The sequence below is a fragment of the Eucalyptus grandis genome, chromosome 1 (genome assembly GCF_016545825.1).
Source record: "Eucalyptus grandis isolate ANBG69807.140 chromosome 1, ASM1654582v1, whole genome shotgun sequence".
Lineage (NCBI taxonomy): Eukaryota > Viridiplantae > Streptophyta > Magnoliopsida > Myrtales > Myrtaceae > Eucalyptus > Eucalyptus grandis.
Window position 1 is genome coordinate 6,651,811 of NC_052612.1, and position 123,632 is coordinate 6,775,442.

The 123,632-nt window shown below is 40.7% G+C and overlaps 8 protein-coding genes, 1 long non-coding RNA gene and 1 pseudogene across 11 annotated transcripts; 2 read left to right on the top strand and 8 right to left on the bottom strand.

Moving 5' to 3' along the window:
* Positions 1-9,667: 9,667 nt before the first annotated feature.
* Positions 9,668-10,452, bottom strand: LOC120294985 (major allergen Pru av 1-like). Its single transcript, XM_039316194.1, has 2 exons — positions 10,271-10,452; positions 9,668-9,944 (listed from the first exon to the last, which is right to left on the bottom strand). The coding sequence occupies exons 1-2, from the start codon at positions 10,450-10,452 to the stop codon at positions 9,668-9,670; spliced, it is 459 nt and encodes a 152-aa protein (XP_039172128.1).
* Positions 10,453-13,017: 2,565 nt separating this feature from the next.
* LOC108958000 lies at positions 13,018-13,873 on the bottom strand. The gene is made up of 2 exons (XR_001985238.2): positions 13,643-13,873; positions 13,018-13,473 (listed from the first exon to the last, which is right to left on the bottom strand). It is a non-coding gene; the product is annotated as an uncharacterized LOC108958000 (long non-coding RNA).
* Positions 13,874-20,602: 6,729 nt separating this feature from the next.
* LOC104439622 (protein ACCELERATED CELL DEATH 6) lies at positions 20,603-30,987 on the top strand. Its single transcript, XM_039307031.1, has 4 exons — positions 20,603-21,302; positions 23,337-24,105; positions 28,768-29,309; positions 29,946-30,987. The coding sequence occupies exons 2-4, from the start codon at positions 23,364-23,366 to the stop codon at positions 30,753-30,755; spliced, it is 2,094 nt and encodes a 697-aa protein (XP_039162965.1). The 5' UTR covers positions 20,603-21,302; positions 23,337-23,363; the 3' UTR covers positions 30,756-30,987.
* A 3,478-nt stretch (positions 30,988-34,465) lies between these two features.
* LOC108954072 (major allergen Pru av 1-like) lies at positions 34,466-34,963 on the bottom strand. The gene has a single exon (XM_039301306.1). The coding sequence runs from the start codon at positions 34,814-34,816 to the stop codon at positions 34,538-34,540; it is 279 nt and encodes a 92-aa protein (XP_039157240.1). The 5' UTR covers positions 34,817-34,963; the 3' UTR covers positions 34,466-34,537.
* Positions 34,964-37,768: 2,805 nt separating this feature from the next.
* Positions 37,769-89,449, bottom strand: LOC120286197 (major strawberry allergen Fra a 1.07-like). Its single transcript, XM_039316197.1, has 5 exons — positions 89,180-89,449; positions 87,812-87,883; positions 86,849-87,036; positions 86,717-86,776; positions 37,769-38,251 (listed from the first exon to the last, which is right to left on the bottom strand). The coding sequence occupies exons 1-5, from the start codon at positions 89,447-89,449 to the stop codon at positions 38,038-38,040; spliced, it is 804 nt and encodes a 267-aa protein (XP_039172131.1). The 3' UTR covers positions 37,769-38,037.
* LOC120285953 (probable E3 ubiquitin-protein ligase ARI8) lies at positions 43,484-44,034 on the bottom strand. The gene is made up of 3 exons (XM_039311853.1): positions 43,901-44,034; positions 43,669-43,767; positions 43,484-43,588 (listed from the first exon to the last, which is right to left on the bottom strand). Exons 1-3 carry the CDS (start codon positions 43,982-43,984, stop codon positions 43,490-43,492), a joined length of 282 nt encoding a protein of 93 aa, XP_039167787.1. The 5' UTR covers positions 43,985-44,034; the 3' UTR covers positions 43,484-43,489.
* LOC120293091 (two-component response regulator ARR2-like) lies at positions 46,442-50,026 on the top strand. 3 transcript variants are annotated; one of them, XM_039311841.1, is made up of 6 exons: positions 46,442-47,632; positions 48,044-48,196; positions 48,305-48,457; positions 48,500-48,685; positions 49,479-49,555; positions 49,655-50,026. In XM_039311841.1, exons 1-6 carry the CDS (start codon positions 47,485-47,487, stop codon positions 49,721-49,723), a joined length of 786 nt encoding a protein of 261 aa, XP_039167775.1. In that variant the 5' UTR covers positions 46,442-47,484; the 3' UTR covers positions 49,724-50,026. The 3 variants fall into 3 exon arrangements, with proteins under 3 accessions (XP_039167775.1, XP_039167771.1, XP_039167783.1); XM_039311837.1 differs by having other exon boundaries at positions 46,442-46,759; positions 47,348-47,632; positions 48,305-48,685; XM_039311849.1 differs by lacking the exon at positions 48,044-48,196 and having other exon boundaries at positions 48,305-48,685.
* Positions 87,890-91,764, bottom strand: LOC104438747 (annotated as a pseudogene).
* A 1,511-nt stretch (positions 91,765-93,275) lies between these two features.
* On the bottom strand, positions 93,276-93,865 carry LOC120294988 (major allergen Pru av 1-like). The gene is made up of 2 exons (XM_039316201.1): positions 93,718-93,865; positions 93,276-93,580 (listed from the first exon to the last, which is right to left on the bottom strand). The coding sequence occupies exons 1-2, from the start codon at positions 93,863-93,865 to the stop codon at positions 93,276-93,278; spliced, it is 453 nt and encodes a 150-aa protein (XP_039172135.1).
* An 18,450-nt stretch (positions 93,866-112,315) lies between these two features.
* On the bottom strand, positions 112,316-115,464 carry LOC120294995 (major allergen Pru av 1-like). Its single transcript, XM_039316204.1, has 3 exons — positions 115,426-115,464; positions 112,976-113,111; positions 112,316-112,650 (listed from the first exon to the last, which is right to left on the bottom strand). The coding sequence occupies exons 1-3, from the start codon at positions 115,462-115,464 to the stop codon at positions 112,316-112,318; spliced, it is 510 nt and encodes a 169-aa protein (XP_039172138.1).
* Positions 115,465-123,632: the final 8,168 nt, after the last annotated feature.

Below are 123,632 nucleotides of genomic sequence, written 5' to 3' on the forward strand. Positions count from 1 at the left end.
TGAGTGTTAGGTCAACCCGTGCGATACCCCAGTGAGGAAGATTTTACAAGGAGCTAATTGGTTAGTGTTGAAAATTGAGATCCATTTTCTAAAACTAGCTAATTTCTTCTATTGTAATCTAGAAGCTCCTAAGTAAAGGTTTTGGTAGTGGAAGTTGTGGTCTAACAATGTCCAAGTTAAGAGATGTTTGGATGAATGGCCGTGGACAGTTGTAAAGCAAAAATATGTCTGACAAAAGCAGGAATCTTTCCTTGAAGAATACGGTGGGTGGCTTTATGAGTAAAGCAAGAACTAGTTTGTGTAAGGTGGTGGAAGCATCAGATAAACTCCAGCCACGTGAACATCCCGTCCTACAATTATGTAACGCCACATTTCTATCAAATAAATAAACGATATTCTTGTCTCATAAATCTTTTTCTATATTCCTCAAAGTATTCATCCTTGTCCATTCCCCTACATCAACTATACCATAAACATATACATTTACACATACAAACAAAAAATATCATTGATATCAAAGTCATTCTTCGGCACAATCTCACAATTTCCAACAGTTAGAGAAGGCGATAATTAATATCCCGACCTAGTGGGACGGTCCTGAGAAGTAGAGGCGCAGGGAGAGAATATAGACAAGATTTGTCTTCCAGCTATGATAATGACCTCTGAACAATTCATCTTCCTTTTCCCCAGTCATTTTAGATGGAACAGCGATATCATTCCACGGTTCTAGTTTTGCAGTGATCCGAAGCTTGATCTTGGTAGACGATGAGAAAGCTGTCTTGTGTAGTTGTTACACCATCTGTCATGGAATTTTCGTGCAAAATTTCACAAGAACAAGGTCAGATGAATGAAGGATTGAAGTCTATGTCATTCTGTTTTGTTGCAGTATGAATGACTGAGTTCAAGTTGATTCAAAGCGTTAGAGCAATTGGGACTTGACAGGCTGCTTCATCGGGTGAGGACTTCTTCGTTCCAACTTTTTCTCTCCCTTTTGATTCGTTTTCATTTCTGCTATTGATTTCGTCATTTTTGCTTAGGTTGCTACCTAATAGGCAGAATTTTTGTAACATTTGATATGATATGCAAATACACATTACTTGTGTATATCTCGAAAATTCCCACATTTAGACACTGCTTTAGGCTGGCTTCCAAAAAAATGCCCTTCTATTAATCTTCCGAGCGTTAAAAACTACAAATACAAACTAAAAAAGTCAGATTGTGAGAGCAACTTCTGTTTGCTCTTTCTTTTGTTTTGCATTGCATATTGGTCCTTCCCCTATTTTTGCATGCTGACAGCTAATCATAAACACCAAGTTGCTTCAAAGGTCGTGGTTGAAACAAGCATATACTGAAATGTAGAGGCAAAAGAAATTATGTAGGTTCTCGAAACTCTGGTGGTTGACCGCAGGGACATCACCCGATCCCAGTATGTTGAGCTTTTTGATGGCAATGATTTGGCCGCTGGCCACTTCGGCCCTGTAAACGCTCCCGAACTAGCCCTTCCGATGCAGTACTTTTCACTTTGCAGTCATTGGTAGCCTTGGCGATGTCATTGAATGTGAACTTCCCTTCCCTTCCCCATATGATCGACTTGGATTGCTCTTGCTTCACAAGACTCTTGATCTCTTCATCGAATTCCTTGTTTCGCCACCGAAGTGCCAGAATCACAGCAATTGAAATCACCAGAAATAGTAAGCAGCGTGACGCGGGGTCACACCAATAAAAACCTTTTCCCTATGGTCGGTCGATTTACCGCTCATCCCACAAGGAGATAATACGGTCGTGTTTCCACACAAACCCGGATTCGCGATTAAAGCACTTCCCCGTGCTTGTTGGGAGAGGCGACCACTACGAACCACACTAATTGGCTTGTTGCACGATAAGTCTATTGAGCTTCAACTCCTCATGCTGGTGAGAGGAGCTGGGATCGTACCCGACAATTTGTTATGCAAAAGATTGAGATTTTCCAATTCGGTGAACTTTGCTAAATTGGAAGGAATTGATCCTGCTAGAGAATCGTGGCTCAGGTCCGGGAGATTCTGTAGCGTGAACAAGTTCCCCAGCTCTGGCGATATGACATCCAACATATTGTTGTTGCTCAAGTTCAAGCTTAGTAAATTCTTGCAATTCGCTAGCTCTTCCGCTATGCTACCGCTCAATGCCTTCTCCCCGACAAATCAATATATTCTAGCTTCGATAAGTTTCCTAACTAGGTGGGAATATCTCCAGCCAAATGGTTGTAGCTCAAGTTCAGCCTAATCAACGCCCCCAGACTTACCAAATCATCGGGAATTTTCCTGGTCCATTCATTGCCATATGGAGTCGATCGTGCAATTGAGACAATTTCTTAAGCTCCGGCGAGATGCGGCTGGGGATTTTGTTACCATCTATCTGCAAATTCGTGACATTCGTGCACTCTCCCATTCTGCGAGAGATTCCCGACAAATCGGTTGTTGCCGAGGACCGAGGCTTATAAAGTCCGGATTGAGATAAACTCCAAACGCACTCATGACATCTGCGGTGAACCGATTGCTGTCCAGACGGACTCTCGTTAGCCAGGACAATTCCTAAGCAGTTGGGCAGCGGATAGGTGAAGTTATTCCCATCGACCACGAGATATCAAAGAGCAAAGCCGCTGCATATATCTGGCGGCAGCTCTCTGGTGAAGCTGTTGTTCGAAAAGTTAACATTGCCCAGAGAATGGCTGTACTTGCCAAAATCACGGGGTATGCCTCCCGAGAAATTGTTCATGAACAAAGAGATGGACTGTAAGTGATGCTACGTCATGGCTTTTTCCTTCCCAGCCCTGATCTCTGTTAAGGACATATATCACCAGAGAGCAGATGGTGCTGGTACAGCAGATGGTGCTGCTGAAACTGTTGCTGATATTAGAACAGAGGATGCTGTGAAGGCTGATAAAGCAAGAAGAAAATCAGTAGAAATGAATGGCTAAGATAAAGAGTAATGAAGTTGATGATCAACGATGGAAAAGCAGTCAAAGAGGATAAACAAGGATTGCGGATTCGGATTCAGATTACCTCTATGAAGATACATAAAGTCGTTGGTTAGTTATAAAGTGAAAACAGAAGTTAGTTGTTCTGTTAAGTCTTCACCTTCCCTATATAGCTTCGTAATGAGAAAGAGAGAGGTAAGGAAAAATAGTAATCATTCTTGAGATATTCATTCTTCTGGTTACTGCAGAAAGCTAGAGAGAGAAAGAGTGATGAGAGTATAGAGAGCTTTTCTTTCAATTGATGTAAAGATCTTGAAGTACATTGAGATCAAATACTGAAGAGTATATACAGAGTTTCATTGATCAATCTCGATTCATACATCTATACTTTCCTATTTCTGTGTTCTTCAATTCTTCTGTAACAGAAGCTTCGGCATTGTTGAATCTTCTGTATGAATGCATCATCTTCAACAATCTCCTCTTCTTCAACTTGAAGTGCCTCCTTGGTGGTATACTTGCTGGTCATCTTGCAAACCGACCTTCATCACTGACAGCCTCTCAAACTTGACCTCGTAATCAATCGACTCGAGTTTGTCGTCTAATGTGTCACCTTCGATTATCGTCTACCTACACACGAAGTTCTCCTTGTCGAGCTCATTGATCCGGTGCTTCACATTCTTGAAATGACTAGCTGCATTTGTGACCAAACAAGACTTACATTTGGAAACTCCCGGCTTGATGAGTGTCTGTTGAGTGTTCGTACCTTCGGCGATATTAACTTGCTCGATGCTCCCGGCTCCTCCGTTGCCTTGCACGAGCTCCACGCTCTTTATGAACTGAGGCAGGAGTTTTGGGATCAGGGAATTCAACCCGACGATTAAGGCCTTGAACATGTGAGCTGGAGCAATCGGGCACGTGAGCTCTTGTGTGATGCTGGTTGCACCCATGGCTATTGGCAATGAGAAAGAAATAACCCCAGAGAAGTTCGTGCTTCTGAGTCCTGTCAATGCCTCCTATTTATGGTTAGAATTATGCGAATAGGTAGGCTTGGTTTGGCAAGAGTCACGTTTGAGGAAAATAGAAGAGTCGAGGATTTGCGGCCTAAAGAAATATATAATAAGAATGTACTTTTCCTTAATGATTTTACTTATTGCGGTTCATGAAAAATTGTGCCACCTTGATATGTTTCGATGATCGAATCCGGATCGAGTGGGATTGATAGTCCATATTTGAAATATTAGGCCACAGTTTACCATGAATTCATTTCACTCATGTATCCTCTCCATGTAGCGCAGTTTACCAAATGCCATAAAAACCACTACACCAGATTCCTGTCACACCTTTCATTCTCTTATTCTCAGCAAAGACTGGAACAACAACAATCACCAGCCCAACATGCTTTAACTTCGAACACCAAGTGACTCAAACGCTTCTTGTCTTCTATTTAGTTTTGCCCAACCGGACAATAAAAGATAGCGACGAGATCGGCGCAACAGGCATCAGCGTTTGCCACGACAGAAGCCTCTACGGCCTTGACCATCGCGTCCACCTTCTCTTTCCCGGCCTTGATCTCCTCCTCGGTGATATTCACCTCGCCAATGGTGAAGTACTTGCTCATGCACTTCAACACCGAGCCTCCCTCGGGCGACGCGGTGATCTTCACCTCGTAGCTGATCTTCTCAAAGGCGGTGCCCAGCGCATCACCCTCGATGATTGAGTAACAGTAGGTGAAGTTCTCCTTGTTCAAGGCCTAGACCTTGTGCTTTGCCGTCTTGTACCGACTGCCGATCAGAGTAACAAAAAGTAACATTCACATTTAGAACTTGCCGGTTTCAACATTGTGAGCACCGATCTTGATGGTGTAGATCCGGCCATTCAGGAATTAGCCCCCAGCCACAATCCAATACTATTAACTTAGACATGGCCTGATTTTGCCTTATCGAAATCAGGTCACATGATCACATGTGTAAATTTAAACAGTTAGAAACGTCTTAATTAATCAAGTCATATATCTATCTTTTTCAATCAAGTCATATATCTATCATTCAGGAATTAGCCCCCAGCCACAATCCAATACTATTGACTTAGACATGGCCTGATTTTGCCCGATCGAAATTGGGTCACATGATCACTTGTGTAAATTTAAACAGTTAGAAACGTCTTAGTTACTCAAGTCATACATCTATCTTTTTTAATGTCCATTATAGTGTTCCATAAGGTTGAACCCGCCTTGATTTGGAGCAATCCTAAGTTCCTAATATGGATGGACTAACCTTCGCAGAAAGTCATCAACTTGATGGTCCCGGGACCTCCATCGCCCTCGAAGACTTCAATGCTCTTGATGTCTTGTGGGAGGACCTTGTTGATGAGGTTATCGGCGTCAAGGAGAGTGGCCTCAAACATCTCGGCCGGAGGGATTGGGGACGTAAGTGATGACACTCATGACTGGATCCGAACAAAGGTGCAGAAACTGAGAAGAGGGTGATGATTAGGAAAGACTTAGTAGTGATGAATTTGGTCTCTAGGACTTGGGAGTGAAGGAAGGAGGCCGAATTGAAGAAGACATATGTAGAGAGACTGAGTGTGAAGGGTTATGATTTCTGAATATTTTCTTCTTTCTTAGGTGGGTTTTGCAGAAAATAAATAATTTAAAAATATTTTCCTAAAATTAATCGTCAAATTTGGATAGTGTTTCCAAGCAAGAGTTATTTGGTGAGTGTGCTGCATATTGTAAATTGATCTAAATCCATATGGAACTCACAAGAATTACAAGCCTATATCTCCTTAATATAAATACGATGAAAAAATGCTACCTCATTTCCGAATTTTCGTCAAAATTGTGCTGTATATACTATGTTAATCTAAATTACTAAATTCAATGGGCTCACGTGGGATCCATACAAAACTCACCAGAGTTAAAAGTTTTGATTCCGCTTAATATGAATACAGTGCACTTTCGTCAAAATTGTGTTGTCTGTACTAAATTGATTTAAATCACTAAATCTGATGGGTTCATGTGAGACCCATATGGAACTTACTAGAATTAAAAATCCAAATTCAGCTTAATATAAATACAACCTAGCTCATTTATGAGTCTTCATTAAAAGTGTGTTGTATGTCCTACATTGATCTAAATCGCTAAATATGATGGGTTTGCGTGGGATCCATATAGAACTTACTAGAATTAAAAGTCCAAATTCCCCTTGATATAAATACGACACTACCTCATCTCCAAGTCTTCATCAAAATTCTGCTATATGTACTAAGTCAATCTAAATCGCTAAATTTGATGGGTTCACATGGGATCCATACGAAACTCACTGACATTGATTCCACTTAATATAAATATGATGCTCTTTCATTGAAATTGCGTTGTATGTACTAAATTGATTTAAATCACTAAATAAGATGGGTTAATGTGGGACTTATATGGAACTCACTGGAATTAAAAGTCCAAATTCCGCTTAATATAAATTTGACCCTAGCTTATTTTCGAGTCTTCGTCAAAAGTGTATTGTGGGTTCAAGTGAGATCTATATGAAACTCATTGGAATTAAAACTCCAAATTTCTCTTACTATAAATATGATGCTATCTCATTTCCGAGTTTTCATCAAAATAATGTTGTATAAGTTAATATACGGGTTTGTTTTATTATTATGACTTTTGAGATTCCCTTTCATGTATCAGTTTGATAAAGAATCGAAATTTCCTTTTGACCCAAAAAAAAATTAATCTAAATCACTAAATTTTATGAGTTTACATGAGACCCATATAAAACTCACTAAAATTAAAAGTCTAGAATCCACTAGATATAAATACGATGCTAGCTCATTTCCAAATCTCCATCAAATGCCTTTTTCTCATCACTTTGAAGCTTCTGATCGCACCCCACTCTGTCACACGTGAATCGGGAATGATTTTCGACGCCAAAGTCTTCGTTAAATCTCAAAAAGATTGAGCCAACGTGGAACAACAACTCAATTGTAAGCATCGGGGTTTTGCAAGAGATGGGCTCCAATGGCTTTCAACATTCCCATGGCCTTCTATTTGCTAGCCTTGTTCTCGACCCTGTCCTTGGCGAAGTACTTGCTCGTGCTCTTGCACGTGCACCCTCTCTGTCTGGACTTGATCTCGTTCGAGATCTTCTCTAGCACGTCGCCCTCCACAATGATGTAAGCGTGCGCGAGCTTTCCTTGTCCAGCTTGTCGACTGGTGCTTCACCGAGTTGAACCGTGTAGCCGCGACACACAGAAAACTGCAGTCAGCTCCCACGTTAGTCTTATCTAAGAATGTCAGGCAAATATGTTGACATCACATGTTGATGTGTGATCAAAATGAGTGAAATTAGAAGACGCGCAGGTACTCGCCTTCGCCGAAAACGATGCGATGGTGACGGGACCGCCGTCACCTTCAAGGGTGACAAAATCTAGATTGGCTTGTAGGAGGAGCTTGGGGATGAGATTTTTATCAAGATCAAAGGCCTTGAACATTCGTGCAGGTGGGATGGAATGCGTCTTAGCCTAAGATTTCCAAGTCCCAGGGCAAGAGATGTGGATTATGTTGAAATGCCCTTTAAATGATTCTCAATCTCCTCGTTTAGTTTCGATAAAAAAAGAGGACAAAAGGCATGGATCTCAAGCCCAAATTATACTTATTAGCATGCGAGAGACCTTTGAATGCTGACACCCTTGAGGGTGGGAATTCACTAAATTATAATTTAAATATTCTAACGGCGCCAACGGCTTGGACAGGAAAGCTTGAGTACATGCGGATAATTCTTGCGCAACGAAATGCATGGTAAGTCACGAATCGAGACTCATCCGCATACACGCTATTGCGACCAAGACCATGAATACCACTTCCTTGACCAGTTGGCCAGTCGGAGGAGGAAGACGTGGGTTGAGCATATCCTATAGTGGCACATTTGAGTCTTTGAATAATGTCGACATTTGTGTCATTTGTAGGGAAGAGAAGATTCCTGGATGCTTCCTCATCATTCTTTAGCATCGGTACTTTTACTGTTGACTCTGTTTCATGAAAGAAGAATGAATCAATGTTTTGATCACAACCTCAAGTTGCCTACAAATTCCAAATTTTTGAGATTCTGTTAATACAGACCACTTTTCAAAATCTGTACTTGCTCCTCCTAAAAGTCTTGTTAGAAGTATTGGATGAATCCAAATTCAATATGTCAATTGAAGGTATTTGATCAACCCGAGACCATAGGTACAGGGGGAATGTACTGATTAGATTTGATCATGTAGCTTACCAGGAACCATGTAGCCATAAGATCCAGCCACTGGGACCCAATTCGACGAATCCGAAGTCAAGAGCCTCACCGTCCCAAAAACCAAAAGCCAAGGCTCGAAGTCCGACTCGAGCAAGATGTTGTTCAACATCATGTTCCGATGGACAATAGGCAGTGAGCAATTGTGATGCAAGTAGGCGATCACGGGAGCCACGCATTGAAAAATCTTCACTCTCTTAACACAAGTCCAATTCAACTGCTCCGCTTCCTCCATGCAAGACCTTTGCCAAAGTTCACAAAAGATTGGATGATGTCCCTGCGGTTAACCACCACTTTTTTTACCGTGACAATGTGGCCGCCGGCCTATTCGGCCTTGTAAACGCTTTTGAATCCGCGTTTTCCGATGTAGTACTCTTCACCGAAGCAGTCGGTGGCCTTGGCAATATCGTTGAATGCAAACTTCATTCCCCTTTCCCATATGATTTCACGTACTTCATAAGATTTCTTATCTCTTCATCGAGATGCTTGTTTCACCGCCAAAGCACCAAAATCAGAGCAATAAGAGTCACAAGAAGTAGTAAGCAGCAAACGCAACAATCACATTAATCAGAACCTTTCTCCATGGTGGAGTCGATTTACTGCTCGACCCACATGGAGACATTCCGTCGCGTTTCCTCACAAGCCCGGATTTGCAATAAAAGCACTTCCTAGTTATTGTTGGAAAAGGCGACCACCAAGAACTACGCCTGTTAGCTTGTTGTACAAGAAGCCCATGAAGCTTAAACTGCTCATGCTGGTGAGAGCAGCTGGGATCGTACTCGACAAATCGTTATGCAAAACATTGAGATTTTCCAATTTAGTGAGCTTTGCTAAATTGGAAGGAATTGATCCTACTAGTGAATTGTGGCTCAAGTCTAGTGGTTATGTAGCGTGAACAAGTTCCCCAGCTCTGGCGACATGACACCCAACAGATTGTTGTTGCTCAAGTTCAGGCTCAGTAAATTCTCGCAATTTGCTAACTCTTTGGGTACGATCCATAGAGAAGGGATGTACTTGCCATATTGTGGTTTATGAAAGATTGTGCCACATTGATAACTTTAGATGTTAATCCAAATTCGAAAATATTGGGCCAAAGTTTGGTATTTTATTGGCCATTTGGCATTTCATTTGTAACTCATGAATTCTTTCCTCGTAAAAAAATTAATAAATTAGAGAATTTCATTCTACAAGCCTTGTATAAACATGTAGCATAGTTTATCAAATTCCACAAAACCACTGCACCAGATTCCTATCACACCTTTTATTCTCTTATTCTCAGCAAAGACAAGAACAACAACACTCACCAGCCCAACATGCTTAGCTCCAAACAGAGTGACTCAAACTCTTCTTGTCTCCTTTTCAGTATAGCACAACCACACATATTTAACGCATTGCGTAAACATTACAAGATAGCGAAAATATAGGCTCAGTAGGCATCAGGGTTTGCCAAGAGATAAGCCTCGATGGCCTCGTACATCGCGGACACCTTCTCTTTCCAGGTGTTGATCTCCTCCGCGGTGAAGTAACTGTCCGTGCACTTCAACATCGAGCCTCCCAAAGGCAACGCGTTGATCTTCACCTCATGGGTGATCTTCTCGAAGGTGGTGCCCAGCATTTCGCCCTCGATGATTGAGTAGCAGTAGATGAAGTTCTCCTTGTCCAGGACCTCGACCTTGTGCTTCGCTGTCTTGTACGGATTGCCTATCAATGTAACAAAAAGTCACACTCACATTTAGAACTCGCAGGTTTCAATATCACGAGCACCAATCTTCATGGTGTCCATCAGTCCATTTAGGAATTAACCCAATTGTTCCGACCGCAATCCAATACAATTGACTTAGACATAGCCTGACTTTGCCTGATCAAAATTGAGTCACATAATCACTTGTGTAAAGTTAAACGGTTAGAAACATCTTAAGTAATCGAGTCATATTTCTATCTTTTTCCATATTCATTATAGTGTTCCATAAGGTTGAACCTACCTTGATTCAGAGCAATCCTAAGTTCCTAATACGGATGGACTAACCTTCGGCAAAAAGTCATCAACTTGATGGTCCCGGGACCTCCATCGCCCTCGAGGACTTCAACGCTCTTGATGGCTTGTGGGAGGACCTTGGGGAGGAGGTTATCGGCATCGAGGATAGCGGCCTTGAACATCCTGGCCTGGGGAATGGGGGATGGGATATCGAAGTGAAAAGTGATGACACCCATGACCGGATCTTAATAGAATTGCTGAAACTGAGAAGGGGATGATGATCTGGAAAGACTTGAGTAGTAGTGACGAAGTTGGTCTCTGGGACTTGGGAGTGAAGAGAAGAGGCTGAATTGAAGTTGACATATATAGAGAGAGGGAGACTGAGTGTGAAGGGTTCTGTCACTGCATATTTTTTTCTTACTAAGATGCATTATATTTTGCAGAAAATAAATAATTTAGAAAATATTTTCCTAAAAATAATCACTAAATTTAGATAGTGTTCTGAGCATAAGTTATTTGGTGAGTGTGCTGCATGTTCTAAAATGATCTAAATTGCTAAATTTAATGGGCTCACTAGAATTAAAAGTCTAGATTCCCTTGATATAAATACGACACTACCTCATTTCAAGTCTTCATCAAAATTGTGTTGTATATAAATATGACCTAGCTCATCTCCGAGTCTTTATCAAATGTGTGTTGTATGTCCTAAATTGATCTAAATCGCTAAATCTAACAGGTTCACGTGGGATCCATGTGGAACTCACTCGAATTAAAAGTCTAGATTCTCCTTGATATAAATACGATGCTATGTCATTTCTAAGTTTTCATCAAAATTGTGTTTTATATAAATATGACCCTAGCTCATTTCCGAGTCTTTATCAAATGTGTGTTGTATGTCCTGAATTGATCTAAATCTCTAAATCTAACAGGTTCACGTGGGATAAATGTGGAACTCACTCGAATTAAAAGTCTAGATTCTCCTTGATCTAAATACGATGCTATGTCATTTGAAGTTTTCGTCAAAATTGTATTTGTATATACTAAGTTAATCTAAATCGCTAAATTTGATGGGTTCATGTGGGATCCATAGGAAACTCACTTAATTAAAAGTTCGGGTCAACTTAATACAAATATAGTTTTCTTTCATCAAAGTTATGCCGTATGTACTAAATTAACCCAACTTGCTAAATCTGATGGGTTCATGTGGGACCTATATAAAACTCACTCGAATTAAAAGTCAAGATTCTCCTTGATATAAATACAATGCTATGTCATTTCAAAGTTTTCGTCAAAATTGTGTTGTATATACTAAGTTAATCTAAATCGCTAAATTTGATGGGTTCATGTGGGATCCATAGGAAACTCACTAAATTAAAAGTTCAGGTCAACTTAATATAAATACAGTTTTCTATCATCAAAATTATGCCGTATGTACTAAATTAACCCAAATTGCTAAATCTGATGGGTTCATGTGGGACCTATATGAAACTCACTCGAATTAAAAGTCAAGATTCTCCTTGATATAAATACGATACTATGTCATTTCTAAGTTTTCGTCAAAATTGTATTTGTATATAAATATGACCCAAGCTCATTTCCGAGTCTTTATCAAACGTGTGTTGTATGTCCTAAATTGGTCTAAATCACTAAATCTAATAGGTTCACGTGGGATCCATGTGGAACTCACTCAAATTAAAAGTCTAGATTCTCCTTGATATAAATACGATGCTATGTCATTTCTATGTCATTTCTAAGTTTTCGTCAAAATTGTTTTGTATATAAATATGACCCTAGCTCATCTCCTAGTCTTCATCGAACGTGCGTTGTATGTCCTAAATTGATCTAAATCGCTAAATCTAACAGGTTCACGTGGGATCCATGTGGAACTCACTTGAATTAAAAGTCTAGATTCTCCTTGATATAAATACAATGCTATGTCATTTCTAAGTTTTCGTCAAAATTGTATTTTGTATATAATAAGTTAATCTAAATCACTAAATTTGATGGGTTCATGTGGGATCCATAGGAAACTTACTAAAGTTAAAAGTTCAAATTAGCTTAATATAAATATAGTGCTCTTTCATCAAATTACGCCGTATGTACTAAATAACCCAAATCGCTAAATCCGATGGGTTCATGTGGGACCTATATAAAACTCGCCGGAATTAAAAGTCTAGATTCTACTAAATAAAAATGAGGCCCTAACTCAATTCCTAGTCTTTGTCAAAAGTGTGTTGTATGTCCTAAATTGATCTAAATTGCCAAATCTGATGAGTTCACATAGGATCCATATTGAATTCACTAGAATTAAAAGTCCAAATTCCACTTAATATAAATATGACGATAGCTCATTTCTGTTTCTTCATCAAAATTGTGGTATATGTACTAAGTTAATCTAAATCGCTATATTTGATAGGTTCATGTGGAACCCATATGAACCTCACTAAAATAAAACGTCCAAAATCGATTAAATATATACACTACTTTAACTCATTTCTAAGTCTCCATCAAGCGCCTTTTTCTCATCTCTTTGAAGCTTCCGATCGCGTGCCATTCCATCACATGTGAATCGCGAATGATTTTCCACGCCAAAGTCTTTGTTAAATCTCAAGACTTAAAAATACGAATGTGAAGTAACAACTGCGTGTCAAATGCAGAAAATTCATATGTGAAAAAGTTGACCGTCCCTTCTTGAGTCAACTGTTCTCTTCCTCGATATGCTTTTCTGATCTGGCCTCAAAGACAGATGGTCAAAGCGGCGCATTCATATCTATAATCTCGCGGCAGTTTCAACTCTGTTAAAAAGAATGCCGAGATCTTTACAAGATGTTTGACAAGCGTCTTTGATGACAGCATGCAGCATATCTACCGCTTCAAAACATAGTTACGGTTCAGTCTCGATTGTTATTTTTCTTGAAAGAGACACGAATGAAGACATAAATTATGGTGGGAGATGGAAAGATCCAGCCAACATGTAACAACAACTCAATCGTAAGCATCAGCGTTTTGCAAGAGATGGGCTTCTATGGCTTTCAACATTCCCATGGCCTTCTCTTTGCTGGCCTTGTTCTCGACCCGGTCCATGGCGAAGTACTTGCTCATGCTCTTGGCCATACACCCTCTCTGTCTGGACCCGCCTCAAACTTGATCTCGTTCGGGATCTTCTCTAGCGCGTTGCCCTGGACGATGGCGTACGCATGCGCGAGCTTTCCTTGTCCAGCTTCTCGACTGGTGCTCCACCGAGTTGAACTGTCTAGCTGCGAGACACAGACAACTGCAGTCAGCTCCCACGTCAGCCTCAACAAAGAATGTCGGCAAATGTCCTCTTTGACATCACATGTTAATGCGACGCAATCAAAATAAATTAAAATAGAAGACAGCGCAAGCACTGGCCTTCGCCAAGGATGGCGCCGGGACCCCCATCACCTTCAGGGATGACAAAATCCTTAAAGGCTTGTGGGAGGAGCTTGGGGATGAGATCATCGTCAGGAAGAACGGCCTTCTTGCAGGTGGGATGGAATCGTCTTCACCTAAGAGTTCCAAGTCCCACGGCAAGAGATCTGTGAGATTATGTTGAAAATGCCCTCTAAATGATTCTCAATCGCCTCGTTTAGTAATCTAACTCAACATCACATTGGTCTAAATCATATAATAAAGAAAGAGGACAAACGGCATGGATCTCAAGCCCAAATGATACTTGTTAGCATGCGAGAGATCTTTGAATGCTGACAACCTTGAGGGAGTCACTAAATTATTATTAAAATATTATAATAGAACCCAATGGCTTAGACAAGCAAGCTTGAGTGCATGTGGATAATTCTTGCTTGATGAAATGCATGGTAGGTCGCGAATCGAGACTCGTCCCCATGGACATCCACTCCCTCGGCTAGTTGGCCGGTCGGAGGAGGAAGCCGTGGGTCGAGCACATCCTTCAATAGCACATTTTAGTCTTTCAATAATGTCGACGTTTGTGTCATTTGTAGGGAAGAAAGAACATTCAATGGATGCTTCCCATCATTCTCTAGTGTCACTACTTTTACTGCTGACTGTGTTTCTTGAAAGAAGAACTAGCCAGGGTTTTGCTCACAACGTCAAGTTGTCCACAAATTCCAAATTTCTGTGATACTTTAAAACAAACCACTTTTCATAATCTATACTTACTCTTCCTAAAAGTATTGTTAGATTTATTGAATGAATCCAAATTCGATTTGTCCATTAACCGCGGAGTTACTACTAATTTTATTTTTCAAGAAGAAGAATGAATCAAAGTCATGATCATAATGTCAAGTTGTACCCAAATTCCAAATTTGAACGACACTCTTAACACAAACTACTTTTCAAAACCGGTACTTGCAAGAATCCTAAAAGTCCCGTTAGAATTATTTAAATGCAAATTATCGATCTGAGACCATTTGTACCTGCGAAATGTTCGATTAGATTCCATCATCTAACTTACCAGCAACCATGTAGCCATAAGATCCAGCCTCAAATAAGGCCGGAAACTCGCATGAACCGGAAAGCAGCAGCCCAGTCCGGCGAGCCCGAAACAGGGCATGGGCAAAAAAAAGCGCGGTCGGCCGAGAGTCCCTACCCAGCTCGCGGCGTCGGACGGCGGACGAGCTCGATAGATCGGGCTACGCCCGTCCGCCTCGCTCGTCTCCTAGCCGGGATCCTCGGGAAGCCGACCCCGAATCGGGAAAAACCAAGACCGCCCGAAGGGGTACCTACCATGGCCTCGAAGTGGACAAGGAGCGGCGGCGGATCATCAGTTTTGGTTCGGAAGTGGAGCCCAACAGCAGCTCTCTCAGTCGCGTCCTCGGATCCGAATCCCTCTCGCCTCGTACTTGACCCCCTCCGATTTCTCCCTCCTCCCCCCGACCTCTGGCCTTCGATTTATAGGCTGAGAAGGCCGGTCGGCGGAGGCGCTTCGGCCGCCGGTCCTTCGCGCGCCGACCGGTCCCCTTGGCTGAACCAGCATCACATCACCCGTCGCCTCCAGCGCCGCCTGCTCTGCTTTGCGCCTGCTCTGCTCTGCTCTGCTTCTACTGCTGATTCCGTCCTCGCTGGCGTGAGGAAGAAGCGGGAAAGGAGGAAGGAGGAAGGAGGGGCCGGGCCGGGGTGAGAAGCACAAGCAGAGTGGGCCCTGGGCCCCTCGGGGAACAAAGGAGAAAAGAGGGGGCTAAGGCGAAGGCCCAGCCATAAATGGGCCCTTTTTTATAAATAATATTAAATAGGGCTAAATAAGAGAAAATAAAATGCAAATGATATTTATGCTTATATAATGTGAAAATCGTTTTTATTAGTGTCAAATTGATTCCAATTTTTTTTATATAATTTTAATTATAGATATTTAGTCAAAATTTAAGTATCAATAAATATAAATCTCAAACTGCAAGAGTAAAAATAAAAAAGAAAAGAATTAAAGAAGAGACAAGTGCGGTTGCACCTCCTATCATGTGACTGAAATTGTTTAAGAAAGTAAAAAAATTGGGATAAGTGCATTAGAAATCTTAAAATTTATCATGAAAATGCAATTGAGTTATAAAACTCAAAAAGTGCAATTAAGTCCTAAAAATTGGTACAAAAGTTCAATCAAGTCCTCAAACTTTCAAAAGATTCAATAAAGTCTTAAAACTTGTTTCGAAAGTACAACCGAATCCTAAAACTTTCAAAAATGTAATCAATTGAAGGACTTAGATTGAACCACTTTAATAAGTTTTAGGACCTGATTGTATTTTTTGAAATTTTTAGGACTTAATTGCATTTTATAACAAGTTTTATGACTTAATTACCTTTTTAAAAAGTTTTAGAACTTAATTACATTTTCATGACAAATTTTAGGACTTCCAATGTACTTATCCCTAAAAAATTCAACGAACATCACATGCTCTAGCTTTAATTGAATTATTGTTGGGAGGGGGTTATTTTTGCCCTACAAAAAGAACTCACCACACGACGATAATTGGGGGTTTTAATTTTTTTTGGAGGACCTCGAAGGGGTTTTCTTTTCTCTCTCGGTTTCTAGGTGAAGAAATTCAAGAAAAAGAGGGAAAAATTCCCCTTCGTTGAAGGGAAAGTCAACCAAAGGGTTTTTCCCTTGTGGTTTTTTCCTTTTGCTGAAAGTACAACAGAGGGCAGTAGAATTGAGAAAATATTGGGTACCTTAAAAATGCCATGTAATTTGTGCTCTGAACCATTTAAAGTGTGACATATGTTTGTGTGTCAATCTATGTCGTCCCACTTCTCGATTTCAAACCAACGCACGGGAGGTTCTCTCTCTGCTCTCTCAAGCATAAGCCTGGCCCACCTCTTTGCATGCTCTAACGCTCTCTTTCCTTTGCTCTCCTTTGCAGATCATCTCTCTCCTCTTTCTCCTCTCTGTCTCTCTCCTCATTCTCTGTTCCGTTGCGGGAAGAACAAAATTGTGGAGGGTTAAAGGAAAACATAAAAGTTGAGCCCCTCCGCCTCCACTAGTAGCTTCCGTCGCCTCCCTCTCACGACATCTGCTCTGCTCTCTCTCTCTCCCCTCCATGAAGTCGTGCCTCTCTTCCAGCGAAATGTGACGCCGATGGTCCTCCACCTCCACCTCCACCGGTTGCCTCCATCGCCCTCGACTCCGACGCCAATGCCCCTCCGCCTCCCTCTCACAACCTCTACTCCACTCTCTCCCTCTTTCCTCTACGGAGCGCCCTTATTGGCCAACCCTGATGCCGACGAACCCCTGCTCACGTTTTGGCCTCCCTCTCAGCGAGTGAAGGTCGCTCGCTCTTTTTGTCTTTCCTCTGCGAAGCACCCCCCATTCCTGAACATGGACGCCGCTGACACCGATGCCGTCGCCTCCCGCCGTCGCCTTCCTAAGCCCCACCGATAGCCACCCCACTGGCGATTCCCGTACATCCAAAGGTTCTTTTTTCTTTTCTTTTCTTTTTGGATTCTACTTGGTAGAATTCGGTAACATGTTTAAGTTTATAGATACATCTGCATTAGGTACTGCTTTATCTTACTTGTTGCTGACTTGCTGTGTTATTCAGATAGTGAAGATTGGAAGAAAGTGAAACGGTGGTATCTTTTGAGATTGTTTGCATATAGTCCTCCTAAGGGATTAGAGGCTTCTGAGCCTAAATTGGTCACTCCATGCTTTTTATTTTCTCCCAAAATCACATGTCTGTTGGAGAAGTTGATCCTTGCGTGCTTCTGAATAGTCATTTGCGTTGCAATTCCAAAGGTGTAACTCAGTTGTGAAGGATAAGATCAAAATATCTCTCTAAGATCTACCTTCTTGGTCCACTGATCTATTAGAAATAGGTAGTTTACTTAGGCAAATTCATTGCAGCTTGGGCTGTTTAAACCAACAAGTACCTCTTATTTTGTTCATGCCAACGAGAGATATGGTGGGACATCCTCACAAGCATGGAGCCGAAGCTTATCTCTGTTTGCTTTGCGAGAGAGCCACTGAAAATTGCAGGTTTCTTGTGTTTAGCTGAATTTGACATACAGAGACTAACCAAATTTGTGAAGATGACTAATTTCACGTTGTTGTTTTTTTAAGCATAAACAAAGGTTTGATTTGATGTTTATGGTTTTATCCTAATTCCACTTATTTAGAATCTCTTGGATATTGGACAGGGTTAGACTTTCTTGCTTTATCTCGTCATAGTAGATGCCATGCACTGGATTATATTATTTAGCATGCGCCGTTTCTCTGTAATTAGAGCTGCCTTTTGTTCATGCTAAACTTTTGAACAACTGCTTTGCCTTACCTATATGAACTACAGATCCTGATAGACCTAAGAATGACAAGGGAACCATTCTTACGGACACAATCCAGGTGCTGAAGGATTTAAACACGGAAGTTAACAAATTGAAAGCTGAATGTGCAGCTCTTACTGAAGAATCTCGTGAGGTGATCACTTAGTTGGCATTTGCTTAGCTCTTCTCACCGCATCGGCTTGCTCGCGAAGGAAAATGTTATGAAAGGAAAATGCAAATCATGCTCTTGGGCTGTCTCTATTCTTTTAAGCTTTTAAAGCATTTGTCTTCGTAGTTTGTCCTCTTCAAACAAGTTCTTAACATCTACATCTACATAAACAGAGTATCCTAGAAGCATCCATTTCACGATCAGCATTCCATGCTAAATGCAAATCAAGTGGTGCAATTCTCAGCAACCCAACATCAGGGGAACCAACTATAACAAGTAAATTCTCTAGGCTATGCCACAAATGAGCACGCGACTTCACCTGTGTCCACAATTATTGGTATCAACGGAGCCGCCGCGCAGACCGACCTCGCAGTCACTGCCATTTCCGGCGGCCTGAAGACATTCAGAAGAAACGGCTCAAAGATTCGAACTTTAGCATTCGAAACTCACATACCCACTTCACATGCAAAAGCGGGGAATCGCAACCGGGCATCAGGACGACGCCCTGATCCTCTATCAGCCGGTGCACGCGCGTCTGCCGCGTCGTCATCCTGACCGTCGGGGAAGAATGAGAAGTGAGATGGGGCATGTTTGTTGCCGAGCGCAGCTTGAGGACAAATCAGTGAGAAAAGTGTCGGAAGAACATTGAAGTTGTTGACAAAGGTGGAGTGTGAAGAGTTGTTGTCTCGTGGGACAGAATACCCATGAGAGAGAGAGAGAGAGAGAGAGAAGAGAATCAAGACCCGTGAAGCACAGACAAAAAGTAATAGAGCTTGTACACAAATCAATAATGTAAATGAAAATCATGAGGGATGGATGATAGCAAGGGGAAAAAGCCTATGATGTAATGCTTAATGCTTGATCATATAGCACATGGTGATGCTAACACGTTGTCAATTTGTTTTTTGGATTGCATATATGGCATTCGGAACGCTCAAAGGCAAAGAATGCAAAATCATTTAATTCAAGTGCATCAGGTTCCGTATAAAAAGGCACCTGACGTTGTATCTAAAGTTTTTTTAGGAGGAAGACATAATTCCAACAAGAAAATAATTATCGCATTTGCATGAAGCGTGTCTAATCATTCAGCCAATTATCATACCATCATGATTGAGGATTCACAAGATTCTTTGCTGTATTTAGAACTTCGCCGCATTTGTAATCTCGTGCAATTAATAAAGGAGAGCATTCTTCTTCCAACAACCATGACATAATTGATTGGAACATATGCCTGAAACTTGAACAATGAGGGCACATTCATTACTTTTTTAAGGGTTTAGCTCCAGCAGCCATGACATAATTGATTGGAGCTCAGATTTTGCATCCAAACTATCTTGCGACTTTTGACCTGCCATGAGGCATAAGCCAGGTTGTACTCCTGCATGAGTCACTCGCATCGTGTAGTAGTGATGCCCTGGTGGTTATTAGATAAAAAGAGTCTCCAGAGATGCTGTCGTCAAGAGGTAACGAATCAGTGTACCGATGGAGATGCGAGCTAGCATACGCTTTTGGGTGTTCCCATCATCATTGACCGGAGCAGAAAAAGGCGAATTCCTACATTCGCTATTCTATTGGCCATGATTCAACGCGATGATGAATGGCTCTTTAAACCAAGAAGCGTCACCCTAAATAATATGATCAATTTATCTTCGTTAATGGCTGCTCAGCATACATCTCTAAATCCTTCACAGAAAAAGCAGGTGCATTGCTCATCTCTGAGAGAGACTGAAAAATGTTTACACTTAATTCATTTGCGATGCCAAAAAAATTGGGAAAAGAGAAGGCCTTACAAGTAAAAAAGCATTGCCCATTCTGTAATAGAACAAACCCTTCATGAATGCTGTCACCAGCGACCTCCTCGATCAGCACGGCATCCGATATCTCTCTCACATCATCCTCCGCAAGATGGGGTTCACTTCACGTGAGACGACAGGAGTGCGCAGGAAAGGGGGAGGAAGTTATGAAGGTATGGAGGAAGGCAGGAGGGGAGGGGAGATGTGCAAAGATGGTGGAGAGTTTTACTGTTCTGTCTTTTCTCCGTGCGTTCCCCAGAGGAGAGAGAGGGGAAGAAGGCTATGGGTCCCATGTGAACACGTGTTGCGCTCCCACCATCTTCTTGTTTGCCTAGAGCGTAAGACGAACGCAATATTTTCTCTCACCTCTCACGTCTCCAAAAAGGAGAGGAAGAAGAGGGAGCCAGCCCCGAGCGTCGACGCCGTTGTTTCTGCTCCGCCCCCCAGCCGCGACACTTCCGCCTGCCGGCCTCCGCTGCACCGGTTGCCACAGTCGCTCCTCCAGCAACCCGCAGGCCACCCTCACGCCGGTCACCGCGCCGGCTACGACCGCTCGTCTCCCCGCGAAGCCACCGTTCCCTTGCCGATCGCTGTTGTTGACCCGCGATACCCCTGCTCGACTCCATACGTCGCTCTGCCGGCCACCGCTGCTCCGCGCCTCCGAAGTCGCGACGCCGCCTCTATCCAGATCTGCCGTGCCGGAACGCGACCCCGAGTCATCGCGCGTCCGCGCGTCGCCACTGCTGCAATCCGACACCAGAAGCCGCCTCTCCCGCGCCTGAGCGACCTGCAGCACCCAACGTCCCCCTCTCCTCTGCTGCTCGTGCCGCGTAACCAACAGGGTTACCCCTCGCCCGCGAGCTCGCACCGCCGCCCGGCCGTGCCGATCCGCGACGATCTGACGCCTCCGCGTTGCTGCTTCTGGCCACGTCTCCGCCAGCCACTGCCGTGCACCATCGCCGACCTGCAGCTTCTACCCGAGCCCTCTGCCGCCAGCCTCCGCCTTCGATCGACGCAGTTGCAGCCCAACGCCAGAAGCAGCAGCTCCCTGCTCCGTCGTACCTCAGTCCCTGTTCTGCCTCGCCGTTCCCGTTCCACCCCAGCCGCGACGCAGCCTCTGCCGGACCGACGCCTGCTGCCCTGCCTCCTGCACCAGCGCCGACGCCCGAGCTCTATCGCCGGGACTGCCGTCGCACCTCCCCGCCGCCGGTCTCCTCGCACACCGTGCCAGCGCTAGCCCGCCGAGCCGGTCCGCCTGCACGCCGGCTGCCGCCCTTCGCCGGAGCTCCGAACGCCGGCAGCTCCACCGCCCTTGGCCGCGCACCACCACAGCTGCCGAGCCTTGTTTGGAAAAAAAAAGAAAAAATCAAATTAGGTAGGTTTATTTTATTTTATTAGGTTGATTTATTTTATCTTATTTTATTTTTTGAAATATTTCTCCATGCATAATTAAAATTCCCGGCATACCACCTAATTCGTATAAAGTTTTAGATGGGATAATTGATTGATATCTTGATGTTTAAGGTTTAAGATCAATTTATTAATTTTATTAGCAAAATAATCAGGTTTAATTAGATATCGTTTTTAAATTCGAATGATGGATAATATCTTTGATGGCCATGGATGATTCGTTGTTTTTTTTTTTTAATTGCTTTGTTTATTGCAAAAAAATACAAAAAAAAAATTGTATTTTGCATATCATGTGGATTAGAATTGTTTTCTTAGATAGAATTGCATGGTAGAATAGTTAGATTCTTTTCTAGTTATATTAAAATGCTTGTAGTATCTAGGTTAGATAATATTTTTTGGATTAAATTACATGACGAGATAATTTTCTAAGTTAAGATAGGATTCAAATTGGTCTATTCTTAACTTAAAATAGATAATATCTCACTTTAGTTAGATTTTATATTTTAGTACTTTTAATTACGAATTTTTATTAAAAAAAATGCCAAAAAAAAATCATACGCATATCATATAGAATTAGGTTCATGAAATGCACATCATTTAGTGTTTGTTGCTAGGTTCATTTAATTAGAAATTAACCATCATTAGAATTAAATCATTGCACATTTAATTATTGCATTTTTTTAATTTCGAATTCATGAGAAAAATCCAAAAAAATTGTCTTTGAATAAATTAATTTCATTTTCTAGGATAGATTGCATGCTCATTAAGCAAACACAAAATATTTCACGTCATATAGTTTAGGTCATGTTTCCATGTTATATCATTTAATGTTAGATTAGTGGCATGTATTGCATAAATAATTCTCATTAAATAAGTAAGAACAAAAAAAAATTAATTGCGTGTTAATTAGAAATCATATGTAGAACTGTCGATGTGAATTCTAATCTAACCTTGCAAATGCTTTTGATGCCATGAGATAAGTCCTGAAATTTATTCATTGCTTTATCTGGGTATTAAATTAATGGTTTGCACACTCGCATGATCATGGAGATAAATTAAAATCAATTCAAGCTACTTGCCAAATATTTTTTCAAAATAAAAGAAAAATGTACCGAAATTGCATTAAAGAAATCTAAAGTAATCAAGTCTCCGAACTCATAATCTCTAGTTTACAGAAGTAAAGTAAATCTCCCATTACTTTACTTGGAATTCTAATTGACTCATCGAAAATAGATTAGTGACAACTCCTAATTAAAATTTGCATATTAAGAACTTGAACTTAAGTAGCGAATTAGTATGGGCTAGGGAGAGCCCGAGCTATGTTTAGGCTTAGTAATCTATTAGCCAAATCCTAGGTAGTGCATCTGAAATTTTGGTCGCGACAAATGTCGTCAATCAACTATGAGATGCCGATGTCAATGGAGAAGTTACTGATATTAATGGTTGTCAATGCCGATATTCCAGAATTGATACCGATGATTTTGTTTGGTGAATTGATACCGTTGACTGTTCGATGCTCAAGTTAATTAGATTCTTTATTGTAGCATTGTTTTTGAGAAGTCTGTTCGTATTTTTATTTCATGACTGTTCATGTTTCTAAGTGTAATCAATGTTTTGTAAGTTCTTAGGATTTTATCACCTCAGAACATTAGCTATATTTATTAGTCATTAGTTTAAGAGTTATGTGTGAAGCATATAAAAGTGGAGGCCTGTAATTGTTTTCAATAAGGTGAAGAAAAGGTGAAATAAACAAGAAGGATATATGTCTCCTTCTCTTCTCTGTGTTGTGTTAGTGGGTGTTTCAGCTTTAAATTATCCCATCAAGATGTAGTCTGTATTTGTCTTTTACAAAAACTCGAAATTTTCTAGTTTTGATGCCATATGAAATTATGAAGGAGCACTATTAGCTATTATAGAAGTTTAGATAATTAGATGGATGCATTATTCAAGACTTAATTGATATAACGTCTCTTTCACGACCTATGTTCCTTTTCAACAGCTAGATTACTTGCACAGCTTGGGATCAATGGAAGGAGAGCTATCTATAGAAGTGGAGGATGGTGGAATGAACAACTTGATCGAAAACTGGAGAGGTCGACGGGAGATAATGAATAATGCATTGGCGGCTTCCGCGGGGGGACAAGATCCGGCAAAAGCTTACGAATATGCTCGAAAACTGGCACGTGTCATCGAAGGCGGCAAGGTTGACGAGTTCCTTTCCATGATCAATGTAAATGATCCATTGTTGCGGGACATCGATTGGTCTGCCGTTTTAAATTCCCGATTGGAATGGAAAGGATCACTGCTCCACAGGGCAGCAGCAACCGAGAACGACGACATCCTAAGGCTTCTGGTTGATTATGTTGGTGACCACCTCATAACCGCCCAAGATGATCGGGGAAATACCCCACTCCACTGGGTCGCTTGGTTGCCGGGATCTACTGGAGCTGCAGAGATGTTGATTCACCGGGCAAGAGGCCTCCCCAACGTCGAGGACAAGAACCTCCTATTGAGGATGAAGAACAAATGGGGAAACACCGCTTTGCACATAGCCGTGCACGAAGGTCACGCCAACTTGGTGCGCTATTTGTTGAGCGAAGATTTGGAGCCCGTGTACTGGAAGAACGCGAGTGAGAAATCTCCCCTGTACCTAGCCCTCGAGACTTACGACTCCGCTGTACATGAGGCTTTATTTTCACACTCGTTGGAACCATCAAGGATAGAAGGCTTGCCGTCCATTCATGGTGCCATTATACGTTCACGACACGGTACGTACCTAAATCTATTTACGTGGAAATATATTTATCTATTTCTGGACTGACTCATCCCAAATCTGTGCAATAACTTTTTGCTCTTACAAAAACCCCTTACCGGTTTTTACTTAAAATTCCCTACCCTGCTTGTTAAAGTAGTTGGATACCCATCGGTTTAGCCGCATTATAAACGAATTATTCACATTAGAGCATAATAGATCGGCTTAAATATTACAAATACAACCATTTCACTAGAAACTCATGTGTTGTCGATCTTTGATTAGAAAAGCTATAAAGTGCAAATATTTAAGATTGATGACCATGAAAATCTGGAATCTAACAATGACGCTGTGTGCCATGAACCAAAATGAACAAATGAAAGTTTAGGGCATGAATTATAAACTGGTAGCAAACCTGTAGGCTGCGCAGGCGTGATTTTTTCATTGGAAAAAAAGGAGGTGAAGATTCCATCACTCTCAGCAAATTGATGGAACATCGTAAACCATTAATTTGTTTGTGACAAACAATCAATAGGTTTTTAAGAAATTAAGAAAAGTGGATCTAAATAAAGAAATATATTTTTTATTTTTTATTTTTAAATTAATACAGTTATCATAATCTTTGCAGAAAAAGCTGATACGGTAGTGTAGCCTATATTACCTTGACCATTAAAAATATTGAGATAAAATTCATCAGACACACGATAATCAATTATGTGAAATTTTTTGGCTGCTAATGCCATGTATCCCAAGTTTACTACTTGAAGTGCAGCTAACGTTCATTGATCATCAGATTGGTAGATGGCATTTAGGTGTTACAGTCATATCGAATAGAGAGAATTGTCCAAAAAGTTATAAATGTGTCAATTGTGTCAATTTAACCTCTATTTTAGTCCTAAACTTTTTAAGGATTTACCAACTTAGTCCCTTCTAAACAATTTCTATTGGAAATCGCTAACATGGCGGTCTAGTCAAAGCTAGCTATCCTACGTGATGTTGATCGCTTATGTGGCTTTTTTACAAAATATTTTTAATTTTTGCATTTTTTCCTTTTCTTTTTTTTTAATCCTTTTTTCCCTCTACCAGCCTCAGGCGAGGGCTACCCTCTAACCCTTGCATAGAGCAACCCTTGCCCTTGCTCGACCTCCATTAGGTGTCAACTATGGATGGTTAGAGAAGAGAAAAAGGAAAAAAAAAAATTAGAAAAAGAAAAGGATAAAGGTGGGCCCGGCGGATCCTAGGTCACCAAAAAAATAAAAGATAAAGGAAATGAAAGGAAAAAGGAAAAAAATTGCAAAAATTATCCGCATTAGCATTGGCTATGCCATGTAGGATATTCAGTACTACTAGACCACTATGCCTATGATTTTCAACAAAATTGGCTAGAATGACTAAAATGACATATCGTTAAAATGTTTATGATTGAATTGGCAAGTTATTAAAATTGTTATGACTAAATTGACACAACTGAAAGATTTAAGACTAAATTAATCATTATACAATATATTCAAAACTTTTTGGACAATTTTCCCTATCAAGTATAATTACAACCCTAGATGCAGTAACTTTATTTTTATCCTGTCCCAATTTATTAATCTGAGCACATGTTATTATTTACATTGCACGACGTAACATGTTTGAGGCTCTCTTTTTGAACTGAACATGCAAAACAATTTCAAATAGACATAAAGTGAAAATGCGTAACAATGTATTGTGTGATGCAAATATTAAATTAGCATACCCAATAAACGTATGTGTCTAAACTTACGTTGCACTCATTGAATAGATTATAGAAGTCGACCTGCACACATAACGTTCATAATCCATTTATAAATGGCTTAACTTATTTGTGATAACACAATTAAACCTAATGCTACCATATTTAACCACGTTCCATGTAGTGAACATGCATGTAGAAGGGCTGTTTCATAGTTTGTCAGCTCATAATTCTAATAAGCACTTTAGAAACTTTACAAAAGATCCCATTGAAATTGGATTTACTATATATTTCTTATTCTTACTGTCCAATATATAAAAATCCTTTTATGAAGTACTACTGATTGAAATCTCGTAATAATAGTTCAGTTTGTTCTTCATTGAATGTAAAAGTAGATGACATTGTGGAATGAATCGAGCGTTGACATGGGCTTTTGTAGATAGGTACTTTAATTAGGTTATCATGATAGGCACTTTTTTTAAGGTTCATATCAATTAAATAAGGTAAGGTTATTTCTTTAAATCTAGTAATATTCTTTCACTTGGGAAAATTATCCAAAAAGTCCTAAGTCTATTGCACTTTTGCCAATTCAATCACAAATCATTCAATTTTGTCAATTCAATACTAAACATTTTCACTTTTTGCCGATTGAGTGTATCCGGCTAATTTTGACTAGAATTTATTGACAGGGATAATTTTTAATAATAATTTAATTCCTTTTGAAATTTTTTGTACTTTTTTTTTCTTTTATCTTTCTTTCTTCCCCCCTTTCTTCTTCCTTTCATCGGTGGCTAGCTACCAACCACCGGTGATGGCTAGCTACCAGCCATGGCTGGGTGAGTTGACCTTGCCCGCCGTAAGTGATGCCTAGCCAGGCAAGGCCAGGCCCTAGCAAGGGTTGGCCTCACCTAGGTTAGGCAAGACAGCCTCACCTAGGTTAGGCAAGACCAACCCTTGCCCAAACTAGGCGAGATCGCCTAGGCGAGGGTGAGCCCCCTTGTTCGGCCACATCTTACCCGAGGCATGTGAGGCTAGCTGGCTCGGCCATAGTCGGTGGCTGGCACAAAAGGAAGAAGAAAGGAAAAAAGAAAATCAAAAAATATTTTTAAAAATTGTTTACATTAGTGCCGACCATCTTACAAGAAACCGCTAGTGTCCACGTCAGCGAATTCCTATCAAAATTGGTTGGATTGACTCAATTAATAAGAAGTAAAAATATTTACGACTGAATTGGCATAAGTGCAATAGATTTAGAATTTTTTGGACAATTTTCACTCTTTCACTAATGTATCTAGAATGTAACCGGTTACCCATATTGAAATTTGTGGCCTGAATTGCTTCGTCAATTTCAAGAATGACGGCATCTGTCATGCGAACACCTTTTTTTATATTTGTGTAAAATTGAAATATGTTTTTTATTATAAATAATTGGTGAAATATTTTTCTATTTCATAAAAAAATTTCTTCTTTTGAATAGAATAAAGGTGAAATTCTTAATTCATGTTATATATTAATGTAAAATATAGGGGGCTCGACGACAATTAGAAAATTCCTAATTATCGTTGTTAGATGACTCATGAAATTTGTATATGTACTTAACAATATTATTAGAGTATATTTTATAGGAAGTATTATAGAAATGTAAGAATTTTCAATAATTGCTCATTTGCAGTTTTTGAAACTCATTAGAACTAACTTCAATAAAACTAATGCCTCTTTTGTTGAACAAAAGTCATGGTATAAGAGGCAAACATAAATCCTAATTTGAAGCAAAATAAAAGGAAAGTGGAAGAAAAACACTCTTTGTGAGGAAAATAATCAATCCCTTACAAATTAGAGCCCTATAAATCACTTTTAGAGACAATTCTTAAAGAAAAAATCATTATTTATTTATGTAGATGTTACAACGGTCTAGATTAATTTGCAAAGTTCACTGAACTTTTATTAGTATTATGGATGTAATTTTTCTGGTGGTAAAATGAGACTCCTTTTGTTTTGTGTTGTGTCATCACAGCTTAAATATGTGGTCGTTATAGCTAGGATATATATGACTCCATGCAATGCACATATAAGATAGAACATATAATGTGATTTTTTGAGTAAAAATATCTTTCCCAGAATCACTAAAATTTCACAAAATATATTTGGTCCATTCACAAGATATAATGGGATTGAGTAGCACAATCCCCAAGGATGAGGTTATCTCTAAAGCACTCTCGCCTGTCTTTGAAGTCCAATGGCCACCCACAATCCTCAAACACCGTTGGAATATTCTCAAACAATTGAAACACCTCTCTCGCATTATTGAACCTCTTTACTAGCACCTCTGAATTTTCATAGTTGGGGCCAAAAAAATTTTCTTTTGGTGGAGCCTTTCCTTTCTGTAATTTGTGATTTATAAGCTCTACTATCTTAGAAATAGATTCTGGTCACAAATTTTACTTAGATTTTACTCACAAGTTTTGGTAAATACATAATCTCTTAATTGAGCTGAATAAATGCCATATACCTTTACGAAGAAGATGACGTTCAATCTAGAGAGGGTGGAACAATTTTAAGGGGGATTTCGATACGGTGCTGTGGAGGCTATTGCAATGTTCTCGACAATTAAATAAGTCTGCTTGATACTTGCTAGAATTCGACGGACATAATATGAAAAGATCATTTTCCTTTTCTTGATCTTGCCTTAGCCTGCATTACGCCTGCCGACTGTATAAATAATTCATGGCGTGGAAATGCCATATAAATGGCTATGTCATTTAGTAAGATTTTTACAGTGAAATCTTAAGCACCTGTCGATGTCATTAACTAGTTTTGGTATTGCAATCTAATCTGTTATTGTCGACTATCAATACTAGTAGTGATTAAGGCACGTCAAAGATGTCCTTACTCCAAAATGGTTTTAAATATATTGAGACCAACCAAGCTCCAACCATCCTAATTTGGAGCTCCTGATCCCAGATTTATTCGACCTGATGCTCAAGAAAAACATGGAGCTATTTGCAATGACCGACTCCAACGGGGGCAATGTATTCCACTTAGCAGCTCACCTGAATCACGCCTGGGTATTCGAATTCTTACGACCAGAAACTGAATATTTGACCCGAGAACCGGACATGAATGGAGATCTCCCCATTCATATTGCAAGCAAGATGGGTTATGTTGAACATATTGAGAAGCTAAGGGAAGTATCACTTTTGCCAAATGGGCAAGGGAAAAACATTCTTCATATTGCCGCAAAATATGGTAGAGTCTCCGTAGTGAGATATATACTCAGCCATCCAATTCTAGGGAAGAATCCAATTCTAGGGAAGATGTTAAATGCAACAGATGATGATGGAAATACAGCTTTGCACTTGGCTGCGATGCATTCACAGCCCGCTGCTTTGATTGATCTTTTGCGGACTGACGGAATTCTACCAAGCATTTTCAACAATGAATGCTTGCTTGCTGTTGACATTGCTCGACGACGACACCAGGCAGAGGGGTATAACATTCGGCATGTAGGTAACATGAACAGTCACTATTTTATTTATTAACTTACTGGAGATTACGTAGACTAATGCATTAGTTAAGGCTGATCTTGTATTCAAATCATTATGTCTCCTAGCCAACTAGATAGTAGAAGTATTGATCAAATTTCTAGAATAGCCGAGACTCCTCTCGGATAAATGTTCTGCAAGTCCCTAATTTAGTCTTGATAGGAGGTAATTAAAATTTGTGATCATGAATTTCTCTGCAGTTAGAAACAAGTAACGTGTCTTTCATAACACGGAGATAACAATTTATATATATCGTTTAATTGAGCCTCTGAATACAGTCATGAATAAAAAGGCAGGGTTTGCCAAGGTTGCATTCTGTTTTTCATAAAAGGCCAGGGGTCAATGTGACAAATTTGACCGCTCCATATGTAGCACAATCTCATAACATTTTCATTTTGTCGACCTATGAAATGATTGCCCACATAAATTCCATTCATGCCTCTTTTTTCATCTAAAATGAACTTGGTAGTTTTGTGCTAATTCTTCAAAAAGAGCAGAAACTGCATCTTTAGAAGCAAACGTTTCCAGAGTTCATTCCCGTTATCAATATGGAATAATTTTGTTCTTATTTTCCTTTTTACATGCTTCCGATCTCAGCAATTGGCATACCTGGCGTTGGCTTGCTCGCTCGCGGGAAAAGGTCCACTTGGAAACCAAGAGTTACTCCTACTTAGAGCGAAAGCTCGAGATGAAGAGTTATCAGTAGTCCGCTCGCGCAAAAGCATGCCGAGCAGGGACATCGTCAAGGATTACATCAATTCCCGCATGGTGGTGGCAACGCTTGTGGCCACAGTGAGTTTTGCAGCTGGTTTTGCAGTTCCTGGAGGATTTAACGGCTCGGACACAGCCTCCAAAGATGAGCGGGGCATGGCTACGATGCTGGACAATCGAATGTTCCAGGCTTTCGCGATTTGCAACACCATCGCGATGTTCTGCTCAATGACTGTGGTCGTCAACCTCATCTGGGCGCAGACAGTTGATGTCGACGTTTTAGTCGCTGCATTCGAGCGCACAACGCTACCACTACAAATTGCACTCCCGGCGATGTCCACCGCTTTCTTAACTGGTGTCACCTTGACCGCTGGCAAACTCCCATGGCTTGCTAACACCATATTTTATTTGGGACTCGTTTTCCTCCTCATTATCTCATTTGCTAAATTGTTAGGGGGGCCTATCTTCTTTGAAATCTTCGGTCATCCTCTCCGTCGACTAACATTCTGGCTTATTCTCGCTTACATTTATTTGGGGAGAGTTGAGACGTACATTTATGACGACGATGACGCGAAAGATAACAGAAGGGAGAAGAAGACCTTCGCTAGTCCGCCTGTGGATGTTGCCGGTGAATCGAGGACCGATGACTGGGCGAAAGCAAAATGTGAGGATGCGTTACATCCTCCAAGTCGCTGATTTGAATTGATCATTCCATATTATCTGTAATATGTATGTAGTAATAATATATGTTTTCCTTGGTGAGTGGGACTCACTATACGGTTGCTTTCCTTTATGTCAGATCAAACGTGATTGTTAATGAATGTAAGCTAAACCATGTGTTTCTCTCATAACTTAACTTATTAGAATTGTTGGATATAATTCCATCAAATTTCATATGTTATTAAAGCAGAGGTTCTAAGTTCAAACATTTTCAGGTCCTATTTGCTTCATCTATTATATGTTTTCATGTTTCATTCTTAGATCAAGTCAAGCTTACGAGTGAAGATGAGTAAAAAAGTATTTGTATTAAAGTATTTGAATTAAACATCCCATTTGTCTAATAATTTAAATTTTTAGAACGAGTAATTGTAGTTCCCCGAAATTTCAAACCGATACACACTTCATGTAAATTAAATGGATGAATGGCTCATTTCATCCGTTTCATCGCCCTGGAATCAAATTGTTAACTTTGAACATGTGGAAGCTCGTGGGTTTATGAAATCACTCGTCTAGAGTAGCCATGTCCGATTTACTTTGAACCAGTCCAATTTGCGGCAATCTCGAGTCACGAAATCCTAAGCACTCACTTACCTGTCTAGTAAGGGTGTGCAAAATATCCGAAAACCGCTCGGACTGCTCGGAACCAAACTGAAATCGCCCAGTACCGGTGGTTCTTGAGGGAACCGGTCTAGTTCCTGTTTTCCAATTTATAGGAACCGGTGGGTACCAGTCCAGTTCTTGGTTCCATTGGCGGATCCGCCCACCCACCCGGACCAGATCGGAACCTTTTTAATATTAAAAAAAAAATTACTAAAAGAAACCCTAGATCTCATCTCACTCCCTTCATCTTCGGCTCCTAATCCTATTGTCATTTCGCTGCGTTTACTTCTCTCGCTGTTCGCATCTCCACGTACTTAAATTTGATTTTTCTTTCTTTGGCTTGCTTTGATGTCACGTAGTCATTCTATGTTGAAAATCAAAATTGTTTCGCGTCAAGATCAGTTCCATGGATCCACTCGGGAATCGGACCGCTCCGGTCAGGTTCCTGGATGGATCCATGCAACAAACGAGTGGATTCTGGTATCAATTTTTGGGAACCGGTTCTTAGCGAGTGGTTCCCAGTTCTAGATCAGGAACCGCCCACCGAACCATGCACACCCCTATCCGGTGTGCAAAGAAAATAATTCTCAAATTCTCATCGCCTACTCTCTGAGTCGAGAGTTGGGTGAAGAAAACCGGAACAAAATAATTCTCTTCACTACTCACAAAAAAATAGAATCAAACACCGAACTCATTTCCAATGACACCCCTTTCATTTCCCCACTTCTCCCTCCTAGGCGCCCAATTTCTGTGCATGCAAATGAGTTTTGGTGTTTGATTCGTGGCGGGGTATAATCTAGTGAGCAGCGGGCAGAAGTCAAGTCAAGGGACGAGATAAAAGGAGTTGCAATACGCAACCCAAGGAGAATTGTGGAAAAGCCTGGATATGTGATTTTCCTCCTCCGATCTCTGATTTTTATTTCAAAGCTAGTTGGTATTGACACGTAGAATATAACTCTAAAGTGATTCTGGACCTATCTATTCAACAGTGAATGTAGATAATTACAAAAAATAAAAAGGATCCCCTTGTACGAATGTCTATTGAGTTATAAACTATTAAAATTAGCCGATTTAATTTTAAACATCTTGACGATTTGTCAATATAGTCATTTCAATCAACTTTGACCGAAAATCGTTGACGTAGACGCTAGCCATCCTATGGCACATGACTAGTATTGAGGTGGACAATTTTTGTAATTTAAAAAAAAAAAATTCTCAATTTTTTTTCTTTTTTTCATGTTTTCATTTTCTTCATTTTCTTTTCTTAGATTTTCCTTTTTTCTTTTTCTTATTCCCCTATGCAGCCATTGGCCGGTCCATGGCTTCAATGATTGATAGTAAGGGCCCAGATGCCCTCGCCAACTGGCAAGGGCTGATGGATTTGCTAGGGCCACGTACTAATGGAGGGATAAAGGAAGGAAAAAAAAAGTTTTGAAAAAATTGTAAAAATTATTCACATTAACATCGGCACCTAGATCTAGGGCGAGGCCAATCTCGTCATGGCTTGGCCTAGATCTGGGTGAAGCCGCCTCACACAGTCCTTAGGCCTCGCTCATGGCCGACGAGACTTGTCAAAGAAGCAAAAGAATAAAAAAAAGAGAAAAAATAAAAGGAAAAATAAAAAAAAAAATATATATATATATATATCAAAAAAATTATTAAAAATTGCCACGTTAGCGTTGACCGAATGGCCAATGTCCACATCAGCGCTAGCCAATCAAAATTGATCGAATAGATTGAATTGACATAATCACGAAAAGTTTAGAACTAAATTGGCACAATTATAATGGATTTATGACTTTTTTTTGGTAATTCTACCAATTTATTTGTTATCTCCATCTTTAGATTGCGACATGTGTCCATCCAATTTTAGTCCTCACTGCACCTCATCTAAATACCATCAAACCTTAGCAGCGAGGATGGTACTTGGAGATCTATGCAAATATTTATATATAAAAATTACATTGAGATAGTAGAGTGTGCTCACCATCATCATATCATCATCCATCAAGTCGATTCCACATAATGATCTATTTGTCACTTTCAACATCCTGGGACCGACCCAAAAAAAACATCCTAGGGATTAAATGTTTCAATTAATTACGGTAGGATAGAAGTATTTTTCATCAAGAACGGACATTCAAGAAGTCTTGCTAGATTGATAGATTGATGTTGCAAATGGTTCTCTTCTCAAGTAGCATGAAAAATTATGCTACTCAAATGTAGAGCCTCCTTTTTTCTATTTTTTCAGCAGATCTTCCAAATCAAATTACAGGGTTACAACTTTGAAAACTCACAGTACAAGTACAAAAAATACCAAATCAATCATCTATTGACTTCTCGATGCTCATTAAATCTGATTCACAAAATAGGTTGGGACCCATTTTGCTAGCCCTACTAAAATCTAAACATTTTATTAAATTAAGGATTTATACAGCGTCCTAGTTCACAAAGATGTGTTGCTGTTGACAAATCGACATTGATTGATTTTCATGAACTCGTCGTCATATTGTCGACATTCCCATTATATACGAGCAAAGAGCGAACTTTGATTTTTGAGCATCAAGAGATAAGACAGACTTAAATAGAATGCCAAATAGCCCAAGTGTCACGTCCAAACCCCAAACACTTTTTTTTTTTAACCCCAAACACATTCAACTATTGATTTTGAGTAGCAAGATTTTTTTTTTTTTTCCTTATAACTTTCTTCAAATAATATAAGAATGTACTTTATGGTTAATGATCATATATATCGCGGTTTATGAAAGACTGTGCCACATCGATAGTTTTAGATGTTAGTCCAAATTCGAAATACCAGGCTGATGTTTGAGATTTTATTGGCCATTCGGCATTTCATTTATTACTCATGAAGTCTATCATTGCATGAAATTTACTGAAAATTAGAGAATCTCACAATACCAACAAAACATCAAGTTTATTCAACTTTTTTACCCTTGATACACTCCACATGTAGCCCAATCTACAAAATTCCACAAAAACCACTGCTTAGCAAAGACGAACAACAGCACCCATCGGCCCAACATGCTTTGCTCCAAGCATAGAGTGACTCGAACTCGTCTTGTCTCCTTTTCAGTTTACCACAACCAGACATATTTAATACAGTACCGTGAACAAGACAAGATAGCGATGAGATCGGCTCAATAGGCGTCAGGGTTTGCCAAGAGATAAGCCTCGATGGCCTTGAACATCGCGGACGCCTTCTCTTTCCCAGCCTTGATCTTCTCCTCAGTTATGTCCGCCTCGCCAATGGTGAAGTACTTGCTCGTGCTCTTGCACACCGAGCCTCCCTCGGCCGATGTGGTGATCTTCACCCCGTAGCTGATCTTCTCGAAGGTGGTGCCCAGTGCGTCGCCCTCAATGATCGAGTAGCTGTAGGTGAAGTTCTCCTTGTCCAGGGCCTCGACCTTGTGCTTCATTGTCTTGTACTGACTGCCTATCAAGGTAACAAAAAGTAATATTCACGTTTAGAACTCGCTGGTTTCAACATCATGAGCAACGATCTTGATGGTGTCGATTGGGCCATTTAGGATGTTCCAACTGCAATCTGATACGATTGACTTAGACATGGCCTGATATCCCTTGATTGGAATCAAGTCACGCGATCACTTGTGTAAATCATCGAGATGCTTGTTTCACCGCCGAAGCACCAAAATCAGAGCAATAAGAGCCACGAGAAGTAGTAAGCAGCAAATGCAACAATCGCATTAATCAGAACCTTTCTCTGATGGTCAGTCGATTTACTGCTCGATCCACATGGAGACATTCCGTCGCGTTTCCTCACAAGCCCGGATTTGCGATAAAAGCACTTCCCACTGATTGTTGGAAAAGGCGACCACTAGGAACTGCGCCTGTCAGCTTGTTTTACAAGAAGCCAATGAAGCTTAAACGGCTCATGCTGGTGAGAGCAGCTGGGATCGTACCCGACAAATCGTTATGCGAAACATTGAGATTTTCCAATTCAGTGAGCTTTGCTAAATTGAAAGAAATTGATCCTGCTAGTGAATTATGGCTCAGGTCTAGGTGGTTCTGTAGCGTGAACGAGTTCCCCAGCTCTGGCGACATGACACCCAACAGATTGTTGTTGCTCAAGTTCAGGCTCAGTAAATTCTCACAATTTGCTAGTTCTTTTGGTATGCTACCGCTCAATGCCGTCTCCCCAAAAAACAAGATCACCTGGCTTCGATAAGTTTTCTAACGAGGAGGTAATATCTCCGGCCAAATGGTTGTTGCTCAAGTTCAGCCTTATCAACTCCCCTAGATTTCTCATCTCGTCGAGAATTTTCCTAGTCAGTTCATTGCCGTAGGAAGTCAGAACATGCAACTGGGACAATTTCCTGAGCTCCGACGAGATGCGGCTGGCAATTTTGTTACCATCTATCAGCAAATTCGTGAGATTCATACACTCTCCCCATTCTGCAGAGAGATTCCCGACAAATCGGCTGTTGCTGAGGCTTATAAAGTCCAGATTCGGTCTGAACGCACTCATGGTATCTGTAGTGAACTGATTGCTGTCCAGACGGACTCTCGTTAGCCCCGGAAAATTCCTCAAGCAGTCAGGCGGCAGCTCAGTGAAGTTATTCCCATTGACCGCGAGATATCCAAGAGCAAAGTCGCTGCATATATCTTGCAGCATTTCTCCGATGAAGCTGTTGTTCGAAAAGGTAACGATCCCCAGAGAAGGGCTGTACTTGCCGAAATCACGTGTTATGCCTCCCGAGAAATTGTTCTTGAACAATGAGATGGACCGTAAGTTAGCAAGGCGAGAGATGATCTCACAAGAAAATATTGTGTACACAAGCGATGCTACGTCATGGCTTTTCCTTCCCAGCCTAGATCTGCTCTTCTTCAACCTGAAGTGCCTTCTTGCTGTTGTCCTTGCTCGTCATCCTGCAGACTGACCCTCCATCGCTGGTGGCCTCAAACTTGACCTCGTAATTGATCAATTGGAGCTTGTCACCCAGCGCATCGCCCTCGATCATCGTGTTCCTACACATGAAGTTCTCCTTGTCGAGCTTGTTGATCTGGTGCTTCACATATTTGGAAGGACTAGCTGCAATTACATTATGAAACTCCCTGCTCGACGAGTGTTGAGTGTACATACCTTCGGTGAAATTTAACTTGCTCAATGCTCCCGGCTCCACCGTCGCCTTGCACCGGCTCCACGCTCTTTATGAACTGAGGCAGGAGCTTCGGGATCAGGGTATTTGACTCGACAATCAAGGGCTTAAGAATGCGAGCCGGAGCAATCGGGCACGTGAGCTCTTGGGGTGAAGCTGGTTGCACCCATGGCTATTAGCAATGAGAAAGAAATAACCCCAGAGAAGAGTGCTTCTGAGTTCTGTCGATGCCTCCTAATTATGGTTGGAATTATGTCAATAGGTAGGGTTGGTTTGGCAAGAGTCACGCTCGAGGAAAATAGGAGAGTCAAGGATTTGCAGCCTAAAGGAATGGAAAAGAGGATATAGGTGGTCTCTTTTGTTCTTTTGGTCATGAAAATGATTTCGGTCCCTTTCAGATTCATGTTGAAATGTCAAAGTTTATGTTCCAAAAGATGAACATTCTAGTGCTCACATGGGCGGCCATCCCTTTGAAATGATTGTTGCGGAGTTCGATCTAACAATTTGCCAATTAAATATTATAACGAAATGTGCTTGTTTGAAGAAAAGTGTATTAATCGAATTTTGTCTCATTTAATATGTAGCAAATGAGAATAATTTATTAATTTGTGATATCACGTTAACTTGTCGCGTAATATAAACATCACATAATATATTTCTTCATTTGTAATGCCCTAATGTCACGGTGGATCTGATTCAAATGTATGAAGTAAGGCCTTTTGAAATCATTCATGGGTTGATTCAAACTTCACTAGCACCGACAGTTTGACTCGGTCAAAATTGGGTCGGCAATCGGGGTGTCCCAAGATCAGCTCGTCGTCTAAGTTTTGGGGGAGGTGGAGGCTGCTGCTTTTCCGTTATATTTTGCTTCTCTTTTTCTTTTTTTATCATTATCAGTGTTGAAGCATTTGATCTCTAATCCAATGTCCCCATCAAAGATGTCCCCATCAAAGAGATAAGATAGGATTAGCTTAAATAGAATTTCAAATAGCCCAAGCGTTACAATAAGATAAGTCCAAAACCTGAACACTTTAACTTTATTTTTCGATAGCTTTCTTGACATATAATAAGAATGTACTTTTCATCAATGATCATACGCATAACAATCTTTGAAAGATTCTACCACATCGATAGTTTTAAGTGTTAATTCAAATTCGAAATATAAGTTTGGATTTATTCATTTATTACTCATGAATTCTATTCTTTTATGGAATTTATTGAAAACTAGAGAATCTCGTGATACCAACAAAATATCAAGCTTATTCGACTTTTATTCCCTTGATACGCTATTTATGTAGCACAATTTACAAAATTCCACAAAAACCACTTCACCAGATTCCTGCCACACCTTTCATTCTCTTATTCTCAGCAAAGACAAGATCAGCTACGCTCACCCAGCCCCACAAGCTTTACTCCAAACACAGAGTGACCCAAACTCTTCTTCTCTCCTTGTGAATTTAGCACAACCAGACATATTTCACACAGTACAGGGAACAATCCAAGATAGCTATGAGATCTACTCAATAGGCATCAGGGTTTGCCAAGAGATAAGCCTCGATGGCCTTGAACATCTCGGAGACCTTCTCTTTCCCGGCCTTGATCTTCTCCTCAGTGATGTCCACCTTGCCGATGGTGAAGTACTTGCTCGTGTTCTTGCACACCGAGCCTCCCTCAGGCGATGTGGTGATCTTCTCGAAGGTGGTGCCCAGCGCGTCGCCCTCGATGATCGAGTAGCTGTAGGTGAAGTTCTCCTTGCTACATATTATTTAAAAAAAATGAATTATTTGAAATATATTTTCTAAAAAACGATCGTTTGTATCGCTTACAAAAACAAATGAATAAAAAATATCTCCATCGCTTATGAAAGTATTTATATATAAATTATTGTTGATAATAAAAATTTGTCCATTGACTACTTATTCCAAGTAATGTAAGTTAACATTTTCCCAAAAATATTGCTTAACGAACAAAAAATATTTTTAGCATCCACAAAAATAATTAGACATAAAATGTTGTCGATAATAAAAATATTTCTTATTAAATGATTATTTTAAGTAATACGAGCGGTCACATTGTAGAAAAGTATCTTTTAAATTATCTATTTTCGGTTAAACAAACGGGCCTCAATGCATTGTAAAGCTCGGCCGAACTTTAGATACCCAACCTCTTCGTTTGCTGTGACAAGAAACTGATGCAGAACGATCCGTAGCTTGTTCGGCCCACGAACAGCGATCCATCTAACACGATGGGAAAACCTTCTTCACTGGGCTTCAAAAGTTCGGCCGGACGGCACATTAAATGACCATAAACCAGAACGGAGCAGAGCAAACCCCCTCCTCGATGAACAGTGGGATGTGGGACAGGGCAAAATTCAATCTGCCTGCCCTCGCCCACTAAATGCAGTCACAAGTTAAATGAGAGGCCCCCTCCTCCTCCGATCTCAGATCCCATCCATCCATCCATCTGCTCACCAATTCTCTCCGCGGCAGTACATCATGTTACGTTGTGGTCCACCGCACAGGGACAGAGAAACAGAGGCGCAGAGACAAACGCAGAGGGGGTCGTGAACCGTGATCAATTCCCACATTTGAAACCATCCCGGTTTTTTAAAATGGCCCTTGTCGCGCGGCGGGAGCCGACACTCCAGTCGCCACGTTTTTCGGCAACGGCAGTCTCAGTGACCGAGCGCCTCGTGATTCCATTCCTAGGAGGTCGCCTTGAAATGATTGGAAGCCGGTCGATCGAGTCCTGAATCGGAATCATGGTCTTTCCTAATTGAATGTAGGCATGCTTATGCACGAAAGATTCTCTCATGTTCTACTGTAGATGGAAATGAGAGTGGACAAGGAAGGGTGCGTTTGGTTTGGCATTTGAAAAGCTCATTGGGAAAATGCAAAGGAATTTAGCTTAAAGGCTTTGAATGAAATGCAAAACTGTTTGGTAAATTCTGCTTTGAAAAGTAGCTTTGAAAGAAATGTTGTTCAAGAGAAAACACATTTGCAAAGCTCATTTGGTGATTAATCTAAATATTTTATTTTTTATTTGTTTAAAATTAAAAAAATAATGTTTGCAACTTTTTTAATTTATATTTGATAATAATGTTAAAGATGTTGTGTAAACAATTTTATTAAAATTAAAATTCCTTTTTTTTTTTTTTTGTTAAAAAACATCAAATGGAATTGCACATAATTTCTAGTGCATATCAATGCACAAAGCAGCAAGGCTTGATTCAATACAAATTAATGACCCTAATGCCCCGAGGCCTCCTATGTTTTTTCCGTGAAAATTTATGGACACCTTCTGTTTCGCTCGTTCGCTCGAGCAGAATACTTGATGGGTTCGTGATATAACACAACACATAACACGTTGATATATACTCTTCCCTCAAAATTCGAACATTTTGCTGGTGTATTTTGTAAATTCGCCAAAGTACAACTGCTGCATCAACTTCTCCCAAAGTTAACAGCAAGTTACTCGTCCTCTAGAATGCAACCAATCGCCTTCACAGAAAGAGATCGCCGGAAGTGATCTACTTCACGTACGTTTATTATAAAGCACAAGCGGAAGTTACATCCTTACGGATGATTCCATCATTATTCGAAGTTAAACTACAAAGCATCCTACACTCAACATAATTAGACAAAAATGGGAGACTGAGTCAAGTCCATAATTTTGGGACATATAGTTGGAACCCTTCTCCTCTTACCCGTAGAAGATGTATGATTCGGCGATGGGGTGAAGAGTTCTACGATCTCAATTTCCTCGGATGCAATAAATCTACCGGTCTCTTGGCTGTTATTAGCAGTTGACGCTGTCTCGGCAATTTTTCTTCGAACTGCTTGTTTAACTCGGCACTCCTCCCTTCATCTGAGGAAAAGGAGCTGGGGTTGACAGAAGATCATACACCAACCGGCAACAAGCGACACCATAATCTTGTCCATAAATGGGCGGTGTACTGTGGTTCATCATCCCACGAATTCCGATCGTGTCATCTCTTACCGAGTGTTCCTCCGATCCGTGAGCATCACAATTGTCGCCGTCAAGCTCGCCTCGCCTTCCCATTCATTGTGCGGCATCGAAACTTCAATTCCGTCGAATAGCGGGAGCTCATCCATTGGGCAAATCTGAACCTTCATGTGCCCAGCAAACTCGGGCAACCAAAAGCATGCTTTGTGTACTTTGTTGAAAAGTAGTTCACTCTGATGTTGAAACTAGTTTCCAGGGAAATAATGTGTCAGTTCCGGGCAGACCGTTCTCAACCCTAACAACCGGCACAGTCCGACACAGGTAAATAAACGAGGAAAAAGGGAAAGCCAGTAAATACCTTTGCCAGGATGAGAGATTAAACATGGTGTACGCCACTTTAAGGCTGATATTGGACTAGCAGTACATATGTTTCTACCAACTGAAGCAACATTCTTTATCTGTGTTCCAGCAAACCATTTGAGCTGTTCAATGAAAACTTTACATGTCGAGGTTTCATGATAAGCTCTTTGTCTCACAACCTTTCGAAACGGTCAAAAGATCGGACAATCTTACCGGCAAAGACCAATCTCCACTCCATCATCCTTCACATTCAACACATTTAATTCAGAACATGCATAGTAGATCGAATGACCCCATGCTGGTTTCTAAGTTCTTGATGAAAGTGAAACCTTTATGAAAATGGAAAAATCTGGAAATGACAAAAGGTGATACATAAATTGTCATATGTTTTTCCTTGTCGTGCTTGATGAGCTAGTTGGTTATCTATCACACACAGCTCCCATAGAGTCTCTACACCTATCCTCATTCAATCACACAACAAAGTCATTGACAGAATGGCCTATTATGTTTTTTGCTAAAAGAAAGACCCACAACTGAGTGATTGGTAGCTTAAGATTACAATAGTGACAAAACAGTTTTCATCAGTTCTCCTCTAAATTTTAAATAAGAAATTATCAATGAATTGTTCCATATTGACCCACAGAGACAAATCCTCACCGGATGATATATCCAATACTTAAAATAGAATCCACAGATTGAGAAAGAATTGGAAATGCATTTAGAAATCTCATAACTATCGAGGTCGGATCATAAGGAGCAAAGCAAAACTACTCTATTCATTCTTAGAAGGTCCCAAAATAATGGCATTGCTTGCAGACAATGACAATATTAGGGTAGAACTCCTTTCATATGAGACCACCAAAGACACTAATAGAACAAAGAGGAAAAACAGCATGCTTAGTGCAAAACAAACAAAAACCATGCGTAAATTACTTGAACTGGGTGCGAGGCCATGCATTCGATTTCCAATTCCCTCCATGTGATCACATGCATTCCTTCAAGCGAATATAGCGGAGCCAAGCATGCATTGACGGCATAATGGCGTAAGAAGTAGACGAATAACTAATTCAGTAATTTTGAGTACGAGAAGTCTAAATCCTCAATTCATGAAAACAGTCCGAGAAAGCGATCGATTGACTCGTGCTCGCGTAACGAACTTCGAAAAAATTGCTATTGAAATTGTTCTTTCAATTTCCGAACCTCGAAGAGCGGAGACATGGGAGGGGAAGCCGTAGATGCGAAGACCATTTCCCAAGGTCGCTTTCGCTTGGTCCTCCACGCTCCGCACATCAATTCCCGTTGTGTTGCTCGATTCGCCGTCTAGGGTTCACCGTGAACCCGTCCGAGATAGACACGTAAATCACGCCGCGGTTTCAAGATCGGCTTGCCGTCGACAAGAGATGCGCAAGAGAGCCAAACCCGTCGCCGGATCACGATCGGCGACGGGAAGTGAACGTGATCGGAGCCCAAACAAGGAATGGGAGGAGAGAAGGTTACCCGATGTAGGTTTGACCCTTGTGGCGAGGGCTGAGGGAGACCAAGAGGTAGCACGCGAAGAACTTTCCATTCCCATCTCCATCTCCAACTCCTTTTCCTCCTCCTCCTCCTCCTTCTTCGATCTCCGTCGCGGAGATTCCGGATCAGCAAAAACAGCAAAAGATGGGGAGAGAGACAGACAGAGACGAGAGGGGACAACCTGCGTCGGAACGGCGGATGGGTTCGAACTCGAACTCGACGGCGAAGGAAAGAGATCGCGGGTGGCGGAAGGGACGGCTTGAGCAAAAGCCCGGCTATTGAAAAAGGCGGAGCGATGGAAGGGGAAGAACCAGATGGACAAAAGTGGTTTTTCAATAAAATTTTGAGGGTAAAATAGACAACTTATTATTTTCATTAAAGGAGCCTTCAGCATTCCTAGGGCTGACTTTCAATTGAAAGGCCTTTGAAGGTAGTTGCCAAACACCTCAATTAGAGGTGGAAGGACTTTGGGGCTTAAATGAGCTTTCTAAATGCCCATCCAAACGCACCCGAAGTGTTTTTCTTTTTTTATTTGGAAATTTTCCATCTGGGTTCTGGGCCAGACGAGAGGAGATGATTTGACGTTGTTTATTCTGCAGATGCTGACCCCGAATCCGAATTTTCCTTTTTACAGAACGCCCCAAGAAAAAGCAAAAAAAAAAAAAGGTAAAAGAAAAAGAGGAAAAGAGAAATCGTACCCTATCGTGCTCAATGATATGTACCCCAAGAATAGGCGATGGGAGTGGTGGCTATTTGACAGCTCGATCTCGTGAGACTATTGTCATCCTCCAGAGAAAATATGTGAATGCACACTAACCATATGATGGCAAGAACAAGCATATCCATCTATTAAGAAATTCCAAGGATTCCAAATTTAACTACAGAGAGGGCATAATTGTGGAACTCCTGTATTTGATTTTAGAAGGTCCAATGGTTACACCATATATGATAGCCCTTTAGGCCCTCAAATATCCCATACTGTTGATAAAAACATGCCAAAATAGGACTATCTATGTCCAACCTAGTAAGTCACATAAAACATTCTTGTTTCTTGAAAGAGGAAAGACCACACAATCCGCTGTACACCATTGTCATAGAACCCAAATGATGGCAAATTCTACGTGCTTAAAGTTACCTGTACCAGTTCATGTTTTCAGATTCAGCACTGTTCTTCATGATCCACTGTGCCACAGTGCCACAATCTACTGGACGGTGAGCTTCCTCTATACACTGCAGTAGATCAAATCAAAAGGACGTCAACACACTACTTGCTACATATTGATACAGGAAATTTCCAAAAAGAAGCTCACATTCCAGCAAAAGTTGAAAGAGCAGGAAACATCGTAACCTTCACTGCCAGCAATATATTCTACAGCGTATTCACAACCAGGGGCAGGACACCACTTGGTCTGCCAGTAGGAAAATGAGGTAAAGGAAGTTATATTTCATTTAACAGGCACCCAGTCGTGCAAAGTCATTATCACACTTTAAAAATAAAATAAAAACTTCAAACAAAGAAAAAGAATACGGTTGCACATATACCTTTCTATTGTCTTCAATGTACGAGCGAAGAAGATATTGAGAATACTTTTTCTTATCTTCTTTAGGCACTAATAGATTTATCATGTCTTGACCGACGGCAGCACCACAAGATGGATCAAGACATCTCAATGTTAAACATCCAGGACCATCGGTTATTGATGTGCTTATGAACCTATCACAATGCTCGCATTCATTAAATGACAGCAAAGACGCAGGAGTAAAAGCATGTAAATTTCTAAGGTGCACAGTTAATCCAAAGAAATACTTCCAAGAGAGTCATATCTATCAGCTGAAGATAAACACACAGAGATGATGTTTGGTAATAGTCACACATCTTTTTGTTGGGGGTACTTCTTTTCAACAAAATGATAGAGCTAGGACTGCTTCAAAATACAATAGCCAAGAAGCAAATCTCCAACATCAGCTACAGAGTGCTATTGCCTTTTCCAGTCCCACTCTCACATTTCACACATTTTCATTTTCCTCTACAGTCTACAGCAACTCAAAGCCCCTGCAGGCCGCAGCTTTTCCAAGAAGCAACCCTCAGAAAGATATGACCAAGGGATAATAAAACAAATTCTAGCTGTCACCTTGCAAACATACACATCCAAATAAACAAAATTAACATTAGCTGAGGCCTGCTGGTTAGAGACTTACTATGAACATGTATGCACCATCTTAAATTGATGATTATATTCTCAAAGACCTAGATGGAAAGAAAAGATAACATCATTTTGGATAGCAACGGAAAAATCTATTAAATGATTAAAGAAGTTCATAAAAAACAGCTCTAACACATTAGTTCTTGAGGAAGAAACCCTTCCGTAATCACCAAACATGCCCCAAAATCTCAGATTACTTCAAAAGGCAAAAAGAGCCAATATTCAACCATAGATTACAATAAACAATGAAAGAACCAAGATATGTTAACAGTCATTCTTTAGAGAACTAGCTATAGATAGTGAAGATTGTGAAGACATTGCATATAACAACCCAAAGATCGGGATGACACGAGCGGGAAATCAGACAAAACCTTAGTACTGTTAAAATTCAAGTAAATAATCGAAAGAGTCAAGGCAATGCTAAATGTAGACGCAAATAATTGAGCGACATCTCAGATATATGCTGCCATCCTTAGACTGGTGAGACCAGCATCTGTAAAATGTTCGCTTATGTAAGAACAACATTGCAGCAAACGATGCACTTGACGGCAGCATCAAGTCATGAATCACCAGAACTAAGCAGAGTCCTTGTCTTACCTTTTGCTTATTGCCGTCAAGTCGACCAAACGATGCATGACCGGCCTTCCATCGGGGCAGTTCCAAGGAGACTTGAGATCTGCCAAGTGCTCAAGTAACATAAGCCATCACGAAGATAATCAGATATCACCCTTCAGCAGGTGTTCTTGCAATCAAAAACCCATGTAGACATAAGCCAAACGAACAAAAACTTCATCACACCTGAAGCTGATTCCTCGAGCAAAGCAAGAAGACAAGAAGCAGAGAGACCCTACACCAAACCAGAGTGTCGATTTCGCGACATCTCTCCACATTATCAAATCAGTAATCGCCTGTCCGATTCGGTCCAGATTCCCATTGTCCCCATCACCATTTTCTGCATCTGAAATTTTCGACAGTACTAAAGATGAGCCATTGAATCTCTCTAGTAGCAACAACAGAGAAAAACCGAAAACCCAAGATTGATCATCTGAGCAGAAAGTGAGATGTGACATTACTCAGAGACAAACTAGAAGAGGTGTTCACGAGGGGCACCAAGCTGAGCCTCTCCTTCCTCGACCTCCCGCCGTGCCTCCTCCTCTGCTTCCCGGCCTCCTCGACGAGCCCCGAATCCCGCTCCTCCCGAGCCTCCACCTCGGCTCGCCTCCTGCGACCGCCGATGGCCCCGCGGCGAGGCGCACCCCGGGAGGCCCGCCTGCCCCTCCCTCCTCTTGCACCGCTTGCGCAGCGCCGCGCGGCCCTCGGCCGGCTCGTCTGCCGCCCCGAGCCGATCCGCGAGGCGGGTCTTCGATCTCTTGTAAGGAGAAGGCGAGAGCAGCAGCAGCTCCTGCAGGGGGAGGGAGTTGTTGGAGGATCTGAGGGAGAGAGGGGACGTAGAGAGGCGAGCGAAATCGGCCGTCGGAGAGAGCGCGATTTAGGAAGAAGTGCGTCGAGAGAATGCATCCCTGAGATGAGGCCGTCCGTCGAGTGGAGAGAGAAAGGCCGTCGTCGGGAGGAGCGACGGTCGTCGAAGGAACCGCTAGACCGTCGTCGGGAGATGGCGTCGAGCGTCGAGCGTCGGAGGAAGAGAGAGAAGGTACAGAGGAGAGAGAATGCCAAGCTTTTCCGCCCGCGCGTTGATTTGAACTGGAACGACGTGAACCTGCCAGCGGACAGGTGTCGAAGCCGGACTCGTTCAGAACACCGATGACGTGGTTCCTTTAGGGTACCCAATATTTTCTCACCCACCTTCTGAATAAAAAAAAAATTATGCTAAAAGTGATGTTAATAAATAAAAAAATAAAAAAATCCCCCCCTAAAAAAAAACAAAAACAAAAGCAGAAATCGAACTCGGAGGAAGCAGAGCAAACCCTGTCTCTTCTGTATTCTTTCAATCCCGCAACGAATTCTCCTGAAATTTCTTTCCCGCATCAACGCCCTCCCAAGATTTTCTCTCCCCTCTTTATCTGTTTTGCCGAGTCGGTTTTGAACTCGGCAATCAGTTCGTAGGCCCTTTGTGCTTCGTTCTTGGAACAGAAATCTGTTTCTTCCCCCTCGAACGATCGACACCCACCAAGCGATTTCTCGAATTTCTTACTTATCTATAAGTTTCCTCAACTGGGTTTTTCAGATAATGAAGTGGGTACGGAGAAGATACAGACTCTAGGAGATAACCTGTATATGAGAGAATTCTGTACTCTGTAATTGCTGAATCAATCAACCGCAAACTTCATTCAAACATCTGTTCATTCCTCTTCTCGTTCTATCTTACAAATCTCTAATATATGAAGAAAAAGCGAAGAAACAGAGAGAAAGAACTTTAACGAAGACTCAGAGAAATCAGAGATCAAAGAGATTCGAGTTCTTTGAAAAAATCAATTACACCTCCTTCATCAGTTCTCTTTAAAACCTTTTTATATTAAAGCTTAACTTCCCGAACTTCCTTTACAACAGATTTAACAACTTTTTATTAACAGAATGATTAATCTTGGCACACGTGTAGCTTCTTCAGTAGCTTGATCAGCTTCTGTTCCTGGTTTTAATCTGTTGTATAACCGGATCCTTCACAAGGATTGCCAGCTCAGCTTGGATTGAGGATTGCCAGCTCAGCTTTCAGCTTACTTCGAGCTTGCTCTGCTTTGGATTGTTCAGCTGCTTTGTTCAGCTGCTTTGTTCAGCTCAGCTCCTCTGCTTCTATCAGCTTCTCTGTTCTGGTTTTGTTTCTTAACAGGTACTGCTTTCTTGATTGCCCCCAGCTCGAGGATGTGAGGATTTCTTGGTTTTGGGGGTCGAAAGAGAGAAAACCAACTCTCGAGTTCTTGATCCTGCTCTGCCCCCAATCTGAGAAGGGACAGCGGGAGAGGATCCATGTCAACGTTGACTTCGAGCTGCTCTTGGAAGGCCGGGGACGGGGTCTCCAATCAATTCCCGGCGGGTCTGCGGGTCCTCGTGGTGGATGACGATCCGTCTTGTCTGAGGATCTTGGAGAAAATGCTCAAGACATGCCAATATCAAGGTAGATTGATGGGATGTTCTTGTCCTGTGTGCATGATGCTCAATTCGTTTGTGGATTCTGAGAGATTTCTCTTTGTCGTTAAATTGGATTCGAATTCATGAATTTGTTTCCCTACTTTTAAGTGAGGGTTTACTTTTGTCATTTCTTTGAAAAATTGTGGATTAGCGTCGAGTTTCGAGTCCTTACAGCTATAAATTGTTGCCCTTTTGCCTTTTCTTCTTTCTCTTTCCAGTTAGGAATGGTATGATGAGTTAGGTTTTTAGCTTTCTGTGGTTAATTTCTCGCCTCTAGAAGTTGATTCGCTGGTGAGAAGTTCGAGTGCTTGTTCGAGCTCTCAGGAATTGAAGTCCTACAGTACTTAGTGCTTGGTTCTGGCTGATTCATGATTGTTTCTGTTTTGGAATATTTCAGTGACAACATGCAGTAGGTCAGATGTTGCATTATCCACGCTTCGAGATAACAAAAATGGATTTGACATTGTGTTGAGTGATGTTCACATGCTGGACATGGATGGCTTCAAACTTCTTGAACACATCGGGCTCGAAATGGATCTACCTGTAATCAGTATGTACTCCATTTGAATTCTGATGGCCTGAAAATGGATATGCCAAACGCATGTTAAATGAAAAATGATTGATTTACTTTGGTTACCTGGCTTATCCAATTGAACAGTGATGTCCACCGACGACGGGAAGCAGGTCGTAATGAAGGGCGTGACCCATGGTGCTTGTGATTATCTGATAAAACCGATAAGGATCGAGGCATTGAAGAACATATGGCAGCACGTGGTTAGGAACAGGAAGAACGAATGGAAGGAATCGGAGCAATGTGGAAGTGTGGAAGATGGAGATCGGCCGCAGAAACACTTGGAAGATGTGGATTACTCATCTACAGCAAGTGAAGGAAGCTGGAAAAGTGGAAAGAAAAGGAAGGAAGAGGAGGATGATGCAGAAGAAAGGGATGATTCATCAACGCTGAAGAAGCCACAAGTAGTTTGGTCCGTTGAGCTTCACCAACAGTTTGTGTCAGCTGTCAATCAGCTCGGAATTGACAGTATGAACTCATTACTTTGACACCTTCTAAAGTTATTTTACTAACTGGTTCCGTTATGCGCATCCATCATCCATACTTGGCTACTTAGGGTCATCATTTAGTTAAAATAATATCAAGGTGAATGACCCTTCAATATTTACAAAAAAGAGACGATGCATCATGGTGCTTATCCTCACATTTAACTATGGGAGCATTTAGAATTCAGCATGGGCATTGAAACACCCAAACACGGATTTATTCGGTTCTTTGGGTATAAGACTATGCTAGATTGTATTACAATATCTCTGGTCTAGGGAAAGCAATACTTTTTACCATATGTGTCATATCCAAACCACCCAATTTATTATCGCCTATGCAGAAATGGAACTTTTCATGTTCAATGAAAATCACATTCATGTGATATGGCAAATGAATGACTTGTGGAAAAATAGTTTGACATCAATGAGACTTTTATTTTTAACAAACCACAACTGATCTCAAGAAAACTCCAAGTTGATGAAATCCCTCCAAGGAAGCTGTTTGATCTGTGAATTTTTCATTCTCTTTCACAAAATGTTTCCTGGAGTACAATGAGCCCATTTTGCAAGATATAAGAGTTGCTGGTTTAGTGGGTGTAGTTGTGAATTAATTTCCTTTGAGCTCTTATATGATCCCTGTCACCACCACGTGTCCTTGAAATATTTATAATCAACTTTAACTGGAGTCTTGGATTTACCATTACCCCTGTTTTTTTTTTTTTTTTTCCTTTGTCATCTCTTCCATTCTGAAAATATGTCTTGACTCATGAATGCAGAGGCTGTTCCGAAGAAAATACTGGACTTGATGAATGTTCCTGGGCTGACAAGAGAAAATGTTGCTAGCCACCTTCAGGTATCCTGAATTTTACTAGATTTATTACATTTTTCCTGTGCTACATAATCTATTGTAGTTCTTTTCAGTACCATCTAACTGTACAATAATATGGTGCAGAAATACCGCCTGTATCTTAAGAGACTCTGCTCGTTGAATCGGACAGTCTGCTCCTTGTCGAGACTTTGAATGGACAACGACAGCCGCCATGGGAGGAGAGGTCTCTGTTCTCCGAAGCTGCCTCTTTGCATTGCCTTTTCCCAAATCTCACTCTAACCTATTGTCGACGCGAAGCAAATGTGGTAGCCGATTGGGCTGCAAAGCCCACAATCGGGCCATGTTGTACCAGAACTGGGCTGTCTTTCCCCCTTTTTATCCGATCGATCTTGTATGTGCTGATGCACTAGCTGCTGGTTGTACTAAGTTTATCTCTTGAATATAGTTTCCATTATTTCGACCAAAAAAAAAAAAAAAAAGAGTTTTGGTGTTTGATTCGTGGCGGGGTATAATCTAGTGAGCAGCGGGCGCAGAAGTCTAGTCAAGGGACGAGATAAAAAAGGAATTGCAATACGCAACTCAAGGAGAATTGTGGAAAAGTCTGAATATGTGATTTTCCTCCTCCGATCTCTGATTTTTATTTCAAAGCTGGTTGGTATTGACACGTAGAATATAACTCTAAAGTGATTCTGGACCTATTTATTCGACAGTGAATGTAGATAATTACCAAAAATAATAAGAAGGATCCCATTGTACGAATATCCATTGAGTTATAAACTTTTTAAATTAGTCGATTTAATTTTAAACATCTTGATGATTTGTCAATATAGTCATTTCGATCAATTTTGACCGAAAATCATTGACGTAGGTGATAGCCATCCTATGGCACATGATCGGTATTTAGGTGGACAAATTTTTGTAATTTAAAAAAAAATTTCGATTTTTTTGTTTTTTTCATGTTTTCATTTTCTTTTCTTATATTTTCCTTTTTCCTTTTTCTTATATCAGCATTGGCACCCATATCTGAGCGAGGCCAATCTCATCATGGCATGGCCTAGATTTGGGTGAAGCCGCCTCGCGCGTGGCCTTGAGGCCTCACTCGTGGCCGACAAGACTCGTCAAAGAAGCAAAAGAATCAAGAAGAGAAAAAAATAAAAGGAAATTTAAAAAAAAAAATTAATAAAAAAATATTAAAAATTGTCACGTTAGTGTTGGCCAAATGCTCAACGTCCACATCAGCTAGCCGACCAAAATTGGCCGAATAAATTGAATTGACACAATCACAAAAAGTTTAGAATCAATTGGCACAATTATAATGGATTTAGAAAATTTCTTTCCCTTCTCTTCTTCCGGCTGGCTTTTGGATTCAAAAGAGAAGCGAAGAGTGCCAAAAGGAAACGATTGATGCTGAAAAGTAAAGAAGGAAAGCCAGAGAGCCCCACTCAAACTTGGAATTGGCAATTCATAAGATGAAAATGAAAAAGGAAAAAGGAAAAAAGGAAAAGACAGGTTGGTCTTACCCCCACTCAAACTTGGAATTGGCAATTCAAAAAATGAAAATGAAAAAGGAAAAAGGAAAAAAGGAAAAGACAGGTTGGTCTTAGTGAGCTGGATGATTATACAGGGGGTGTCTGTATGGCTGCATCTGTATGCATTTGTGATTATTATTCCAAGAAGACAACTCACTCGACCCCTAATTATTTTTTTCTTTTTTCCTGAAATGCTGTATCTGCATGTAGCTATCCAAATTGTACTTGGGATTTCTTGCCCCTTTTGTCAGAACCCATAAATACAATGAAAATTATTCCATGTATTTTACCAATATTGCTAGAGTCGAATTTGACCCCGCAACGTTTATATGACGTTGATCTATCATTTTTTGAGTTAGACGAAGATTGTGGTACAAAATTCAATTACAAGGACTTATGTTTGGTAGTTCGAAAAAATTCAGAAATCCTAAATTGTTTTGCATTATGATTTGCTCTATTCACTGTAGTTTATCATAATAATGAACAAATTTGTCGACTAAAGTATCAAGTTGTCAAGCCAAATTCCCATATTTTGTTAGCCTTTTTCAAGTCTTGATTCCGGAATTGCCCGATGGCTCTGCCAAGTTCATCAATTTCAGCAGGAACAGGCCGCTCTGTTTCTTTTCCGCTCCTGTCCACTTTCGGGTTCAGGTTGTACCACTTGGATGGTGGGATGGGATCCACGAAATTTCCTAGGATACCGCGAGGCGCAAAAGAGCGATGTTTTTGCTTCTACCTTATCTTCTTTGCTCTCGCTAGTTAACAAATGTAAAAAGAAGCGTGTATTGCTTAAGCACCCAAAGAATGTACTTATCTTCTCTCTCTCTCTTTCCCTTTCTTTTTGAACTTTTGGGATTGAAGAAAAGCATTGAAGGAAATATGGGAAAAGCAGCTACTGCATAGAAAAATCATATTCTTAGTGCCACCCTTTATGAGAAAGGATCAGGATTGATTACATGTGAGAAGTCGGCATTATGAGCTTGCTCTTGGACTTCATGATATGGAATATTAGTCAGAGAAGGCACCATCCTAGAATGATACCAAACGTTATTCCATTTCCCTTTCGTGTATAGACTTGACTTTTGATCCAGGAGCATTTGCTCAGCAAACTCTCTTGGCTGAGCTTCACTGATTTCTTACATAGTGTTACTATCATAGAAAATATCAAGCCCTTAGCTGCATATGGTCGCGATCCACTGAGATCTCGTCCTACTTCGCTTCAATCCATTCGCAAAAGTAGCAATTTTTAAGGTTGGTAGAGGCCTCGGGAAGAATTATGTCGATTTCATACTCATAAATAATATTCGCTTAACTCTCTGCAGTAGAAAAACTTGAAAAATCGAGGCACAATTTTTCCTGCTGGGTGACATCGGTGCTTCATGTTTCTGTTGAGCTTCCATCGATAAGAAAAAGTACAGATTGATCTTAATGTTGTACTAATCCAATTTAGCAGAAAAAGATGGGAAACGTAGTTTGGTAATTACAGGGCTTTGTTACTTTTAGTCAACAAAGGCTGCTCTGAAAATCAAGATGGACGTCTATAGATTTTGAATTTTTCCACTTGCTTTAATGTGTCTAGTCCTTTTAAATAATATTATTGCGAACCATTTTCTGCTAATTGTCCGGTGGAGGTGTGGTGGATCAAGCGAGATTGGCTCACGGGTCACTTGCTCATTAAACATTTTTTAATTTTCCTTTTTATCTAACGGTATAGCGACGTAGATTTTTAGAAACGCTTTCTTCTTATTTAATTTTCTTCTTTTGTCTAGTTCATCTTGTCTTAGTCACGGACCTGTGAACATATAGGAGAATGTCCATGGGTGTTAGATCAGATTAATTAATGAATTTCGTCGCATTGAGACGAAATTGATTAAACTTGTCAATCATCTCACTGCAACGGAAGATTCGGAAAATATTAATGCATAACAACAGCATATGTTTTTGGAGAAAAGTATTGGAGAGGGGCACGGATGCATTGCTGAAGTTATTTAATGAGCATGTTGTATGTACTAAATTAATCTAAATAGATATATTTGATGGAATTCATATGAAACCTAAATAGAACTCATTAAAATTAAAAGTCCAAATTTTGCTTTATATAAATACGATGCTAGCTCATTCTCGAGTCTTTGTCAAAATTGTGTTGTATGTAATTGAATGTGAACCTCCCTTCCCTTTCACATATGATCGACTCGATTTCTTGTACTTCATCGACTTCCTTGTTTCGCTGTTGAAGCACTAGAATCACAGCAATTGAAGTCACCAAAAGTAGCTCGCATCAATAAAGACCTTTTCCCTATGGTCGATCCATTTACTATTCATCCCACAAGGAGATAATCCCGTCACGTTTTCACACAAGCCCGGATTTGCGATAAAAGCGCTTTCCGGTGCTTGTCAGAAGAGGCGACCACTAGGAACGGCACCTATCAGCTTGTTGTACGATAAGTCTACGGAGCTAAACAAGTTATATGTCCATCTTTTTCAATGTTCATTATAATGTTCCGTAAGGTTAAAATCGCCTTGATCGAGAGCAATCCTAAGTTCCTAATATGGATGGACTAACCTTCACCGAGAGGAGGCCGGAGGGGGGTGGAAATCTAGGCTTAGGACGGGTTTGGTCTCATGCCAATTGATCTGGACCGTGCCTCCCTTCATATCTTCGCCGGCCGCTCCGCCGCTTCCTTCCTTCCTTCCTTCTCTCTTTGAAACCACAGCCTTCTTCCTTCATTTCTTATCGAACGAAATCGATCAATTCGTGGAATTCGTGGGATTCGTGCGCTCTTCCCATTCTGCGGAGAGATTCCCGACAAATCGACCATTGCTGAGGCTCATAAAGACCACATCCAGGTAAACTCCAAACGCACGCTTGAGATCTGCAGTGAACCGATCGCCTTCTAGACGGACTCCCGTTAGCCCCGGACAATCCCTCAAGCAATCGGGCAGCAGCCCGGTGAAGTTGTTCCCATCGACCGTGAGATACCGAAAAGCGAAGCAGTTCTCCAGTGAAGCTGTTGTTGGAAAAGCTAACATAGCCCAGACGAGATGGATTCGCGGAAATCCCACGGTATGCCACCGGAGAAATCGGTCGTGAGCTAAAGAGATGGACTGTAGGCTTGTCAATCGTCGTTTCAATAAAGCGAGTGTAGAGCCAAAAAAGGGGAAGAAGGACGACACAATTGGCTATGACATTGAATGGCAGTTTATTCCTGGCGTGCCTGTATGAGTATATCACGTGGCCCACCCATCATGGCTCAAATTCATGAAAACAAACTAATAAAAAAAAAAAAAGACCCAAAACGACTTCACTAACATCCTCCCAGAAATCCAACCAAACAAAGGAAAAGATCAAAAAGGCAATCATCCCAGACAAAACAAGCATGGCACTCGCCGGCCACACGCTACTAAAAATTAACCACACACAGACTCACTAGTCTCAGGGTTCGCCTGGAGGCAAGCCTCGATGGCCCCGAACACAGTGAATGCCTTCTCTCTCACGGCCTTTATCTTCTCGTCCGTGATGTTTATGTTGCCCCTGGCGAAGTATTTGCTGGCGTTCTTGCACACCGGCCTTTAATCCCATCTTCCTCGCTGACATGAAGTCATTAATGTTGACGCCTAAAATTAGTTAGGTTTTATTTAACTTTAGTTAATTTAATTTTATTTTATCTTTTTCAGATGATAAATAAACAAAAAAAGCGGAAAAGAAACGAAAAGAAAGCAAAAAAGCAGCAGCCCGTTTGTGGGCCTCCACAGCCCAGGCGCAAGGCCCGGCCCCCTTCGGTCGTCTTCTTCCTCGCGCACGCACAGGGGGTTGCGGTGCACGTGCGGGGGCGCGACGCGAGAGTGGTGGGGGAGGAGCAGCGACGACGCACGTGGAGCAGGGGGGCAGCTGGAGTCGGATGGGACGCCGGTTCGGCCGGCGAAGGCCGTGGCAACCGACGGTCGAGCTCCGTCGACCGGCCACCCCTCGGCCTATAAATAGGCCCTCCATCCCCGACGAAGAGGACACACAGGGCGGACAGAGAGAGAGAGAGAGAGGCCAGCCGAGGCTTGGGGTCCCCTGAGAGACTTCGGGGAGCTCGAGTTCAGGCCGGCCGTGGTGTGGTGAGCTCAGAGGGGTCCCCGAGAGACTTCGGGGAGCTTGACGAGAGAACCCGAGGGAGAGAGAGAGTGTTCCGGCCAGATTTGACCGAGCCCAGGTCTCGCCGTCGCCGTCGTCACTCGCCGTTTCTCCACCGTCGCGAACCGCCCTCCTGCCGTCGCCGTCCCCGTTCGAGAGAAGGTAAAAAAGGCGTCGTCGTTCATCATAGCCGTTTTCCGTTGACCTAGCCGTCGTCGCCGTCGCCGTTGTCGCCTTCGCCATCGCCGCCATCGCCACCGTCGCCGCCGCCGTCGCAAACGCCTCGGTTTCCTCTCCCTCCCGGCACCGCGATTTGGAAACCCTAGAGTTCCCGATTTTCCGGGTCGCGACCCGGGTTGTCGGGTCGGACCGGATCGGGGACCGGGTAGGAGTCCATAAATCCGGGGGCGGCGGAAGGCCGGGTCACGGTCGGGTCGGATCCGGGTCGTCGGGCGGGCGGGTGTCCCCGAACGCCCGGCCACGACGCCGTTTCAAATATAAAAAAAAAAAAAAATCCGAGTCGGGCTTGCAACGCGGGCCCATCCTCGTCCATCGGGTGGGTCGGCGGCCCGGCCGGACCCAACCCGTGGATCCGACCGGGCCGGTTTTTTTTATATTATTTTAATATAAAATAATATTTTAAATAAATAAATAAATAATAAATATTTTATTTTCGAAAAAAAAAAAAAATCAAAAAATAATTTATTTTCCAAAAATATTAAAAAATATTTTATTTTCCGAAAAATAAAAAAAATCAAAAATATTTCATATTTTCCAAAAAAAAGCCAAAAAGACTTGTATTTTTCAAAAAAAATACCAAAAACCCCCAAAAAAATCCATTTTGTGTCCAAAAATTAAAAAATGACTCAAAAAAATGTTTTCCTCCCAAAAATGCATGGAAAATCCCTCAAACATCCAAAAACCTCGGGGTTTAAACAAGATTAGGTATCGAAAGGGCATTAGTGATTAACTAATGTAATCAAGTCCCCGATCCTAATTTCTCTGCAGTTGCGCAGAGTGAGTATTTCTCCCGATGCTTCACTTGGGTTTCTAATCAACCCACCCCAAATCGATTAGTAGCGACTCCATTTTAAAAATTGATTTACAGGTTAAAAACTTGAACCATTAAGTCGTGAATTGGTGGACTTGGGAGAGTCCGGGCTTAACAAATTTCAGCCGAGCCATTAGCCTCCTTAGGTGCTCGTACCCGATTGCGGGCGTCGAGAAAAAAGAGGTCGCGACAGCTTGGCGACTCCGCTGGGGAACTTTGAGGACTTAGGCCATTTTATCTTTGTTTAAATGCCTTGCTGACTTGGTTTTTTTCTTTTGTGCAGGGTAATAGCTTAAAGTTTTATTCTGTTAAAATAAAATGTTTTGTGATTATAAACTGCTGTGTATCCTTAAATGTTTTAGCATTACACATGACACACACAACCCGGCCGCCGGACCTGGGCCGCCATAAGATTTCTAGGATGGTGTTAAGAAAGATACGACCTCGAACGCGAGACTGCGATGTAGAGGTTGCGTTTCTTTTCCCCGAATTTCTTAGCCGAGGTTAGGGGGTATGCTGCTAACGCGAGACTGCGACGGGCGGATACCTTTTAATTTCATCAATCCTTCGAGTTAGAAATCGAGCCGCACGTCCCATGCGCATGTCTTTGTGCTTGCCATTTTTCTTTAAAAGCAAAGTGATTTCTTTATTTTTACTCAGTCTTTTTATTTTGGCCCATGGCAATTTAGGATAAGCTTTTCAAATTCCAGTTTATGTGCGATGGGGAAAGATGATATCCAATTCATTCCTGCTCCTAAGGTGGAACTCTTCAGATGGTGGGGTCAATTGGATCAGCTTGCCCAAGAGCGCGTGAAAGCCAAAATCGGTCATCTCCTATCGTTGATTCAAATCACTGTTCGTCCCGAAGTCATACAGGCCATGGCACATTTCTGGTGCTTGAAGACGACTACTTTTATGTTTGGTGGGTTTGAGTTAACCCCAACTCTGGAAGAATACAGCAGCATCACTGGAATGCCTCTCGAGAAAAAGCTTGTTAGGCCATCGACAGGCTTCCTCCCGTGGCAAGGGTTAGCGCGACTTTTAGGAACTGAAATCCATGTCATGAGACAAATTCTTGAAGGCAACCATAATACCTGCCCACTAGAATTCATGAATGCATGTTTTCAAAATCAGCCTATGACCCAAAAAAGCGAGATTTTCCTCCTGGGCTTTTTGGGTTCATCATTTTCCCCATCAAAGAAATGTCATAAGTCCTAAGATGGCATGGATAGTTGATCAAATCTTAAGGGGGCAAAATTATGTCAATATGATTTTAACTAAAACATTCTTGTCCTTTAATCGTTTTAAAGACAACACAGAGAAAATCATGCGAGCCTCTCCTGAAATTTTACAAGTCTGGTTCTTTTCTCACCTAAGCGAATTCCAAGGCTTCATGAGATCATCCGGAATGAATGACTTCGAAAATCCATTACAAAAATTTATGGTTTTAGGACCATACATTCCCAATCAAAGCTGTTTAAATTGGATAAATTTCCTAAGAGACCCGACTCTTGAGGCATTCCAATGGTGTGCTGGTTGGTTTTATGAAAAGAGAGCTCGCTTTGCTTTCAAGCGCCGCCATCCAATTCCGCTGTTCGGCCTCACCGGTGCTTTTTCCTATTTCCCACAACGGGTGGCACGACAGTATGGAGCCCTTCAGGAGATCCCGCCATCTTTCAAGAAGAGGACCCCTCCACTTCTCTTCACTCATTCAAAATTTTGAATACATGGTTGACATTTATGAAGAAGCATGGAACAAGTGCCATCGTAAAAGGATCGTGGTACCTGAAGGGCTTGAGGGAGAAGAAAAAGCCCACCACGCCTCCATGTCCTACATCTACAATCATTGTATCCCGACAAGATGGAAGCCATCAGTCCCTCACTCAATCGGCGAGAGCAGCCAGCACGAGCAAGCAGAGCTCATGGAGAGGGATTTGGGAATGGACTGGATGCACACTTCAGAGCCGGTCCAAGGAAGCAAGCCTCTGCGCAAGCGCAAGACTCCCCGTCGCATATAAATTGGCAATCATGTGCCCCTTAGTGTTAATAGTGTGAAAGTTTTGTCCCATTGTTTAGGGACTTTTGTTTAATATCTAGTATTTCATCTCGTCATTTCAATTTCAAGTTTAAAGTGTTAGGAGTTGGCAGTCTACAAATCCTCTTTTGATAAATAAAAAAGCAGTTAGACCATTGCCATGGGTCAATCTTTGTTTACTGTCGTGCTCATTCATTGTTTTCGCAACAAGCAGGTAACTATGAATCGCCGGCCACCAATTGCTCGCGAATGGCCTCATACAATTGGGCCCAATCAGAATGATGTACAAAATCGCCTTATTAACATTGAAGACGGCGTAGGACATATGTCCATTGTCCTTCGACAACTCTCAAGACAAATGAAATCCATTCAAGCTGAGCCCAACTCTATAGTTGCCTCAAACACCGTCATGACACCTGCAAATTTGCCAGAAAATAGCCAGTACCATAGACAGTTTGAAAAGATCATGAAAAAGTTAAGCCAGCTGCAGGAGCATAATCCCATGGACATATCCAATTATACCAGCATTGAGATCCCTGAAAAACTCAAAGCACCTGAATGCGAAATGTATGCTAATACCTCTCGCCCAGAGACCTACTTGCAGGCCTACCTGGTTCAAAGGATGATTCAATCGTACCAATCAAGCTTGACTGGCCCTGCCTTGCGGTGGTACATTGTTAGGAAGATTAGTCCCCTTAAAACTTGGAGGGAACTAATTCATGTTTTTCACCAAGAATATGATATTGACATCAATCCTGACATAGCCTTGCCCTACGAAGAGCTGATGATCGCGGAGCACGAGGAACCGTTAGTCGTTGAGATAGGAGAAGAGCATGTCAATAAAGCCTTGCATGATAAATGGGCAGCTGAACAACACCCTGTTACTGGAAAATTTCCCACTAGGAAAGGCAAGGAGCCTTTGTACGAGATCAAAGACACAGAGCCTGTTCAAGATCGGGGCACGACTGGACAACTCCCCAAGCTTACTCCAAGAGCTAGGGTCCAAAGAATACCAACCCCTATCAACCTGGAAAGTGAATCGACAGTGAAACTCTAAGGTCCTTCACTTCCCTTGACAGAATCGAGCTGGCAAAACAAAGGGCCCTACTCAAAAGATCTGGACCAGGGGCCAAGAAAAGAAAGCCTAAGCAGATCAATTCAGCATTTGCCGATGAGCCACCGCACCAAAGCTTCGAGCATTCCCAAGAATACAACTTTGAAGGCTACCATCATCTAGAGTACAACCCTGAAGACTTCCCGGCCCTAGAATACAATCCCAAGGACTTCCAGCGTTATTTCGACAATGAAACGATGATTCATCATATAATCTGTTTCCTACTCTCATCCGGGATGAAGGCCCGTCGAAGAGGAAGCATACGTCTTTATCCGCTATGATCCTAATGAAGTACTAAGCTTGTCCTCTAACCATGAGGATAGCTTCAATACTTTATCATCATTCGGAAATTTTGACCAAGAAGAAAGCAATGGGGTAATCTCGGTAGAATCCAACTTCCTCGAAACAGAAAAATTCACCACTACAACAGATATGCGGTGGGAAAACCAAAGTGGCCTAACCAAGATACATCAAGCCCATCTTGCCCTCATAGGATCATGAGCCCCATAGAAATGTGGATACCCAATCTCCGCAAGTATAACGGCACAACTTGTCCCGTGGCCCACTTGTAGTATCTCCATGCGGGAATGAGTCGGTACTATGGCCCGATGTCGTTCACAACTCAGGCATTCCAAGAAACTCTTACGGGGTCTGCATTGCAATGGTTTATCATAGCAAACATTTATCTTCTAAAGGATTGGAATGAGCTGACTTCCACATTCTTGCATTAGTACCAAATCCAGATCGGAACTGAACTGCCTTGTGAGAACTTGGTTCACTTCAGAAGAAGAACAATGGAGGATTTCCGAGCATACGCAGGGAGGTGGAGGGCTTTCATGATGCAAACCCACCCTCAACTGGCTAAAGAGGAGTTAATGAAGCAGTTCATAGAAGTTCTGTCCTGCAAGCAGCGCTGTTGGCTGCATGGGTTATGCTTCCGTAGCTTCAATGAGGTAGTCATCGCATGCGAATACTTCGATTCTACTGAAGGCGAGGAATTCAAAGACGCTTAGCTTCAAGACCAGCACTATCAAAGCGCTCCTTTACACAGGAGTTTTCATGGGTTTTACTTGTTTTTATAATTTAATGTTTCTCATCTTATCTAGTGTGCTACGGTTGTATTTTCCATTCCAAGTACTCTATTGTACAGTTGTAATATTTTGTTTTAAGAACATGAGGCGGTACTCCAAACCAGCCGGGTGATGTTATCCAACCATGAAAAAAAATATCATCCAAGGAGAATACCGAAATTTGGGCTTCCTCATGCTTTTTCTCCCCTAAAGACGTATTTTAAAAATAAAAAATATTTCATCACCCAAAAGCTTTTGTTAAAACAAGATGATTAATTTAATCATGTTTGTCTCTCTGACTCACTCACTTCATGTCTCAGAAGATCATTCCCGTCCCCTTTGACTTAGTGTGACAGGGGGCATTTGAAGCAAGCACATCAGGTGAACTCGCAAAATTCAAAAACACCCTGCCAAGAAGACGGTGGGGCAAATAAAAGATCATCCCACTTCAAAGAAGGTAAGTTTTATTCTCCGAATATAATTTTGGAAATGATGTCCTCTCTCTTCTATTTATAGGAAACGAAAGATAGGATGTTTCCCAAGCATATGGTTGAAATCAAGCCATCCCCAAGAGCTCGTACACTCCACCTCGCTCCCGCCCAACTCCTTCTCAAGTGGCAGCATCTTCTTCCCTCAATGTGCCCGAGCAACTAAATGCTACGGTTTCATTAATGGATTTCCAGCTTCGACAAGCCAAGAAACCCAAAAGCAAAGGAATTTCTTCTCTTCCTTTGAAGTGACCACTGTCAAGAAATCTGGGAGGAAATCTAGCCCTATTCAAAATGAGGAGTCTGAAACTAGCCCCTTATTTCAAATGATGACTAAGGGCTTAGAAACCTCACTTCGTGCTCTAGACGCATGCTCTCCCAAGAAGTAATTTCCTTAAAGACAGAAGGAGAAATTCCATAGAAGGAAGGCGTTGAAGATGAATCAACGACCAGCAATCATGCATATATGGTCACAAGTGAGGAAGGCCAATCGAAAGAAATGTCAAACTATGCCAAGACGAAAAGGCTGTCATCGACATTCAAACATCATCGGGAGAGCAAATACAAACTTTGGAGAAGAGTAATTTGGTATCGTTTCCAATACTCCCCCTCTTTGAATTCACTTTTGACATATTTGGAAGCACCAGGATTCAAGAGCCAAATTTGATGGTTAGGCAAATCAATATTGGCCAAGCTAGTATATGGAAATGACCCACATCAAATTTACCTGGCTTCGTGTAAAAAGACATGTCATCCAAGAGCCAATTCAGAGAATAATTGACCTAACGAAACAAGGGACATAGGACTTTGCGTCCCCCTTCTCACTTCAGGTTCACCCAATCATATGCAAGCCAGTGAAGGGTAAAGTTGTATCGATTCCAGTTATTCGACTCTTGAAAGAGTTCATGACTAACACATTCCCTCTTGTTTGTTGCAGGATCACCTGACTGTCAAAAGCAAGGATAATGAATCAATGAGAAGCATGTCTTGTTTGTTACAGGATTACTTGATTGTCAAAAACAAAGATAACAAATCAAAGAGAGGCATGAAACTCTCCTAAGCAAAATGGCGTCTCAAGTATTGCCAAAGCAAATGACAGAAAATCTTCAGGCCTCAACTCACATTTGATTTTGGCCAGACTAATTGATCTACTTGTACATCTTCTCTTCTCGCAGGGGCAAAACAGAGATGCCCGATAGATTCCCAACCTCGACTGATCATTCATGTGTCATATTCCTAATCAATAGGGACAACCATCGACGTCCATTTGCGAATAACCCTTTTGATGTTCAAAAATTAACATATTTCGAAACACCATCATGTTAAGTCCTAAAGTTGTCAATAGGGTCTTTTTTGAGTCAAAACCATTTACTCGTTTTGAAAAGTTCAAACTCCATCATATTCGAAATGTGGCATGTCATTTCCAGATGAATTCTGCATGATGATTTTGGCTGTCTAAATCACTGATTCCACTGAGGATTATCATAATAGACAGCTAAGTGAAGAATACAAGATTAATTGAGCATGCTGGATGAGGCGCGTCAGAACGATGAAAGGCAAGCCATATCCTATACACAATCCCCCATCTATACACTTGTGAGATGAGTGCAGAAGATTCCATGACTACAGGATAAAGAGTTCTCTCACAAATGGTACGATAACCAAAACAGTGAGAGGCATTCCATCGCTCACCCCCATCGAGCCCCATACATTGGTGAAGCTTCTCTCATATCCCCGTCAAAGAACCACCCCACACTGGGGCAAGTCGAAAACAAGTCAGCATCACAAAGTGAGAAAGGGGATAGAAATTTTCTTGCTTGCACTTGCATCAATCTTCGAATGCCTTTATTGCATATGAACACTCGCGTTAATTTAAGTGCCCTAGAGTCATGAAGAGCAATTCTTTCTTTACACACTTGTATTCATTGTACAACCCAAGTGAGTCTGTAATTTTACCCTCACATCAAGATAAAACAGAAGTTATTATAGCCTGAGCACCAATTGAAGATGAAGACTCAAGAGTCTAATAACGGTGCTTCGATTAAGCTTGCCAATATCAGCTCTCAAGCAACAAGAATGAAAAAAGCAGGGGCATAAAAAAGCAGTGTACCTGGTAAAAGCAAGGTCAATGCCCATATTTGAAGAACTGGAATAAAAAATAAGGGCATGAAAAAGCAGCGTGCCTGGTAAAAGCAAGGCCAATGCCCTCCAGTAAAAAATACAGCCAAGAAAAGTTGTTGTTGTGGTCCACAAAACCTCCATATGACAAGAAAGACTAGTGACAAATGCCGAGACAGTCACCAACTCTCACCCTCTTACATGTGAGCCAAGTCTACATCACATTCCCATTGTAAAAGTCTCTTCAGACTAGGGGCACTTCAATTAACGTGGGATTTCATATGTTTATAAGCATCGCTCGAAGAAGTACGAGCAAGATTACTCTATCTCTTTTCGCAGGGTTCCTGACTTGTAAACCCGGAGATGATCGTGCAACATTTTTTTGTCCATCAGCTTCAACCTTGATGGTCCCCTTCAATGAGCCACTGACCAAGACTTCATCACAGTTTCAACAAAGACCTCTCACATTGGTAAAGTCGTACCATTTGCGAGAATACTGCACTCCCCGCCGACATGATGACAGTGAGAAGTGTGGTCCTTATAAATCCTGCATCAATGGTTAGGATAGCCTTTTCCATGAGAGTGAGCGGAAAGTCCTTTCAGACTGAAAGTCCCCCATCTGGCATGCTCAAGACATCTACATTCTAAATGAAGGTTGTCTTTCAAAATCTTCCCTAGTGGAAATCAAAAGATACAAATCGACAAAATTATCATGCATGAATCTCATTTGAACTCATGAATTTACAGCATATACAATCATGTGTGCATACTGTGCAAATAACAGACATACTCTTAGAGATCAGAGATATTGCCAGGTAAGCATATCCCTGTCCCCATTTGTCTTAAAATACCTATCACTGTCTAGGTACTATCTTCTTGACACTCAACCTATTCGAGTTGTCCCTAGAGTTTCGATACCTACTGCTGTCTAGGTATCCCTATTGTCTTTAAGTACCGGTCATCGTTCGGATACTCCCTTTTTCTGACACTCGACCTGTCCAAGTTGTCCCCAGGGTATTGATACTTGTGACTGACCAAGTATCTCTTGGAATACCTACTGCTATCTAGGTATCCCCATATCGTCAAGTACCCACCCTTGTCTAGGTACTTCCTTTTCATGACACTCAACTTGCCCGAGTTGTCCCCAAATAATAGCAGCTATTCAAGCATTCCACTGCTTTGTGTGCCTGCGCCTACCAGTATGCTTTCTTACACTTGGACCAACCGAGTGGTCCTGTGTTGTATCATTAAATACTTGTGTTCATCCAAGTATCCTAGTACTTTGTACACCTGTGGCTATCCAGGTGTTCCACTCTTTTTAAGTGCCTGTGGCAATCCAAGTAAGCCTCGTGCTACATTCAAATTCCCTTTACCAGGAGGTGAGAGACCTTCACGAATATGCGAGGCACGCCCTCGATATTCCTAATTACCAGGAGGTGAGAGACGCCCCGATATTCCCAATTACCGGGAGGTGAGAGACCTTCACGAATATTCCCGATATTCCCATTACCGGGAGGTGAGAGACCTTCACGAATATCCTGTGCACGCCCTCGATATTCCCAATTACCAGGAGGTGAGAGACCTTCATGAATATCCAAGGTACGTCCTCGATATTCCAACTACCGGGAGGTGAGAGACCTTCACGACGCCCTCGATATTCCCAATTACCGGGAGATGAGAGACCTTCACGCCCTCGATATTCCCAATTACCAGGAGGTGAGAGACCTTCATGAATATCCCAGGTACGTCCTCGATATTCCCCTTTACCAGGAGGTGAGAGACCTTCATGAATATGCAAGGCACATCCTCAATATTCTCAATTACCAGGAGGTGAGAGACCTTCACGAATATCCCAGGTACATCCTCAATATTCCCTTTTACCAGGAGGTGAGAGACCTTCATGAATATGCGAGGCACATCCTCAATATTCCCATTTACCAGGAGGTGAGAGACCTTCACGAATATCCCAGGTACGTCCTCGATATTCCCCTTTACCAGGAGGTGAGAGATCTTCACGTATATGCAAGACCCATCCTCGATATTTCCACACGAATATCTCAAGTATGCCTTGATTCTTCCTTCAGAGTTTATACTTGTGATCATCCAAGTACTATCTCCCAACAAATGTGATCATCCGGGTATCCTCCAAGAGTTTGTACTTGTGATCGTCCAAGAATACTATCTCCCAACAAACGATGCGACTGAGAAAGGTTCGGGCGCATCTCCCGAGAAAGGTCGACCGAAGTATGGTTCGGGGTGTCCTCGATACAAATCGACCGAAGCACCCACAAATGAGATGCCCGAGAAAGGTCGGGTGCATCTCCCATCAAGGCGACCGAAGAAAGGTTCGGGTCCTAGACAAATCATGGATTGTTTTAACAGGCGACCGAAGAATGGTTCGGGTCTTGGAGAAGCAATTTCCCGTCACGGCGACCGAAGAATGGTTCGGGTCCGAGACAAACCACCTTATTGACTACTCCAATAGGCGACCGAAGAATGGTTCGGGTCATGGAAAAGCAATCTCCCGTCAAGGCGACCGAAGAAAGGTTCGGGTCCTAAACAAACCACCGATTGTTTTAACAGCGACCAAGAATGGTTCGGGTCCCTGGAGAAGCAATTTCCCGTCGACCGAAGAACGGTCCGAGATCGAAGAATGGTTCGAAGAATGGTCGGGTCTGGAGGAGTAATCTCCCATCAAGGCGACCGAAGAAAGGTTCGGGTCTTAGACAAACCATTGATTGTTTTAACAGGCGACCGAAGAATGGTTCGAGCCTTGGAAAAGCAACCTCCTCATATCACCAGGTAAGATGACGCCTTGATACTTGCCAAACTCGGGGTTCACACCCTATCTCACTCACTCCCGGTAAGTAGCTACATGTATCTTCTTATCTGTCTTAGTATATGTAATGTTACATTGCCCTTTTTGCGTAGAATAATAGGTTCCAAGTAAAATATAATATGTTATGCATGTATGGATAAAATTTAGGCATCAGTTTGTCTTTGAATGCAACCTCTGTGAGCTCACATTCAAAGAGGGGCAGCTGTTGACACCTAAAATTAGTTAGGTTTTATTTAACTTTAGTTAATTTTATTTTATTTTATCTTTTTCGGATGATAAATAAACAAAAAAAGCGGAAAAGAAACGAAAAAGAAAGCAAAAAAGCAGCAGCCCCGTTTGTGGGCCTCCACAGCCCAGGCGCAAGGCCCAGCCCCCCTTCGGTCGTCTTCTTCCTCGCGCAGTTGCAGTGCACGTGCAGGGGGCGCGACGCCGGAGTGGAGGGGAGGAGCAGCGACGACGCACGTGGAGCAGGGGGGCAGCTGGAGTCGGATGGGACGCCGGTTCGGCCGGCGAAGGCCGTGGCAACCGACGGCCTCGAGCTCCGCGCCTATAAATAGAGGGGAGCCACCTCGGACCATAAATAGGCCCTCCATCCCCGAGGGGGCCGAAGAGCCGAGACACGGGAGACCGGACACAGAGAGAGAGAGAGAGAGGCTAGCCGAGGCTTGGGGTCCCCTGAGAGACTTCGGGGAGCTCGAGTTCAGGCCGGCCGTGGTGTGGTGAGCTCGGAGGGGTCCCCGAGAGACTTCGGGGAGCTTGACGAGCGAACCCGAGGGAGAGAGAGAGTGTCCGGCAAGATTTGACCAAGAGCCCAGTCTCGCCGTCGCCGTCGTCGCTCGCCGTTTCTCCACCATCGCGAACCGCCCTCCTGCCGTCGCCGTCCCCGTTCGAGAGAAGGTAAAAAAGCGTCGCCGTTCATCATAGCCGTTTTCGTTGACCTAGCCGTCGTCGCGTTGCCGTTGTCGCCTTCGCCATCGCCGCCGCCACCGTCGCCACCGTCGCCGCTACGCCTCGGTCCCTCCCTCCTTGGCACCGCGATTTGGAAACCCTAGGTTCCCGATTTTCCGGGTCGCGACCCCGGGTTGTCGGGTCGGACCGGGTAGGGGGACCGGGGTAGGAGTCCGCGAAATCCGGGTAGGGCGCGGGGCCGGGTCACGGTCGGATCGGATCCGGGTCGTTGGGCCGAGCCGGGTGTCCCCGAACGCCCGGCCACGACGCCGTTTCAAATATTAAAAAAAAAAAAAAATATGAGTCGGGCCGCAACGGGCCGTCCGCGTGGGTCGCCGGCCCGGGTCGGACCCAACCCGTGGATCCGACCCGGGCCGGTTTTTTATATTATTTTAATATAAAATAATATTTTAAATAAATAATAAATATTTTATTTTCGAAAATTTAAAAAATAATTTATTTTCCAAAAATATTTAAAAAAAAAATATTTTATTTTCGAAAAATAAAAAAATAAAAATATTTCATATTTTCCAAAAATAAAAAAAGCCAAAAATTTATCCAAAAAAAAAAAAAAGACTTGTATTTTTCAAAAAAATACCAAAAAACCCCAAAAAAATCCCTTTTGTGTCCAAAAAATGAAAAAATGACTCAAAAAATGTTTTTCCTCCCAAAAATGCATGGAAAATCCCTGAACATCCAAAAACCTAGGGTTTAAACAAGATTAGGTACCGAAAGGGCATTAGTGATTAACTAATGTAATCAAGTCTCCGATCCTAATTTCTCTAGTTGCGCAGGAGTGAGTATTTCTCCCGATACTTCACTTGGGTTTCTGATCAACCCACCCCAAATCGATTAGTAGCGATTCCATTTTAAAAATTGATTTACAGGTTAAAAACTTGAACCATTAAGTCGTGAATTGGTGGACTTGGGAGAGTCCGGGCTTAACAAATTTCAGCCGAGCCATTAGCCTCCTTAGGTGCTCTTGCCCGATTGCGGGCGTCGAGAAAAAAGAGGTCGCGACAATTAACATTCGATTTGATCCCCAAAAAGAGAAATCAACACTTATCGCATGAATCGGAAGCAAATACTATGGAATTGGTGTCCCATGAGGTTGATCTTATATGATAACGTCTTTGTATTGGCTACGTACATTATGTGCAAACAAAGTGTAATTATACTATTATATTTTCGTTAATTCACCTCTTTGATCCGATATGATATTATTTGTTGACGTTGCCCTTAACAAAATCAGGAAATGACATCCTCCTTAGTTGATTGATATATGACAAGGGTCGACAAAAAGGACAGCATCTAAGTTAACAATTTGGGAAGATTAATGTTTGTGATGGAGGGTATCGACTTATTACGTGACAGAATCTTTCCGACATCATACAATTAGCTGTCAAGCAAACTTTTTCACCTTTTGTTTTTCAAGAAACAAACAATCACAAATTTTTAAAGATAGATCAAATGCCCATTTAGTTGATGGAAATTGTTTATGGAAAAGTTTTCCATATTTCAATATTTAGATGATAGAAAATTATTCAATCTACCGAAAGTGTTTTCTGTGGATTTTTTTTCTTTTGTAGAGATTTTCTAATAAATTTATATTTGGAAAAAAAAAACTTCTGTTTACGGTAAGAAATCATTTTTCCTAATTTTTTGCTAATTCTTATAGATTAAATTAGCCTAAATTAGACTTTATTAACGCATATTAGTGGATTCACTTGCTATCAAACACCATAAAATTAATTTTTCTCCAACATGTTTTGGCACGAACGAACACCAGAAAATTATTTACTTTCTCTTGAATTAAATTTTTTGAAAATACTTTTCAGCGATAAATTTTCACTTAAATAGGCGCATCCAAGCGACATTTTTGTTAACCCTGTTCTCCCTCTCTCCTTCTCTCGCTCTCTGCTGCAGCTGCTCTTTCTTCGCCAGCTGTACAAAAGGCCAAAAAATATAATTGAGTTTCACCAGCAATTATGCACCTCAAGTGGCTTTGTCCTTCGGTTTGATGATAAGGAGCAACCCATCTTTGTTGACCTCACTCCAATCAGAGTAGGCGAAATAGGTACACTCGCTCCAAGTCCTTCATCTATCGGACTTTCCATTCCAGAGCATCAGCGTTAGCATCGTCCTCCGCTCCCAACACCATATTTTTCTTCTCAAGTCCAACCTTTCTTTACTCTTCAGGTTTTGTTGCTTTGATTTCTTGACTCATGGCTTCTGTCCTATGATATGCTTCATGTGCTACCATGTTCTGTTAGATCTGGGTTTTGGCGACGGTTTTCCTGTCTTATGGGATCGGATTCTTTTAAGGATACTCGAACATCACTGTTTTGTTGCTTTCTGAACTATGCATGCACATTCCATCACATGGCTTTTTGCAATTGCATTTAGCTTGACATAAGAATGTTCATTCTTTGGATTAGCTAACTTTGATCTGCATTTGGTTACTGCTGATTCTGCCTCACCCCAGCTTCTAGATTGCCCTGAGAAATCTGGTCATCTTTAGTTTGTTGTGAGCATAATTTGAATTTGCAGCCCCACCCAAAAGAGAAAGCCTTACATGTTCACAGCGAAAATTCTAAGTCAATTAAAGTGAGAATTTGCAGACTATCAAGAAAAAGTTGGTTTTTCACAAAAGTGCTATTAAGTTATAAATAAGTCATATGGAAATCAGGTAATATTTTTTTTATCAATAACTTTTTAACACTTACCCGATTCTTTCAGGAATTTATCCGCATGAAAAATATCCATTTGTTTTAAAATGGAGTAGTAAAGTCGTCCCTGTGACGTATGAGAGTTAATTGCCTTTTTTAACAATTTGCGTCTGGATGGCCTCTTCACTAAACAAGAGGTCTTCTTGTAAATGGCGTAATTATGACTTTTTGGGTGTCGAATTGTCGTGATCATAATTATTATAACTTTTTTGACCAAGATCATGTGTTCTACGTTAGTCCAATTCTAAGGAAATTAGTTACCCTCGTAACAGGGGGTGAATTGATTTTTCAAGATATTAAAAATCAATTTTGTAAAACCTACCCCTATAAAATTTGTGCTTCTACTACCAAGTATACTAGCAATTTAAACAGGACAAACTAAAAAGTTTAGAGAAAGAAAAATTGCAAAATGAGAAATATGAAAGTTCGATTCGGTTATACATACTCCTCTTTCTAGCTCTAATAGCCCAAATAGACTGAACTCTATTACTCCTATCTTGTTACAATAAGAGTGAGTTATGCACATAAGCGTGCATATTCTGCAGAACTATTTAACTGCAAAACCAGAGATGATTTATGCATGCTTCTTCATGCGACATTTTAATAGACCATACAAATATGTCTGCAAAACATAATAAACTCCCCTTAACATGTACACATAGTGTGATACTCCCCTTGAGTATGTGTTTTTCCTTCTTCTTGTTTCTTAAAAAAGCAATAACATCAGATGCCCAGGGATGAAAACCCTATAAGCAAAAGCATCCATTTATTCATATACAAGAGTGTTCTACAAAGCATATTCTGGAAAAATTAATATAAAGGAAAGTGAACATTAACCAAAAGGATCACAAACACCGATTTCATCCATCAAGCTAGAAACGTATTGTTATCAAAAGGTTTATTCAGAATATGAGCGAATTGCAAATCGATGCTAACAAATCCTTTTCATTGATTCATGTTGTGCTATGGCTGCCATAATTAATTAAATAAATAAATAAATCATATGAAAGAGTCTCTCTTCTTGAAGTTTGACCTAGTTCAGAGCTCCTCGAAATGGAAGCCACCCCCGTTAATTAGCACAACTCATCGTTTAGGGTTAAATCTTTTATTAGAAATCCAAAATTTAGGCAGTTGAATACTTGGCCAATTTTTAAGACAGTGTGAGTCTTAAAATTGTGCTCGTATTCAACTAAAACACAATTAGTAAAGAAAGATTTACCAATTGCTTAACAATGTTGCAATTACACTTATTTTCAAATCCTTACATTAAGGACGACACGTCCTTATATCTCAATAAGCACCATTGACTTAACTAAGAAATTTTATCATTTCCCTTTTTGCTGATCAATATGTCATGAGGTTTAGTACACAACTTAGGATATTATTCTGAAGAATTTGATTCCGCTGAATACTCGAAACACAGAAATCTGACTAATTAGAGTTTGAATTACTGAAACTGCAACTGAGTAGAAATGTAATAGAGACTTAGGGTTGATGCCTGATTATATATCGAAATACCATGGGTTTGACATATAGACCTCCTTGTCAAAGCCCTGTATGCTATTGGAAATATGTATACGTATTAGGCACATTTTGTGGGCTACTACATGGTGCACTTGTTTTATATTTTAAGTTTCAATGGGTCAATTTTGTCTACTGGTAATATTTTCCTCCAATCATACTTTCAATTAACAGGTCACAGATTATGGACATTATCAATATGCAAATTGGAACAAAATCAAATACGAGTGATGTTAATATTTGTGTGATCCATCAATGAAAGTTATGGCTAAAAAGAGTTCATCCAACTAGAGCGTTACATGTGCAAATAGAGATAAAAAAAAATTTAGAATTCTATCTGTGAACTTTTACATCATTGACTACGGTTGCTAACAAGCATTTTCATTGCAAAATTTGACAACATTTTTCGATGGCTTTTGCATTATCAATGTTGATTACATGATTATGTCGTGATTTAGTTTTATCATGTTCAGATTTAGTTTTCTTACATTTATTTGAATCTAAGTTACTATTATTGCACATGATCTAAGCTCCAACAATATTCTTACATGACATTTTTTGCTTGTCAATCATGTGACTTTAACGATGTGGTAAATTAAATCGATTACACGTAAAAAGTTTCAGTCAATAATTAGATTGACACAAATAGTAGTAGTGGACCGACCACATAACATTAGATTGGCAGTGGAAAATCTAATTTCAAGAGATCAATAGCATAACTGCAGCAAATATCAAACTTTAGGACCGTGAAAGAAATTTCTCGGTGTTTAAAAATAATTTTCCTTCTCTTGTCGCGGCCACGGAGAAAATCTTTTAGCACCACCACTGCAAAAAAGGATCGAGGTTTTCTTCCATCACAAATTTGATTGGCGAGTTATCAAAATCTGAAGAATCATCCTAGAGACCGATTCAAGGACAGCAGTTGATCTACTAGTTGGCAAGATTACAGAGTCGTCGAGGCCAGATTGGGTGGTGATAACCAACACAGCCCGTGAAGACAAAACATGCGACGATTGATTAGCCAATGCAGCGTTCTTTTAGAGACCAGATTTAGTTATTCACTTAAGTTTATCTACGGGGCTTCAATTTGTACTTTTTAGGAGATAAAGGTGGGTGTTAGGAGGCCGGGACTTGCATATGAAATGTGTTAGAAATTAAACCAAATTAATAAATGTCCTCAATCGACTACGAGTTGCTGATGTCAATGGAGAAGTTACTGATATTAATGGTTGTCAATGCCGATATTCTGGAATTTGATACCGATGATTTTGTTTGGTGAATTGATACGGATGACTGTCCGATGCTCAAGTTAATTAGATTCTTTATTATAGCGTTGTTCTTGAGAAGTCTTCTGTTCGTATTTTTATTTCATGACTATTCATGTTTCTAAGTGTAATCAAGGTTTTGTAAGTTCTTAGGATTTTATCACCTCAGAACATTAGCTATATTTATGAGTCATTCAGTTTAAGAGTTATGTGTGAAGCATATAAAAGTGGAGTCCTGTAATTGTTTTCGATAGGGTGAAATAAAGGTGAAATAAACAAAAAGGATAACTGTCTCCTTCTCTTCTTTGTGTTGTGTTAGTGAGTGTTTCAGCTTTAAATTATCCCATCAAGATGTAGCATGTATTTGTCTTTTACAAAAACTCGAAATTTTCTAATTTTGATGCCATATGAAATTATAAAGGAGCACTATTAGCTATTATAGAAGTTTAGATAATTAGATGGATGCATTATTCAATACTTAATTGATATAACGTCTCTTTCAACAACTAGATTACTTGCACAGCATGGGCTCAATGGAAGGAGAGCTGTCTATAGAAGTGGAGGACGGTGGAATGAACAACTCGATCGCGGAGGAGGTAAAGAAGGATGAAAGAGGACCTTTCACGGAAGTGTCAAGGATGAAAGGGATTCTGAAGAAGTAATCTGGAGAGGTCGACGGGAGTTAATGAAGAATGCATTGGCGGCTTCCGCGGGGGGACAAGATCCGGCAAAAGCTTACGAATATGCTCGAAAACTGGCGGATGTCATCCAAGGCGGCAAGGTTGACGACTTCCTTTCCATGATCAATGTAAATGATCCATTGTTGCGGGACATCGATTGATGTGCCGTTTTAACTTCCCGATTGGAATGGAACGATTCACTGCTCCACAGGGCAGCAGCAACCGAGAACGACGACATCCTGAGGTTTCTGATTGATTATGTTGGTGACCACCTCATAACCGCCCAAGATGACTGGGGAGATACCCCACTCCACTGGGTCGCTCGGTTGGGGGGATCTACTGGAGCTGCAGAGATGTTGATTCACCGGGCAAGAGGCCTCCCCAACGTCGAGGACAAGAACCTCCTGTTGAGGATGAAGAACAAACGTGGAAACACCGCTTTGCACAGAGCCGTGCACAGAGGTCACGCCAACTTGGTGCACTATTTGTTGAGCGAAGATTTGGAGCCCGTGTACTGGAAGAACGCGGGTGAGAGATCTCCCCTGTACGAAGCCCTCAACATTAACGACTCCGCAATACATGAGGCTTTATTTTCACTAGCGTTAGAACCATCAAAAATAGAAGGCTTTCCGCCCATTCTTGGTGCCATTATACATTCACGACATGGTACGTACCTAAATCTGCTTATATGGAAATATATTTATCTATTTCTAGACTAACTCAAATCTACTTATGTGGAAATATATTTATCTATTTCTGGACTAACTCGTCCCAAATCTGTGCAATAACTTTTTGCTCTTACCGGAACTCCTTACCAGTTTTTACTTAAAATTCCCTACCCTGCTTGTTAAAGTAGTTGGATACCCATCGGTTTAGCCGCATAATAAACAAATTATTCACATTAGAGCATAATAGATCGGCTTAAATATTACAGATACAACCATTTCTCTAGAAACTCATGTGTTATCGATCTTTGATTAGAAAAGCTATAAAGTGCAAATATTTAAGATTGATGACCATGAAAATCTGGAATCTAACAATGATGCCATGTTTGAAGCGAATGAGAGCCACGAACCAAAATGAATAAATGAAAATTTAGGGCATGAATTATGAACTGGTAGCAAACTTGTAGGCTGCGCAGGCGTGATTTTTTTGTTGGAAAAAGGGGTGAAGATTCCGTCACTCACAGCAAATTGATGGAACATCGTAAACCGTTAATTTGTTTGTGACAAACAGTCAATAGGTTTTTAAGAAATTAACAAAAGTGGATCTAAATAAAGAAATAAATTTTTTTTTATTTTTAAATGAATACAATTATCATAATCTTTGCAGAAAAAACCGATACGGTAGTGTAGCCCAAATTACCTTGACCATTAAAAATATTGAGATAAAATTCATCAGACGCACAATGATCAATTATGTGATTTTTTTGGCTGCTAACGCCATGTATCCCAAGTTTTCTACTTGAAAGCGCTGCTAACGTTCATTGATCAGATTGGTAGATGGCATTCAAGTGTTACAGTCATATCAAATAGAGAGAATTGTCCAAAAAATTCTAAATTTACTGTACGATTGCCAATTCAGTTATAAACGTGTCAGTTGTGTTAATTTAACCTCTATTTTAGTCCTAAACTTTTTAAAGATTTACCAACTTAGTCATTCTAATCAATTTCTGTTGGAAATCGCTAACATGGTGTTCTAGTCAAAGTTAGCCATCCTACATGATGTTGATCACTTATGTGGCTTTTTTACAATATATTTTTTTAATTTGTTGCATTTTCTTTTCTTTTCTTTTTTTTTTTATCCTTTTTTCCCTTTGCCAGCCTCAGGCGAGAGCCGCCCTCCGACCCTTACGTAGAGCATCCCTTGCCCTTGCTCAACCTCCATTAGGCATCAACTATTGATGGTCAGAGAAGAGAAAAAGGAAAAAAAAAAAGAAATTAGAAAAAGAAAAGGAAAAAGGCAGGCCCGGTGGCTCCCGGGTCACAAAAAAAAAAAAAAAGACAAAGGAAGGGACAGGAAAAAGGAAAAAAATTGCAAAAATTATCTGCATTAGCATTAGATGTGCCATGTAGAACATTTAGTACTACTAGACCACCATGCCTATGATTTTCAACAAAATTGGCTAGAATGACTAAAATGGCATATCGTTAAAAGATTTATAACTAAATTGGCAAGTTATTAAAATTGTTATGACTAAATTGACACAATTGAAAGATTTAAGACTGAATTAATCATCATACAATATATTCAAAACTTTTTGGACAATTTTCCCTGTCAAGTATAATTCTAACCCTAGATGCAGTAACTTTATTTTTATCCTGTCCCAATTTATTAATCCGAGCACTTGTTATTATTTACATTGCACGACGTAACATGTTTGAGGCTCTCTATTTGAACAGAACATGCAAAACAATTTCAAATAGACATAAAGTGAAAATGCGTAACAATGTATTGTGTGATGCAAATAATAAAATTAGCATACCCAATAAATGTATGTGTCTAAACTTACGTTGCACTTGTTGAATAGACTATAGAAGTCGACCTACACACATAACATTCATAATCCATTTATAAATGGCTTAACTTATTTGTAATAATACAATTAAACCTAATTCTACCATATTTAACCACGTTTCATGTAGTGAACATGTATGTAGAAGGGCTGTTTCATAGTTTGTCAGCTCATAAGTCTAATAAGCACTTTAGAAACTATACTAAAGATCCCATTGAAAATGGATTTACTATATATTTCTTATTCTTACCGTCCAATATATAAAAATCCTTTTATGAAGTACTACCGATTGAAATCTTGTAATAATAGTCAGTTTATTCTTCATTGAATGTAAAAGTAGATGACATTGTGGAATGAATCGAGTGTTGCCATGGGTTTTGTAGATCGGCACTTTAATTAGGTTATCATGATAGGCACTTTTTTTAAGGTTCATATCAATTAAATAAGGTAAGGTTATTTCTTTAAATCTAGTAATATTCTTTCAATTAGGAAAATTATCTAAAAAGTCTTAAATCTATTACACTTTTGCCAATTCAATACTAAGTTATTCAATTTTGTCAATTTAATACTAAACATTTTTATTTTTTTGCCAATTGAGTGTATTCAACTAATTTTGACTAGAATTCATTGATGTGGATAATTTTTAATAATATTTTAATCCTCTTTGAAATTTTTTATACTTTTTTATTTCTTTCTTCCCCCCTTTCTTCTTCCTTTTATCGGTGGCCAGCTACCAACCACTGGTGATGGCCAGCTACTGGCCATGGCTGGGTGAGTTGACCTTGCCCGCCATAAGGGATGCCTAGCCAGGCAAGGCTAAGCCCCAGCAAAGGTCTTGCCTAACCTGCCCAAAGTAGGCGAGATTGCTTGGGCGAGGGTGAGCCCCCTTGTTCGGCCACGTCTTACCTAAGGCATGAGAGGCTAGCTGGCTCAGCCATAGTTAGTGGCTAGCAAAAAGGAAGAAGAAAGGAAAAAAGAAAATCAGAAAAGAAAAAATCAAAAAATATTTTTAAAAATTGTTTACATTAGTGCCGATCGTCCTACAAGAAATTGCTAGTGTCCACGTTAGCGAATTCCTATCAAAATTGGCCGAATGAACTCAATTAGTAAGAAGTAAAAAGGTTTATAACTGAATTGGCATAAGTATAATAAATTTAGAACTTTTTGGACAATTTTCACTATTTCACTAATGTATCTAGAATGTAACCGGTTACCCATATTGAAATTTGTGGCCTGAATTGCTTCGTCAATTTCAAGAATGATGGCATCTGTCATGCGAGCACCTTTTTTTTGTATTTGAGCAAAATTGAAATATGTTTTTTTATTATAAATAATTGGTGAAATATTATTCTATTTCATAAAAAATTTCTTCTTTTGAATAGAATAAATATGAAATTCTTAATTCATGTTATATATTAATGTAAAATATAGGGGGCTCGACGACAATTAGAAAATTCCTAATTATCGTTGTTATATGACTCATGAAATTTTTATATGTACTTAACAATATTATTAGAGTATATTTTATAGGAAGTACTATAGAAATGTAAGAATTTTCAATAATTGCTCATTTGCAGTTTTTGAAACTCATTAGAACTAATTTTAATAAAATTAATGCCTCTTTGTTGAACAAAAGTCATGGTATAAGAGGCAAACACAAATCCTAATTTGAAACAAAATAAATGGAAAGTGGAAGAAAAACACTCTTTGTGAGGCAAATAATCAATCCCTTACAAATTAGAGCCCTATAAATCACTTTTAGAGACAATTCTTAAAGAAAAATTCATTATATATTTATGTAGATGTTACAACAGTCTAGATTAATTTGCAAAGTTCACCGAACTTTTAGTATTATGGATGTAATTTTTTTGGCGGTGAAATAAGACTCGTTTGTTTTGTGTTGTGTCATCACAGCTTAAATATGTGGTCGTTATAGCTAGGATATATATGACTCCATGCACTGCACGTACAAGATAGAACATATAATGTGATTTATTGAGTAAAAATATCTTTCCTAGAATCACTAAAATTTCACAAAATATATTTGGTCCATTCACAAGATATAATGGGATTGAGTAGCACAATCCCCAAGGATGAGGTTATCAATCACTCTGGCCTGTCTTTGAAGTCCAATGGCCACCCACAATCCTCAAACACCGTTGGAATATTCTCAAACAATTGAAGCACCTCTCTCGCACTATTGAACCTCTTTACTAGCACCTCCAAATTTTCATAGTTGGGGCCAAATTTTTTTTTGTTTTGGTGGAGCCTTTTCCTTTCTGTAATTTGTGATTTATAAGCTCTACTATCTTAGAAATAGATTCTGGTCACAAATTTCACTTAGATTTTGCTCACAAGTTTTGGTAAATACATAATCTCTTAATTGAACTGAATAAGTGCCGTATACCGAGGTGAGGACACCTGGAGTGCCATAACTTGGCACGCCGGGACACTTAAGTGCCATAACTTTAAAATGGTACACTTAAGTGCCATCATCGGAGTAAAATGGGACACTTAAGTGCCACTCCGGCGAAAAATCCGGCCAAATGGCTGACGTGGCAATTTTCCGGCGAGTTTAGTCCAAAACGGCGTCGTTTTGCACGCCGACGTGGCAGAGAAAACGCAAAAACGACGCCGTTTGTGCCTATGTGTAAATAATAATATAAAAATTAATTAAATTATAAAGTATTCAAAAATTTAAAAATTAAGAAAATTTAAAAATTTTAAAAAATTAAGAAAATGAAAAATTAAAAAAAAAAAAAAAAGGGTGGGGGAGGTCGAACGGGCGGCCGAGGGCGAGCCCTCGCTGCCGCCGCCTCCCGCCGCCGCCGCCTCCCCGCCGTCGCCGGAAGGGCTGGCGACGGAGGGGAGGGTCGCCGGGGTCGCCGGTCCCCCTGGCCGACCGACGGCGAGGGCTGCGAGCCCTCGCCGAAGCGCGGCGAGGGCCGTGACCCTTGCCCTAGATCCGGGCGAGGGCTCGCGGGCCTCGCCGACCCTCCCCACTCCGTCGCCGGCCCTTCCGGCGGCGGCGGAGGTGGCGAGGCCCGCGAGCCCTCGCCGGATCCGGGCGAGGGCCGTGACCCTCGCCCTAGATCTGGCGCGGGCCGCGACCCTTGCCTGATCCGGCGAGGGGTCGCGGGCCCTCGCCTCGCCTCCCCCCGCCGCCGGAAGGGCCGGCGACGGAGGGGGAGGGTCGGCCGGGGTCGCCGGGCCCGGCTAGGGGCCGGCCGACCGGGGCGGCGAGGGCCGCGAGCCCTCGCCAGATCCGGGCGAGGTCGCGGCCCTCGCCGCGATTTGGCGAGGGCTCGCAGCCCTCGCCGTCGGTCAGCCGGGGGCCGGCGACCCCGACCGACCCTCCCCCTCCGTCGCCGGCCCTTCCCGGCGACGGCGGGAGGCGGCGACGGCGGGGAGGCGGCGGCGGCGAGGGCTCGGCCCTCGCCCGCCCGTTCGACCTCCCCACTTTTTTTTTTTTTTTTAAATTCTTAAATTCTTAAATTTTTAAAATTTTCTTTTTTTTTTTTTAAATTTTTAAAATTTTTTAAAATTAAAATTTTTAAAATTTTCTTTTTTAAAAATTTTTTGTTAATTTTTATGCTGATTTGAGCTCCGGCGAGCCACGTAGGCAAAAAATAATAATAAAATATTGCCACGTAGGATTTCCGGCAAGGGTCGCCGGAGGTGGCACTTAAGTGTCCCACTCGAAAAAAAAAGTGGCACTTAAGTGTACCGTTTGGAAGTTATGGCACTTAAGTGTCCCGGCGTGCCAAGTTATGGCACTTGTGCTGTTCTTCTGCCGCCGTATACCTTTATGAAGAAGATGACGTTCAATCTAGAGAGGGTGGAATAATTTTAAGGGGGATTTCGGTACGGCGTTGTGGAGGCTATTGCAATGTTCTCGACAATTAAATAAGTCTGCTTGATACTTGCTAGAATTCGACGGACATAATATGAAAAGATCATTTTCCTTTTCTTGATCTTGCCCTAGCTTGCATTACGTCTACTGACTTTATAGATACTTCATGTTGTGGAAATGCCATGTAAATTGCTATGTCATTTAGTAAGATTTTTATAGTGAAATCTTAAGTTCCTGTCAATGTCATTAACTAGTTTTGGTATTGCAATCTAATCTGTTATTGTCGACTATCAATACTAGTAGTGATTAAGGCACGTCAAAGGTGTCCTTACTCCAAAATGGGTTTAAATATATCGAGACCAACCAAGCTCCAACCATCCTAATTTGGAGCTCCTAATCCCAGATTTACTTGATCTGATGCTCAAGAAAAACATGAAGCTATTCGCAATGACCGACTCCAATGGGGCCAATGTATTCCATTTAGCAGCTCACCTGAATCTGACCCGGGTATTCGAATTCTTACGACCAGAAACTGAATATTTGACCCGAGCAAGGGACTTGAATGGAGATCTCCCTATTCATATTGCGAGCAAGATGGGTCATGTTGAACATATCGAGAAGCTGAGGAAAGTATTACTTTCACTAAGTGGGCAAGGGCAAACCGTTCTTCATATCGCCGCAAAATATGGGAGAGTCTCTGTAGCGAGATACATACTCAGCAATCCAGATCTAGGGATGCTGTTAAATGCACAAGATAATGATGGAAATACAGCGTTGCACTTGGCTGCGATGCATTCACAGCCCGCTGCTTTGATTCATCTTGTGCGGACTGACGGAATTCAACTCAGCGTTTGCAACAACCAATGCTTGTTTGCTGGTGACATTGCTCTACGACAACGCAAGGCAGAGGGTTATAAGATTCGGCATGTAGGTAACATGAACAGTCACTATTTTATTTATTAACTTACTGGAGATTTCGTAGACTAATGCATTAGTTAAGGCAGATCTTGTATTCAAATCATTATGTCTCCCAGCCAACTAGATAGTAGAAGTATTGATCAAATTTCTAGAATAGCCGAGACTCCTCTCGGATAAGTGTTCAGCAAGTCCCTAATTTAGTCTTGATAGGAGGTAATTAAAATTTGTGATCATGGATTTCTCTGCAGTTAGAAACAAGTAACGTGTCTTTCATAACACGGAGATAACAATTTACATATTTCGTTTAATTGAGCCTCTGAATACGCTCATGAATAAAAAGGCAGGGTTTGTCAAGGTTGTATTCTGTTTTTCATAAAAAGCCAGGGGTCAATGTGACAAATTTGACCGCTCCAAATGTAGCACAATCTCATAACATTATCATTTTGTCGACCTATGAAATGATTGCCCATATAAATTCCATTCACGCCTCTTTTTTCGTCTAAAATGAACTTGGTAGTTTTGTGCTAATTCTTCAAAAAGAGCAGAAACTGCATCTTTAGAAGCAAACGTTTCCAGAGTTCATTCCCGTTATCAATATGGTATAAGTTTTTTCTTATTTTCCTTTTTACATGCTTCCGATCTCAGCACTTGGCATGCTTGGCGTTGGCTTTCTCGCCCACGGGAAAAGGTCCACTTAGAAACCGAGATTTACTCCTAGTTGGAGCGAAAGCTCGAGATGAAGAGTTATCAGTAGTCCGCTCGCGCAAAAGCATGCCGAGCAGGGACACCGTCAAGGATTACATGAATTCCCGTATGGTGGTGGCAACGCTTGTGGCCACAGTGAGTTTCGCAGCTGGTTTTGCAGTTCCTGGAGGATTTAACAGCTCGGACACAGCCTCCAAAGATGAGCGGGGCATGGCTACGATGCTGGACAATAAAATGTTCCAGGCTTTCGCGATTTGCAACACCATCGCGATGTTCTGCTCAATAACTGTGGTCGTCAACCTCATCTGGGCGCAGGAAGTTGATGTCGACGCTGCAGTCGCTGCATTCGAGCGCACAACGCTACCACTACAAATTGCACTCCCGGCGATGTCCACCGCTTTCTTAACTGGTGTCACCTTGACCCTTGGCAAACTCCCGTGGCTTGCTAACACCATATTTTATTTGGGACTCGTTTTCCTCCTCATTATCTCATTTGCTATTTTGTTAGAGAAGCCTCCCATCTTTAAAATCTGCGGTCATCCTCTCCGTCGACCAACATTCTGGCTTATTATCGCTTACATTTATTTGTGTCTAGTTAGGACGTACATTTATGATGACGATGACGCGAAAGATAACAGAAGGGAGAAGAAGACCTTCGCTAGTCCGCCTGTGGATGTTGCCGGTAAATCGAGGACCGATGACTCGGCGAAAGCAAAATGTGAGGATGCGTTACATCCTCCAAGTCACTGATTTGAATTGATCATTCCATATTATCTGTAATATGTAGAAATAATATATGTTTTCCTTGGTGAGCGTGACTCACACGACGGTTGCTTTCCTTTATGTCAGATCAAAGGTGACTGTTAATGTATGTAAGCTAATCCATGTGTTCCTCTAATAATTTAACTTATTAGAATTGTTGGATATAATTCCATCAAATTTCATATGTTATTAAAGCAGATGTTCTAAGTTCAAACATTTTTAGGTCCTATTTGCTTCATTTATTATGGGCGCGTTTGGTAACGTTTGTTTAAAAATTGTTCCGGGAATGTAAATAGAAAAAAGTGTTTCATGCTCGGAGAACAATTTTTGACCGAGAAAAGATGCGTTTTGGTAAATATGTTCTGGAAATAAAAATGAATAGAAATACGTTTGGTAAATTTATATTCTTTTTTTTGCTTCTTTTAATTTTTTTAATATTTTTATTTTATTTTTCCTTTTTCTTTTCTTTTTTATTTTTCTTCTTTCGGTCTGGCCGCCGGCCTCCGGCGACCGGCCGACGGGGCCAACAGCCTTGCCCAGATCCGCGACGCTCCGGCGAGGTTGCCAACCTCGACGGTTGGTCGCCGGCCATGGCCGAGGCCGCGACCGGCCAAAGAAAAAGAAGAAGAAAATAGAAGAGAGAATTGTTTCTTCAAAAGTGTTTCGGAGCAATAAACAATTTCTGTTCTTTTTGTGTTCCGGGAACAAAAAATCTGATTTTGAACAAAAACGCAAACAAACGCATTTCTATTCTTTTTTTGTTCTCGGGAACAAAAAAACAAAATTTCTATTCATAAACAAAAAAAAAAGAACGAAAACATGCAGCCCCTATATGTTCTCATGTTTCAATCTTAGATCAATTCAAGTTTATGAGTGAAGATGAGTATAAAAATATTTGTATTAAAGTCTTTGAATTAAAGATCGCATACGTCTAATAATTTAAATTTTTAGAATGATTAATTGTAGTTCCCCGAAATTTCAAAGTGATACACGCTTCATGTAAATTAAATGGATGAATGGCTCATTTCATCCATTTCATCACCCTAGAATCAAATTGTTAACTTTGAACATGTGGAAGCTTGTGGGTTTATGAAATCACTCGTCTAGAGTGGCCATGTCCAATTTACTTTGAACCAGTCCAATTTGCGGCACTCTCAAGTCATGAAATCCTAAGCACTCACTTAGTCACTTACCCGTCTGGTGTGCAAAGAAGCTAATTCTCATCGCCTACTCTTTGAGTCGAGAGTTGGGTGAAGAAAACCGGAACAAAATAATTCTCTTCACTACTCACAAAAAAATAGAATCAAATACCGAACTCATTTCCATTTACACCCCTTTCATTTCCCCACTTCTCCCTCCTAGGCGCCCAATTTCTGTGCATGCAAATGAGTTTTGGTGTTTGATTCTTGGCGGGGTATAATCTAGTGAGCAGCGAGCGCAGAAGTCTAGTCAAGGGACGAGATAAAAAGGAATTGCAATACGCAACTCAAGGACAATTTTGGAAAAGTCTGGATATGTGATTTTCCTCCTCTGATCTCTGATTTTTATTTCAAAGCTGGCTGGTATTGACACGTAGAATATAACTCTAAAGTGATTCTGGACCTATTTATTCAACAATGAACGTAGATAATTACAAAAAATAAAAAGGATCCCATTGTACGAATGTCTATTGAGCTATAAACTATTAAAATTAATTGATTTAATTTTAAACATCTTGACGATTTGTCAATATAATCATTTCGACCAACTTTGAACGAAAATCGTTAACGTGGACATTAGCCATCCTTTGCACATGACCAGTATTGAGTTGGACAATTTTTGTAATTTAAAAAAAAAATTCTCAATTTTTTTTCTTTTTTTTCATGTTTTCATTTTCTTCATTTTCATTTCTTATATTTTCCTTTTTTCTTTTTCTTATTCCCCTTCGCCAGCCATTGGCCAGTCCATGGCTTCGGTGATTGATGGCAACGGCCCCGATGCCCTCACCAGCTAGCAAGGGCTGATGGATTTGCTGGGAGCCACATACTAACGGAGGGACAAAGGAAGAAAAAAAAAGGAAAGAAAAGAAACTAAAAAAGGAAAAAAAATTTGAAAAAATTGTAAAAATTATTCACATCAGCATCGGCACCTAGATCTGGGCGAGGCCAATCTCGTCATGGCCTGGCCTAAATCTGGGTGAAGCCACCTTGTGCACGGCCCCAAGACCTTGCTCGTGGCTGACAAGACTCATCAAAGAATCAAAAGAATCAAGAAGAGAAAAAAATTAATTTAGACGTCCCGATTAATTAATGATTTCCCTATAGCTTGTACCTCTAAAGTCAATTAAATATTATTAATGGATTAAAGTTGCATATGTTGCACTTCGCACTAAGAATAATGAGTTATTAAGGTTCCTTTTATTTCACACATAAATGACTTGAAAAATATTTTCCTAAAAACGATTGTTTATATCGCTTAAAATAATTAGTTAATGAAAAATATTTTCATTATCGACAATAATTTATATCTAAATATTTATGTGGATGATGAAAATATTATTCGTTTATTCATTCCTATAAGTGATACCGACAATTATTTTTAAGAAAATATTTTCTAAATTATTCATTTTACGTGAAATAAATGCACCTTAATTGACAAGTTTTGATAATTGCGTAATTCCTATCAAAGAAAAATAAATATAATATATTTCAACTAAAATCGCCAAAATTAAATACAGGGAGACTTAAAAATACCTTGTCGATGGTATAGGTGTGCATGTAGAATTTGAATAGTTGGATAAAAGAAAAAAAAAAAAAAAAAAAGCGTCCGAAAGGAACTTTGAAAGGGTAAATGAGGAAAAAAGGAAGAATTGTGGAGGAAGAGATGGAAGTCAAAGCCGGCCGGAGCAATAAACTCGAATAAAAGAATAAATTAGGTTAAAACTTGATTTTTTTCTCTCCCTTTTGATTCGTTTTCATTTCTGCTATTGATTTTGTCATTTTGAGCTTAGGTTGCTACCTAATAGGCAGAAATTTCGTAACATTTGATATGATATGCAAATACACATTACTTGTGTATATCTCGAAAATTCCACTTTTAGACACTGTTTTTTGCTGGCTTCAAAAAAATGCCCTTCTATTAATCTTCCGAGCGTTAAAAACTACAAAATACAAACTAAAAAAGTCAAATTGTGAGAGCAACTTCTGTTTGCTCTTACTTTTGTTTTGCATTGCATATTGGTCCTTCACCTATTTTTGTATGCTGATAGCTAATTATAAACACCAAGTTGCTTCAAAGGTCATAGTTGAAACAAGCATATATTGAAATGTAGAGGCAAAAGAAATTATGCAGGTTCTCGAAACTCTGGAGATTGACCGCGGGGACATCACCCGATCTCGGTATGTTGAGCTTTTTGATGGCGATGATTTGGCCGCTGGCCAGTTCGGCCTTGTAAACGCTCCCGAACCAGCCCTTTTCCAAAGCAGTACTTTTCGTTGCATTCATTGGTAGTCTTGGCGATGTAATTGAATGTGAACTTCCCTTCCCTTCCCTTCCCCATATGATCGACTCGGATTTCTCTTACTTTACAAGACTCTTGATCCCTTCATCGAATTCCTTGTTTTGCCACCGAACTGCCAGAATCACAGCAATTGAAGTCACCAGAAGTAGTAAACAGCAGACGCCCAGGGTCACACCAATAAGAACCTTTTCCTATGGTTGGTCGATTATCGCTCATCCCACAAGGAGATAATCCGGTCGCATTTCCACACAAACCCGGATTCACGATTAAAGCACTTCCCCATGCTTGTTGGGAGAGGCGACCACTACGAACCGCACTGATCGGCTCATTGTACGATAAGTCTATTGAGCTTCAACTCCTCATGCTGGTGAGAGGAGCTGGGATCGTACCCGACAATTTGTTACGTAAAAGATTGAGATTTTCCAATTCAGTGAGCTTTGCTAAATTGGAAGGAATTGATCCTGCTAGAGAATTGTGGCTCAAGTCCAGGAGATTCTGTAACTTGAACAAGTTCCTCAGCTCTGGCAATATGACATCCAACAGATTGTTGTTGCTCAAGTTCAAGCTCGGTAAATTCTTGCAATTCGCTAGCTCTTCTGGTATGCTACCGCTCAATGCCTTCTCCTCGATAAATCAAGATATTCTAGCTTCGATAAGTTTCCTAACGAGGTGGGAATATTTCCAGCCAAATGGTTGTAGCTCAAGTTCAGCTTAATCAACGCCCCCAGACTTACCAAATCATCGGGAATTTTCCTGGTCGATTCATTGCCATATGGAGTCAGATCGCACAATTGAGACAATTTCCCAAGCTCCGGCGAGATGCAGCTGCGGATTTTGTTACCATCTATCTGCAAATTCGTGACATTCGTGCACTCTCCCCATTCTGCAGAGAGATTCCCGACAAATCGGTTGTTGCTGAGGGCCTGAGGCTTATAAAGTCCGGATTCAGATAAATTCCAAACGCACTGATGACATCTGCAGTGAACCGATTGCTGTCCAGACGGACTCTCGTTAGCCCCGGACAATTCCTAAGCAGTTGGGCAGCGGCTCGGTGAAGTTACTCCCACCGACCACGAGATATCAAAAAGAGCAAAGCCGCTGCATATATCTGGCGGCAGCTCTCTGGTGAAGCTGTTGTTTGAAAAGCTAACGTTGCCCAGAGAATGGCTGTACTTGCCGAAATCACGTGGTATGCCTCCCGAGAAATTGTTCATGAACAAAGAGATGGACTGTAAGTGATGCTACGTCATGGCTTTTTCCTTCCCAGCCCTGATCTCCTCTTCTTCAACTTGAAGTGCCTCCTTGGTTGTACACTTGCTCGTCTTCTTGCAAACCGACCTTCATCACTGACAGCCTCTCAAACTTGACCTCGTAATCAATCAACTTGAGTTTGTTGTCCAATGTGTCGCCTTCAATTCTCGTCTACCTACACATGAAGTTCTCCTTGTCAAGCTCATCGATCCGGTGCTTCACATTCTTGAAATGACTAGCTGCATTTGTGACCAAACAAGACTTACATTATGAAACTCCTGGCTTGATGAGTGTCTGTTGAGTGTACGTACCTTTGGCGATATTAACTTGCTCGATGCTTCCGGCTCCTCTGTCGCCTTGCACGAGCTCCATGCTCTTTATGAACTGAGGCAGGAGCTTTGGGATCGGGGAATTCAACCCAACAATCAAGACCTTGAACCTGTGAGCTGGAGCAATCGGGCATGTGAGCTCGTGTGATGCTGGTTGCACCCATGGCTATTGGCAATGAGAAAGAAATAACCCCAGAGAAGCTTGTGCTTCTGAGTCCTGTCGATGCCTCCTATTTATGGTTAGAATTATGTGAATAGGTAGGCTTGGTTTGGCAAGAGTCACGTTCGAGGAAAATAGAAGAGTCAAGGATTTGCCGCCTAAAGAAATGTAAAAGAGGAATTAAGTTGGTCTCTTTTGTTCTTTTGGTCGTGAAAATGATTTCGGTCCCTTTCAGATTCAAGTTGTTGAAATATCAAAGTATATGTGCCAAAAGATGAACACGAGAGCGCATTCTCATGCTCACATGGGCGGCCATCACTTAGAATTGATTGTTGTGGAGTTTGATACAACGATTCAGCCAGACTATGTGACGACGTGCTTATCTAATATCGCGATCAAATGTCCTTGTTTAGAAAAGCGACTGTTCATCGAATTTCATTTAATATGTAGAAAACAAGAATACTTGATTAGTTAGTGATATGACAACCATTGTCTATCCACAATCCTACTCTCCAATACAAACCTTGCAAATACTCAAAAAATTTGTTTCTCAGCATGATCATATTCTGGTAGATAATAACCATATGCATGTGTCCACTTGAGCACTCGCCTACACTCAACTATTTGCAAACATCAAAGGAGCCTAATTTAGTTTCACAGAAGCAGGTCAGGATAATAAATCAAAAACACTTCATCAGATTTTAACCTATATAACAGCTGTATTTACATTCCAAACTGAAAATCACATAAATCATATTTAAGTTGGATTAAGTAATAAAACCTGTTGCCAGGCCTCTATGATGAACTTCAACTGTGACCCCGGCTGGCATTGTGTGTCACTAAGCTTATCGAGCTGACAAGAAGAAAAGACAAAACCTTATTTAATCAATAGCAAAGGGTCAGGAAGCATCAGCAGCACAACATAATAACCAGATGAATAGAAAAGCCATGCATCTTGCTTCCTATCACAAGAAAACAAAGATCAATTTGTTAATTTAACATCATAAGCAGTTTATCGCAACTCAACCTGCCCAGTTGCCACTAAGCATCAACACATTTACCCAGTATAGATTCTTCAGACACAACTGCAATCCTTAGTGTACTCAATACCCATGACTGTCAGACTAAAATGTTAGCCCAAGTACAGAGAGGCAAACACATACAGAAACAAAGATCTTCCTGGTCTTGTGGCACTCCTTAATACAGCAATGTGAACCTAAGATCTATTTCTGCAGAAGTTACAACCAGAATACATTTGTCACAAAGACTCTTCAGTAATATTATTAATTAATAGAAAATTTGGCTGTTAGTGATGCAAAATGCTATGAAATTAAATAACTGATATGGAATACTATCGATTTAGTAAGTGCTTCATCCTCTTCCTCCAATTTCCTTTCGTGTCAAGGCAACAAAGTTGGGGGTAGGAATTGGATATCACCATCTCAAATTGTTGGTTCCCTTGTGTGTGCTAAAATGTTGCAATATTTAAATCAGCAATCCAAGACAATCAATGTCATGCACACGCATACTCGTTGAAATGTGGATAAGAGAAAGATTACAATGCACATATTGGCCCCCGCAAGCCCAACTCATCTATAACTCTACAAAGCATAAACAACAACCCGTTAGCAGAATTTCTGTAACATTGAGCAAAAATTATGCACATCATGAGCCCCCCAAAAAGTTGACTCTTAGTATAATCAAAGTTATGCTAGCTTTGCTAGAATTCCCAGATTCAATATCTTGACATCAAGATTGTCCAGTTCAATAGGCTTACTTTTTAAGCATGCTGTTGAAAAAAATGACAGATTATATGCAAATAACATCAACTGAATATGTTGGTGTTAAAAAAACCACTGGAAATGCTCTGAATTGCTAATTTTATCTAAGTATATGGTGAAGATCATGGATTAATCCTCTCCAAAGCCCAACATTTCTCTTCAGAATCACTTTGTGTAGATGCAAAAGTCATCCTTTGGTTACTCGCATCCAAAAAAAGGGAGCATAAATGTTGACTTTCAGTTGATTTTTTCCATCAAATATAACCTATGAAGATATCCCAAAGTGGCAAGGAAAGTACAATAGTCTGCTTTGGAGCCACAAAAAAACAAAAAACTGAACTTTTTAAAAATCCAAATGCCCACTTTGCCTTGGCTCTTGGAGCAAGGAGTGATCTATCGGAATCAGGCACATTATCCATACAACTACGAGCAACCTTTAGGAGGTCAGGAACACAAGCTTGGACATATGGAGATAAGTTCTGCAAGACATCTGTCGTAACATCTGGTGTTAGTGGATCCAATGGAAGAAATGGAAGTTTGGCAACCTCCCTCAAAGCATCCAGATAATGACCTGCTCTCGCCAATTTGTATATCAATAATATCGCCTCAAGCTGTCCTAACACTGTTTGTTGCTCCATAACACTCTCTAATCAGGACTGTAGGAATTATGCAACTGAGAAGTAAATGTCTAACCGTAGAACAAAAAAGGGGGACAATTAACTTCTTAGATGAATAAGTTATTTCTAGTCACAAACCGCTTTAGTGCCCTAACTGAAGCAAGCAATTTGAATTATGCAATTATATGGCAGCGGGTAAGGAAATATTTAGAATAGGTGAAATCTAAATGATGGACCAATTTTCCAGTTTCATCATGCTGCAGCAATAAATGATCTAGCATGAGAGAAGCTTTAAAAAGCATGAAAATAGTCCATCCAAAAGGAAACTGCCACTTAGAAGACAGACAGCAGCTACCAAGAGATTACCTGATTTCAGGACTATATTTGTAGGTCTCCAAAATCTCGTTTCCAGAATGAATCAAGCCAGCTGTCTGGCTTTCACCATCCAACCGTCCGCGTCAAAGAGCACACCAAGTCTGAAAGGCATTTTTTATTGGTGTCCAGGGCCATTGAGAACGCCCCAATCCTCTTCAGAATCTCTATTGACTGATTTAATTAAAGGAAAGAATAAACAAAGGAACAGGGTATAAAGACCATCCTAGATTCGATATTATCCCAAGATGAAATATCCATTAAAATTCTAGATTTAGCAATGGAGGATGATATAACTGGAACTGTATTAAAGATGAAAGTTTAGATCTCGATGAAAAGCTACACATAAAGAGTGAACTAAAGTAGAGTAAATAAGAAAATGAACTACCGCTAATTTATTTACACAAGCGAAATGATCTCCCTCCCTCCCATCCCTACATGTATAAAAATTTGTTCCAACTCAATAAATTATATCACGGAACATTTACTTTTGTTATTGGGTAGCCAATGAAATAATGATCAGCAGAACATGAATCACCTCGAAAAGATAATTTCTGAACAAACACAGTCAATCAAAGTACTTTGGCTCTCAAAGGTTCATTGAAAACTTATTTCATTTGTGACTCCATAAAAGCAATAGGAGAAAGGGCAAATTCCATCAGCAGTCACTGAACGTGAGTGGATTTTGCTAACAGCTCGCTGAACTTTAGTTTTGATCATCTCTTGTCCAGAACTTTTATTTCTTTATAATTTATGCACTTTGACCAAAATCCAGCCAATTTTCAAGCAAAGTACCGATGTAGTATATGCATGGTCACGTGGCCACCATGTCAGCAATTAGCTGACATTGGGCAATTGAAGTCAAAGTTCAGTGATATGATTGGAAACACCACAGTCCAACATTAAGTAAAGGGAGGAAAACGGAGAGAAAGACCATACTTTGTCATATATCCCTGCTTCCAAGCACTGCTGGGGCAGCTTCAAGCATAATTGGTTGTCTTGTTTTTACGTCCAGCATAAACCTTATCAATTCACCTTCTTCCCCAGAACCTCTTGAACCAAGCCAAAAGTAAATCTCACCATCTCAAAATAACAGCTCCGTGAGGAGTTGTTTCAGCATCAAACTTCTCTGTCTCTGCTGATCTGCATTTCCCCTTCCAGTCCAAAATAGTTGTCCACCACCCACTGCAGCAGCAGCCTGTGCATAATATTCGAAAGACGTAAATATGAAGACCATGCTGTTGAATCATGCTAGATGCTTCTGTATAAGCATCCATTACACCAAACTTTGATCCTGCCCCTGTACCTTCCATAAGGATGCCATGGTCGGCAAGCACGATAGCTATGTGAGTGGCATCACTGTTGTACCCTTCATCTCCTGCTTCTTTAGACAAATAGAGGATATCGGGTAGGAACTGGATGCTTAGGAGCAGAATATATGGGTATACAAGAGGCTCCTTCCCATTTTTGGTATAGTATGATGCTGCAAACTTATTTAGGTAAGCCTGCAAATCCTCTAAACTATAGGGGACTGAACTCTCACTAAGGATAGCAGATGAACCTCCCAGAGGGAACTCCTTGATGGCTGACAGTTTAAACCACAATGGTGGTGAAAAGTGCCGATAGATCTCTCAGCAGCCTTTTGACGAGCCTTCAAGAACCAGATATCATGGCATATAGTAACAACCTTTTCTTATCATACATAGCTCGCCCTCAAGGACTTTGACGCTCTTGATGGCTTGTGGGAGGACCTTGGGGATGAGGTTATTGGCATCAAGGACAGCAGCCTTGAACATCTTGGCCGGAGGGATCTAGACATGATCTCGGAGTCGTAAGTGATGACACCCATGATTGGATCCGAATTGAGTTGCTGAAACTGAGAAGGGGGTGATGATCAGGAAAGACTGAGTAGCAGTGATGAAGTTGGTCTCTAGGACTTGGGAATGAAGAGAAAAGGCTGAACCAAAACTGATATATAGAGAGAGACTAAGAGTGAAGGGCTTTGATCAGTGAATATTTTGCGAAACAAACAAAGCTTAAGAACAAAAATAAATAAATAAATAAAAATTATTCCGTGGATTATTCAGATTATGACATGCCCCTTGTTCCTAATAAAAAAATGTCTATATGGTGATAGAACAAAGCGTTGGACGATAATATTGGGGAGAACCGGGCAACAATTTACTAATAACGAAACACAATTTAGCATCAATTTCTCCTCTAAAACTAAACCAACGGAAATCAACTCAACTCCAGCAACCACCAGCAATATGTAATACCGAAATGACAATAAGACAAGCCGAAAACGACACTAAGGTTTTTAACATGGAAACCAATATGGAAAAAATCACATACCCTCCTTACTAACAGTAATAGGATACACAAAACATTATTTTCTAATCACACAGTAGAGACTCAACATCAATAATATAACCATATCTCCTCACTCCAAAGATAGATTACTATAAACGGAGCAAGAAAACCCTAATCGGTTGGAGAATCTGGAGGGGGTTCTTATTGAACGAAATCAATCAATTCGTAGTCCTTGGTTTTACGAAACAACATTCAAATTTGAGCAAATTCCGTCGGCATCTTGTGTTCGAATCGGGACCGAAAAGATTGTGCCCTTTCTTTCGGAACGCTAAGAAAGAAGAGCCCAGGACACAGACAACAATTACCCACTCACTAAGTCCCGAAAAGCATAGACGAGCGAAATGCTTCACGAATTAACCTAAGAGCAACAGAAACACGCCGAGATAGAAAACGGTAGAAGCCGACGCCCCAAATTGCAAACTTCTTCGACCCCAAAAAAAAAAAAAAAAAAAAAATTTGCAAACTTCGAGCTACAAAATGGCGATTAAGCATGGAGGCCGGAGAGGGGGTGGAGGGAGCACCTTGATGTCGAAATCGGCGCCGGCGGTGGCGAGGAGGCCCGAGGTGGGGGCGGGTGGAAATCTAGGGTTAGGACGGGATTGGTCTCGTGCCAATTCATCTGGACCGTGCCTCCCTTCATATCTCCTCCGCCCGCTCCGCCGCTTCCTTCCTTCCCCCTCTCTCTCTCTGAAATCGAAGCCTTCTTCCTTCATTTCTTAGCGAACGAAATCGATCAATTCGTGGAATTCGTGAGATTCGTGCGCTCTCCCCATTCCGGAGAGATTCCCGACAAGTAGAGATTAGACTGTAGGCTTGTCCATCGTCGTTTCAGTAAAGCGAGTGTAATGCCAAAAAAGGGAAATAAGGACGACACAATTGGCTCTGACATTGAATCGACAGTTTATTCCTGGCCTCCGAGGTGAGCATATCACGTGGCCCACCCATCATGGCTCAAATTCATGAAAACAAACTAATAAAAAGAAAATCCAAAACAGACTCCACCACCATCCTCTCGGAAATCCAATCAAAAAAAGGAAAAGATAAAAAAAGGCAAATCATCCCAGACAAAACAAGCATGGCATTCGCCACACGCTATTAAAAATTAACCACACACAGATTCACAAGTCTCAGGGTTCGCGAGGCAAGCCTCGATGGCCCCAAACATAGTGAAAGCCTTCTCTCTCACAGCCTTGATCTTCTCCTCGGTGTTGTCCACGTTGCCCCTGGCGAAGTATTTGCTAGCGCTCCTGCACACCGAGCCTCCCTCCGGTGATGCACTGATCTTCACCTCGTAGCTAGTGTTCTCCAAGGTGTTGGCCAGCATGTTGCTCTCCGTGATTGAATTGGAGTAGGAGTAGCTCCCATCCAGGACCTCAAGCTTGTGCTTCACTACCTTGTTCCGATGGCCTATAGAAAACGCAAGTCACATTTGAGACGCCACCGGTTTCGAAAATCGCAAGCACTGCTTTGAAACACCATTGACTCACGACATCGCCATCTTAATGGTTTAGGAACATTTGAATTAACCAAGTAAATTTACTAACCTTCGCTGCCAGTGGTCTCCTCGACAAGCTCGACACTCTTGAGGAAAGGCAATAAGACTCTGGAGATGAGGTTTAAGGCCCTAACGATGGCCTCGAACGCCTGGGCTGGGGGGATGGAGGACTTGATCTCAGTCCTGAAGTATTCCATGATTCTCTGTCCGAAAAAAATCTGCTAAAAGCTGAAAAGGAATTATGAGAATTGCGAGTAGGAGTGAAGTCCTGATCTAAAATTTCGGAGCGCAGTTCAATGTATTTATAGATAGGGTGCGAGAGTGAGATGTAGAGGAGACCGTCTTACAATATAGACTCTTTCGGGACCTTTGGGTAGGCACGGGCTACTTTTTTATGTTTTTTTGAGTTCCTTTTTTGTTTTTTTGGCACAATTTTTGAGTTCCTTTACGGGGTTACTCCATCGGTACATCCGGATTGGGCGCTTTCAAGAATTTTGGGTGGACTCCGGGTCTGAACGCGAGGTAGAAAAAAGCCAAGGGAACAGGAGGCAGGTGGGACCCGGGGCGGGGCGGATGGCGACTGTCAGCCAGTGCTTTTTCCTTTTTTCCATTGAGAGGACGGAGACCAGGAAATCATATCCGGCCCGCTCGACTTTTGGCAATCAAGAAGCTTGATAAAGCTAGGCCGTGAGGTGAGTTGAGTCCTACACCGAATTGAAACTCTTTTCCATTCAATGCCGTGAATTATGTCATTTCCTTGGAACTACGAGGTCCGTCATCCAGGATTGTGATCTTCTATTGACCCAACTAGAAGCAGGAATTAAACTAAAATAGAAACCCAAAGAAACAAATAGTGTTACAGATTGAGTAGTCAAGACCCACCGATCCAGGATTGTTAGAACCTTCCATTCCATCCGATTGGGTTGTTTATCCCCCTCATTCCCTTTGGTAAATTTAAGTCTTGAATTTGGTACTGATTATAATTCATCTTTGAGTTAGTAATCAAAAGTTATTTTCGACCAAAAAAAAAAAAACCACCGATGACGTACTAATTCGATGTTGTTGATTTTGTGCGTACAAAGTCCAAATCAACATTAATGACGTCATATATGACGTGCTAAAAGTTGTTCATGAGTTGAATTTTTGCAATTACGTGCCCAATGAATTTTGACGCTCTTGAGTGGGAAATCACTAAATTGTTAACTTTTTCCAAATGCCTGACAGGTTTCATAGGATTGGTTTGGCGAGTAGAGATAAAAAGTTAGCACGCAAGTAATTTAAAAGCACAGTATAAATTCGATTCTCCCAATCAATGAGCATAAACGAGAACATTGGGGCGAAAAAGGTTGTTACCAGCATCGAAAAAGTGGACTTTTGAGAAGCTCCAATCACTGAAATGTTGTGTATTCGGCAAGATGCAAGTAAGTCTATTCATCGAGAGTTAGTATTTAGAGAAATGCATAAACAGATATTAAATCAATAGATACGTTTAGAAAAATGCCATACATAGCTTTTTTAGCTCAGTTATATAGAGCTTACTTTAGTAAGCAAGAGATCTTGACTTTGATTCTCAACGAGATCCTTTGTCTTTTGACTTGTAATATTTCTTTTTTCACATTCAATCTTCTTTCTAACAATTTTTTTGATAAACAAAAATTCAATTGAGCCAAAAAAAAAATGAATTGCTTAATACATGATAGAGCCAACATATATACATACTATATATGTGTTTTTTCTCTGTACAAATGGTTATACGAGGACCCAATTAGTAAGAGGGAGGTCTTGAATTTGACTCTCAACAAGAGCATTTGTCATTTAAACTTTTTCATAACAATTTTTTTACTAAAGAAAAAAATCGATTGAGCCAAAAAAATTGATTGAGCCAAAAAAATTGTCACTTAATACATCATAAAGCCAGCATACACATATAATTCATTTTTCTCAGTACAAATGGGTATACGAGCACCCATTTAGTAAGTGGGAGGTTTTAAGTTCAACTTTCAATGAGAGCATTTATCTTCTAACTTATAATTTTTCCTTTTTGTAAATTCAAACTTCTTCATAATAATTTTTTTAAGATAAAAATCACCAAAAACCCCAAACTTTGCCCAAAGTGACAAATTTACCCCAACTTTTATATTTTGATATGAAAATCACGAATTTTGTTAATTAGACACATTTATCCCAAACTTTTTTTCATGACACAAAAATTCTGAACTTGTATTCATGTGACACATTTACTATAAACTATAAGGCATTTTGATCTTTTACTTTTTAAAATCTTTTCTTTTTCTTTTTTTCTTCTTCTTCTCTCTTCCCTCCGCCGGCAATGGCAGAGCCGGTGGAGGAAGCCATAGTTAGGTGAGGGCTGCCCTCATCGGCGTCAGGCGAGGGTCACCCTCGGCTAGGCTGGCTAGGGCCGCCCGACGCCAGCGAGGGAGGTCCTCGCCCGACCCAGCCGAGGGCGGCCCTCGCTCGATGCCGCCGAGTGCAGCCCTCGCCTGACTCTAACTTCCCTCCGCCATGGCCGGTGAAGGAAAGAGAGAAGAAGAAGAAAAAGAAAAGAAAAAAAAAGAATAAGACGAAAATGCTATTGGTGGGGTAAATGTGTTACGGTTTGCAAAATTTGGGGTTTTTTATGTTACAAAAGAAGGTTTAGGATAAATTTGTCACTTTAGGCAAAGTTAGGATTTTTGGTGGTTTTTTCCCTTTCGATCAAGCCATAAAAAAAGTCACTTAATACAACATAGAGCCAACATATATAATATATTTTGTTCCTTTTTCTTGGTATAAATGGAATACTAGCACTCGTTTAGCAAGCCAAAGTCTTGAGATATAAGCAAATGTTCAAACAATAAAATAAATAGAACAACAAAATAAATTGGATACCAGACTTATATGATTCAATTGCATGACCTACCTCTATAAGAAAAGTAATAACAAATTTTATTGTAGATCAAACAATATAACGGAAATTATAACCACAGTCGAGTTACTTTAATATTTTTAGTGTTTTCCAATTCCTAATTACATTCAATAACTCAAGTAATATATAACCTCACAATTTGTAACTAAATAATCCTTTAATCTCAAGAAGAAATTAACAAATCACGAATTAAACCCTAATTTCGCTATATGTAATTCAAGGAGAATATCCAATGTCAAGCACGCCAACGGCACTACTTGCAGCTGAAAAACCCGTGATAAAGTCACCTCTCCGCACTAGGGGTGAGCAGCGGTTTAGGGTCGACCCTAGACCGACCCTCGACCGGCCCAACCCCGCCGGTCCCGGGGTCCGGTTCCCAAGGGGGACCTGGTCGGTCATTGGTCCCGAATTCCAAAACCAACACGCGCGGGTTGGTCCTCTGGTCCTAAGAGTTTTGGGTTGGTCCAACCCTAGACCAACCCTATATATTATATTATATTATTTATAATTCTTTTATATATTCAAACATAAGTAAAATATTTGTTATATTATATTATATTAAGATGTTCTATCAATAGCATTAATAGTAATTTCAATTTAAAACTTTTGTTGAGTATTAATTATGTGTCGTTTGTTTTGTTTTCAGGTGTTTAGAAGTTCAAGTGAATTAACAAGATGTGAAGTTATATATTCATGGTTTCTATTAATTATTTTGAACTGTTTATGGTTTAATTGTATTTTACTAATGAATTTCAACTGCACATTGCTTTTCAATTTGTGTCAAATGGTAGAAGTTTTTGAAAAGTAGAGTAGTACTACAGTTGTTACGATGATTTGCTAGTCAAGTGGTGTGAAACTCATTTTTTAGTTGAGTGGACTCTACATGATCAAATGCAGGAAAACACTTTTGCATATGGTGTTATAAATATTAAAGATAGATGATTACAAAAACTTTCCATCTTGCCCCATATCTCGATGAGTGGTTAACAGGTACGAAATTTACATTATTGTCTCATCTTAAATTTGCTAAATATGTATTGGTATTTATAGTTTAGTTGCATAATGCCGCATTATCGATGGATATGTAATTTGAATTTGTAGGTTTGCTTTTTTAGGGAGTATAAAAAATAAGACGAAAAAAAATTATCGATCGGTCCCAGGTTGACCTTGGAACCAAACCGAACCCATTGGGTTGGTCCGGTCTTTGGTCCCAAGTTCAATAGGGTCGGTCCTCAGTCCTAAAAATTGAGGACCGATATTGTATGAGTTGGTTCTAGGGTTAGGGGTGGCCCGAACCAACCGGACCATGCTCACCCCTACTCCGCACTAAAGAGAGAGAGAGAGAGAGAATGTGTGCATGTCTGTCTTTTTCCTTTGGCATTTTTGGCGGCTTCTTGCGTGGCAGTCATCTAAGTGACCGGTGAGAAGTTTCTGAAAGACCGATAAAAAGAAGGAATAAGAAGAAGAATACTTTCTGAGAGAGAGAGAGAGAGAGAGAGAGAGAGAGAGAGAGAGAGAGAGAGCAATCAATATTGTCAGTGCGCTGTTCGGGGTACAAAGCAATGATTTCATCATTCTCGATAGGGTTTTGAAAATATGGCTTTTCAGGTCGAATGACGCTTCTTGTATGGTCAATCCGTTTCATATATTCTCCCGTTCCCTTTTGGGAGTAGTCGTGCACTACTCCCCGCCCCCTTCTCTCTCTCAACCGTCGTCTAGTTGAACAATTTTTTAACAGTCCCGACGCGTGCTTTTGCTGTCTGTCCCTCCTGCCTCAGAATCTTGAAACGGTGCCGATGCGGACCTCTTCCTCCTGCCTCAGTTTCTTTGAATATAATTAGCCCGTTTCACTGTGTTTGCAAGTGGGGATTGGAGTGGGAGTGCGTTCCCCTTGTATATGCGCGCGCCCATCAACCAAAGCTTCCCCCAACCCTATCAAATCTCGCTCCAATCCACTATTGTCCTTTGGATTAATCACCACGGAAAGCGCCGATTTCACAAGACCGTCGTCGCACCGAATTCCCGCCCTACCCTTCGGCACCTTCTCAGTAAAAGACAAGGAGAAAAGCTCACCATCGGACTTTATTTGAGCCCGACTTAATTTGAGGACGTGCATCAGTTTGTTGAACCCGATCTATTAGGGGAAAAAAAAATACCAATATCACATTTTCATATTTAAATTAGAATTTATCTTGAACAGAATATTTACATGAGGAGTTTTGTAAGCATAGCAGTTTTTAAGTTACTATGAAAATAATACGAACTGCAAATTCTTGAAAAAGTGGATTTCATAATAATTTATAATTATTTATTTTTATGTATCATAATATATTATTATTCTCATATTAAATTAAAAACGGTCGTTCAATCATTTATCTTCACATGAGGCGAGTATTTGGTCTTTGGAGAAATCTCTGGTGGTCATGAAAAGTGCGAATCCATTATACTCAGATTTTTTTTCTTCTCTCTTTTTTATCTGGCCAATTGAAAAGTTGGACAAAGCCGCGTCTGAGTGGGTTCTGTTTGTTACTTCAGCCGTGCACAGCCAAGGGATTTCACGTGCCGCACAGTAGGTTTCGTTTCATGGGAGCAACACCATGTGATTTGCACGAGCCGCTCAGTGTTTACGCTGAGGAATCTGGGTCGAACGAATTATACTGAAGTGATTTGAAAAAATTAAGATGCCGCAATTTTTATAAGATGTTTCACAAGCATCTTTAATTACAGCATTCAGAATTTCTACCACCTCAACAGTTGTCTCACCCACTTCGAAGGCGTCGCATCTATTACTGCAGACGAAAATTATAACACTTTACCTCAAAACGGATTCATAGTTCATTCACGATTATTATTCATCTTCAAGAGACGTGAGAATGGAGACATAAACCATGGTGGGAGACAGAAAGATTGAGCCAACACGCAACATCAACAACTCAATTGTGAGCATCAGGGTTTCGCAAGAGATGGGCGTCGATGGCCTTGAACATTTCCATGGCCCTTCTGTCTTTGCGGGCCGTGATCTCGGGCCTCCTCCTTGGCATAGTACTTGCTCGAGCTCTTGCACACGCGCCCTCCTTCTGGACCTCACCTCGAACTTGATCTTCTCGAGCCCATCGCCCTCAACAGTGGTGTACACGAACGTGAGCGACCTTCCCCTTGTTCAGTTCGTCGACCCGGTGCTTCGCCGAGTTGAGCTGGCTAGCTGCAAGACACAGAAAACCACAATCAACTCCTAAACTGTCGGTGAATGTCTTGAGAAATGCGTAGCGATAAAAATGTGGAAAGTGGGTGAAGTTAAAAGATGCACGAGGACTCGTCTTCCCCGAAAGCGACTTGCTTGATGATTGAAATGCTCTCTAAATGATTCTCAGTCGCCTGTTTAGTAATCTAAATCGCCATCACAATAGTCTAAATCGTATAATAGAGAAAGAGGACTAAAGACATGGATCTCAAGCCCAAATGATAATTACAAGCATGCAAATGATCATTTGAATTTTGATGCTCTTGAGGGTGGGAAGTCACTAAATTATTAGCTTTTTTCCAACACCGGTCGGGTTCCATGGGATTGTTTCCGCTATTAGAGATAAAAAAAAAAAGTTAGCATGCAAGTAATTTAAAAGCACATTATAAATTCGGTTCTCCCAATCAACGAGTATAAACGATAATATGGGGGCGAAAAAATTGTTACGAGAACTAAAACGTGGACTTTTCGAGAAGCTCCAATAACAGAAATGTCGCATATTCGGCAAGATGCAAGTACGTCCATCCATCGAGACTTAGTTTTTGGAGAAATGCACAAACAGATATTGAATGAATAAAAACGTTTAGTTAAGGTCATAAATAGCTTTTTTAGCTCAGTTAAATAGAGCTTACTTTAGTAAGCGAGAGGTCTTGACTTTGAATCTCAACGAGATCGTTTGTATTATGACTCGTAATATTTTTTTTTCCACATCCAGTCTACTTCGTAACAATTTTTTTGATAAAACAAACTTCAACCGAGCCAAAAAAATTAGTCACTTAATACATGATAGAGCCAATATATACATACTATATATGTGTGTGTGTTTTTTCTTAGTGCAAATGGTTATACGAGCACCCAATTAGTAGGGGGGGAGGTTGAGTTCGACTCTCAACAAGGCAATTTGTCATTCAAAATTTTTCATAACAATTTTTTTTATAAACAAAAAATTCAATTGAGCCAAAAAATTTGTCACTTAATACGTCATAAAGCCAACATATACATGTAATTCATTTTTCTTGGTACAAATGGGAATATGAGCACCCATTTAGTAAGCTGGAGGTTTTGAGTTCGACTCTCAAATAATATTTCTTTTTTGTAAATTCAAACTTCTTCATAACAAATTTTTTTATTAATTAAAAGATAGATCGAACCAAAAAATTTGTCACTTAATACATCATAGAGCCAACATGTACATACAATATATTATGTTCCGTTTTCTCGGTACAAATGGGATACGAGCACCCATTTAGGGCGCGTTTAGTAACGCTTCTATTCTCGAAAACAATTTCTAATCAGAAATAATTCTTTTTTATTTTGTTTCCAGGAACAATTTCTAACTATTTTAAGCCGTTTTAAAAGCGTTTGGTAACATTTTCGTTTAAAAATTGTTTCGGGAACAAAATAGAAAAAAAGTATTTTTGCTTCAAGAAACAATTTTTGAAAAAAAAAAACGCGTTTGGTAACTGTTCTAAAAATATAAAAAGAATAGAAACACGTTTGGTAAATTTGTATAATTTTTATTTCTTTTAATTTTTTAATATTTTATTTTATTTTTTCGATTTTCTTTCTTATTTTCTTATTTATTTTTCATTTTTTCTTCTTTTGGCGGTCGTCGGCCTCGGCCATGGCCGGCGATTGGCCGACGAGGGCCGGCGACTCGCCCGGCCACGGCGAGGCTCGCCGGCCCGACGAGCTCAACCTTGCCTGCCACGGCGAGGCTCGCCGGCCCTCGACGAGCTCGGCCTCCGCGGATCCGGGCGAGATCAAGCTCGCCCAGCCCGGCATGAGGTCGCCCGCCTTGGTCGGGCAAGCTCGAGCTCACCTGGATCCGGCGAGGCCGAGCTCACCTAGCCAAGGCGAGGCTAAGCCTCGCCGGGGGCGGCGACGCTCCGGCGAGGTCACCGGCCCTCGACGGCGTCGCCGGCCCTCACGGCCATGGCCGAGGCTAGCGACCGCCAAAAAAAAAAAAAGAAAAAGAAAAAGAAAAGAAGAAGAAAAAAGATAGAAGAAAATGGAAGAGAGAGAAAAAGCGTTCATAAATTTTGTTCCGTAAACAATAAACAACTTTTTTTTTTTGTTTCTTGTTTCCGTTCCAGATGTGTTTCTCGGATACAAAAATAATTTTGGAACAAAAACGCAAACAAACGCGTTTTCGTTTCAAAAACAAAAATTCGTGTTTCTAGGAATAGAAACACATTTTAACAAAAGCCCTTGGTAATCTGTCCAAAATTTCAATTCCCAAAATAGAATTGCGTTTAGTAATATGCTCAAAATTTCTACTCAAAATCATTTTCTTTTAATTTTTAAATAATTTTATTACTTTTTCCTTTTTTTTTTCTTTTTTTTTTCCTTTCTCTCTCATGTTCTTCTTCTTCAAGTGACTAGTCACCGGACCAGCCGGAGCATCGGCTAGACGAGGGCCGGCAATCTCATTGGAACGTCACTAGCCCTTAGCAAGGCTCGCCTAGCCTCACCGGTGTCTAGGCCTCGACGGGGCCGGGCAAGCCTCGCCGTGGCCGGGCGGGCCTCGCCAATGGCCGAGTTGGCCTCACCGAGGCCGAGCAAGGCCCCCGCTAGTGGCTAGGCTTGCCTCCGGCGAACTCGGCGGACCTCACCCCGGCTTGGCAAGCCTCGACAAGCTCGCCAGACCGGTTGTCAGCAACCGGCAATAGTGGGTGGCGGACGGCAACTGCAGCGGTGGATGAAGAAGAAGGAAAGGGAAGAAGAAGAAGAGAAAATATGGACTTGATTCTTGGATTTGTTCTCAAGAACAAGAATCAACTTTTTCTTTTAATTCTTGATTATGTTCCAAATCCACTTCCCTAAAAAAAAAAAAAAAAAAAAAAAAAAATCCCAAAAACAAAAATTTTACCAAACACGATTCCGTTCCAAAACTACTCCCGGAACAAAAGAATAAAATTTGACACTATTTGGCTGGTTACCAAACAGGTCCTTAGTAAGCTAAAGTTTTGAGTCCAACTCTTAACGAGAGCATTTGTCTAGTGACTTATAATCTTTCTTTCTTCTACATTCAAATTTTCGTAACAACTTTCTTGATAAACATTCAAACTTATGTCTTCTTGATGCTGTTATAATCAGGGAAACGGAACTCTAGTGGGAATGGAACTCATTGCGGTGATGCTAGAGGGAAGTTGATGCTGACGAATCTTACTGGAACATGCGGAGGACAGAAAATCTTAGAGCTGGGGAAAATGAATGGGTTTGGGATTAAATCTGGCTAAGTTATTGCCCCGAAACTGACTCACCCAGGCCATGGTCAGCTCTAAAGGGAACTCTAGAAAAAGAATAATGACTAATGTTCTTTATTGTTCAAGCAAAGAGACATTTTCTATCGGCTAAACCTTATGCTTCTCACATTCAATGCTTGTGTTCCATCTGAAGTTATTTCTTACCACATAATTGTCGACAACCTAATTTGACCAATAAACGCAGTACATCTATATAGTATCTGGAGAGCAGCTGTTTTTGCTAGCTAAGGATTACATCAAGTATCTTTTTAGTGGATGTTTGAGTGTTAGGTCAACCCGTGCGATACCCCAGTGAGGAAGATTTTACAAGGAGCTAACAGAGAAGAAAGAGGTTGATCAGTATTGGTTAGTGTTGAAAATTGAGATCCATTTTCTAAAACTAGCTAATTTCTTCTATTGTAATCTAGAAGCTCCTAAGTAAAGGTTTTGGTAGTGGAAGTTGTGGTCTAACAATGTCCAAGTTAAGAGATGTTTGGATGAATGGCCGTGGACAGTTGTAAAGCAAAAATATCTCTGACAAAAGCAGGAATCTTTCCTTGAAGAATACGTTGGGTGGCTTTATGAGTAAAGCAAGAACTAGTTTGTGTAAGGTGGTGGAAGCATCAGATAAACTCCAGCCACGTGAACATCCCGTCCTACAATTATGTAACGCCACATTTCTATCAAATAAATAAACGATATTCTTGTCTCATAAATCTTTTTCTATATTCCTCAAAGTATTCATCCTTGTCCATTCCCCTACATCAACTATACCATAAACATATACATTTACACATACAAACAAAAAAATATCATTGATATCAAAGTCATTCTTCGGCACAATCTCACAATTTCCAACAGTTAGAGAAGGCGATAATTAATATCCCGACCTAGTGGGACGGTCCTGAGAAGTAGAGGCGCAGGGAGAGAATATAGACAAGATTTGTCTTCCAGCTATGATAATGACCTCTGAACAATTCATCTTCGTCTTCCCCAGTCATTTTAGATGGAACAGCGATATCATTCCACGGTTCTAGTTTTGCAGTGATCCGAAGCTTGATCTTGGTAGACGATGAGAAAGCTGTCTTGTGTAGTTGTTACACCATCCGTCATGGAATTTTCGTGCAAAATTTCACAAGAACAAGGTCAGATGAATGAAGGATTGAAGTCTATGTCAGTCTGTTTTGTTGCAGTATGAATGACTGAGTTCAAGTTGATTCAAAGCGTTAGAGCAATTGGGACTTGATAGGCTGCTTCATCGGGTGAGGACTTCTTCGTTCCAACTTTTTCTGTCCCTTTTGATTCGTTTTCATTTCTGCTATTGATTTCGTCATTTTGAGCCTAGGTTGCTACCTAATAGGCAGAATTTTTGTGACATTTGATATGATATGCAAATACACATTACTTGTGTATATCTCGAAAATTCCCACATTTAGACACTGCTTTAGGCTGGCTTCCAAAAAAATGCCCTTCTATTAATCTTCCGAGCGTTAAAAACTACAAATACAAACTAAAAAAGTCAGATTGTGAGAGCAACTTCTGTTTGCTCTTTCTTTTGTTTTGCATTGCCTATTGGTCCTTCCCCTATTTTTGCATGCTGACAGCTAATCATAAACACCAAGTTGCTTCAAAGGTCATGGTTGAAACAAGCATATACTGAAATGTAGAGGCAAAAGAAATTATGTAGGTTCTCGAAACTCTGGTGGTTGACCGCAGGGACATCACCCGATCCCGGTATGTTGAGCTTTTTGATGGCAATGATTTGGCCGCTGGCCAGTTCGACCCTGTAAACGCTCCCGAACCAGCCCTTCCGATGCAGTACTTTTCACTGCAGTCATTGGTAGCCTTGGCGATGTCATTGAATGTGAACTTCCCTTCCCTTCCCCATATGATTGACTTGGATTGCTCTTGCTTCACAAGACTCTTGATCTCTTCATCGAATTCCTTGTTTCGCCACCGAAGTGCCAGAATCACAGCAATTGAAATCACCAGAAATAGTAAGCAGCAGACGCCCAGGGTCACACCAATAAAAACCTTTTCCCTATGGTCGGTCGATTTACCGCTCATCCCACAAGGAGATAATCCGGTCATGTTTCCACACAAACCCGGATTCGCGATTAAAGCACTTCCCTGTGCTTGTTGGGAGAGGCGACCACTACGAACCACACTAATTGGCTTGTTGCACGATAAGTCTATTGAGCTTCAACTCCTCATGCTGGTGAGAGGAGCTGGGATCGTACCCAACTATTTGTTATGCAAAAGATTGAGATTTTCCAATTCAGTGAACTTTGCTAAATTGGAAGGAATTGATCCTGCTAGAGAATCATGGCTCAGGTTCTCCTCTGTAGCGTGAACAAGTTCCCCAGCTCTGGCGATATGACATCCAACATATTGTTGTTGCTCAAGTTCAAGCTCAGTAAATTCTTGCAATTCGCTAGCTCTTCCGCTATGCTACCGCTCAATGCCTTCTCCCCGACAAATCAAGATATTCTAGCTTCGATAAGTTTCCTAACTAGGTGGGAATATCTCCAGCCAAATGGTTGTAGCTCAAGTTCAGCCTAATCAACGCCCCCAGACTTACCAAATCATCAGGAATTTTCCTGGTCCATTCATTGCCATATGGAGTCAGATCGTGCAATTGAGACAATTTATTAATCTCCGGCGAGATGCGGCTGGGGATTTTGTTACCATCTATCTGCAAATTCGTGACATTCGTGCACTCTCCCCATTCTGCAGAGAGATTCCCGACAAATCGGTTGTTGCTGAGGACCTGAGGCTTATAAAGTCCGGATTCAGATAAACTCCAAACGCACTCATGACATCTGCGGTGAACCGATTGCTGTCCAGACGGACTCTCGTTAGCCCCGGACAATTCCTAAGCAGTTGGGCAGCGGCTAGGTGAAGTTATTCCCATCGACCACGAGATATCAAAGAGCAAAGCCGCTGCATATATCTGGCGGCAGCTCTCTGGTGAAGCTGTTTTTCGAAAAGCTAACATTGCCCAGAGAATGGCTGTACTTGCCAAAATCACGGGGTATGCCTCTCGAGAAATTGTTCATGAACAAAGAGATGGACTGTAAGTGATGCTACGTCATGGCTTTTTCCTTCCCAGCCCTGATCTCATCTTCTTCAACTTGAAGTGCCTCCTTGGTGGTATACTTGCTGGTCATCTTGCAAACCGACCTTCATCACTGACAGCCTCTCAAACTTGACCTCGTAATCAATCGACTCGAGTTTGTCGTCCAATGTGTCACCTTCAATTATCGTCTACCTACACACAAAGTTCTCCTTGTCGAGCTCATTGATCCGGTGCTTCACATTCTTGAAATGACTAGCTGCATTTGTGACCAAACAAGACTTACATTATGAAACTCCCGGCTTGATGAGTGTCTGTTGAATGCTCCCGGCTCCTCCGTTACCTTGCACGAGCTCCACGCTGTTTATGAACTGAGGCAGCAGCTTTGGGATCAGGGAATTCAACCCGACGATCAAGGCCTTGAACATGTGAGCTGGAGCAATCGGGCACGTGAGCTCTTGTGTGATGCTAGTTGCACCCATGGCTATTGGCAATGAGAAAGAAATAACCCCAGAGAAGTTCGTGCTTCTGAGTCCTGTCAATGCCTCCTATTTATGGTTAGAATTATGCGAATAGGTAGGCTTGGTTTGGCAAGAGTCACGTTTGAGGAAAATAGAAGAGTCGAGGATTTGCGGCCTAAAGAAATATATAATAAGAATGTACTTTTCCTTAATGATTTTACTTATTGCGGTTCATGAAAAATTGTGCCACCTTGATATGTTTCGATGATCGATCCGGATCAAGCGGGATTGATAGTCCATATTTGAAATATTAGGCCACAGTTTACCATGAATTCATTTCACTCATGTATCCTCTCCATGTAGCGCAGTTTACCAAATGCCATAAAAACCACTACACCAGATTCCTGTCACACCTTTCATTCTCTTATTCTCAGCAAAGACTGGAACAACAACAATCACCAGCCCAACATGCTTTAACTTCGAACATCAAGTGACTCAAACGCTTCTTGTCTTCTATTTAGTTTTGCCCAACCGGACAATAAAAGATAGCGACGAGATCGGCGCAACAGGCATCAGCGTTTGCCACGACAGAAGCCTCTATGGCCTTGACCATTGCGTCCACCTTCTCTTTCCCGGCCTTGATCTCCTCCTCGGTGATATTCACCTTGCCAATGGTGAAGTACTTGCTCATGCACTTCAACACCGAGCCTCCCTCGGGCGACGCGGTGATCTTCACCTCGTAGCTGATCTTCTCAAAGGCGGTGCCCAGCGCATCACCCTCGATGATTGAGTAACAGTAGGTGAAGTTCTCCTTGTTCAAGGCCTAGACCTTGTGCTTTGCCGTCTTGTACCGACTGCCGATCAGAGTAACAAAAAGTAACATTCACATTTAGAACTTGCCGGTTTCAACATTGTGAGCACCGATCTTGATGGTGTAGATCCGGCCATTCAGGAATTAGCCCCAGCCACAATCCAATACTATTAACTTAGACATGGCCTGATTTTGTCTTATCGAAATCAGGTCACATGATCACATGTGTAAATTTAAACAGTTAGAAACGTCTTAATTAATCAAGTCATATATCTATCTTTTTCAATCAAGTCATATATCTATCATTCAGGAATTAGCCCCCAGCCACAATCCAATACTATTGACTTAGACATGGCCTGATTTTGCCTGATCGAAATTGGGTCACATGATCACTTGTGTAAATTTAAACAGTTAGAAACGTCTTAGTTACTCAAGTCATATATCTATCTTTTTCAATGTCCATTATAGTGTTCCATAAGGTTGAACCCGCCTTGATTTGGAGCAATCCTAGTTCCTAATATGGATGGACTAACCTTCGCAGAAAGTCATCAACTTGATGGTCCCAGGACCTCCATCGCCCTCGAAGACTTCCATGCTCTTGATGTCTTGTGGGAGGACCTTGTTGATGAGGTTATCGGTGTCAAGGAGAGTGGCCTCAAACATCTCGGCCGGAGGAATTGGGGACGTAAGTGATAACACACATGACTGGATCCGAACAAAGGTGCAGAAACTGAGAAGAGGGTGATGATCAGGAAAGACTTAGTAGTGATGAATTTGGTCTCTAGGACTTGGGAGTGAAGGAAGGAGGCCGAATTGAAGATGACATATGTAGAGAGACTGAGTGTGAAGGGTTATGATTTCTGAATATTTTCTTCTTTCTTAGGTGGGTTTTGCAGAAAATAAATAATTTTAAAAATATTTTCCTAAAATTAATCGTCAAATTTGGATAGTGTTTCCAAGCAAGAGTTATTTGGTGAGTGTGCTGCATATTGTAAATTGATCTAAATCCATATAGAACTCACAAGAATTACAAGCCTATATCTCCTTAATATAAATACGATGAAAAAATGCTACCTCATTTCTGAATTTTCGTCAAAATTGTGCTGTATATACTATGTTAATCTAAATTGCTAAATTCAATGGGCTCACGTGGGATCCATACAAAACTCACCAGAGTTAAAAGTTTTGATTCCGCTTAATATGAATACAGTGCACTTTCGTCAAAATTGTGTTGTCTGTACTAAATTGATTTAAATCACTAAATCTAATGGGTTCATGTGAGACCCATATGGAACTTACTAGAATTAAAAATCCAAATTCAGCTTAATATAAATACAACCTAGCTCATTTCCGAGTCTTCATCAAAAGTGTGTTGTATGTCCTACATTGATCTAAATCGCTAAATATGATGGCTTTGCGTGGGATCCATATAGAACTTACTAGAATTAAAAGTCCGAATTCCCCTTGATATAAATACGACACTACCTCATCTCCAAGTCTTCGTCAAAATTCTGCTATATGTACTAAGTCAATCTAAATCGCTAAATTTGATGGGTTCACATGGGATCCATACGAAACTCACTGACATTGATTCCACTTAATATAAATATGATGCTCTTTCATTGAAATTGCGTTGTATGTACTAAATTGATTTAAATCACTAAATAAGATGGGTTCATGTGGGACTTATATGGAACTCACTGGAATTAAAAGTCCAAATTCCGCTTAATATAAATTTGACCCTAGCTTATTTTCAAGTCTTCGTCAAAAGTGTATTGTGGGTTCAAGTGAGATCTATATGAAACTCATTGGAATTAAAACTCCAAATTTCTCTTACTATAAATATGATGCTATCTCATTTCCAAGTTTTCATCAAAATTATGTTGTATAAGTTAATATACGGGTTTGTTTTATTATTATGACTTTTGAGATTCCCTTTCACGTATCAGTTTGATAAAGAATCGAAATTTCCTTTTGACCCAAAAAAAAAAAAGTTAATCTAAATCACTAAATTTTATGAGTTTACATGAGACCCATATAAAACTCACTAAAATTAAAAGTCTAGAATCCACTAGATATAAATACGATGCCAGCTCATTTCCAAATCTCCATCAAATGCCTTTTTCTCATCACTCTGAAGCTTCTGATCGCACCCCACTCTGTCACACGTGAATCGGGAATGATTTTCGACACCAAAGTCTTCGTTAAATCTCAAAAAGATTGAGCCAACGTGGAACAACAACTCAATTGTAAGCATCGGGGTTTTGCAAGAGATGGGCTCCAATGGCTTTCAACATTCCCATGGCCTTCTATTTGCTAGCCTTATTCTCGACCCTGTCCTTGGCGAAGTACTTGCTCGTGCTCTGCACGTGCACCCTCTCTGTCTGGACTTGATCTCGTTCGAGATCTTCTCTAGCACGTCGCCCTCCACAATGATGTAAGCGTGCGCGAGCTTTCCTTGTCCAGCTTGTCGACTGGTGCTTCACCGAGTTGAACCGTGTAGCCGCGATACACAGAAAACTGCGGTCAGCTCCCACGTTAGTCTTATCTAAGAATGTCAGGCAAATATGTTGACATCACATGTTGATGTGTGATCAAAATGAGTGAAATTAGAAGACGCGCAGGTACTCGCCTTCGCCGAAAACGATGCGATGGTGACGGGACAACCATCACCTTCAAGGGTGACAAAATCCAGATTGGCTTGTAGGAGGAGCTTGGGGATGAGATTTTTATCAAGATCAAAGGCCTTGAACATTCGTGCAGGTGGGATGGAATGCGTCTTAGCCTAAGATTTCCAAGTCCCAGGGCAAGAGATGTGAGATTATGTTGAAATGCCCTTTAAATGATTCTCAATCTCCTCGTTTAGTAATCTAAATCAGCATCACAATGTTCTTAAATAATACAATAAAAAAAAAGAGGACAAAAGGCATGGATCTCAAGCCCAAATTATACTTATTAGCATGCAAGAGACCTTTGAATGCTGACACCCTTGAGGGTGGGAATTCACTAAATTATAATTTAAATATTCTAACGGCGCCAACGGCTCGGACAAGAAAGCTTGAGTACATGCGGATAATTCTTGCGCAACGAAATGCATGGTAAGTCACGAATCGAGACTCATCCGCATACACGCTATTGTGACCATGACCATGAATACCACTTCCTTGACCAGTTGGCCAGTCGGAGGAGGAAGACGTGGGTTGAGCATATCCTATAGTGGCACATTTGAGTCTTTGAATAATGTCGACATTTGTGTCATTTGTAGGGAAGAGAGAAGATTCCTGGATGCTTCCTCATCATTCTCTAGCATCGGTACTTTTACTGTTGACTCTGTTTCATGAAAGAAGAATGACTCAATGTTTTGATCACAACCTCAAGTTGCCTACAAATTCCAAATTTTTGAGATTCTGTTAATACAGACCACTTTTCAAAATCTATACTTGCTCTTCCTAAAAGTCTTGTTAGAAGTATTGGATGAATCCAAATTCAATATGTCAATTGAAGGTATTTGATCAACCCGAGACCATAGGTACAGGGGGAATGTATTGATTAGATTTGATCATGTAGCTTACCGGAACCATGTAGCCATAAGATCCAGCCACTGGGATCCACCCGACGAATCCAAATTCAAGAGCCTCACCGTCCCAAAAACCAAAAGCCAAGGCTCGAAGTCCGACTCGAGCAAGATGTTGTTCAACATCATGTTCCGATGGACAATAGGGAGTGAGCAATTGTGATGCAAGTAGGCGATCACGGGAGCCACGCATTGAACAATCTTCACTCTCTTAACACAAGTCCAATTCAACTGCTCCGCTTCCTCCATGCAAGACCTTTGCCAAAGTTCACAAAAGATTGGATGATGTCCCTGCGGTTAACCACCACTTTTTTTTACCGCGACGATGTGGCCGTTGGCCTATTTGGCCTTGTAAACGCTTCAATCCGCGTTTTCCGATGCAAGTACTCTTCCTTCACCGAAGCCGTTGGTGGCCTTGGCAATATCGTTGAATGCAAACTTCATTCCCCTTTCCCATATGATTTCACGTACTTCATAAGATTTCTTATCTCTTCATCGAGATGCTTGTTTCACCGCCAAAGCACCAAAATCGAGCAATAAGAGTCACGAGAAGTAGTAAGCAGCAAACGCAACAATCACATTAATCGAACCTTTCTCCGATGGTCAGTCGATTTATTGCTCGACCCACATGGAGACATTCCGTCGCGTTTCCTCACAAGGCCGGATTTGCAATAAAAGCACTTCCTAGTTATTGTTGGAAGAGGCGACCACCAAGAACGCGCCGTCACCTTGTTGTACAGGAAGCCCATGAAGCTTAAACTGCTCATGCTGGTGAGAGTAGCTGGGATCGTACCCGACAAATCGTTATGCAAAACGTTGAGATTTTTCAATTTAGTGAGCTTTGCTAAATTGGAAGGAATTGATCCTACTAGTGAATTGTGGCTCAGGTCTAGTGGTTCTGTAGCGTGAATGAGTTCCCCGGCTACGGCGACATGACACCCAACGCATTGTTGTTGCTCAAGTTCGTGCTCAGTAAATTCTCGCAATTTGCTAATTCTTTGGTACGATCCATACAGAAGGGATGTACTTGCCATATTGTGGTTTATGAAAGATTGTGCCACATTGATAACTTTAGATGTTAATCCAAATTGAAATATCAGGCCAAAGTTTGGTATTTTATTGGCCATTTGGCATTTCATTTGTAACTCATGAATTCTCTCCTCGTAAAAAATTACTAAATTAGAGAATTTCATTCTACAAGCCTTGTATAAACATGTAGCATAGTTTATCAAATTCCACAAAACCACTGCACCAGATTCCTATCACACCTTTTATTCTCTTATTCTCAGCAAAGACAAGAACAACAACACTCACCAGCCCAACATGCTTAGCTCCAAACAGAGTGACTCAAACTCTTCCTGTCTCCTTTTCCTGTCTCCTTTTGGGTTTGCCAAGAGATAAGCCTCGATGGCCTCGTACATCGCGGACACCTTCTCTTTCCAGGTGTTGATCTCCTCCGCGGTGAAGTAACTGTCCGTGCACTTCAACATCGAGCCTCCCAAAGGCAACGCGTTGATCTTCACCTCATGGGTGATCTTCTCGAAGGTGGTGCCCAGCATTTCGCCCTCGATGATTGAGTAGCAGTAGGTGAAGTTCTCCTTGTCCAGGACCTCGACCTTGTGCTTCGCTGTCTTGTACGGATTGCCTATCAATGTAACAAAAAGTCACACTCACATTTAGAACTCGCAGGTTTCAATATCACGAGCACCAATCTTCATGGTGTCCATCAGGCCATTTAGGAATTAACCCAATTGTTCCGACCGCAATCCAATACAATTGACTTAGACATAGCCTGACTTTTCCTGATCAAAATTGAGTCACATAATCACTTATGTAAAGTTAAACGGTTAGAAACATCTTAAGTAATCGAGTCATATTTCTATCTTTTTCCATATTCATTGTAGTGTTCCATAAGGTTGAACCTACCTTGATTCAAAGCAATCCTAAGTTCCTAATACAGATGGACTAACCTTCGGCAAAAGTCATCAACTTGATGGTCCCGGGACCTCCATCGCCCTTGAGGACTTCAACGCTCTTGACGGCTTGTGGGAGGACCTTGGGGAGGAGGTTATCGGCATCGAGGATAGCGGCCTTGAACATCCTGGCCTGGGAATGGGGGTTGGGATATCGAAGTGAAAAGTGATGACACCCATGACCGGATCTTAATAGAGTTGCTGAAACTGAGAAGGGGGTGATGATCTGGAAAGACTTGAGTAGTAGTGATGAAGTTGGTCTCTGGGACTTGGGAGTGAAGAGAAGAGGCTGAATTGAAGTTGACACATAGAGAGAGGGAGACTGAGTGTGAAGGGTTCTGATCACTGCATATTTTTTCTTACTAAGATGCATTATATTTTGCAGAAAATAAATAATTTAGAAAATATTTTCCTAAAAATAATCACTAAATTTAGATAGTGTTCTGAGCATAAGTTATTTGGTGAGTGTGTTGCATGTTCTAAAATGATCTAAATTGCTAAATTTAATGGGCTCACTAGAATTGAAAGTCTAGATTCCCCTTAATATAAATACGACACTACCTCATTTTCAAGTCTTCATCAAAATTGTGTTGTATATAAATATGACCCTAGCTCATCTTCGCGTCTTTATCAAATGTGTGTTGTATGTCCTAAATTGATCTAAATCGCTAAATCTAACAGGTTCACGTGGGATCCATGTGGAACTCACTCGAATTAAAAGTCTAGATTCTCCTTGATATAAATACGATGCTATGTCATTTCTAAGTTTTCGTCAAAATTGTGCTGTATATAAATATGACCCTAGCTCATTTCTGAGTCTTCATCAAATGTGTGTTGTATGTCCTGAATTGATCTAAATCTCTAAATCTAACAGGTTCACGTGGGATAAATGTGGAACTCACTCGAATTAAAAGTCTAGATTCTCCTTGATCTAAATACGATGCTATGTCATTTCAAGTTTTCATCAAAATTGTGTTGTATATACTAAGTTAATCTAAATCGCTAAATTTGATGGGTTCATGTGGGATCCATAGGAAACTCATTGAATTAAAAGTTCAGGTCAACTTAATACAAATACAGTTTTCTTTCATCAAAGTTATGCCGTATGTACTAAATTAACCCAAATTGCTAAATCTGATGGGTTCATGTGGGACCTATATAAAACTTACTCGAATTAAAAGTCAAGATTCTCCTTGATATAAATACGATGCTATGTCATTTCAAAGTTTTCGTCAAAATTGTGTTGTATATACTAAGTTAATCTAAATCGCTAAATTTGATGGGTTCATGTGGGATCCATAGGAAACTCACTAAATTAAAAGTTCAGGTCAACTTAATATAAATACGGTTTTCTTTCATCAAAATTATGCCGTATGTACTAAATTAACCCAAATTGCTAAATCTTATGGGTTCATGTGGGACCTATATGAAACTCACTCGAATTAAAAGTCAAGATTCTCCTTGATATAAATACGATACTATGTCATTTCTAAGTTTTCGTCAAAATTGTGTTGTATATAAATATAACCCAAGCTCATTTCCGAGTCTTTATCAAACGTGTGTTGTATGTCCTAAATTGGTCTAAATCACTAAATCTAATAGGTTCACGTGGGATCCATGTGGAACTCACTCAAATTAAAAGTCTAGATTCTCCTTGATATAAATACGATGCTATGTCATTTCTAAGTTTTCGTCAAAATTGTTTTGTATATAAATATGACCCTAGCTCATCTCCTAGTCTTTATCGAATGTGTGTTGTATGTCCTAAATTGATCTAAATCGCTAAATCTAACAGGTTCATGTGGGATCCATGTGGAACTCACTTGAATTAAAAGTCTAGATTCTCCTTGATATAAATACAATGCTATGTCATTTCTAAGTTTTCGTCAAAATTGTATTTTGTATATAATAAGTTAATCTAAATCGCTAAATTTGATGGGTTCATGTGGGATCCATAGGAAACTTACTAAAGTTAAAAGTTCAAATCAGCTTAATATAAATATAGTGCTCTTTCATCAAATTACGTCGTATGTACTAAATAACCCAAATCGCTAAATCTGATGGGTTCATGTGGGACCTATATAAAACTCGCTGGAATTAAAAGTCTAGATTCTACTAAATAAAAATGAGGCCCTAACTCATTTCCGAGTCTTTGTCAAAAGTGTGTTGTATGTCCCAAATTGATCTAAATTGCCAAATCTGATGAGTTCACATAGGATCCATATTGAATTCACTAGAATTAAAAGTCCAAATTCCACTTGATATAAATATGACGCTAGCTCATTTCTGTTTCTTCATCAAAATTGTCGTATATGTACTAAGTTAATCTAAATCGCTATATTTGATAGGTTCATGTGGAACCCATATGAACCTCACTAAAATAAAACGTCCAAAATCGATTAAATATATATACTACTTTAACTCATTTCTAAGTCTCCATCAAGCACCTTTTTCTCATCTCTTTGAAGCTTCCGATCGCGTGCCATTCCGTCACATGTGAATCGCGAATGATTTTCCACGCCAAAGTCTTTGTTAAATCTCAAGACTTAAAAATACGAATGTGAAGTAACAACTGCGTGTCAAATGCAGAAAATTCATATGTGAAAAAGTTGACCGTCCCTTCTTGAGTCAACTGTTCTCTTCCTCGATATGCTTTTCTGATCTGGCCTCAAAGACAGATGGGCAAAGCTGCGCATTCATATCTATAATCTCGCGGCAGTTTCAACTCTGTTAAAAGAATGCCGAGATCTTTACAAGATGTTTGACAAGCGTCTTTGATGACAGCATGCAGCATATCCACCGCTTCAAAACATAGTTACGGTTCAGTCTCGATTGTTATTTTTCTTGAAAGAGACACGAATGAAGACATAAATTATGGCGGGAGATAGAAAGATCCAGCCAACATGTAACAACAACTCACTCGTAAGCATCAGCGTTTTTGCAAGAGATGGGCTTCTATGGCTTTCAACATTCCCATGGCCTTCTCTTTGCTGGCCTTGTTCTCGACCCGGTCCATGGCAAAGTACTTGCTCATGCTCTTGGCCATACACCCTCTCTGTCTGGACCCGCCTCGCACTTGATCTCGTTCGGGATCTTCTCTAGCGCGTTGCCCTGGACGAAACCTTACGCATGCGCGAGCTTTCCTTGTCCAGCTTCTCGACTGGTGCTCCACCGAGTTGAACTGTCTAGCTGCGAGACACAGACAACTGCAGTCAGCTCCCACGTTAGCCTTAACAAAGAATGTCGGCAAATGTCCTCTTTGACGTCACGTGTTAATGCGACGCAATCAAAATAAATGAAAATAGAAGACAGCGCAAGCACTGGCCTTCGCCAAAGATGGCGCCGGGACCCCCATCACCTTCAGGGATGACAAAATCCTTAAAGGCTTGTGGGAGGAGCTTGGGGATGAGATCATCGTCAAGAAAACGGCCTTGAACATTCTTGCAGGTGGGATGGAATCGTCTTCACCTAAGAGTTCCAAGTCCCACGGCAAGAGATTTGTGAGATTATGTTGAAAATGCCCTCGAAATGATTCTCAATCGCCCCGTTTAGTTATCTAACTCAACATCACATTGGTCTAAATCATATAATAAAGAAAGAGGACAAAAGGCATGGATCTCAAGCCCAAATGATACTTGTTAGCATGCGAGATACTTGTTAGCATGCGAGAGATCTTTGAATGCAGACAACCTTGAGGGACTCACTAAATTATTATTAAAATATTCTAATAGAACCCAATGGCTTAGACAAGCAAGCTTGAGTGCGTGTGGATAATTCTTGCTTGATGAAATGCACGGTAGGTCGCAAATTGAGACTCGTCCCCATGCACATCCACTTCCTCGGCTAGTTGGCCAGTCGGAGGAGGAAGCCATGGGTCGAGCACATCCTTCAGTTGCACATTTGAGTCTTTCAATAATGTCGAAGTTTGTGTCATTTGTAGGGGAAGAAAGAACATTCAATGGATGCTTCCCATCATTCTCTAGTGTCACTACTTTTACTGCTGACTCTGTTTCTTGAAAGAAGAACTAGTCAGGGTTTTGCTCACATCGTCAAGTTGTCCACAAATTCCAAATTTCTGTGATACTTTCAAAACAAACCACTTTTCATAATCTATACTTACTCTTAGTAAAAGTATTGTTAGATTTATTGAATGAATCCAAATTCGATTTGTCCATTAACCGCAGAGTTACTACTAATATTATTTTTCAAGAAGGAGAATGAATCAAAGTCATGATCATAATGTCAAGTTGTACCCAAATTTTAAATTTGAACGACACTCTTAACACAAATCACTTTTCAAAACCTACACTAGCAAAATCCTAAAAGTTCCATTAGAATTATTTGAATGCAAATTATCGATCCGAGACCATTTGTACCCGCGAAATGTTCGATTAGATTCCATCATCTAACTTACCAGGAGCCATATAGCCATAAGATCCAGCCACAAATAAGGCCGGAAACTCGCATGAACCGGAAAGCAGCAGCCCAGTCCGGCGAGCCCGAAACAGGGCATGGGCACAAGAAAGCGCGGTCGGCCGAGAGTCCCTACCCAGCTCGCGGCGTCGGACGGCGGACGAGCTCGATAGATCGGGCTACGTCCGTCCGCCTCGCTCGTCTCCTAGCCGGGATCCTCGGGAAGCCGACCCCGAATCGGGAAAAACCAAGACGGCCCGAACGGGGACCTACCATGGCCTCGAAGTGAACAAGGAGCGGCGGCGGATCATCAGTTTTGGTTCGGAAGTGGCCAACAGCGGCTCTCTCAGTCGCGTTCTCTCTCTCTCTCAACTCACGGGTCTCTCTTTCGCGGCCCTCTCTCCTCGGATCCGAATCCCTCTCGCCTCGTACTTGACCCCCTCCGATTTCTCCCTCCTCCCCGACCTCTGGCCTTCTATTTATAGGCTGAGAAGGCCGGTCGGCGGAGGCGCTTCGGCCGCCGGTCCTTCGCGCGCCGACCGGCCCCCCTTGGCTGAACCAGCATCACATCACCCGTCGCCTCCACCGCCACCTGCTCTCCTTTGCGCCTGCCCTGCTCCTTCTGCTACGGCCGCCCTCGCTGGCGTGACGAAGAAGCGGGGAAGGGGGAAGGAGGGGCCGGGCCGGGGTGAGAAGCACAAGCAGAGTGGGCCCTGGGCCCACTCGGGGAAGAAAGGAGAAAAGAGGGGGGCTAAGGCGAAGGCCCATCCGCCGTGGGCCCTTTTTTTATAAATAATATTAAATAGGGTTAAATAAGAGAAAATAAAACGAAAATAAAACTTATAATGTAAATAATATTAATGCTTATATGATGTGAAAATCGTTTTTATTAGGGTCAAATTGATTCCAAATTTTTTATATAATTTTAATTTTATATATTTAGTCAAAATTTAAGTATCAATAAATATAAATCTCAAACTACAAGATTAAAAAAATAAAAAAGAAAAGAATTAAAGAAGAGACAAGTGCGGTTGCACCTTTATCCCATCATGTGACTGAAATTGTTTACGAAAAGTAAAAAATCAACCTAGTGATATTCTAAAATAGCTCCTTTTTTGCCTTGCTCTTCTAGCTTTGGACATCACTTTATTTAGTTTTTAATTTACTTGGAATCTTATTTGGTGAAATCTATACATGTTCATCGTCTAAAAAAGTGCACGATCTAAAAGATTTCATTAATGTCATAGCCACAACCAAGAAGTATGTATGATATTTTTTATTTTATTTTTTGAGAATACCAAACTACATTACTAGGCAACCAATATTAAGTACCACAAGAGTTGTATTTAGATCCCACGTCAACTAAAAGCACACTAACATTCGGACCAATATCTAATCACTTGTGGATTGCCGACTATGAAAGCATAAAGGAGTAACTACATAAATGATGAATGAGAGAGAGAGAGATTATATATAAATCATAATTCAAAGTGACGATCTACTCTCTTAATAATGATGATGACAATAATAATTATATAAAATTAAGAGGACAAAATTTTTTTTGGCCTGGTAGAGTTTGTAAAGAACTACACAATATATCGGGATGATCATTAGATGAAAGTGCATGCTTACAACATTGAAAATCATTTTGTAGGGTATAGATCTACTAAATTGTTCAAACATTGTTTTAATGGTTTCCCTTGGATGAAAGACTCTTCCTCTAACACATGATTTACTTAATTTAATCAATCCAAGAGAGATACACCACCCATGTGCCCCATAAGCAATGGGAATTTGTCTAATATGTTATGATGTACAAGACCGTACAATCTCATTCGCTCTTTTGATAAATATAAATTAACGTGCAATCGATGAATTAAGATCTAATGTTATTAAGATTTTTTACGTGTGCACGCGTGGTTTGGTCTAATAGATCAAACCAACATACAACGTCAACTTAAACAGACACATTTTTGGTCGTTCACTCTTCTTTATAAAAATCCCTTTGAAGGCCAAATGTCTGATAACCCTTGATACTTGACACCTTAAAGTTTACTTAGCAAGGGTTCAATAAGTCAGGTTTTGGAAGGGTCGTCAGGAGTATTACAGGTCGGAGCGGGTAAAACGAGGATCTCTGTAAAGTTAATCACCTTGCTGGAGTTGCATTTGATGAATGAATTTTTCCCAACTGAAATTCTTTTAGAGCATATGTTAACAAGACAATCGCAAAATTGCCGTCAAATAAAGCACCAGCTGCCAAAAGCGGAATTGATCACGATGATTTTGGATTGAAGTGGTGAAAAAGCTTGGTCGAGAGCTAATTGGGAGATAGAGAAAGCACAAACTTTAGGATAAGCAATTTTGTGGCTAATAATAGAAACTACAAAAGGTTTTGGCCACTCACGCACGTGCCATAGGTCCGCTCTCACGTGCACGCGGACCCTGGTCTGTGTCTCGGCCTCTCAAATCTCTCTCTCCTGTTCTTCAATCTCCACTTTCCGTCACCCATTAATCCCATCTTCCTCGCTGACATGAAGTCATTAACATTCGATTTGATCCCCAGAAAGAGAAATCAACACTTATCGCATGAATTGGAAGCAAATACTATGGAATCGGTGTCCCATGAGGTTGATCTTATACAATAACATCTTTGTATTGGCTACATACATTATGTGCAAATAAAGTGTAATTATACTATCATATTTTCGTTAATTCACCTCTTTGATCCGATATTATTTGTTGACGTTGCCCTTAAAAAATCATGACATGACATCCTCCTTAGTTGATAGATATATGATAAGGGTCAACAAAAGAGACAGCATCTAAGTTAACAATTTGGGAAGATTAATGTTTGTGATGGAAGGTATCGACTTATTACATGGTAGAATCTTTCAGACATCGTACAATTAGCTGTCAAGCAAACTTTTTCGCCTTTTTGTTTTTCAAGAAACAAACACTCACAATTTTTTAAAGATAGACTAAATGCCCATTTAGTTGATGGAAAACTGTTTACGGAAATTTTTTCCATATTTCAATATTTAGATGATAGAAAATTATTCAATCTACCGAAAGTGTTTTCTGTGGATTGAAGATAATAAATTTATATTTGGAAAAAAAAAAACTTCTGTTTATGGTAAGAAATCATTTTTCCTAATTTTTTTGATAATTCTTATAGATTAAATTAGCCTAAATTAGACTTTATTAACGCATGTTAGTGGATTCACTTGCTATCAAACACCATAAAATTAATTTTTCTCCAACATGTTTTGGCACGAACGAACACCAGAAAATTATTTACTTTCTCCGGAATTAATTTTTTTTTAAATACTTTTCAGCGATGAATTTTCGCTAAAAAGGCGCATCCAACCGACATTTTTGTTAACCCTGTTCTCCCTCTCTCCTTCTCTCTCTCTCCGAGCTGCTCTTTCTTCGCCAAATGTACGAAAGGCCAAAAAATATAATTGAGTTTCACCAGCAATTATGCACCTCTCTCTCTCTCTCTCTGCTGCAGCTCTTTTTTCGTCAGCTGTACAAAAGGCCAAAAAATGTAATTGAGTTTCACCAGGAATTATGCGAGAGAATATTGGCTACGTCTGCTACTCCAGGCAAATAAGGAGGCACTCAAATTACGCCACATGTCCAACGTGGCCCACGTTGTCAGGCCAATTTCCTTTGACGAGAAGAGAAGTCCGCGTTGTCAGGCCAATTTTGAAATATGTTTGGCTCTTCCTCTTGAGGGAGAGAGAACCGCGTTCTCCCCTGTTCTCCCGGCTTCCTCACTCTTTTGCGCCCGACTCTCTCTCCCTCCGACCCCTCGCCCGACGCCCCCGACTGACGCACCATCGCGCCCGATCGACGGACCACTGTGCAGCCTTTCTTTACTCTTCAGGTTTTGTTGCTTTGATTTCTTGACTCATGGCTTCTGTCCTGTGATATGCTTCATGTGCTATCATGTTCTGTTAGATCTGGGTTTTGGCGACGGTTTTCCTGTCTTATGGGATCGGACTCTTTTAAGGATACTCGAACATCACTGTTTTGTTGCTTTCTGAACTATGCATGCACATTCAAACATCACATGGCTTTTTGTAATTGCATTTAGCTTGATATAAGAATGTTTAATTCTTTGGATTAGCTAGTTGATGACCGAATTAGTATCCATGCAATAAGCCTAGGATTGATTAGACAATTACTTGTTACAAGTGTAGAACTTGCTGCCACAAAGAACTTGACTTCCTTCTACAGCAATCCCGCTGTACACTGAGTAACTTTTGGACCCTCCAATAGCCATTCTCACACCTTGTTCACACGATACAAAGGTCCTTTTTCTAAATTATAAACCACACCTCCGACTGTTTATAAAGAGTCCATTATACATTTTATCTCTTGCCAAGACAAATAGTGTTCACTCTAAGTATGTAAAACCACCCTTTTCATATGTTTACGAATGGGTTTGTCCCTCTTGCTAATAATTAGAAACAACACTAAAATGGGTATTACAAGTTTACGAAAGACACGAACTCAACAATCTCCCAATAATACTTAAATTCTCTTGTAGTAGTTATATCTATCTAATCTTCAATTAAAAAAGAAAAATTTCAGTGAAATTCCTTTAAAACACATGTATAAAATCTTGTTATCTTCTATTAATGCAGGTTTTAATCATATTGTTTCACCAACCTTCTCAGCGAATTAGTCCCTTTTTTTTAGCATAACTAATCTTGGGATGTCACATTTTATTGCTATGACTTGGGGCTTTGATTTAGGAACTCCAATAGTCATTAAATCTATCCACGGAGAGCGCCCGCTAAAAAAATCTGATTGCTTTGCATAACCTAGTTTGGTTCAACACCTTTCCTCTAGCAGCTTTCCTGACATAGTAAAATCTTACTTATGTACTTGTAAAATCCGAACCAAGCTTCTGTATGGTTTAAACATGAACATTTGCACACTTAAATGAATTCTTTAAATCCTTGGGTTAAATTTTGATATTATCATAACCTTTTAGTATATTCTCTAAGCAGTTTCTCCATTTTCGACAATGACAAACCTATACCATTCCTTCAATAAGAGTGAGTTATGCACATAAGCATGCATATTCTGCAGAACTATTTGACTGTAAAACTAGAGATGATTCATGCATGCTTCTACATGTGACATTTTAATAGACCATACAAATATGTCTGCAAAACATAATAAACTCCCCTTAATATGTACACATAGTGAGTATGTGCTTCTCCCCCTTCTTGTTTCTTAAAAAAGCAATAACATCAGATGCCCAGGGATGAAAACCATATAAGCAAAAGCATTCATTTATTTATATACAGAATTGTTCTACAAAGCATATTCTGGAAAAATTAATATAAAGGAAAGTGAACATTAACCAAAAGGATCACAAACACCGATTTCATCCATCAAGCTAGAATGTACTGTATTGCAAATCAATGCTAACAAATCCTTTTCATTGATTCATGTTGTGCTGTGGCTGCATAATTAAATAAATAAATAAAAGAATCATATGAAAGAGTCTCTCTTCTTGAAGTTTGACCTAGTTCAGAGCTCCTCAAAATGGAAGCCACCCCCGTTAATTAGCACAACTCATTGTTTAGGGTTAAATCTTTTATTAGAAATCCAAAATTTAGGCAGTTGAATACTTGGCCAATTTTTAAGACAGTGTGACTCTAAAAATTGTGCTCGTATTCAACCGAAACACAATTAGTAAAGAAAGACTTACCGATTGCTTAACAATGTTGCAATTACACTTATTTTCAAATCCTTACATTAAGGATGACACATCCTTATATCTCAATAAGGGCCATTGACTTAACTAAGAAATTTTATCCGTTGAATACTCGAAACACAGAAATCTGACTAATTGAGTCTGATTCATGAAATTGCAAAGAATTGAGTAAAATGTAAAAGAGACTTAGGTTGATGCTCTGATTATATATCGAAATACCATGGGTTTGACATATAGACCTCCTTGTCAAAGCCCTGTATGCTATTGGAAATATGTATACGTATTAGGCGCATTTTGTGAGCTACTACGTGGTGCACTTGTTTTATATTTAAAGTTTCAATGGGTCAATTTTGTCTAATGGTAATATTTTCCTCCAATAATCCTTTCAATTAATAGGTCAAAGATTATGGACATTATCAATATGCAAATTTAATCAAAATTAAATACGAGTGATGTTAATATTTGTGTGATCCATCAATGAAAGTTATGGCTAAAAAGAGTTCA

Bases quoted from the DNA above. Each gene is read 5' to 3' on its own strand.
- LOC108954072 (XM_039301306.1), bottom strand. From the start codon at position 34,816: ATGAAGCACAAGGTCGAGGCCCTGGACAAGGAGAACTTCACCTACAGC.
- LOC120293091 (XM_039311837.1), top strand. From the start codon at position 47,485: ATGTCAACGTTGACTTCGAGCTGCTCTTGGAAGGCCGGGGACGGGGTC. The intron at 48,686-49,478 runs GTATGAACTCAT...TCATGAATGCAG, and splicing joins CAATCAGCTCGGAATTGACA to AGGCTGTTCCGAAGAAAATA. The intron at 49,556-49,654 runs GTATCCTGAATT...AATATGGTGCAG, and splicing joins ATGTTGCTAGCCACCTTCAG to AAATACCGCCTGTATCTTAA.
- LOC120286197 (XM_039316197.1), bottom strand. From the start codon at position 89,449: ATGGAGCAACAAACAGTGTTAGGACAGCTTGAGGCGATATTATTGATA. The intron at 86,777-86,848 runs GTACACTCAACA...AAATGCAGCTAG, and splicing joins GTTAATATCGCCAAAGGTAC to TCATTTCAAGAATGTGAAGC. The intron at 38,252-86,716 runs GTAGACGAGAAT...CTTCACCTACAG, and splicing joins AAGGAGAACTTCATGTGTAG to CTACTCGATCATCGAGGGCG.
- LOC120294995 (XM_039316204.1), bottom strand. From the start codon at position 115,464: ATGGCACGCGATCGGAAGCTTCAAAGAGATGAGAAAAAG. The intron at 113,112-115,425 runs GTGCTTGATGGA...CCCCATTCCCAG, and splicing joins TTCAAAGAGATGAGAAAAAG to GCCAGGATGTTCAAGGCCGC. The intron at 112,651-112,975 runs GTTAGTCCATCT...TTACATTGATAG, and splicing joins GTTGATGACTTTTGCCGAAG to GCAATCCGTACAAGACAGCG.
- LOC120285953 (XM_039311853.1), bottom strand. From the start codon at position 43,984: ATGATAAATCTATTAGTGCCTAAAGAAGATAAGAAAAAGTATTCTCAA. The intron at 43,768-43,900 runs GTATATGTGCAA...TCCTACTGGCAG, and splicing joins ACATTGAAGACAATAGAAAG to ACCAAGTGGTGTCCTGCCCC. The intron at 43,589-43,668 runs GTGAGCTTCTTT...GATCTACTGCAG, and splicing joins CTTTCAACTTTTGCTGGAAT to TGTATAGAGGAAGCTCACCG.
- LOC120294985 (XM_039316194.1), bottom strand. From the start codon at position 10,452: ATGGGTGTCATCACTTTTCACTTCGATATCCCATCCCCCATTCCCCAG. The intron at 9,945-10,270 runs AAGGTTAGTCCA...TGTTACATTGAT, and splicing joins AAGTTGATGACTTTTTGCCG to AGGCAATCCGTACAAGACAG.
- LOC104439622 (XM_039307031.1), top strand. From the start codon at position 23,364: ATGGAAGGAGAGCTATCTATAGAAGTGGAGGATGGTGGAATGAACAAC. The intron at 24,106-28,767 runs GTACGTACCTAA...TCCTGATCCCAG, and splicing joins CATTATACGTTCACGACACG to ATTTATTCGACCTGATGCTC. The intron at 29,310-29,945 runs GTAGGTAACATG...TTCCGATCTCAG, and splicing joins AGGGGTATAACATTCGGCAT to CAATTGGCATACCTGGCGTT.
- LOC120294988 (XM_039316201.1), bottom strand. From the start codon at position 93,865: ATGGAATACTTCAGGACTGAGATCAAGTCCTCCATCCCCCCAGCCCAG. The intron at 93,581-93,717 runs GTTAGTAAATTT...CGTTTTCTATAG, and splicing joins GGAGACCACTGGCAGCGAAG to GCCATCGGAACAAGGTAGTG.